The sequence below is a fragment of the Macaca mulatta genome, chromosome 18 (assembly GCF_049350105.2).
Source record: "Macaca mulatta isolate MMU2019108-1 chromosome 18, T2T-MMU8v2.0, whole genome shotgun sequence".
NCBI lineage: Eukaryota > Metazoa > Chordata > Mammalia > Primates > Cercopithecidae > Macaca > Macaca mulatta.
In genome coordinates, this window is record NC_133423.1 from 57,022,428 (window position 1) to 57,128,754 (window position 106,327).

At 41.0% G+C, this 106,327-nt stretch overlaps 1 protein-coding gene and 3 long non-coding RNA genes across 6 annotated transcripts; 2 read left to right on the forward strand and 2 right to left on the reverse strand.

Moving 5' to 3' along the window:
* The first annotated feature begins 22,810 nt into the window (after positions 1 to 22,810).
* Positions 22,811 to 55,937, forward strand: LOC114673704 (uncharacterized). 3 transcript variants are annotated; one of them, XR_013408214.1, is made up of 3 exons: positions 22,811 to 22,950; positions 25,609 to 25,700; positions 55,802 to 55,937. It is a non-coding gene; the product is annotated as an uncharacterized LOC114673704 (long non-coding RNA). The 3 variants fall into 3 exon arrangements; XR_013408215.1 differs by having other exon boundaries at positions 55,570 to 55,809; XR_013408216.1 differs by lacking the exon at positions 55,802 to 55,937 and adding an exon at positions 51,606 to 51,734.
* On the reverse strand, positions 25,885 to 86,319 carry LOC144336422 (uncharacterized). The gene is made up of 2 exons (XR_013408217.1): positions 86,203 to 86,319; positions 25,885 to 27,312 (listed from the first exon to the last, which is right to left on the reverse strand). It is a non-coding gene; the product is annotated as an uncharacterized LOC144336422 (long non-coding RNA).
* On the forward strand, positions 85,488 to 95,046 carry ZNF396 (zinc finger protein 396). The gene is given in 6 exon segments (XM_015121838.3): positions 85,488 to 85,567; positions 88,548 to 88,917; positions 88,920 to 89,035; positions 89,311 to 89,455; positions 92,906 to 93,141; positions 93,143 to 95,046. Coding segments are annotated over 5 exon segments (1,005 nt in total). The 5' UTR covers positions 85,488 to 85,567; positions 88,548 to 88,619; the 3' UTR covers positions 93,353 to 95,046.
* A 7,296-nt stretch (positions 95,047 to 102,342) lies between these two features.
* LOC106994480 (uncharacterized) lies at positions 102,343 to 105,521 on the reverse strand. Its single transcript, XR_003724482.2, has 2 exons — positions 105,426 to 105,521; positions 102,343 to 104,795 (listed from the first exon to the last, which is right to left on the reverse strand). It is a non-coding gene; the product is annotated as an uncharacterized LOC106994480 (long non-coding RNA).
* Between the last annotated feature and the right edge of the window lie 806 nt (positions 105,522 to 106,327).

Below are 106,327 nucleotides of genomic sequence, written 5' to 3' on the forward strand. Positions count from 1 at the left end.
TGGACTATGGAACTTGACCCCATTATCAAATAGGACAGATATCCTGGGGAGAGATTACAAAATATGGCCTCTCACAAATGCGTGAAACAATAGTGCCATTTAAAATAATGTTCTATCTGATGGACATATGTGGGCCTTATTTGGATCCTCATTCAAACAAACAAAAAAAACTTTAAAATTTTGAGACAATTGGGAATCTGATATATTTTGATATCTGATAATATTTTGGAATTCTCACAAATAGTTGTGATTATGCTATTGTAATGTTAAAATAAAGAATTCATATTTTTAGAGACACCTACTGAAATATTTATGGATGGAATGATATGACATCTGGGATTTGCTTCAGGATGATATGAGAGAGAGGAAGTGGATGAGAATCGTGTTGAAATAAGATTGGCCATGAGTCAATTATAGTTAAAGTTGAGTGATAAGTCCGTGGGGGTTCTTTATGTTATTCTACTTTTGGTGTACGTCTGCATTTCTTCATAATAAAAAAGCTTTCAAAAAGAATGTGATGTTTTTATTACTAAAAATAGTGATGAAATCTTACCCAAAGTGAGTGCTTTGTGTTAGCTTGCACTGGCTTACAGATGCTGAAAGTTTGAGAAATGCTGCCCAAATGGTATGAGGTCTTGAATAGAGGAAATACGCAATTCCTAAAACATCTAACAAAGAATATAGAAGAAAGGAACCAAAGACAGGTCAAGTTGTCCTGTAAAGGTTCTTAATAGAGGTCTTCACTGTGTGTTCCGTTGTCCCGGAGGGCTGTGTATTTAAGAGTATTTTCTCTGTAGAGGTTAGGAAGCCTGACAGTGAGGAGACCAAAGACTTCAGCTCTGAGGTTCTAGTGGGGGATAAATCTTAATAGAGAGGGCTGTGGATGCATAGAATGACTGACTATGGTTTGAATAATACCTGTTGTTCTAATTCCTGATAGAATCTGCAGTATTCATTTATGTGCATAGAGAAAGAAATTAGGTTATCAAAGAATGATGCACCTGCACAAATTGTTTGGCTTCAAGGAATTGTTTTTGCTGAATTTCAACAGGGTTTATGCTTTTGTGCCCATATTAAGGAATTGCATTGAAAGAGGTCGGGAGATACGGTCCTACAAAAATGCCTATTACATTTGTCTCAGAAATGTCCCACAGAACCCCACTCCCCCACTGTGGTCCTGCAGGGTGAGCTTTTTGGTTCAGGACCCAGACATGGAGCCTGATAGCCTGGGTTTGAATCTCATTTCTACAACTGAGTAACTCTGTAGTCTTGGGCACATTACTGACTTATTCTTGAATTCTTAGTTTCCTTATCTGTAAAATGAGTGTTATAATAATGTCCACCCCACGAGATTGTCAGGATCAAATAAGAAAATGTCAGAGAAGCACTTAACCCAGGACTGTGATCACCCACCTCCCCTCTGGTCTGTGCATTAGAGAGGCAGACCTTTCCTGACTTGTACCTTCAGCTTGGTTATATTTCTCATTTCCTTGGCTCCTAGGACTCTTGGCTCATGCCTGCTTGTAGTAACTGAATAACATCATATGATAGATGTTTCCATGTGCTCATCTTATTGCTGGCTCTATCAACTATTTTCCTTGCCTTCTTCATTGCTTATTTTGACCATTTTTTTCATCCTTTATTCTGTGTATTCTAATAAGCTTGCTCAACTTTTTTATGAGACAAGGGAAGGAGTAAATAGCTGAAGAAGCAACGATCTGTGATTGAGTCCAGGGGAGAAAGAGGGGTTGAGGGATTTGTGGGGTGAATAGCAGAGGACTTTAGTGAAGGAACTCCTCTAGGATAATGAGGGAGACAAAGAGCCAATAGAAATCACCCACTGGACCTCTTAAAAATCACTCATGTTTTATGCCTTCTTTGGTATTCACCATGTATACTACCGTGTTTCCTATGTAATAGCAAACCTTAAAACCCTAAAAACAAAAAAGGGGGGGGACTAGTTGTTTACTTGTTTTGATGACCAGCTTGAGCAGGAAAATGAGGGATCCTTCTTCCTGTTGTAAACACAGAACTGTATCCAGCCTGGTTTTCTTCCATAACTCAGTGGCCTCCGTCTACTTGTATTTCTGTTCCAACTGCCGTCAAAGCCTTTCCTGAGAAGAGTCAGTGTTTTCCTGGCCTACAGGATGCTGACTACTGACAGGTGCACAGTGTGCACCAAACACACCACTGCCCTCCCCTGGGGTCAGGAAGATGAGTCACATCCACCAGCGGCTTGGAGCCTTGGGTCTTTCCAGTGTGAATCCTGGAGGGCATAGCCTGGGGTTCTGCAGTGTGGAATACTGCAAGGGCTTTTATCAGGGAGCCAGCCAAGGCCTTGGTGACTGATATCTCCCCTAATAACATCTGGAAAGGAAATTGCTCACTAGAGATAAAGATGAGAATTTCTGCTCTTTGCAATGGAAAATTATTACAGACAACATCAGATCTCAAAAATGAGGTTCCTCAAAGTATGCATTTGTACAATTCCCCCCAAACTCCTTGCTTGGCTCTTTGGAAGGTTTTGTAGTAAAACAGTAACCTGGCCAGGCGCAGTGGCTCACGCCTGTAATCCCAGCACTTTGGGAAGCCGAGGCGGATGGATCACCTGAGGTCAGGAGCTCAAGACCAGCCTGGCCAATATGGAGAAACCCCGTATCTGCTAAAAATGCAAAAAATCAGCTGGGCATGGTGGCGCATGCCTGTAATCCTAGCTACTCGGGAAGCTGAGGCAGCAGAATCACTTGAACCTGGGAGGTGGAGGTTGCAGTGAGCCGAGATTGCGCCATTGCACTACGGCCTGGGGAACAAGAGCGAAACTCCGTCTCAAAAAAAAAAAGAAAAAAGAAAGAAAGAAAAACAGTAATCCAAGGATTTGTGTGCACTTGTTACCATTTTCTTTGAAATTTAATGCTGCCATTTGTTTGCTTACGGAGTGGCACAGAGCCCACAGCATTTGGCTCTGCCTCAGAGGCAAACATGGCTACAGGAGCCAAAGAGAAACGCAAAGGAGGACACTCTAGGAATGGGATCTGTAAGTGGGGACTTCCGGGTGCACATGGGGTCTTGGAGAGCACAGGCAAGGCCTCCAGGTAGCATCACCTGGGCCAGGGCCCTTCTCAGAGAAAAGAGGACTGAGCAATGTGGATGCTTTCCCAGAAAACTGATTTCATTGGCCTACAACAAGGTTTATATGTTGTTTGTAAGAAGTCTTTTGTTTGTTTTTCTTCTTTATCTTTCTTCTCTATTTTGAGTAGAAAGTTAAAAAAGCCTACTACTATGAAGTCAGATTTAGATATTGAAAAATACATACAATACGTTGGTAAGTGAACAACAATAAAATCACAAATATAGACAACCACCTTTTTGTAATTAAAAAAAAATCTGTAAGAGAGGATGTGAAAAATGATTTATGCTAAGGAGTTAATGATTGTCTTCTTCAGAAAAAGGAGTGGATTTGGGGTGGGAGGATGAAGAAGGAGAACTTGAACATCTTAGAATTTTTGGAAAGAGTACAATATAATTTACAAAGAGTGAGAGAGACTCAATTTAGGAGCTCTGGGCTGGGAGGATTGCTAACACTTTCCTGTGAGCTCGGGAAAACTCCTTGAGGTTAGACCATCAGTCCTCTGCAGCCTCTGTCCATAAGGGAAGCCCACCGCCACCCATCAGGATCCAGGGTCGCTCCGCCCTGCTCTGTGTCACAGCCCCTACCCCTCCTGAGAGCACAGCCACTGCACCTGATGGCACACCATGCACCCCACGCACGTTGTTTCCATCTAATGCCTACAACAATATTGAGGCAAGTGTAGCCGTGGGCTCACTCTACACCTAAGAAACCTGAGGTTTAAGAGAGAAACTAGAGGCAGGGAAGGCTGTGAGCTGGGCCCCTGCATCCACGCCCAGGACTCCTTCTCAGCCCCTGTGTCCTCTGGCAGGAGAAGGTTGGCTTAGAGCTACCTGCGGAGGGCGAGGAGAAGCAGAGGAACACTGCCTGGACACGCATGAGAAGCACATCACCCCGTGTCACGTTCTGTGATGGTTAATTTCATGTGTGAACTGGGCTAGGCCACAGTGTTCAGACACTTGGTCATATGTTGTCTGGATTTTTCCTTGAGGGTGTTTTTTAGATAAGATTAAGATTTAAACCAATAGACTTGGAGTAAAGCAGATTACGCTTCATAGTATGTGTGAGCTTTATCCAGCTAGCTGAAGGACTTCGAGGAAAACAAAAGTGAAGTCCGCAAAGAGATGAAAGAAGCCTCTAGGCCCTCAGACTCACATTTCCCTGGGTCTCCAGCTGTCCATCTGCCCTGCAGTTTTCAGACTTGCCAGCCCCGACAGTCTTATGAGCCAATTCTTTAAAGTAAACCTCTCTCTCTGTATATATATATATATATACACACATATATATATATGTATACACACAGCCTATTGGCTCTGTTTTCCTGAAGAAACCTGGCTAATACACTTTGTTTAAAGCAGAAGGGTGGGTGGGCACATTTAATTTAAACTACCTTCCACTGGCATTACCACACCTAGCAGTGAGCATTGCACATCTTATATGCTTCATAAATATTTGAGTGGAAACCAACAGTAAAATGCTGAATGGCTTTGCCAGATGTAGTATTTATTTAAACTATTGTTTTGTTCTCTTATGAGTCATTGAATGGGAAGGAACCGAAATTGTCTGGATGAAATTGTGAGGGGGTAGAGAGGGCTGGGAGCAATAGGTGGTGAGGTGTCCCCCATTTCTAAAGATTTTATGACCCACATTATTCCAGAAATTCTAGCTTGTGTTTTGTGTCTTTCTTTCTCTCCTTCTCTTTCTTTCTTTCCTTCTTCCTTCCTTCCTTTCTTTCTCTCTTTCTCTCTCTCTCTTTCTCTCTCTCTCTCTTTCTTTCTTTTCTGTAGACAGGGTCTTGCTCCCTCGCCCAGGCTGGAGTGCAGTGGTTCCATCATAGCTCACTGCAACCTGGAACTCCTAGACTCAAGGGATCCTCCTGCCTCAGCCTCCCGAGTAGCTGGGACTATAGATACACTTGGCTAATTTTAAAGTTATTATTATTGTTTTGTAGGGACAGGGTCTTGCTTTGTTGTCCAGGCTGGAATGCAGTGATGCAAACATAGCTCACTGCAACCTGGAACCCCTGGCCTCAAGCAATCTTCCTGCCTTGACCTCTCAAAATGCTGGGCTTACAGGCATAAGCCACCACGCCTGGACTGTCTTTTTACTCAGCGTAAGCAGGGACAGGGAAAACCAGAGGGAGAGCTCTAGGACAGGTAATGTTGGCCTCTTCCCCGACCCTAGCTGCCCTGAGCCTCCTGCTGTGCAGGTCCCTCCTTAGGGAGAGGCCTGATCCCATTTTGTCATTAGTCACAAACACCACTTACTGGCCATTTGCATAAGCAGGGCCCTGCCCTGTTCCCTCAGGACTTCCTCAGTACCCTCTGTGGCAGGCACTACTGCTTCCAATTTAACCCTGGGGGAAACTGAGGCTCAGCAATTTTGGACCCCCTGCCCAAGCACCACAGGATCATAGTGAAGCTTGTCGTGAGGTTGCTGGGAAGAGGAGAGTTGTCTAGGAGGATATGGCCTGGCTTTCCTTCCCTGGGATCCCCATCCACCCAACCCCACTGCCTTTTATTTTATTTTATTTTTTTAATTTCTTTTTTTGAGATCAAGTCTCATTCTGTTGCCCAGGCTGGAGTGCAGGGGTACGATCTCGGCTCACTACAACCTCTGCCTCCTTGGGTCAAGTGATTCTCCTGTTTCAGCCTCCCAAGTAGCTGAGATTACAGGTGTGTGCCACCACATCTGGCTAATTTTTGTATTTTTTATTAGAAACGAGGTTTCACCATGTTGGCCAGGCTAGTCTCAAACTCCTGACCTCAGGTGATCCTCCAGCCTTGGCCACCCAAAGTGTTGGGATTACAGGCGTGAGCCACTACATCTGGACCCCGCTGCTTTTTGAAGAGAAGGTCCTAACAAAGGGATCAAGACTTTGCATCCTAGCTGCACCATCCTCAGAACTCCATCCTGGGTATAGAAGAGTCCTTTTTAATTCCCATTAAAATTTCTGGCTTAGTGTCTCCTTAAATGAGTTTCATTCAACACAGCATTTCATTTCCCACAATGTGGCAAGCTCATCCCCTATCCCCTTTCACCCAGAGCACTCCCTTATCCCCCAGCACTTAGCTCAGCAGTCGCCTCCTCCAGGAGGCTCCCCTGCCGCTCCTCTGCCCTCTATGGAACCCTGGCAGTCCCCCAGCTCCACAGTTGTTGCCTTGCATGGTCACCAGGGTAAGATCTCAAGGGCAGGGACACTCCACAGTGTCTGGCAAATGATGGAATGGACAGTGGCCTGGTCCATAGGTCAAGCTGGAGGTCCATAGGCCAAGGCAGCCTGTGGCCTGGGACAGTGACTCAGGCAGGAGGAATGTGGCTCAGGCTGCCTGCAGCTGCGATAAGGAGGACAGGATGGGGCTCTGCAGAGGACATCCTGCAGCAGCCAGGGGACTTCCATGCAGGAGCACATGTGGAAACCCACAGCCTGAGAGAATCCTGGCCTGCATACTGCACAGAGTCCTTGAGGGTGAGCAAGAAGAAAAGACGGGAAATGCCATCCGTCCATCACTGATCCACAGTGGGTTTGGGGAGGAGGCATGGCCAACATCCACTGGGCTACAGAGACAGTTTTATGACCACCCCACCTGGCTCCTGCCTTCTGGGGCCCTGCAGCCCATGAATTAATCCCTTTCCAGGCTAGCCTGGGGTGCATCCACCCCTTTGGCTCCTAGCCCATGGGGTCAAGCCTCAGGCACATTTCTCCTACCAGCCTGGTTTGGGCCATATCTATGTAATGCTTTTGCCTTAATTTACTTAGGTTGCTCCCTTAAACAGGCTCACATTTTAAACATAACCTCTGCCTCCTAAGCAAATACTCATATTCATAAATTACTCCCACCTGAACCACCACCACTGCCACCACCCACAGGATTCCTGGGCTTCCTTGCAGCATAGCTAAAAGCCTTTTTGGGCATCCACTTACCAGGCACTGGGTGGGAGCAGGCGGCAGGGCACATCCTCCCTCCTTGGGAGCAATATTTACTCAGCACTCCTTCACTCAGCAGTGTAAATCACTGTGGCTTCCCAGCAGGCATATGATCTCTGCCTGGCTGGGTTTCTCTCCCTTTTCCGTGACTGAATCTGAAGCTCAAGCCCCTTTCCCCACAGCCTGTCCCACATATGCCTGGAAACTGAGGTGTGGTTCATCCTTCAGGGAGCTCCATGCTTCCCTAGTAAGGTAAAAAATCATCCTATTAATGCCCATAGTGATGTCATGTTGATACGGTGTACCCTTGATAGGATGTGATGAGAATGGCATTTCACCTCTGTGGTCTTCTTCCCAACACCCAATAGCCTAATTATGAGAAAAACGTCAGACAAATCTCAACTGAAGGACACTCTAAAAACTACCTGACCAATAGTCTTTGAAACTGACAAGGTCATCAAAAATAAAGAAGTCTGAAAAGCCGTCATGACCAAGAGAAGCTTAAGCAGACATGACAACTAAGTGAAATCTGGTATCCTAGAAGGAACCATGGAACAGAAAAAGGACACGAAGCAAAACATAAGGAAATCTGAATAAACTAGACTTCAGTTAATAATGACACATCACTATTGGTTCATTAATTCTAACAAATGTGTCACACTAGTGTTATGATGTGAATAATAGGGGAAATTTGGTGTTGGGGCTATAGAGCTCTGTGTAGTATCTTTGTAACTTTTCTGTAAATCTGAAACTGTTTTAAATTTGAAAGCTTATTTTAAAATAATAATAAAGGTTACTGCAGGAAAGAATGGAGCAGCAACTGCTTGGTCAGATGTCATGGAAGAAAATCTTACTCATGAATCCCAAATGCTGCCTTTCAAACTTTAGTTACGATAAAGTATCAGCTAGTTACTAAGTGGGAAATCCACTTTCTTTCTTTCTTTTTTTTTTTTTTAACTGCTGTTTTAACTATTACACAATCCACAAGAACTATTATTAATATGTACTTTTAAAATTCTGGTTTGACTTATTCTGATTCAAAATGTAATGTATTACTTGTTAGGACTTGAACAGATTGTCAAAGTTGCTCCTACCTTAAGAAATAGTATTATTTGCAGTACACCCCTTGAAAGAGTTTTTGGAAATGACTCAGAATGCCCACTTACTCCACCACATTCTACCCTGTGGGAATTGTGATAAACAAGCAGTAATTTCCAGTGATAGCTAGGTGCAATAAACCCAAACAAGTAGATTCCATACCTCATCGTGCATATGCAAAGTCTAGCCCATTCTTTCCTGCAGTAGTTGGTGAGGTTATCAACATGTGTCTGATTTTCATCCATCAAATGTTTCTTGGGCTGCCACTGTTTTATGGGGAGAGGGACGATTTGAGAAGGGGAGAGATGCTCTCAAAGGGAAATTTGGGAAGAAGCTTCTCTTGTTCTCAGTACAAATATCTCAAAATATAACATTGGTGTCTTGATTTGCCTATTTGTGGTACATAACACATTATAATACCATTCAAGTTATAAAATACTTTCTCTTTCTCTTTCTTTTTCTTTTTCTTTTCTTTTTTTTTTTTTTTTTTTGAGACAGAGTCTCACTCTGTCACCCAGGCTGGAGTGCAGTGGTGCCATCTTGGCTCACTGCAACCTCCCTCTTCCAGACTCAAGCAATCCTCTCACCTCAGCCTCCCTATAGCTGGACTACAGGCATGCACCACCACACCTGGATAATTTTTGTATTTTTTTATAGAGACAGAGTTTCTCCATGTTGCCCAGGCATGCCTCGAACTCCTGGGCTCAAATTATCAGCCTGTCTCAGCCTCCCAAAGTGCTGGGACTACAGGCAAGAGCCACTGCCACACTCAGCCATAAAAAAATAAATTAAAAGAAATAAATGGAAAAAAAGTCCTGGCAACGGTCTTTGAAAAACTGAAATATACTCCATGAACCCTCTCATGCAGACCTGCCCAACTCTGCAATCCTAGCATCTCACCGTTTTGTTTTCCCTGTCATGTCTGCAGCTCATCTGTCTCTTGGGCTTCTTCCTATCTTGGTCCTGGTCCCCACACCCTGTGTTCTACTCTTTGCCAGCTTTTTTTCTGGTTTTATGTTCTTCCTTGTGCAGAGCACGACCTTCAGCTGTGTGTGAGTCAACACAGAAAACCTGACCCAAAAGGGCCAGGTCCAGGAAGGGTGCAGCCCAGCTTTTACTGAGTGTCCTGTATGCCCAGTATTTTGTGAAGTCCTCCTTATGGGCTGTCTCATTTAGTGAGCAATGGATTTGGCATTTCAAGAGGAAACGAGGATTAGAAGGCTCACAAAGCAATCAGCCAGTCAAAGAAGCCATAGAGCTACTGAGTGACTTCAACATCTCCAAACTCATTTCTGAGTATGGCCCACACCTGGAGAATGATCTGATAGGGTTCATCTCTCTGGGCTGTTTCCTCATTTTCCCTTGACTAGTAACTAGTGAATCAAAGGATCCCCAAGTTAAGCAAAATCCAACTCATCTGCCACTAGTTCGAGGTTCTAATGCTGCTCATTTCCATAAAACAAAGATTTTCCAGAGCCTGCAGTGGCTCCCTGTTGGCTACTTAAACAGCACAACATATGGTAAAATCAGACTATTCGTTTCTACAAAAAAACTTTTATATATATATATATATATTTTTTTTAAAGGCCTACTAGAATTTTGATTGGAATTGCATTGAGTCTATAGATCAATTTGAAAAGAATGAGTATCTTAATATTGAGTTTTCTGAAACATAAACTTGACTCATCCTTCCATTTATTTAGATCTTCTTTAATTTCTCTCAGCAATGTTTTCTAGTTCCAGTGTAGAGGGCTTGCACATATTTTATTAAATTTATTTCTAAATATTTTATGGTTTTTGGTTGCTATTATAAATGGTCTTTAAAAAATTTATTTACAAGCAGTAGTATTCACTTTTGTGATACATATTTCTATGATAGATTCTCTTTTTTTTGAAAAATTGGGATATAAATTACATATATTAAAAAGCCTTTTAAAATGTCCAACCCAGTGGTTTTTAATATATTCACAAGGTTGTGCAACTGTCACGACTATCTGATTTTTAGAACATTTCTATAATCCCTGCAAAGAAGCCCCCAATCCATTAGTAGTCATTTCCCCCTCTCTCTAGCCCCTGCCAACCACTAATCTGTTTTCTGTCTCTGTGGACTTACCTATTCTGTTTATTTTATGTAAGGAGAATCATATAAATAGAATGATATAATATGTGACCTTTTGTGTCTGGCCTCTTTCACTTAGAATAATGTTGTCAAAGTTTATCCTCATTATGGCATATATCAGAATTTCATTCCTTTTTATGGTTGAATAATATTCCATTGTGTGGGTAAACCATATTTTGTTCATCCATTGTCCATCAATGACACTTGAGTTTCTCCCACCTTTTGGCTATTATAAATAATGCTGCTATAGACACTCATGTACAAGTTTTTGTTTGAATACTTGTTTTCAGTTCTTTTTTTTTTTTTTTTTGAGGCGGAGTCTCGCTCTGTCACCCAGGCTGGAGTGCAGTGGCGCGATCTCGGCTCACTGCAAGCTCCGCCTCCCGGGTTCCCGCCATTCTCCTGCCTCAGCCTCCCGAGTAGCTGGGACTACAGGCGCCGCCACCACGCCCGGCTAATTTTTTTGTATTTTTAGTGGAGACGGGGTTTCATTGTGTTAGCCAGGATGGTCTCGATCTCCTGACCTCGTGATCCGCCCGTCTTGGCCTCCCAAAGTGCTGGGATTACAGGCTTGAGCCACCGCGCCCGGCCTGTTTTCAGTTCTTTTGAGCACATATCTAAGAGTGAAATTGCTGAGTCATATTATAAATCTGTGTTTAACTTTTACAGGAACCACCAAACTGTTTTCCACAGAGGCTGCATCAATTGACATTCCCACTAGCAATGGATGAGGGTTCCAATTTTTCCAGACACTCACCAACACTTGTTTATTCTAGTTTTGTTTTCATTATAGCCATCCTAGTGGGTGTGAAGTAGCATCTCATTGTGGCTTGATTGCATTTCTCTAATGAGTAATGATGTTGAGCATTTTTCATGTGCTTATTGGCTGTTTGTATATCTTCGTTGGAGAAATATCTTTTCAAGTCTTTTGGGCATTTTAAAATTGGGTTGTCTTTTTGTTGTTGAATTGTAAAGTTCCTTAGATATTCTGAATACTAGACCCTTATTAAATATACGATGTGAAAATATTTTTCCCATTTTGAAAGTTATCTTTTCATTTTTTGGATAGTGTCTTTTAGTGCACCAAACTTTAAAAATTTTTTTGAAGTCCAATTTATCAATTTTTTATTTTGTTGCCTGTGCTTTTGGTGTCATATCCAATAAGTCATTGCCAAATCCAGTGTCACAAATATATTTTTGCTGCTTTCTTGTAATAGTTGGACAGTTTTAGCTCATATGTTTAGGTCTTTCATCCATTTTGAGTTAACTTTTGTATATAGTTTAAGATGAGGGTCTAACTTCATTCCTTGGCATGTAAATATTCCATTTCCCCATTAAATGATTTGGCATCGTTGTCAGAAATCAGTTGTCCATATATGTGAAGGTTTATTCCTGGGCTCTCAATTCTATTGCATTGGTCTATACATCTGTTCCCATGCCAGTACCACACTGTTTGATTAATGCAGATTTTTAATAAGTTTTGAAATCAAGAAGTATGGTTCCTCCAGCTTTGCTCTTTTCAAGATCATTTTGGTTATATGGGTTACCTTAAGATTCCATTTGAATTTTAGGATGGGTTTTTCTATTTTTTTAAAACATATCTTTGGGATTTTGATAGGAATTGCATTGAATCTATAGATTGCTTTGGGTAGTACTATCATATTAACAATATTAAGTCTTCTGATCCATAAACATGGACTGTCTTTCCATTTATTTAGATTTTCTTTAATTTTTTTCAGCAATGTTTTGCAGTATTCAGTACAAGTCTTTTGCCTCTTTGGTCAAATTTATTCCTGAGGATGCTATCCTTTCTGAAGCTAGTATAATTGTTTTCTTAATTTTATTTTTCAGATCATGCATAACCACCACCATAAACACGATTCCAACACCCCAGATTATTCCCTCAATCTGACCTTACAAAAAGTGGTGTTTTTTTAAATTTAATTTTCCAATTGCTTGTTCCTAGTGTATAGAAATACAATTGATATTTTTATATTGACCTTTTATCCTGAGACCCTGTTAATTCACTTATTAGTTCTAGACAGTTTTAATTCTTTCTTTCCAATCTTTATGCCTATTGTTTCTGTTTTGTTTTGTTTTTTAAACAGGGTTTGGCTCTGTCATCCAAGCTGGAGTGCAGTGGCTTGATCCTAGCTCACTGCACCCTCCACCTCCTGGGCTCAAGTCATCCTCCCACCTCAGCCTCCCATGTAGCTGGGACTATAGGCATGAGCCACCATACCCAGCTAATTTTTTTTCTTTTCTATTTTTTTTTTTTTTTTTTTTTTTTGAGGGTGCAGGGAGCAGAGTCTTCCTCTGTTACCCAGGCTGGTCTCAAACTCCTGAGCTCAAGCAATCCACATGCCTTGGCCTCCCAAAGTGCTAGGATTACAGGCATAAGTCACCATGTCTGACTATTACTTTTTTTTTTTTTTTTTTTGAGACAGAGTCTTGCTCTGTTGCCAGGCTGGAGTGCAGTGGCATGATCTTGGCTCACTGCAACCTCCGCCTCATGGGTTCAAGCAATTCTCCTGCCTCAGCCTCCCATCTGGGACTACAGATGCCTGCCACCACGCCAAGCTAATTTTTATATTTTTAGTAGAGACGGGGTTTCACCATGTTGTCCAGGATGGTCTCGATCTCTTGACCTCATGATCTGCCCGTCTCAGCTTCCCAACATGCTGGGATTACAGGCGTGAGCCACTGTACCTGGCCTATTATTCCTTTTTTTGCCCTATTGTCCCAGTGGATAGTGATGTCCAGTACAGCGTTGAATCAAAGTGGTAAAATTGTATATCCTTGCCTTGTTCTCCACATTAAGGCGAAACTTTGAAGATTTCATTATTACATATGATGTAAGCTGTAGGTTTTCATTTATTTATTTAGAAACAGGGTCTTGCTCTGTCACCCAGGCTGGAGTACAGGGGGATGATCACAGCCCACTGTAGCCTTGACCGCCCAGTCTCAACAGTCCTCCCACATCAGCCTCCAAAATAGCTGAGACCACAGGCATGTGCCAACATACCCTGCTAATTTTTTAGTTTTTGTAGACCTGGGGTCTTACTATCTTGACCAGGCTGGCCTCAAACTCCTGGGCTCAAGTAATCCTCCCATCTCAGCCTCCCAAAGTGCTGGGATTACAGGCATGAGCCACTGTACTTGGCCTAGCTGTAGTTTTGTTTGAAATGTCTTTTATCAGGTTGAGGAAGGTCCCTTCTATTCCTAATGTACTGAGAGTTTGTATCATGAAGAGGTATTGAATTTTGTCAAATGCTGTTCCTGTATCTGTTGAGGCGGCTGTATGGGTTTTCTCTTTTTTTCTGATAATGTGATGGATTATATGGATTTATAAATATTAAAATAATAAAACGACACTGCATTCTTTGGAAAAACTTCCCTTGGTCATGTTGTATTATTCTTTTTAAAAAATGCTGGGCTCAATTTGCTAATATTTTGTTAAAGGATTTTTGTGTCTATATTCATGAGGAATATTGGTCTGTGGTTTTCTTTTCTTGTAATGTTTTTTGTCTGGTTATGGTATTAGGATTGTGCTGGCCAAAACATTTAAAAATTGGGAAATGATTTCCTCCTCCCCTATTTTCTGAAACAGTTTATGTGCAATTGGTATAATTTCTACATTGCAAGTTTGATAGAATTTAGTAGAGCCATCTGTGACTGAGGTTTCCTTGCAAGTAACTGCACATTCAATTTTTAAAATCAACTTGGAGATTTTCAGATTTTCTATTTCTTCCTGTGTCAGTTTTGGTATGTCGTTTTTTAAAGGTATTATAAATATGTTTAATATACTTGCTTGGCATCCATCTTTAGGCCTTACATAAGTTGTTTGAAACCCAGCCATACCCCACCTCCTTTAGCCTAGTTAAAACTTTATTTCTGATATAGCCCACTTGTTCTTCATCCCACTGACCCCAAATCCAACACACCTCAGAGCTGCTAACCATGATAAAACCTAATGATCAACACCAGAGTCATGAAAGTAAGTTCCCCTCTTTGCTTGTATTTTCTTTAAATTAGGTAATCCACAATCCCTGTGAGAAAGCCTAAAAGGTAACACCTATGACCTTAATATAGGCATAGCCTCATAGGTCCTCCCTCCTACCCTTTTCACTTTCCATCTCCTTCCCCATTTCCCTCTCCCTCTTCCCCATCACTTGCTAGTTGAGCTCCCTACTGCCTCTACACTTCCCATCAGCCTCCCATCAGCACCCCTAATCTCCCTGGGAACTATAAGTAATAAATTCCTTCTATCTCATACATTTTTGGTTACAGTTCTTCATTGTGCCTCACCTGACACACACACACTTGAACCTAACTTTACCCTAGTCAAGGCTCTCCTAGAGAGTGGATATGTTGGCTTATGGACAACTTTCCAGAGACAGCGCTCAAAACCAAATTAGATCAGGTGCAGGGTGCAGTAGCTTACACCTGTAATCCCAGCACTTTGAGAGGCGAAGGCAGGCGGGTCATTTGTGGTTAGAAGTTCAAGACCATCCTGGGCAACAGAGCAAGACCCTGTCTCTACCAAAAAAAAAAAAAAAATACAGCACAAGGAATTGGCATATCTTGTCTAAGTTGTCAATATTCTTGAGGATAAAGTTGTTCAATATCCTTTATTTAATGTTTCAATGTCTGCAGCATTGCCAATAATAACCTCCTTTTGTTCCTGATGTCTGGAATTTATTTTCTATCTTGTTAACTTGCTCAGTCTGATGTCATTTTCTATCAGTCTTGATTAAGGGTTTTCTTTACCATTTCTTGGAGTGCAAATCTGTTAGAGATGACTCCTTTTGTTTAACCAAAATGCTTTTATTTTTGCCTTGATCTTTAAAAGATATTTTGGTAATTTATAGATTCTGAGTTGCAAGTATTTTTCTTTCAGCACTTTAAAGCTTTTGTTTCATTGTCCTCTGGCATTCATTGTTTCTGATGAGATGTCAGCCCTAATTTTGTTTATGTATATAATGTATCTTTTCTTTGGCTACCTTAAAGATTTTTGTATTTAACTTAGGCTTTTCAGCATTGTGACTATGAAGTGCCTGGATGTGATTTTCCTTGTATCTATTCTGCTGTGACTTGCACAGCTTCTTGGGTCTGTGGGCTTATGTTTATCTTTACGAACTATCATGAAAAGCTTGGCTGCCTCTCATTCACATAGTCTTTCTCTGTGGTGAGCCTGCTCTTCAGCAGATGAGGTACTGGCCTCCACTGGGCCTTTTGACTCAACCATGACGGGCTCATCACCACCTGAAATTCAGTTAATCAGGGCTTCTTTGCATCTGCCACTTACTCACCAAATGGAAAAGTATGATTTTTGTTTCCTCTTGTTTTATCTCGTGACCATGATGGTGAAAACCTTTTGCATTCTTCCTCCAAACTCTGAAGCAGAATTCATGGCATTTTCTTATCATCCTCATTCTGTATACATGGAGGGATTGTACTTTCTACCTTATAAAAGTTAGGTGTGGCCATGTGACTTGATTAACCAATGAAATGTGAAGGGTATGAAGTATCCTCCTTCTGGGCAGAATATTTAAGCCTTGTGTGTGATTGGGCACCATCACTTCTCTCTGTGTGATCAGCTAATAACAGCCCCCCAGAGAAATCCACGTTAGTCCCCAGAACCTGTGAATATGTTACTTTACATGGCAACAAGTATGATGCAGATGTGAGTAAGTTAAGAATCTTGAGATAGGCAGATTATCCTTGATTATCCAAGTGGGTTCAACATCATTACAAGAGGCCTTTTTAGAGAAAGAATAAGAGTAAGAGAATAAGAGAAGATACGACCTTGGAAGCAGAAGTTGGAGAAGGAGAAGCTGGAGAAAGAGAAGATGCTACATTGCTAGTTCTGAATATGGAGGGAGGAGTACTGAAACAAGGAATGCAGGTGGTCTGTAGAAGATAGAAAATACAAGAAAAAGGATTCTCTCTTAGGGCCTCCAGAAAGAAGACAGCCCTGCCAACATGTCTTTATTTTATTTTATTTTATTGAGAGAGTCTTGCTCTGTCTCCCAGGCTGGAGTGCAGTGGCATGATCTCTGCTCACTGCAACCTCTGTCTCCTAGGTTTAAGCAATTCTGCCTCAGCCTCCCTAGTAGCTGAATTACAGGCATGCACCACCATGCCTGGCTAATTTTGGTATTTTTAGTAGAGACGGGATTTTGCCATGTTGGCTAGGCTGGTCTTGAACTCCTGACCTTAAGTGATCCACCTGGTTCAGCTTCCCAAAGTGCTGCTATTACACACATGAGCCACCACACACAGCCCTAGCATCTCGATTTTAGCTCAGTGAGGCCCAATTCAGACTTTGACTTCTATAGCTATATGTAATATATTTGTGATGTTTTAGGCCACTTAAATTTGATTTTAATTTGTTATAGCAGCAATAGGAAACACATACATGCTGTCATGAGAACAGCAATGCTCCTGGTGGGAAAGGCTCTGTCACCTGTACTCCTGAAGGCAGGTGACACTCAGCAAAGCAGAGCCTCCACCTGACCATGATACATGGAGTATGAGCAATAAATAAGGCTTTGGAGGGCTAGGCGCAGTGGCTCAAGCCTGTAATCCCAGCACTTTGGAAGACTGAGGTAGGTGGATCACTTGAGGCCAAAAGTTCAAGACCAACCTGGCCAACATAGTGAAACACCATCTCTACTAAAAATACAAAAATTAGCTGGGCAAGGTGGTGCTTGCTTGTGATCCCAGCTACTCGGGGGGTTGAAGCGGGAGAATTGCTTGAACCTGGGAGGCGGAGGTTGCAATGAGCCAAGATTGCACCACGGCATGCCAGCCTAGGCAACAGTGCAAGACTCTGTCTCAATAAATATATATATATATAAAATAAGGCTTTTTTTGTTTTTAAGCAACCGAGATTTTGCAGGTGTTTGCTTTTATAGCATAGCTACATGTCAGTACAAATACCATCAAATACCATGTAAAGAATTTAAATCTATCTAACTATGCTGTGGGACTTGAAAATTACTTTTCAATGGGCCCTGAACCCGTTTTCAGGCCCTAGAAGTGATGAAGTATTGGATTATTTTTGCAGGAATCTTACAAATGGTTGAGAATTTATAAACCAAAAAGTACTCGAGACAAGTCTCAATCAGTTTAGAAATTTATTTTGCAAGGTTGAGGATGCACACCTGGGAGACAGGTCTGTGCCTTTCTTCAAAGATGATTATGAAGGTTTCAATATTTAAAGGAGAAAGGGCAGATATTGGGGAAAGAGGAAGAAATTTTTAAAAACTGTAGGTAGATAAGAGGCAAACGATTGTTCTTTTGAGTCTTTGATCAGCTGTTCACAGGTGAGAAGGGTAAAGGAATAGTCACTTACGCATTCATCTAGCTCAGAGAATCTGCATTTTTACATAAGATGAAATAAACATAGGGCAGAGAAAGCAAACAGGTATGCATTTGTCTCAGGTGAGCAGAGAAATGACTTTGAGTTCTGTCCTTTGTCCCATACTGGTGAAGATAAGCTGTCAATTCACATCGTCAGGGTGAAATTCAACAGAGCTGTTCTAGCGTAAAGATCTTGGGGCCCATGAGAAATTTCCTAGTGGGCAAATTATGAGGGAGGTAGGTTTGCATGACACAGTTTCCAGCCCGACTGTTCCCTCTGGCTTAGTGAGTTTGGGATCCTGAGGTTTGTTTTCCTTTCACAAATTAGCTCAGCAAGTTGGTTGGGGACTTTGTGTGTTGTGGCTCCTCAGTTCCATAGGGGATAAATACAGAGATTTATGATGTTCTGCTGCTTCTCTCAGGGAGTGGGTAGTTTAAATGGAGGGAGAATCTGTGGATGCATGAAGCCCAGGTAACAATAGGTGGTATGGATTTAAGTCACTTCAGAGGGCCCTGATAACAGTGAAGAAGAGTTACTATGGGGAAAAAAAAAAAAAAAAAAAAACTTGTTGAGAGAAGACAGTCTCTCTTAATCAGTAATAAGTTTTGTCAAATGTTGCCGTTCAGCAGGTCAGAGAGCTACAGTCTTCATTTTACTTTATTTCAGAACAAGTCAAATGACAAAAACAAAACACCAGGCTGAAATCAAAGGCTTCTACAAGCAGGTATGCTTCAGGGTTTGTCCTGGGGTCAATGTACATATAACCCTATATTTCCTTTGCTTATCTGTAGAACAGAGCAGTAAATGTTCTCAAAGACCACATTACGATTCTACAGTATTGTAATAAGGACTTGGCAGTTTGCAAAAGGATAAAACCTTCATTGCACTAGATCCTAAGGTAGCGAGGAATGCATTACATTTTTAGAGATTTCTCTCATAATCATAGGATACAAATCCTCAAAAATATCTAATGAATCATTGACTCTAATGCCCTGTGAGGCCCAGAGGGTCTCATAGGAAAACCCTGGGGGTGGGAGTTGTCTTCTAGGTTCTGAGATGAATAATTTCAGGGACTGCACGGCACTGGGGGTTTCCTAGGGCTGGGGATGAAGACAACAAGCCGAGTGAGGAACAGTGTGAACCAGGGCCCTCAAGGGAAGAGACAGATTAAGCAGAGACAAGGAAGGATTGCCCTAGGGAGAAGAAGAGGAGGCCTTAGCATGACTGTGGGTTGGGCCCATTGTCACAAAGTCTGTTCTGTCCCCAGGTGGCCTGGGACTTGGAGAATCAGGAGGTGAGGGGACTACTTGAAGATCACATGGAGGAAGAGTCCGATCCAGGCCCAGGTGGGCATCCATCCTCTTCCTTCTTGGCCCAGTGAAGACTATACACAGACCCCCATTTACGTGCCTTGGGGCCTTTGTGCTTGCTCTTCTTTCTGGTTGGAAACCTCTTACCTCATATGCCCTTGGCTCACAATAGCTCCTCCTTTTCTCGCCTGTCACTTCCCACATGAGACTTCCCTGACCACAGCTGTACCTGCCCCATACACCTTGCCACTGCATATTCTTTTTTTTGTTGTTGTTGGAGGGTGGGGGACACAGTTTCACTCTTTGGACAAGGCAGTGCAATCTTGGCTCACTGAAACCTCTGCCTCCCAGGGTCAAGTGATTCTCTTGCCTCAGCCTCCCCAGTAGCTGGGATTACAGGCATGCGCCACCACACCCGGCTAATTTTTGTGTTATTAGTAAAAACAGGATTGCACCATGTTGGCCAGGCTGGTCTCGAATTCCTGACTGCAAATGATCCCCCTGCCTCAGTCTCCCTAAGTGCTGGGATTACAAGCATGAGCCACCGCACCTGGCCTAAGCCATTTTTTATTTTGTTAAGAATATCGTGACTTGACCAAAGGCTTGGGTCTTCTTTGCTCCCTCCTACTAGGTGCGGAAGCAGACATCCCCTCCACGGCTGGGAGACTGTGCTGCAGAGGAACTACGTTGTCATCCCTACCCCACAGGAATCAGGGCAGGGGTCACACGTTTCTGTGTAAGCTTCTTCTTGGGTTGTCCCTCTCAGAGGGACAGGAGAGCAAGGAGCTTAGTGTTACAGCATCCACTCCCCCAACTGCCCCCCACCTCTGTCCCTCCCCACCACACACACACCCCTACAGAGAGCCTCTGGGGACATGCTGCTCAGACATCTGCCACAATATGTGTCACCCTCTCACTGGGCTCCCCTGGTGTAAAAGGACAGGCACTGCAACTCCTGTCCCATCCACACTTAGGGGCATTACCCTAGGCCAGGACGAGAGGCCTTTGGACACACTGAGACCCAAGACCCTGAATCTTGCTGTCAATTTAGGATATGTTTGCAGCTTCCCAAGGCCATGCCCAATTGCTGGAAGAACTCATGGCTTCAACACACACACACACACCCACATACACACCCACATACACACCCACATACACACACACACACCCCATGTCCTTTTTCCTGAAGCAGGTGGCTCTCCCTCTGGTCTGCAACAGCTTCTAAGTTTGCCAAGCTGCCCTGCACTTCCAGCCCACATGCTGGGTTGCTCTCCATTCAGCAGCAGCAAGAGCAGCAGGCCTCTAATTTTGGTTGCTAGACACGTGGTGGATCTTTCAGAGTCTGGGTTTAGAGACAGACACCAGGGAGGCATAGTGCCAGAGACAGAGATGGCAGCTGGGGTTGCCAACCCAGGGGCGGGCTTCCCATGGTGCCATGAAAAAGTGAGGAGACGAATCTCCTTATGCCTTTGCCTGCCTTCCCTTCTCCCTCCACTTCTTCTCAGACTCCACATATATCATCTCATGCAAGTGCCACAGCAGCCCTGCACAGCATTTGCTGTATCATCCCCATTGCACCAGGGAGGGAAGGAAACAGAGGATGCCTGGCCTTTTCAAATGCAGGCCTTCCACGATACATTGATGGTCCACCTCTCTTTCTGTCCAGCTCTCAAGACTAAGGGCCGGCACACAGTTCCTGTGTCTGCACATCAACCTTGGTGGGGGTTGTAGCTTGATTTGGAAGGAACTTGCATAGCATAACATCCCGCATTCTTAGCTGAGTCTTTGCCAGGGCAGGGGTACTCAAGGTGCCCCGACTTCTTTATGGCCCAGAGCAGTGACTGACATGGTGCATGTGCAGACCTTAACCCAATTGATGCCCAGGGAATCCCTGGCCTTTACTTAGGAAAGTCGAACACCATTTCCTGGGGAGCTGCTGTGGACTGAATCGTGTTACCCCAAAATTAATATGTTGAAGCCCTAACCCCAAATGTGACTGTATTTGGAGATTGGGCCTATAAGGAGGTGATTAAGGTTAAGTGAAGTCATAGGGTGGGGCACTGGTAGGAGTCACGTCATTGTAAGAAGAGAGTTTGTTTCTCTCTCTCTCTCCCTGTCTCTCTCTCTCTCTCTCTCCCCCCTCCTCTCTCTGTCACTCTCTCTCTTTGCTTATGTGTGCAGGCACGGAGGAAAGGCCATGCCAGGGCATAGGGAGAAGGGCAGCTGTCTGTAAGCCAGAAAGAGCCTTCTCTAGAAACCAAATCAGCCAGAACCTTCATCTTGGACTTTCCAGCCTTCAGAGATGTGAAAAAATAAATTTCTGTTGATTAAGCATCCCAGTCCATGGTATTTTGGTAAGGCAGCCCAGGCAGACTAACATAGGAATCACCATGAGCCTGGTCCAGTATGGCCTGGCCCATGAATCCAGGCCCTGGGGCCTCTGATGGACTCTGAAGACAATGGTGTTCCCCATGGTTCTTGACCCAGGGCTGCAGGCCGGGGCAGGCACCTGCCTTTCCTCCCATCCATGTCCTGCACTGCTCACTAAGCATTTACAGTTTAGTCTTTGAAGACTTCCTGGAAATGACTTCGGCTTTTCTTTCACAAATTGATCATCTTCCCCAGAGACTGTGTTGAAGCCTGCCATGAAACTTCCTCAGACCCTCACCTTCCTCCCTAAGACACTGTAAAGAGTGATTTTTTACAGTGATTGCTCCTTGTAGTTCCCATGATACTCTAGAAGGAAGCCCAGGGCTGCCAGGACAGGTCCAGATGGCACTTGGTATGGTGTGGGTCTAGGCAAGGGCAGGCTTGGGCTGGGGTTGGAGAGTAACACTGAGGTCTGCACCTTGGCATAGGCCACTCTCTGGGCCCAGGCATCCTCTCCTTCCTCCAGTTGCCCAGGAATGAGTGGCGGCTCTCTGCAGGGCATGGCGGTGTATTGCACTGAGTTTGTACCTCTGTCTCCACTACAGAGGCTGATGCTTCTAGGCCGAGACCTCATTGGTTCAGTTAGTTAGTTTAATGGATTCAGCTTAGTGTGGGAGGAGAAGGGAAAAGAAAAGGAGGGATAAGAATCGGGGAGAGAAAAAGGCAGGGAAGAAAAGTGGGGAACAGGAGTTGCAGGAGTGAAAGCACTGTGGCCTTCAAATCCCACAGCACAAGGCTAGGAGGAGACACAGACCTCTGCACTCAGTGATACTCAAGCCATCTCTCCAGTCTGGTTTCCTCTTCCGATAATGAGACATGTGAGTTCCCAACACCCAGAGCCACCGTGCTTGACATCCACCACACTGATCGAAGCGCATGGGCTTTGCTGCTGGGGCCAAATAGCAGACAGAAAGAGGGTTTAGAGAGACAAAGCCTCTTAGAACCTCAGCTCACTTTAGATTGTTTGTGAATTTTGTTTTCAGCCTAGCATGTTTTTTAAAAAGCAGCACGATAATCGGGCTGACATCATCTGGCATTAGTGGGAACACTATAAATATTTCTATTTTGAGTCAGGCCAAAATACTATTTTACAGTATCATTTAATCACTTCTTCCAGCATTCACCTAATCACTACAAATGTCAAGCAAATGTTTGAAATGAAAGGAACCGATATGTTAAGTCATAAATAAATCTAGGTAATAACAACCACCCCCGGTCAGGCTAAGTACAGAAGGTTCTGGATTTCTTCCAGGGGCTTCCACAGAGCCCAGGAATGTTTTTGCCATTCACTTACACAGCTGAGCTGACCAGTTCCTGTGACAGGGAACTTTGTTTATTTGGTTTTCACTTTTTGGCATGAAGTACAGTTCTTTTGATTCCCCTGCCTCTAGGGGTCTTGGAATGTTTCTAACTAGAATGTTTCTGCTCATTTGCGAAAGGTCTTGCTCCCCTGGGACTGGTGGGTGCCTGGAAACACTGCTGGCGAGGTGAGGTTCTGCTTGGACCACAGCTCTGCTTGGTCAGCTCACAAATCAGGAGTGTTTCTGGAGTTAGAACTTTCCTGCAGTGGTAAGTTTTCATGAAAGATAGCACTAACTTAACTTTTGAACTCAATGTGATTTTCTTGTAAATCTAGCAAAGTGCTTCAGCTGGGGAATTCTCGCACAGGTTCTGTCTTGTCATCATCACCGCATTACGCTGTTTGTGGACATGTTGGCTTTTGTGTGTGCTAGTGATTCCAGCAAGCTTTCCCCTGATAGAGGAACACTGGTCAGAGGTCTGACTTCATATCTGGTGTCTGCATCAGTGCTTCTAAAAAGCAAGCAGGGCAAAAGGTATCAGATGTTTGGAGAAGGGGCTGGGGACCAGGGAGAGTACAGTTGAAAATAAAATAGCCACAGCTTCCTTAAAAAGTAAATATGGGCCGGGCGCAGTGACTCACGCCTGTAATCCCAGCACTTTGGGAGGCTGAGGCGGGTGGATCACAAGGTCAGGAGATCAAGACCATCCTGGCTAACACAGTGAAACCCCGTCTCTACTAAAAATACAAAAAATTAGCCGGGCGTGGTGGTGGGCGCCTGTAGTCCCAGCTGCTGGGGAGGCTGAGGCAGGAGAATGGCGTGAACCCGGGAGGTGGAGCTTGCAGTGAACCGAGATGGCGCCACTGCACTCCAGCCTGGGCAACAGAGCGAGATTTCGTTTCAAAAAAAAAAAAAAGTAAATATGTAGATCTGGGTTCAGTGGTTCACACCTGTAATTCCAATGCTTTGGGAGGCTGAGGCAGGAGGATTGTTTGAAGCCAGGAGTTCGAGCAACCTGGGCAATAAAGCAAGACTCAGTCTCTATAAAAATTTTAAAATTAACCAGGTACAGTGGCATGTGCCTGTAGTTCCAGCTACTCAGGAGGTTCAGTTGGAAGGATCACTTGAGCTCAGGAGTTCGGGTCTCCAGTGAGCTATGATGGCACCACTGCACTCCAGCCTGGGTGACAGTGAGACCCTGTCTCCAAACAAAAAAAAAAAATTTTTTAAAGTAACTATGCAACTAATAGGTGATCCAGCAATTGTTGTCTTAGGCATTTATCCCACATAAATGGAAACTTGTGTTCAGATTAAAGCATACACATGAATTTTCACAGCAGCTATATCTATAGTAGCCCCAAACTAGAAACAATCCAGCTGTCTTCCAGTTGGCGAATAGTTAATCAAACTGTGGTACATCCATACCATGAAATATGACTCATCAATAAAAAAAAACTGACTATGGATACACACGACAACCTGATGAATCTCCAGGATTTATTCTGAGTGAAAAAAGTCCATCCCCAAAGTCTGCATACTGCATGGTTCCATTTCTATAGTATTTTTGAGATTGACAAAATCATAGAAATAGAGAAGAGGTGATGGGTTACCAGAGTTTATGGAGGGATTGGCGCAGGAGCAAAGTGTTTGGCTACAAATTGGAGACATGGGGATCCTTGTGGTTGTGGAAATACCTGGTATCTTAACTGTATAAATGTCAATATCCTGTTTGCGCCATTGTACATAGGTTTACAAGATTTACCACTGGGGGAAGCTGGGTAAAGGGTACCAGGCATCTTTCTGCATTCTTACAACTGCATGTGAATCTACAGTTATCTCACAATGAAAACTTTAATTTTAAAAAAATAGGGTGGCCAAGGTGGGCTCACTGAGAGGGTGACATTTCAGCTAATACTTGAAAAAGGTCAAAGAGATGGCCGTGCAGGCATCTGGGGAGACAGTATCCCTGGCAGAGGCCCCACTTCAGGTGAGCACCTGGCCTGCTCAGTGGCACTGAGGAATTGGTGTGATGAACAAGGTGATACATCAGGGACATAGCTGGGACTGGACCCAAGGGCCCCAGTAGGCATGGTAAGATCCTGGGCTTTTACTATTAGTGGTCTGGGGAGCCTCAGAGGGTTCTGAACAGCAGAGTGATGTGAGCTGACTTCAGTTTCAACAGATTTCTCTGGCTGCTGAGTAACTAGACTGTAGCGGCCAATGGGGGATAAAGCTGGCAACACTGTTAGTTCACCATAAATGGGCAAGTGAGTAAAATAGTGAGGAATAATAATGAATGTTTTGAGACAAGCAAAGAATGGGCTGGAGAGGATGCGTATGGGGAGGGGAGACAACATTGCTCCCTTAGGGAAGAAGGTGACACTTAGGCGAGGCACAAAGTAGGAGAAGGAGCCAGGTTAGAGAGCTCCCAGCAGAGGGAACAGCCTGTGCAAGGGCCCTGCACGGTTCGGGGAGGAGGCAAGAAAGAGTCCAGAGACGGAATCGCTTGCCACCATCATCACCAGTCAGCCATCGCTGCTTGGCCTCTCCCAAGGACAGCACTTTGCATCCAGGGCACTGGTCTCACACTCCTGCTGTTTTCCTCAGAGTCACAGAGCCAGGTCTGGATAGCACTTCACTAGGAGCCCAAGAACAGCCCTGATTTCACAGTGAGCATGCGTTATACTCTCCTCTGTGAGGGTGAGAAGTTGTGGGAAAAATGAAATTCAATCTATTAAATGTGCCTGCTTCCCAAAGCTTCAAACCCACACATGGCAGGACCTGGTGGCCCAGGAGAGAAGGACAGGGCAGGTGGGCTTTTGTCCCAGGAAGCAGACACAGGACTGCTATCTTGGATACGTAGAAGTCAAAGTCAGAGTGAACAGACTTTAACAAAATATGCATGTCATGTTTATCTGTTTTCTAGGGCCGCTGTAACAAAGCATCGCAAACTGGCCGGGCTGAAATGACAGAAACTTATTCTCTCACAGTTCTGAAAACTAAATGTCCAAAATCAAGGTACGATCAGGGCATGCCCTCCCTGAAGTTCTTAAGGGTGGATCCTTCCTTGCTTCTCCCAAATTCTGATAGCCCCACGTATTCCGTGGCTTATGGTAGCATAACTCCAATCTCAGTCTCCATTTTCACACGCTGGCCTCTCTCTGTGTCTCCACATCACATCATCTTCCCTCTTTTTTTTTTCTTTTCTTTTTTTCTTTTTTTGAGATGGAGTTTCACTCTTGTTGCCCAGGCTGGAGTATAATGGCACAATCTCGGCTCATTGTAACCTCTGCCTCCCGGGTTCAAGCAATTCTCCTGCCCCAGCCTCCCTGGTAGCTGGGATTACAGGCACCTGCCACCATGCCCAGCTAATTTTTTTGTTTTTTTAGTAGAGATGGGGTTTCAACATGTTGGCCAGGCTGGTCTCGAACTGCTGACCTCAGGTGATCTGCCCGCCTTGGCCTCCCAAAGTGCTGGGATCACAGGCGTGAGCTACCACATTCGGCCTCTTCCCTCTTCTTATGAGGACACCAGTCATATTAAATTAGGGCCCACACTATGACCTCATTTTTACTAATTACATCTGCAATGACCCTATATCCAAATAAGGTCACACTCTGACGTACTGGGGGTAGGACTTCAATGGATCCTTTTGGAGAACATAGTTCTGACCATAATCATGTCACACCAGGAAAGGGATAGTGATGAGAAAGGACTGGCAGCTTTTGCTTTGCAGGATCAAGTCACAGATTTTGCTCCAGAGAAGCCATTCTGAGCTCATGTCCACACCCTGTGTCTGCTGACTCTGAATCACTCCCACTAATACCTTTAAAAATACGCTTCAATCTGAGTGCTTCTGTTATTGATTTTGTGTAAAACTTATTTTTATGCTCCTAAAAGCCAGGAAATTTTTGTTATAGGTACACTGCTTTATAGTCACACAAGGCTGAATGACTGGTCTTTTACCCCTTCCTCTGCCATGGCCACAACACCTCCCAGTTGGGAAGTAAGTGGGGGTAGATAAGGCCAGGGCAGATTATGGAAGGCCCAGGAAGCCAGGGGAACTTGAACTGTCTTAGGGAGGCAGTAGGGAGTCATTCAGGTCCCGAGCAGGGGAGTAATATGGGAGACACAGAGTCTTCCAGGGTTGGGCAAGGCAGGATGAAGGAGACAAAACAGGGAAGTGAAGTGTAAATGACAGGAGCGGGAATTAAGCCATCAAGATGAAGTTGCAAGCATATTATCTGATATTTTCAGACTTGGGGAGACAAAGATGAACCTTGAAGCTCCTCTTTGGGAGACAGTGAGACTTAGGGAACAATGTGTTGTCACTGATAAAAACCAGGGCATGCAGGAAAAATAGAGAAGAAGAGCTTTAAGTAGGAGGGGAAGCTTAATGGCTTTAAACTTCATCTGAAAGCAAGTGTGTGGTGGTTCTTGAAGAAAAACCTTCTTCTTCGATGTGTTCTTCCTCCTCTTCAGAAATGGCTCTTTGCTCTGCTTCCAGGCTCCTGGATGTCTTAGTCTCCCCAGGTGACCATGTGGCCCCAGAGGCCAGAGCTAGATGTGCTCCTGATCTTGCAGCCCCTCGTCCTATGTCCTCATCCAAACCAGGGGTCATTGGAATGGGCTAAAGAAGAAGAAAACTAGTAAGGATCTGAGGGAAGTGGTCTGGCTGAGAGCTTGACATGGACAGAGTCCTGGCTCTCAGGCAGACACTTAAATTCTCCTGGTGCCACAGACATCACAGCTGAATCCATTTAAAAGAGGATGGCAAATATATAAATCATGACCTCAAAATTCCTTCAATCTCTCACAGGACACCAGGGAAATATTTGTATTATCCCTCAATAACAACCAGGGTCAGGAATAAATTTGGAATTCTTTAATTTAGGCTCCAGTTCATTCATATGCTTCTTGCTAAGTTAAATGCTTGAAATAATTTCCTGCTATGAAAATATGAGACTGTTACTATTCAGATAAATAGACTTTTCAAATCAAAGGCTTGAAATCTTAAGAATTATCTCAAAATGCTTTTTGAAAAACCTTTTCTGTTTTGGATCATAAAATGTCAAAGGCACACTGTAATGAACCACTGTTTCTCTAAATTTAGCTTTACTTATTAGTATGCAGTCATGTCTAAGTTAATAAGATGTCATGCTTAAAATAAAATCCATTTCTTTGGAAATATACTGTATATAGATGGGACTACCAGCTATGAAGGAGTGAAGTGGTTAACAAATCCTCTCCCTGCAAAACAATTATAAAACTGGACAAAATTGTCAAAAACAGTTATTTCATTTGGGAGGCCGAGGCGGGCGGATCACAAGGTCAGGAGATCGAGATCATCCTGGCTAACGCAGTGAAACCCCGTCTCTACTAAAAATACAAAAAATTAGCCGGGCATAGTGGCAGATGCCTGTAGTCCCAGCTACTCAGGAGGCTGAGGCAGGAGAATGGCATGAACCCAGGAGGCAGAGCTTGCAGTGAGCCGAGAGAGCGCCACTGCACTCCAGCCTGTGCAACAGAGCGAGACTCTGTCTCAAAAAACAAACAAACAATAACAAAAAAAAAAAACCACAATTATTTTGGGCTCTGGAAATTGGCAAGGGGCAAAAAAATTGAGAAATTTATATTCTCAAGAAACTATAGAGATTCAAGTAAACACAGTGGAAATATATGGCATTCTTGCTGAAACTGCCTCCACCAGTCAACATGGTTGTTTGACCTGGACAGCACAGGCCTTCACTTGATTTGAAGTGAAGAGTAGAAACCTACAGCCAGCAGCAAATGGGAAAAGCTTGCAGATTTCCTAACCTGAAGTTGCAATCCTGGTTGGGATGACCAGAAATTTAACAGGATGGTCATGGAAATGAGCTAGCATTGAGGGTTGATGAGCATTCCATATCCCTGTCTAGGAACCTGTATGCATGCACAGTGGAGACCCAAGAGGGCCCAGCGTTAATGTAACACCTGGGGCAGAGATGAAAACTGGCCCAAATTTGATTACATTTCCCATTTCAATCACAGATCCACCAGCAGCAAAGTACGGTATTTGAACACAATTTCTGACCAATTATTGAGTCTCATTAAGCTGTGCAGACACAAAGGTGACCCATAAGAAGCCAACCCTTCCACCTGTGCAAAAAAACAGTAAGAATTTTTTTTTTTTTTGAGATGGAGTTTCGCTCTTTCGCTCAGGCTGGAGTGAAGTGGCAGGATCTTGGCTCACTGCAATCTCCGCCCACTCTCCCAGCCCCCACTCCCTGGGTTTAAGCTATTCTACTGCCTCAGTCCCCTGAGTAGCTGGGATTATAGGCGCCCACCACCATGCCCGGCTAATTTTTGTATATATATATATATATTTTTAGTAGAGACGGTGTTTCATCATGTTGGCCAGGCTGGTCTCAAACTCCTGACCTCAAGTGATCCACCTGCCTCGGTTGCCCAAAGTGCTAGGATGACAGGTGTGAGCCACCATGTCCAGCCAACAAATAAGAATTTTTTAAAAAACTGATAGAGATATCAGCAGAGGCACACTGAAGGGTAACAGATTCTGCAGATCAAGTCCGGGCAAGTAATAAACTAATATAAGGTAGCAACAACCAAGACCCTCTGAGGATGAAAGGAAAAATGAATCCAGAGTTCTTATATTATCTAAAATATGAAATTTTCAATAAAATTTTATGAGTCATAGAAAAAAAAAATGAAGAAAGTACTATCCATGCTAAGGGTTGGGGTGGAGGGCAGGAGAGACGTCAATGGAAATGGTCTTTGAGTACTCTAGATGTTGATTTAACAGGCAGATTTCAAAGCTACTATTTTAAATATGTTTTAAAAATTGAAGGAAATCATGCTTAAATAATTTAAGGAAAATATTATGAAAGTGACTCAGCAAGTAGGAATATCAATAAAGAAATAAATTTTTAAAAAAGAACCAAATGGAAATTCTAGAGCTGAAAAATGCAATAACAAAATAAAAAAAAAGATTGTATGGAATCAGTACTAAAGATAGATAGAATGTTATCCAATCTGAAGAACAAAGAGAAAAAAAGATTGAAGAAAAGTGGGCAGTCTCAGTGACCTATGAGACAGCATCAAGCATAACAACTTCAAAATGAGAGAAGAGGAAAAGGGCAGGAAAATAAAAGTTGAACAAATAATGACTCAAATCCTCCCAAATTTGAGGAAAAACATTATAGATCTAGGAACCCCACTGTACCCCAAGTAGGAAAACCACAGAAATCTTCACTTAGTCACATCAAACTGCTGAAATCACAAAGCAAAGAGAAAATCCTGAAGGCAGCAAGAGGAAAACTAATCATCTGTAAGAGAACACTAGTACGAATCATGGTTAAATCCTCATTAGTAACAGTGGAGGCCAGAAAGCAGTAGAATGACATATTCAAAACACTGAAACATTTGTCAGCCAATAATTTTATATCCAGCAAGATTATCTTTCAAAAAGGAAAGTGAAATAAAGACATTTTCAGATAAACAAAAACTGAGATAATGTATCGCTAATGACCTGCCTTACAAAAAATACTAAATAAAATCCTTCAAGATGGGAATGAAAATTACTCCAGTTGATAACTTGAATCCACAAGAAGAAATGAAAAAGACTGAAAATGATTAACATATGGGTAATTGTAAAAGACTTAATGAATATACACTTTTCCTTCTATTATTTCTTTAAATGGTATAATTTGCAAAAAAAAAACCCTGTATTTTGGGGTTTAAAATATAAATAGATGTCGTAATGTATGATATTAATAGCACAAAAGTGAGAGTAGAGTAGGGAGGAAATTGAGCTGGATTGGAGGAAAGTTGCTGTATTTTACTGGATTAAATTAGTTTTCACTTGAGGTGTGTTGTGGTATGTTAAAATGCATATTGTAATTCCTAGAGCAAATGCTAAGATGATAACCCAAAATTATAGTTTAAAAATCAACCAAGGAGTTAAAATACCATACAAAATTATTTGCTTAACACAAAGAAGGGAGTAAAGGAGGAACAGAGGGACAGAAAAGACACAAAGCATATGAAAAACAAATAGCATAATGACACATTTAATTCTAACCATATTAATACTTACATTAAAGGTGAATGGAATAAATACTTCAATCAAAATCACAGATTCTCAGACTAAATTCAAAAAGCAAATCCAATTATATTTTGTCTATAAAACATACATTTTCAATTCAAAGACATGTGTAGGCTGAAAACCAAAGGAGATCTGCTCTAACCACTCTTATTCAGTGTAGTACTGCAGGTTCTGGTCAATAAAAGAAAACAAGAAAGAGCAATCCAATGTATTGTATACAGATTGGAAAGAACAATCCAATGTATTGTATACAGATTGGAAAAGAAGAGGTAAAACTTTGTTTTTATTCACAGACAGTATGATCCAGTATGTAGAAAACCTTTTTACATATATATAGCATATATACATATACATACTGGTACTAGGTCTGCAAATGTTTCAGGATAAAAGATCAATATATAAAATATAAATATTTCTGACATATTTCTTACATATGCACAATGAACAATCCAAAAATGAAATTTAAAAAGTTTCATTCACAATAGTATACAAAATAATAAAATACCTAGGGATAAACTTAACTAAGAACTACAAGACTCGTACATTAAAAGTACAAAGGATTACAGAGAAATCAAAAATCTATATAAATGGTGACATACTCCATTTTTATGAATTGAAAGACACACTATTATTAATATGGCAGCGCTCCCCAAATTGACCTATAGATTCAACAGAATCCCTATGAAAATCTCAGTAGGATTTCTTGTAGAAATTGGCAATCCCATCCTAAATGTATGTGAAATGCAAAGGACCTAGATTAGCCAAAACAATTTTTGAAAAGATGAACAATGCTGGAGGACTCAAACTACTTGACCTCAAAACTTACCACAAAGCCACAGTAATCAAGACAATGTGCTATTGGTATAAAGGTAGATGTATAAAACAATGGGACAGAATTAAGAGTTCATAAATACATCCTAACATTTATGGTCAATAGATTTTTCACAAAGGTGCTAAGGTAGCTCAGTTAAGAAAGAATGGTCTTCAACAAATATCGCCAGGACATTTCGATATCCATATGCAGAAAAATCAGTTTAGACCCTTACCTCACAACATGTACAAAAATTAACCCAAAATGAATCACAGGCTTAAAAGTAAGAGTAAAAACTATAAAATTTCTAGGAGAAAACATTGTAGACAATCTTTGTGGCCTTGGATTAGGTAAAGAGCTCTTAAGTATGGCATGAAAAGGACAATATGTTACCAAAATAAGCAATTAACTGGCTTCATCAAAAATTAAAAACATTTGCCCTACAAAAGAGACTGTTAAAAAAAAGATGAATCACAGACGATGAGAAAATATTTGCAGATCCATGTCTGATAAAGGGTTTGTATCTAAAATACATAACAAACTTTTATGATCCAATCATAGAAAGTCGAACAACTTAATTTTAAAATGGGTGAAAGATTTGAGTAGATATTTCACCAAAAAAAAGATATTCCAAGGACTAAAAAGCGCACAAAAATACGTGTCTACACAAAGACTTGCATGTGAATGTTCATAGCATCTTGGCACTGGGGGCTGGCTCTGCAAGTGGAAGGAATGGAGGCTTGGAATGTCCTGCTGAGCTTGAATAGATCTGCACTGCACAGACCAACTCCATCATGAATAGTCAGTAATGATGATAAGAACAACAGTATTATATATTTATTCATGGTGACCATGGCATTCTGTTCCAGTATAGGCTTTGCCATTTCTAAGGCACATTGTTGGCCACCATGTTATCTGAGCCTCACTCACCCAGTGGGTAAAATTCTTCCCAAGACTGGCCTCCCTGTACACCTAGTTACCACCTTACACACCCCTCCCACCCCCATCACCTAGTCACCTCCTCACCTCCCTCCCTTAGCCTAAGAATATCCCAAGTGGCCATGGCCAAGTTACCTAGCCTGTTGTTCCTGATAAGGTGAATATTTTCTGGTTAAGACTAAACCCTCCCACTCTTCTAACCTCTGTCTCTTTGAAACAAAAAAATAAGTCTTATCACCCTGACATGTCTTATGAAGAGTAGAAAGGAGAGAGAAATAAGAACATTTACTATGACTGAGTTCCATCGCTGGGACTTGTAAAAATCAGTGCAAAACCACAGTAGCTAAGGAGGAGGGAGAAATGTGGTTTACTGAGATTTGCTGAAAAGAAAGAATTTCTCTCATGGGGCAACTTGCTTGGAAATAGAAGGAGCTGAAATTTAGACATGTGATTCTCATTACCAGCTACATCCTTTCAGACAGGAGGCAGAAATAATTGGATCCATTTCTATTTTAATTATAACTCTTTGGCTTTAAAGAAATTGCCAGTGGAAATCTGCAGGCCACTACAAACACTGCCGTTTCAAATTCCCCAGATTTTAATGTGGCCTGGATTTCCTTCAGCAGGGCTGAGGCCACCACCACAATAGATGTTTATTGCTGTTACAGACTAAAAGTTTCCCCCCAAACAAAGATGAACTGATCTCTCTCTTTCTCCCTTTTCCTCCCCCTCCCTCCCTCATTCTATTTTTCCTTTTGAAATACGTAGAAAGACCTTTTATATTTTGCCAACCACAAAAAATAGGAAAGAGAAGGAAGCTTTTCACTACGAATGACAGTAGAGCGCTGGCACACAGCACTTCCTTTCTGTTGCCCTTAGGTGTCTGGGGTGGTCCCCAACCTCTCTAAAGTCTCAGATTGAGGAATAATCATGAGTTCTGAGAAGTGTTTGAAATTGGAGGATGGGGTCCCAGTGAAGTCAAACAGTACAACCAACACTAAAACCTCTGAGGTTGAACCTCATTAGAGCTGATCCTGCTCACTTTCTTCCCATCAGTCTCTCTGTCTCAAAGACATTCTTGGCAGATTTGGAAGGGAATTCCAGCAAGATAATACCATCCAGTGCCCAAGGCAAGTGGGATGCATGTGGCCCCCAAAAGATCACTGCTCCCACGTTCCCGAGAGAGGAACCTGATGAGTATCTGAGGTCCCCATGCCAGTCCTCTGATATTGGCCCCACTGATGAGATTTGTGGCTTGTTGGCCACAGCCTGCCCAGGATAAAGGCTGGACTAGTCTTACTTTTGAAGCTGAGCAAACAAATATAGAAGCACAGATAAATATAGAGGCACAAAACAAATTTAAATTTATTGTAATGTAAATTTAAATCCCAAAAACAAATGGCCAGAGACATGCACCATTGGCTTTGAAGATGAAGAAGGGGCCATGAGCCAAGATAAAATGGTTATGTATGCTCGAATGTTTTGCTTGCTCTAATTTGCCCTGCACCTAAATGTCTTACTCAAATTCACTAAAATGTAATTCAATACGTCTTTAAAAGTCACTTCAGTAGGGAAGTAGAACTGCGTTTGTTTATTTGGTTGCTTTCTTGCTTTATACACATGTGCAAATAAAAGTGTGAAGCATGCATGGAACACACACACACACACAAACCCTCCAAGAAATAAACATAGCAAAGCATTGCTGTTTAATTAAACTAAACACAAGGTTTGCACCACATTAATAATACAACTTCAGAATACAGAAAGTATGTAAGTGAGAATGCCAAAGTGTTAGTATTTGGAAATGTTAGTGTTTGAAAACTTTACACTCAAGAGGTTTTAGCGTGAGCAATAAGCAGCAAGGAGTAAGTATAGATAACTGTATGAGTATGCATGTGCCAGCAATGTCTGGCAATCAGCTATCCAAAAACAAGGAAGTCTGGGAGATAAACCCTTGTTTACAAAAAGACAATCTTTGCCTAGAAATGATGCCCAAGAGACAGTTGTGCGTCAACCAACCACAGGTGTTTTTGTTCTTGTTTTGTTTTTTAGTTTTTCCCTTTTCCACACATTCCCTAATAAATCTGAACAAACTAACTTTGACATTTCCTAATGTTTCAAAAGAGGAAGTAAGCTAAAGTCATAAAACACCTTGCTCAACAATAATTTTCTTGGGTTTTTAATCTTGTTTTCAATAGGCATGATTCACATCCAAGTCAACATGGCCTTTTGTAAGCTGACTCACAGAGAGGGAATGCTGGGGACTCCCCTCATCCTGATGGCTCTTCTCTATTTGAGCCCCAGCAAAGGCCACCAGCAGTGGGCACCAGCAACCTTATCAGATGGGCCAAAGACTTGTTGTCATCACTGATTTATATTTCTATAATTTTTTAAAAGTTACATAGTGATTTTTCCCATCAATGAGGGCCCATTTGGCATTACTGAATCTCTGTTTAGAGAGAAAAAGGAAGGGCCTTTTCCTTCTCCAAACAAATTCTGAATGCAGCCAAGACTGGCATGTCATGCAAAGGAGTTTTTCAGTTTGCCTTGCACCTTTTTTGTGGAGATTTCATATCTCGTTTCTTTACGATAGGGACACTGGAAAACTTTCTTTGAATTTTCTTATGCAGAACTTGAATCCCTCCTCTCATGGTTTTTCCGGTCCTGTTATTATTTTGCATCTCCTGACTCCTACCCCCAACCATATGCCTAAACCTATGGATAAGTAATTGAGGAGGGGACTGTGGTAGACACAACCTCAAAAATGTTCATATCCTAATCCCTGGTACCTGTGACTGTGCTAGGTTACATGGCAAAGCAGAATTAAAGCTGCCGTTGAAATTATGGTTGCTAGTGAGCTGACCTTAAAATATAGAGACTAATCTAGATTATTCAAGTGGGCCCAATGTAATGTTAAGGGTACTTAAAAGTGCAAGAGAGAGTCAGAAAGGAAAATGTAAATCCCAAAACAAATGCCCAGAGACATGTACCATTGCTGGCTTTGAAGATGAAGGAAGGGGCCATGAGCCAAGGAATGTGGTGGCTTCTAGCAACTGGAAAAAGCAAGGAAACACATTCTCCCCTAGAGCCTCCAGAAAGGAAGCAGGCCTGCTGTCACTTTACTTTTAGCCCACTAAGACTGATTTGGACCAGGCGCGGTGGCTCACGCCTCTAATCCCAGCACTCTGGGAGGCCGAGGCAGGTGGGTCATCTTAGGTCAGGAGTTTGAGACCAGCCTAGCCAACATAGTGAAACCCCATCTCTATTAAAAATACAAAAATTAGCTGATGTGGTAGCACATGCCTGTAGTCCCAGCTACTTGGGAGGCTGTGAGGCAGAAGAATTGCTTGAACCTGGTGGGTGGAGGTTGCAGTGAGCTGAGATGGCACCACTGCACTCCAGCCTGGATGACAGAGTGAGACTCCATCTCAAAAAAAAAGAAAAAAAAAAAAAAAAAAGGAATGATTTGGACTTCTAACCTCCAGAACTGTAAGATAATAAGTGTGTATTATTTTAAACCACTAAATTTGCTGTAATTTGTTACAGCAGCAATAGAATATGAATACAAGATTGAACACTTCACTGCTAGCCTCTCTCCTTTGATACCACCATGCCTAATGGTCCATCTCAAATCATTAACTTTCTTAGGTTTGATAATGTCATAGGAAAAATATTTTTAAAATAATATCCTTATCTGATGGAAATCCACACTCAAGTGTTTATAGGAGAAATGACATGGTGTCTGGAATTTGCTTTAAAATATACCCATGGTAAAACCAAGTTGTGGGGAGAAATGAAACCAGATTATTGTTGATAATGGTTGAAGCTAGATGATGGGCACGTGAGAGTTTGTTATGTTATTCTCTCTACTTCTTGTATGTGTTTGAATATTTCCATAAAACAAATTTGAAAAAATTGTAGATGGAACAAAATTTAAAATGTCCACCTGACATGGTTTGGCTCTGTGTCCCTACCCAAATCTCATCTTAAATTGTAACCCCCAGGGTGTCAAGGGAGGAATCTGGTAGGAGGTGACTGGATCATGGATCATGGGGATGGTTTCCCCCATGCTCTTCTCATGATAGTGAGTTCTCATGAGATCTGATGGTTTTATAAGTGGCAGTTCCCCCTGCTCTTCTCTCTCCTGCCACCTTGTGAAGAAGGTGCCTGCTTCCCCTTCTGCCATGATTATAAGTTTCCTGTGGTCTCCCCAGCATGTGGAATGTGATTCAATTAAACCTCTTTCCTTTATAAATTACCCAGTCTCGGGTATGTCTTTATAGCAGTGTGAAAACGAACTAATACACCACCTTTATAGACAGCTATTTTATTTTATGTAAGCGAAGAGGTTTTTCAATTGTTTTTACATACAGCTTAGTTCATGAGACTCTTTTATTATTAACCTCAATTGTGCCATGACCCTGGCTCTTGATTTTTACCATCTTCCTGAGATGTTGGGAGAAAGGAAGATATTAAACCTAAAGCACACAATAGGTGCAGTGCTACTGTCTTCCTCTGTTGGCTGAAAGCATGCTGGGGGTTCTGACAGTTGGAGGAGGTAGAATAGGAGCAAGGTCATGCTGGAGGCAGGTGAGCAGGACATCCTCAGGGCCTAGCACCAATCAATCTTCTTAGTGCCCTCCAACCTCCCTTCTTTAGAACTTGACTTGGTCCCGAAGTTTAAACAGAAATTCATCTTTTGAGAAAAGGTTTTAGGCATGGGGCTTCACTCTGTCACCCATGCTGGAGTGCAGTGGCACAATCATAGCTCAATGCAACCTCAAACTCCTGGGCTCAAGCAATCCTCTCACCTCAGCCTCCTGAGTAGTTAGGACTACAGGTGCGTGCCACCATGCCTGGCTAATTTTTAAAAAATTATTATTATTATTTTTATAGAGATGGGGTCTTGCTATGTTGCTCAGGCTGGTCTTAAAACTGGTTTCAAGTGATCCCCCTGCCTCAGCCTCCCAAAATGCTGGGATTACAAGTGTGAACCACCATGCCTAGCCAGAAGTTCATTAATTTTAAAATTCATATTTTAATATCTATAAAGTAGGGATGCATCTTACAATCTGTGGTGTCTGTGACTGGATGATAGGTGGCATATGTTCCTGCTTCTTGTGATCTGTATCTGGGAGCATGATAGTGCCCAGGATTGTATACATCAGGAGCACCTCAATTTATAGTCATCTCATTTGTTGACTGTTTTTTTAATATTTATAGAAGGCTCCATGGTAGTTTATATTGCTGCAATAATAAGTTACTATAAACCCGATGGCTTAAAACAACACAAATATATTATCTTATAGTTCTGGAAGTCAGAAGTCTATGGGTCTTACTGAGTTAAAATCAAGGTATCAGCAGGCTGCATTCCTTTTTGGAGGTTCTAGGAGAGAATTAATTTCCTGCTCATTTGCATTGATGGCAGAATTGAGTCCCTTGGGTGGTAGGACTGAGGTCCCTGTTTTCTTGCTGGTTGTAAACTGAGGACTGTTGCCAGCTTCTATAGGCTGTCAAATTTTGTGGCTTGAGGCCATCTTCCTCTGTCTCCTTTTTCTTTCATCTCATCTCTCTGACCTAACTAGAAAAGGATTTCTGCTTTAAAAGAATTATGGAATTAAATTGGCCCACCCAGATTATCCAGAATAACTTCAGCTTCTCAAGCTCCTTACATTAATCACAACTGCAAAGTCCCTTTTGACATGTAACGTGACATATCCACAGGTTCCAGGGATTCGGCAATAGGCATCTTTGAGGTGGCCACTATTCTGCCTCCCACACGGTCCTCTACATACATCCCCACAGATGGGGAAAGCTGAACTAAAGCCATATGTCTGCTCCATCTTCTGAACAGACTTTGTCTAGGTGGACACATGAGCACCTAGGTGTATGGTGCATGTTAGGGAATGATGAATTTCCTGAGAGACCTCGTGGAAATGGAAGTTCTGTAGGTCTCACTGTACTTGTCTGAGATTGGTGAGAGTGAGTAAAAATCCTCAAGTTTACTTCAGGGAAAGAGAGAAACTTTGGATTAACCCATATGTTTTCATCTGAGCAGCAAGCTTGTGTTGACACACTCACACTTGTAGACTGTCCAGCATGGTGTTCTTCCATCACTTCTTTCCCAAAGAACCCCATCTCCTGCAGCATCACTGTGTTTCATAGACATTGCAAGCACATGCCACTTCTGAGACCCAGATGTGCCTGGGCTCCTCCTTTACCAAGCCCAACATTCCTGTGAACGGGTTTGAGTGGAAGCCCTGGGGAGGGACACAAAGGCAGGCATCTCCGTTCCAACTAGATGGAACCCAGGTGACCTGGAATCCTTTGTGGGCAGGGATGCATGCCAATCTCCCATTGTCTTTGACTCTTAAAATTTAATACCTCATAATAAGCTCTCTAAGAGCAAACTGATGAAAAATTTTGATGATTCTGTGGTTGGATGTTTCCTTCAGCTGCAGAATCTAGTATGCAGGGTGCTCAGTGACTGGCCTCACAAATCTTGTGGTGGGAATTACAACCCTGGCTGTAGGCAGGGTGTAGTTACATGGCATTATCAAACCCTTCCCTAAAAAGAGATCTGGTATCATGGCTTCATTAGGGATATTTGAAAAAGAGAAAAAGATACCACTCCAGAGAACCTACAGACACCTCCAAACAAGACAGACATCTGACTTGTCAACAGCAACTGTTAGTGTAGGAAGATCATGGAGTAATGATTTTGAAAGTGTTTCAGAAAAAGAATTGAGCTAAAATTTTTTATTTATTTTTATTTTTTTAACTTTTAGGTTCAGGGGTACATGTGCATTTTGTTATATACATAAATTGTGTGTCACAGGGGTTTGGTATACAGGTTATTTTGTCATCCAGTTCCAAAGCTGCTTCCACATTTTCAGGTATCTTTATAGCAATACCCCACTTCTGGTACCAATTTTCTGTATCAGTCCATTCTCGCATTGCTATAAAGAACTACCTGAGACTGGGTGATTTATTTTAAAAAGAAGTTTAATTGACTAATAGCTCCGTAGGCTGTACAGGCAACATGGTTGGGGAGGCCTCAGGAAACTTACAATAATGGCTGAAGGGGAAGGCGAAGCTGGCATGTCTTAAATGGCTAGAGGAGGAATAAAGAAAAGGGGGAGGTGCTACACTCTTTTAAACAACCAGATCTCATGAGAAGTCACTCACTATCATGAAAACAGCAAGGATGAAGTCCACTCTCATGATCCAATCACCTCCCACCAGGCTCCTTCTCCAATATTGGGGATTACAATTCAACATGAGATTTGGACAGGGACACAAATTGAAACCATATCACAATGCATCTCAAGGAACTAGAAAAGCAAAAGCAAACCAAACTCAAAATTTGTGGAATGTAAGAAATAATAAAAATCAGAGCATAAATAAATAAAATTGAGACATAAAAAGATATAAAATATCAATGAAACAAAAAGTTGGCTTTTAAAAAAGATAAACAAAATCAGCAAACCATTAGCTAGACTGACCAAGAAAAAAGAAGATCTAAATAAATAAAACAGAAATGAAAAGGAGGTATTGCAACTAATATCACAGAAATACAAAGAATTATTTGAGTCTATTACATTACAAACAACTATATGGCAACAAATTAGAAAACTGAATGGAAATAGATAAGTTCCTGGACATATACAACCTATCAAGATTGAAATAATAAGAGATAGAAAACCTGAACAGATCCCTTATGAGTTGTAAGCTTAAATCTGTAATTAAAAGCCTCCCATCAAAGAAAAGCCCAGGCCCCAGTGGCTTCACTGAGGCATTCGACCAAACATTTAAAGAGCCAATAACAATATTTCTCAAGCTATTCCCAAAAAGTAAAGAAGATTCAAGCTCATTCTTTTTGGTAAAAAGAAAAATTAAAAGTAAAGAGGAGGAACTACTTCCAAACTCATTCTATGAGGTCAACATTCCGCTGATACCAAAACCAAAGATACAACAAAAAAAGAAAACTCTACACCAATGTCTCTGATGGACTAGGATGCAAAAATCTCAGGTGAAATACTAGCAAACTGAATCCAGCAGCACATTAAAAAGATTATTCACCATGATCAAGGGGGATTTATCCCAGGGATACAAAGATGGTTCAAATCAATAAATGTGACACATCATATCAGCAGAATGAAGAACAAAAACCATATAATCATCTCAGTAGCACATAAAAAGCATTAGACAAAATCCAACATCAATTTTTGTGGGTTTTCTTGTGTTTGTTTTTTCTGAGATGGGTTTACACTTCATTGTTCAGGCTGTAGTGCAGTAGTGCGATCTTGGGTCTTGGCACAATCTCCACTTCCCAGGCTCAGGTGGGCCTCCCACCTCAGTCTTCTAGGTAGCTGGGACCACAGATACATGCCACCTTGCCTGGTTAATTTTTGTATTTTTGGTAAAAACAGGGTTTTGTCATGTTGCTCAGGCTGGTCTCAAACTTCCGAACTCAAGCGATCTGCCCACCTGAGCCTCCCAAAGTGCTGAGATTGCAGGTGTGAGCTACTCTGCCCAGCCAATTCTTGTGAGTCTTTTTGTTTTTTTATTTAAAAAAAAAATCCAAACCTCACCAAACTAGGAATATGAGGGAAATTCTCCAACCCGATAAAGGCCATCTATGAAAGACTAATAGCTAACATTATACTTAATGGTGAAAGACTGAAGGCTTTCCCCTAATATTAGGAACAGGACAAGGACAACATTTAACATTGCACAGGAGATTATGGCCAGTGCAATAAGAAAGAAAAAGAAGTAACAGAAACAAAAATAAATTCATTTTTTATATACTAGGAATGAGCAACCATACATTGATATTAAAATACAATGACACTTCCAAAAAATGAAATACTTGGGATACATCTGACAAAAGATGTGAAAGAGCTCTACACTGAAAAATATAAAACAATGCTGAGATAAATAAAAGAAAATCTAAATAAAAGGAGACTGTGGCCGGGCGCGGAGGCTCATGCCTGTAATCCCAGCACTTCGGGAGGCTGAGGCGGGTGGATCACGAGGTCAGGAGATTGAGACCATCCTGGCTAACATGGTGAAACCCCATCTCTACTAAAAATACAAAAAATGAGCAGGGCATGGTGGTGGGTGCCTGTAGTCCCAGCTACTCAGGAGGCTGAGGCAGGAGAACAGTGTGAACCTGGGAGGTGGAGCTTGCAGTGAGCCAAGATCATGCCACTGCACTCCAGCCTGGGCAACAGAGCGAGACTCTGTCTCAAAAAAAAAAAAAGGGAGATTGTATTTTGTTCAGTGGTAAGAAAACACAACATATACTTGTGATGTCAATTCTCCCTAAATTAATCTATATATTCAATGCAATCTCAAAATCTCAGTATTATTCATATAGAAATTGATATTTTGATTCTAAAATTCACATAAAAATGCAAAAACCTGAAATATTCAAACGACTTTGAAAAATAAGAGAAAAATTGCAGTTAACTCTACCAGACTTCAAGACATTGTAATGCTGTGATAGTCAAAACAGTATTGTATTGGCATAGCAATAAACAATCAGATAAATGGAACAGAATACAGAGTCCAGATATAGACTCAAACATATACTGACAGGATTTTTGACAAAGGTACAGGAAAATCCAGTAGAGAAAAAATATCTTAGTTCATTCAGGCTGCTATAACAAAAATACCTTAGACTGGGTAATTCATAAATAATAGAAACGTATTGCTCACAGTTCTGGAGGCTAGGAAGTCCAAGATCAATGCATTATCAGATTCTGTGTCTGGTGAGGGAATGATCTCTTTTTCCAAGGTGGCACCTTGCTGTTGCCTCTTCACATGGCAGGTCAAGGCAGTTCCTGTCAACCTTTTTTTATCAGGGCACTAATTCCATTCATGGCATCTCTGCCCCATGACTTAATCACTTCCTAAAGGTCCCACCTCTCAATGCTATCACATTTGTGATTAAATTTCAACATCTGAATTTTGGGAGGACACATCCAGATCACTGCAGATAGACTTTTTAACAAACGATGCTGGAACAATTGCACATCCACATGAAAACAAATGAACTATTCATACTTCACACTATATACAAATATTAACTCAAAATGGATCTATATTATTCCATTCTTACACTGCTATAAAGAACTGCCCAAGACTGGGTAATTTATAAAGAAAAGGGATTTAATTGACTCACAGTTCCATATGGCTCGGGAGGCCTCAGGAAACTTAAAATCATGGTGGAAAAAGAAGCAGGCATGTCTTACATGGTGGCAGGCGAGAGAGAGAGTGTGTGTGAGAATGCAGGAAAAACTACCACTTATAGCCATTTATAAAACCATCAGCTGTCATGAGAATTCACTCACTATTACAAGAACAGCATGGGGGAAATGGCCCTCATAATCCAGTCACTTCCCTCTCTCAACACATGGAGATTCTAATTCCAGATGAGATTTGGGTGAGGACACGCAGCCAAACCATATCAGGGTCATTGACTTGGTAAGAAGAATTAAGTCCACCAAAAAGTTTCTATACCCTGATCCCCAAGACTGAACATGTTACATAGCAAAAGTGACTTTGCAGAGGTAATTAAGGTTACTAATCCACTGCTTTAGAATAGGGAGGCTACCCTAGATTTCCATGTGGGTCCAATGTAATCCACATGTGTCCTTAAAAGCAGAAGAAAAAGACAGAAATGGAAGTTAGAGGGAGTCAAAGCATGAAGAGTCGGTGTGCCATTGCTTGTTTGAAGATGGAGCTGGGCCATGTGAGAAGAAATATGGACAGCCTTAAATTGCTGAGAGAAAGGCCCTTGGCTAATAGCCAGCCAGGAACAGGGATCTCAGTCCTATGACCATAAGTAACTGAATTACTTCAATAAGGTCTTTGGTCAATTTCAATTACTTGTGTAATTACTTCAAATAAGTAATTGAAATTGGCCAAAGACCTTAGTTTGCTTCGAAGAGGACCTAAAGACCTAGAACTGCAACTTTAGCCATTATCTTGATTTTAGCCCAAAGAATACAGTCATGCCATGCTGGATTTCTAACCTACAGAAACAGTAAGATAATCAATTTGCATTGTTTTAAGCTGCTATATTTCTGGTAATTTGTTATGCTGCAGTAGAAAAGTAGTAAGTAGGCCTTAATTTAAAACCTAAAACTATAAAACCTCTATAAGAAAACATGAAATGTTCATCATAAACTTGAGTTAAGCAAAGACTTCTTATATACAACACTTACACACCACACTTCTTATATACACAATTCCTTTACATACAGACGTGTTTCATAAAAGAACAATTTGATAAAGTAGACCTCATCCATAAAACAGTTGCTCTTCAAGAGACTGTTATGAAAATGAACAGACAAGCCAGAGACTGGGAGTAAATATTTGTAAATTACATATATAATAAAGAACTGCTATCTGGAATATATGTAGACTTCTCAAAGCACAATAAAAGAAAACCAGACAAACCAATTTTAAAAGTAGGCAAAAGACTTGAACACTCATTTCACTGAAGAGGATATATGGATGGCAAATAAGCAAAATATGCCCAACATCTTTGTAATTAGGAAAAATGAAAATTAAAACCACAGTAAGATACCTCTGCACACCTGCTAGAATGGCTAAAATTAAAAAGACTAATCATACAACCTGCTGGCAAGGATTTGAAGGAACTAGAACTTTTACATTGCTTGTGTAAAATTATACCAACACTTTGAAAAACAGTTTGGCAATTTCTTAAGAAGTTAAACATAAACCTACCCTCTAACCCAACCATTTCCTTCCCATGTATTTACCCAAAAGAAAAGAAAGCATATGTACCTGCAAACAATTTTATGCAAATGTTCATAGCAGCTTTATTTGTAATAGCCAACAACTGAAGACAACTCAAATGTCTACTGACAAGTGAATGGGTAAATAAATTGTGGTATATCCATACAGTGGAATACTACTCAGCAATAAACAGGAAGGAACTGTTGATTCATGCTACAAGATGAATGAATCTCAAAATTATCATGCCAAATGAAAGAAGCCAGACAAAAAAGTACCTACTGTATGATTCAATTTACTAAAAACTTTAGAAAATGCAAACTAATCTATAGTGATGAGAGGGCATCACAGGTTACATAAGGACAGGGATGTGGAGAGAGATGGGAGAAAGGAATTACAAAAGGACACAAGGAAGTCTGAGGGAATTATGGATTTGTTCACTATCTTGATATTCATGATGGTTTCATGGGTTCACCCATATGTCAAAACTTACCAATTTGTGTACTTTAAACATATGCACTATTCATATGACAATTTTATTTCTATAAAGCTCTTAATTATGAAATAAAAGAATATTTACATAAATGTACATGGATGTAATGAGAAAACTTTACAAAGTTGTTTCTTCCAAACTAACCTGTAAATCAAATGTAATCCTTACTAGAATTGCAACAAGATTTTTTAAAGATGTGGCAAACTTATTTTAAAATTTAGTAGAATACTAAAGATTCTCAAATAGATTAGTCACTTTTTCTTTGAGACATGGTCTCACTCTATCCCCCAGGCTGGTGTGCAGTGGCATGATCATGGCTCACTGCAGCCTTGAGCTCCCAAGCTAAAGCAGCACTCCCACCTCAGCCTCCTGAGTAGCACAGGCACATGCCACCATGCCAGGTTAAATTTTTATTTTTGTCTTTTGTAGAAATGAGGTCTCACTATGTTGCCCAGACTGGTCTCAAACTCCTGGGCTCAAGCAAATCCTCCCACCATGGCCTCCCAAAGTGCTGGGATTACAGGCATGAGCCACTTTGCCCAGCCTGATAAGTCAATTTGATAATAAAAAGCAAAGAAGGACAAATTGTCTTACTAATTAATTGTGAAGACATACTTAGACACAATATTAAAACAGTGGATACTGGCACAGGAGCAGGCAAATGGACCAATAGTATAGAATATAGAGCTAAAAGATGTATGTGGGTATTTTCGGAACCTGGTATAGGATCTTTAAAAAATGCTCCCAGACTAGGCACAGTGGCTCACATCTATAATCCCAGCACTTTGGAAGGCCAGGGTGAGAGGATCTACATAAACCCAGGAGTTCGAGGCCAACTTGGGCAAAACAGTGAGTCTCTTCGCTGAGGTGGTGGTGCATGCCTGTATTCTCAGCTATGCAGAAGACTGAGGCAGGAGGATGTCTTGAGCGTGGAGGTCAAGGCTGTAATGAGCCATGATGGTGCCACTGAACTTTAGCCTGAACGACAAAGCAAACCTAACTTGAAAAAAAAAAAAAAAAGTTGATAGGGAATTTTTTTCTGAGGAAGACCTCCTTCCCCAAAAGCCACCCATAAAGCAAAAAAGGATGTATATATTTGAGTTCATCAAATTTAAAGAGTTCTATTTAATAAAGGACTCGGTAGATGAACTTATCAGGCAGTTGACAGATTGGGAGAAGATATTTATAATGCTAAAAGCTGACGAGGGATTAATACCTAGATGCCATACTGTCCAACATGGCAGCCACTAGCCACATATTCCTAGCTACGTTTAAATTAAAATTAAATAAAATTTAAAATTTAGTTACTTAGTTCCACTAGCCACATTTCAAGTGTTCACTAACCACATATAGCTAGTAGCTACCACATTGGACAGAACAAATATAGAATCTTTTATATCTCATAAAGTTCTATTGAAGAGCACTGCTCTAAAATATACATCAAAATTTTGCAAAACAAAGCAAAAGATAGGGAACTTGTTAGAAAAATTAGAAAAATGGACAAAGGATATAACAAAGGCAAACCCAAATGGCAAATAAGTATATGAAGAGAAGCTCAACCTCATTTGTTATGAGAGAATAACGCCTCACCTTGTACTCATGTGACTGACTAAAATTTGATAGTTGGATAATATCAAATGTTGGTGAGCTTATATAAAATAGAACCTGGGTTCTATAGAAGCTGGTTGTGGGGGTGCATGCTTGTAATCCCCACACTTTGGGAGGCTGAGATGGAAAGATCACTGGAGGCCAGGAGTTCTAGACAATCCTGGCTCAAGCAAATCCTCCCACCACGGCCTCCCAAAGTGCTGGGATTACAGGCATGAGGCACTGTGCCCGGCCTGGTAAGTCAATTTGATAATAAAAAGCAAAGAAGGACAAATTGTCTTACTAATTAATTGTGAAGACATACTGTAGACACAATATTAAAACAGTGAATACTGGCACAGGAGTAAGCAAATGGAAGATCATTTGAGCCTGGGAAGTCAAGGCTACAGTGAGCTGTGATTATGCCACTGCAGTCCAGCCTGGGTGACAGATGGAGACTGTATCTCAAAAGCAAACAAACAAAACAAATAAAAAACTCTGTGCTTTGATGGTGGACGTGAACACTGATGCAGCCATTTTGGACAGCAACCTGACACTATCTAGTGCAATTAAATGTGTACATATATCTGCACACTGAAACCCCTTTATGTATACCCTGTCTGGAAAGCTGTACATCGCATACAACAATTAGAAGTGGAGTACTGTCTCAAATTTATGGCATAAATTTTAAATCAGCAAAAATTAAAGTTGAGAAATCTTAAAGGAAGTGAATAATACCAAAACCAAAACCCCCAAGAAATGCAAATAAAAGAGAAAAGATTGGAAAGTTAGACTTTCAGTTCAGTAGGTCATATTACAGGATTCTAAAAGCACACTGCCATTAATGTGATTTAAAACACATAATAAAGAGCACCACAGATTTTTTTTTAAGATTTATGAATTATGCAAGGATGTACACCAGGGATGTCAGAGTAGGACTCTGGAGGAGGGAGCCAAATAGGAGTGACACTCAGAGATGAGAAAAACACAGTTAAGCAAGACGGAATTCACGTGGGCTGATGAAGACCATGTGGGTTTATAAGGAGCATCTGCCCTTACAGAGACAAAAAGGGAAAGGTTATGACTAAAATAAGTGTGGTGCTTAGAGAGAAAATAAATCGAAAGGTCAGTCATGTGAAAGCAACTTTGAAAGGGAACTTCTATATTTTCTCTTCCCTTCCTAATCTACTGTCTTTATCTGGCTCCAGAGGAACAAATGAAAGAGGAAATAAGATTCACTGCAACTGGATTCTTTAAAAATGGTAATTCAATAATATGTTCTAAAGTACAGAGCAGGCTGAACCTGGCACTTATCTAAATTTCATTTCACTCATAGTAAAGTGGCAAGAGACAGTGTGATTTATACCTACACCAGGAAAATGTGAGAAAGGTTTTACTAGTGGTGTCCTCCCAAGAAACAAGGTAGAGATGCCACAGATACACCTCCAATACTTCCTATCACCTGTAAAATGAGATCATTCATCATCTTGCTCTTACTGACCATGTCTAGCCTCAATTTCCATTCTACCCCTAGTAATAGGAGCTCAGTTTTACCCAAACAGACTAAATCTGTTTGGGTAAATTGGTGTTCCACCAATAGACCCTGAGATTTCCTGACCATTTGGCTGGAAAACATCACTTGTTAATGCCTTTTTAGTGACCTTACCCTTCTCCTGTGACCCTTTCACATCTCTCTTGTCCTAAGTGAATGTTCCCACTTATGAACTGTGGAGCACTTGTTGCTTAAACTATTCATTGGCTAATAGCTATTTTCTTTAAGCATTTATATCATTCCATTGCGTCCAGATTCCATTGTTTCTGCTTTGAAGTCAGCTTAATTTATGGCTTAATATCTTTAATCAACTTTTAAAATTCTCAATTATTAACTCTTCAAATACTGTTTCTATTCCACTTTCCCACTCTTCTCCTTCTGCGACTCCTTTATATAACTTCTTTGTCTCTTACCCCAGCTTCTGCTTTTTCTATCTTTCATCTCCCAATATTGTGCTCTGGATATTCTCTTCTGATCCATTGAAAATTCATGAATTCTCTCTTCAGCTATCTATTCTCCTCCTAACTCCATCCACTGAGTTACTAATTTTGACAGTTATATTTACAGTTCTAGAATTTTCTTTTTTATATACTTTATATTTCTCTGTCAAAATCCTTAATCTTTCATCTCTCAATGAACACAACAAGCATAATTATTGTAAATATTGAGTCTTTTAACTTTATTTTCTAGCTCTCCTGTGGTTAGCTGGTTATTTATATGATTTTGTACCCTTGTGTGTCTCATTAGTTTTCTTTCTTTCTTTTTTTTAAATTTGTTGGGTTTTGATGTTTTGTCTTGTTTTGTTTTTTTGAGATGGAGTCTCACTCTGTCACCCAGTCTGGAATGCAGTGACACGATCCTGGCTCACTGCAACCTCCACCTCCCAGGTTCAATCCTCCTGCCTCAGCCTCCTGAGTAGCTGGGATTACAGGTACCCGCCACTGTGCCCAGTTAATTTTTGTATTTTTTTAGTAGAGACTGAATTTCACCATGTTGGCCAGGCTGGTCTTGAACTCCTGACCTCAAGTGATCCACCTGCCTTGGCCTCACAAAATGCTGGGATTATAGGTGTGAGTCACTGTACCTGGCCTAGTTTTCTTTCTTTTTTTTTTTTTTTAAGTGAAGTCCACATAACATAAAAGTAATTATTTTAAAGTGCACAATTCAGTGGTATTTAGTATATTTACAATGTTGTACAACCACTAGCTCTATTTAGTTTCAAAATATTTTCATCACCCTAAAAGAAAATCCATTAAACAGTCACTACTCATTTCCTCCTCCTTATAGCCCTTGGCAAATACCAATTTGTGTTGGGGTCCGCGTGTTTCCTAAACAAAGGAATGAACATACAAGACAACACAGGACAAGACAAACATGGCGGCCACCCCAAGCAGCACACTCTGCTTTATTTTATTTTATACATGCTTGTGGAATTTTACTACGTCACAAGACACGAGTTGTTTTTATGACACAAGTTGTTTTTATGTCATGAGTTGTTTTTCTGACCTTCCGCTAACTTTCTGATTTCTCAAGATGCTTAAACATTAACCAGTTCCCAGAGTCTGCTGTTTGCGGCTGACTCTTTTGTTCTGCCTGTTTGCAGAGAAGAAACATCCTGCTTTGTTTGCAAAAGCAGGACTTATCGGGAGCATCTCATTTGCGAGCACGTAGTCCTCTACATCTCCCCCTTCTTTATTTACTTACATGCCCGGGGTGCTCCCCCTACGGTTCCTTGCTCTCTTGGAGCCACAGACCCTGCTCGCTGCGCCAGATGTTGGGGTCCGCGTGTTTCCTAAACAAAGGAATGAACACACAAGACAACACAGGACAAGACAAACATGGCAGCCGCCCCGAGCAGCATGCTCTGCTTTATTTTACACATGCTTGTGGAATTTTACTACGTCACAAGACACGAGTTGTTTTTATGACACAAGTTGTTTTTATGTCATAAGTTATTTTTCTGACCTTTCCCTAACTTTCTGATTTCTCAAGATGCTTAAACATGAACCAGTTCCCAGAGTCTGCTGTTTGCAGCTGACTCTTTTGTTCTGCCTGTTTGCAGAGAAGAAACGTCCTGCTTTGTTTGCAAGAGCAGGACTTATTGGGAACATCTCGTTTGCGAGCACGTAGTCCTCTACAAATTTGCATTCTGTCTTTGTTTCTGTCTTTATATTTAAAGTGGGTTTCTTATAGGCAACAGGTAGTTGGGTCTTGCTTTGCTTGGGTCTCCTTCCCTGTACTGTTGCCTGAAAATCTCAAACCAATAAGCTGGGGCAATCATTTGTATTCCTTTTCTCAAGGATCACTGTCTTTTGTTGCCTGATGTCCAGTGTCTTCAAACAATTACTTCATATGTTTTGTGTGTTTTCCCTTTTTTGTTGTTGTTTCAGGTGGGAGGTTAAATACATATCTGTTAGTTTACCTTGAATAGGAGCAGAAATCTGCTGACCTTTAAAAACATAATTTATGTGCTTCAGTTTAGTAGTTAAATTTTCTGTTCAAATTTAATTTTAATTAATTAATTCAATTTTCATTGTAGCTTTTTTTAAGGTATGGTGGCGTTTGATCACATTTTAACCAAGACATAGATAGACCATTCTGAAATCCTCCCTGGTAGCTTGTATTATATAAAATATGCCCATTTCTTTCAAGTTAACCTCCTTTGCTTGTAACCAACAAATGGCAGCTTCCAGACCCTCTTTTCCCCAGCAGCTGGTGAGAACAGTACGTGTTTATGAACTGCTGAAGGTGTCCCTAGTCATCAGATCAGATGCACTCTGACTGTAGCTGGACTCTCTCCTAAACTGAGATCATCACATCCACTGCCCCCCACTCCAGGTGTCCATAGAACCCTTGGGCTCTACGCAAGCCATTTAGAGCTCAGGGAGTTTTTGATATTTGTTTTTAAATCCAGCATAATTAACTTTTAGGTGTTTGTAGATTTCTAAAAACAATCTTCATTTACATAAAGATATTTCTAAGTTGAGTTATTTTCTTCTCTCTCTCTCTCTTTCTCTCTCTCTCTCTCTCTTTCCTCTCTCTCTCTGTCATCAGCCTGTAGTGCTTCTAAATAATCCAGGCACTCTTTGCAGCTCAGCCTAGACTCTCTTAGGGCAGAGGTTTGTCGAAGAACCATTAGCACTGTGGTATGCATGTGCTCAGGCGCCTTCTACCATTGTGTCAGAGGCAGAAACCTGAGCAAGTCCCTCCATGCAGGTTGACTAGATTATTATCTTGGCTTTAACACACTACAACCAAGGAACATTTAAACGAAAAGCAGGCTTCCTGTCACACTCAAGCCTCATTCATCATAGGAACACTCCCTGCAGTTATTGCCACATCTCTTTCTGCCCTTTCTCGGCCAGATTTCTTGAAAAAAAAAAAACTTGCTTCGTCCTCACACCTGGCCCAATTGCAAGCTGGCTTTTACTCCCTACCCCCAGCCTTTCACAGCGTCTCTCCCTGGCTCCTGCAATCACCTTCAGGCCACCTCCTGCTTGCACCAGCTGCATCTGATGCAGCAGACCCCACCTTTGTTTTTTGCTTATTTCTCTGCCACTCTTTCACTCTCTCCATCCTCAACAAACCTTTCAGTGTCTAACTCAAGGCCCAACACACTCCCCTAATTTACAAAGTTTTCTCCTTCTTCACTCCCAATCCTCCATCAGGAGAGGAGTCATCAAAGCCATGGGAGCCGCAGGTTCTCCTGAAAGAAGAAAAAGGAGTGGGGACAGAGCCCCCAGGACCATCAACAAAACAGGAGGGAAGAGAATGAAGTCAGCTGGAAGAGAATAGGGACGCTAAGGACGTGCCTACTGCTTCTAGGTGTGGCACAGAATACAGAAAATGTAAAATAGGCAAGATTCTTGTCTACAAATTATGATCACATCTGATATTCCATGCAAGCACAGAGCAATATGTCAAACCAGAATGCTGAATAAGATTTCACTGTCTCAACATTGCTAAGAGGAATATGACATTAACATATTGAAACTCTCCTCCACTGTGGGAAAAGAACCATGCAGATGTGTTGGTTCCAATTTGCTTACACACATGTGTGTGGTACAGACAAGCAGCAGAAGACACTGCCCTCCTATGGCAGGTTTAATCACCAGAAACTATTAACTACAATTTTGTCCAATTGCCAGTCTCAGCCTAGAAATCTTCTCCCTTCCTGCCAAGACTTTACCCTCCTTCCCATCTCAGCGTGAAGCTGCCTTTCCCAGGAAGTCTTCCACCACCTCCTGCGTGCCCCTTATGTGTGACCATTCACACTTCACACTGTGTGATTCAGGTGACTCCTAGACAAGCCTTCTGTCTTCTGTAGGTCTGGAAGCTTCTCGGAGGTAGGGCTGATCCCTCAAGGCATCCAGCAAAGCACCTCCCCAACCATGAGCACTAGATGAGTATTTATGAACTGAAGTTTGTCTGAAGTTCCTGCAGGAGGATGACGATTATTGCAGAGGGGTGCCATTGCCAAGGCTCACCCCAGCCTAAGCCACCCATTAGCCACGAAATGCCACTAGAGATTCCTGGTATGGCACCTTCCTAGCCCCTGCACCAAGCAAATAATTCTGTACTTCAAATGAAGGAAGGATGGCTGAGGGAGAATACGTCAGGCCCTCCCTGTCTCCTTCTGCAGCACTTCCTAGCCCAAGAGCCCTTGAAGGGCATTTGTGACATGGAGCATTAGGGGGGTTAGTCTGTCCAGGCTGAGTAATGGTCCAGGCCCTAGTCAGCTCAGGCTGTGCGTGTGTGTGTGTGTGTGAGAGAGAGAGAGAGAGAGCGCGAGAGAGAAAGAGAGACAGAGAGAGAGACAGAGCTTAGTAATCAGATAATTCCAGTCATTCCAACCATCCAAATCCCTTTCTGATCCATTTCTCCTCCCTCCCAGTTGAGCTCCCTGAAGACCTCACGACCCATGACCCTCTGCTTGGTGACTCTACTCCCTTCCGTCTCCCCCTCCTCATTCCATGGTGACTTGCACCTGACCAACCTACTCCTGTCCAACTTCTCCTGTCACTTCAGCACCATAGATGCACCACACACTCATGCTCCCAGTCCTCTGTCGTGTTGACAACCATCCTCTCCCTCCTCAACAGCCTAACTTCACAAGTAAATGCACCACCTTCAACAGCTTGCTTGGGAGCCTGAAGTTCGGTCATTATAATCCACCATGGTTCTTGCTCACTATAGAATCCTGGCTCCAACTCCTCCATCCACCGAGCCTGGTCTGTAGGGCCAGAGTCTCACTTTATTCCTCATTGGGCTAGCCCCACTTGCTTTCTGATGCCCTTACCTACCTTGCACCCTTTGTCTCTACTGGGGCGAAATGTCAGCCCTGGTTAACCAGAATCATCAACCCCATCAGATCTGAAGAGCAGGCGCTGAGGGACAGCAATGTCACAGCCAGGAAGACTCTTCTGAAATGTCAGATGAGCAGCAGCCCTGCCCAGCAGGCTCACCACAATCCTTGGACAAGTTCACACTCCTCCCCTAAACAGTCTACTTGCACCCTCCCCTTTCTCAAATCCTCTCTCCTACCCACCTCAACCTCTGCAGAGACCCACTACTCCTGGGGAAAGGTAGAAGTCAAGTCCCTCACTCCCAGGGGTGGTGCTTGAACCCTTTTGGGCTCAGGATCTTGCACCACAATAAAGCCCAAAGCCATTGACACCCCTCCTAGCCACCCCATGAACTCTAAACCTCAGCGTGGGTTGCCAGCCTGGCCTTTATGTGGAGGAAAGGTGCTTCATGGGAAGTGATGAGAAAGCATTACTCGTTTCCCCTACAGTGGGGTTAGTTCTTCCCTTTTCACTCCTCTGCATGGCAGGGACCCACTGCAGAGCAGCCACCTGCAGGGAGACATATCCTGATATGTTTCTCTCCTTCCCCCTCCAAGCCCTTTTGTTTCTTCAGCTCCACCCTTTGCTGTGGGTTTTGGCCGCACCCAGGGTGGAGCTAAGGAGGGTGAGGCAGCAGGATTCTCACACAACTTGGAACTTTGTGATGATCTGGAATCAACTCTTTCTGAGGCAAGTTCTTTCCTCCCTGGAAGGAACTTTGTAGGTTTTTTTCCGAGACTCCTTAGTCTCTGGGGCTCTCTTTCCAGCTGGTCACTGAAGACAACTTCCTGAGCCTTTAGGTGATGAAGGAGCCTCAGAACTTACTCTGCTGTGGGGTTCTGCTCTTCAGGCAGCCCTCTTGGGTGAGATATAAAATGACCCCAGCCAGCTTTCTCAGTGGAGCGGCCCAAACTTGGTCCTTGGGAAACACTCCCACATTCCCTTTGCCCCTCAAGGTGTCATGCAGGTCCCTCCCAGCAACCCTTTCAAAAACCCCTCTCATCACCAGCCTTTTCTCAGTCTTTTAAACCTCTTTCTAGGCCAAAGATAGGAGGCCAGCTAGGGTCACAAAACCAGTCTTTGGCAACCATCTTCGTAAGGGAGTCTTGAGCATGACTTGGGAATTAGCCCCTATCCATCCTTCAGCACCCTTTTAAAATCCTGCAGTGCCTGGTTGCATGCACAGTGAAGTTTAGTGCTTCATGGCCGCTGTGCTTCTAAAGCAGGAAGGCAACAGAAAGCCAGGAAGCACACATCCTAAAGGGGAATGCACAACCAGATAATTTAACATGTTAGCAAAGGTTCGACCCACCCCTCAGGCTCAGAAAGGCTGCCCCATTGCAGGCTGTATGGGATTTTGCACCACAATATAAATGAATATATTTGTATACACCAGGTGTATACAAATAACACCCATATGGTGCCCTCTGGCTCATATTAGTGTCTAGAAACCTGCATGTGAGAAGAGGTGATGATGATGACTGTGGTTTGGCTGGCCCGTGCACCCCACTTGCCTGGGGAGAGCTTTCCAGATGGTGAAGCCCCTGCACCCATCAATCAAAGCGCAGTCTGAGAACAGAAAACCCCTTGTTCTTTCAAGCAGAGAAGGATCTAGGGCAAAGAATTATTTACCAAGGTATTGCAATGGCTGGTGGGTGTGGCTGGAGGGCTGCCAAAGAAGGAATATAGAGGAGGGTTAACTAGAGATGAAGAAGTCATTACTGACCCGGCCCCCGAGCCTACACCAGCTACCTCGTTGCCCCAGGGGCCAGAAGCTGCTGCTGTGGCCAGCATGGACAGCACTAAACCAAAGCTGCCTCTGTTCTCCACCGCTGTCAGGGCCAAGCTCAGACCAGGACCAAAAGTGTGGGATGTGTTGGCCACACACTTCGAGCCCCACAGCACAAAGCAGGCATGGAGGGCGGGTACAGGACCCAGCAGGACAGAAAAGCTGCTGGAGCAGATTCCTGGGAACAGCATATCCCTCCTCTTCAGAGGTCTCCTCTTCCTTTCTGAAGCTTTACAGATAGATTACAGAAAATGACCAGCATGCATGGTAAGTCATTGACAAACTCAGAAAAAAGAGCTTGGAGGAGACTCTTGGAGGTCACTCAGTCCCCCCTTGGCAATTCCTCTGGAGTTTCACAGATAAGGAATTAGTAGCAAAAATAATAATAGTTACTTTTTTAGTACATGTAAAATACTTCTTAGACACTCAGGAAACTACCTCATTTATTTCCCAGGGCAGTCCTATGAGGTGATTACTCTAATTGCCTTTGTGTTACAGATGAGGAAACTGAGACTCCAAGAGGCCAACTCACTTGCCTCAGGTGCCCTGGCCAGGAGGGGACAGCCTCCGCAGGACAGTCCATGCTAGATGACCCCTGGTCTGGCATGATTTCCATTACGCCACTGCATTGCATAGCAGACAAGCTCAGTCGGAAATGCTCTCCTAGACCCAGGCTTAGGGTCTGAAAGGTGGTTACAGACCATTACAGACCACTTTTCCACTTTTCCAGTTGAGAAGAGCCATCGTTTTGAAAATACTTGTGGTATTAGACTGAAATGCCAAGGGCAGAGTATGAAGACCAGCCACAAAAGGAAAAGCTCATTCACCTTGCGCCCTCTTGTGGAGAAGAAGGCAAAGAATACTATCATACTACCTTAGAAAATGGAAATTCAGTTCATCCTCTTCCTCTAAATACAGTTGCAATACCATATAATGGTACGTCTTCATCATAGTATGATTTTGCAAATATTTTTCACAAATGAACCAGGTAGTATTGTATTGTATAATTATTTTTCCTAGTCTGGAAACATCCTTCTGTGTTCTTGCTCCTGAAAAAATCATTATATTGCTTTATTTTTTTTTTGCTTAGTTTTCTAGGTACTTATCAAAATTAATGCTTAAAATCTCTATGGAAGTTGTATGGTCCTCTTAATATGTTAAACAAGTCTGAATTTTCCAATAATTCTTCTAAAAAATTACTGGAGTTATTCTCAGTGCTACTGCTCAAATTGAGACTACTTTTTCATTTGTTGCACAGCGAATATCCTGGAATTCCACATTTGCATGTCTTTTGATAAATAAAAATCCTAATTTTTAATAAGTTGAATTTATCATTTTTTCTTTCCCTTTGAGATTAGAGTTTTAGTGTCATATTTCTAAAATCTCTCCCTATCTCAATATCTTGAAAATGTTTTCCTATATTATATTCCCTCATCTTTAATGTTTTGCTTTTTACAATTAGGTTTATAATTAACTTGAAAAAGATTTTTTGTATGGTAAGAAGTAGGGGTCAATTTTATTTTACATTTTCCATTTAGATAATTGATTCAGCATCATTTATTGAAAAAAAAAAAAAACTTTCTCCCACTGTTCTGCAAAGATCTTTGTGTCACATGTCAAGCCACCCACGTATGTATGAATCCTTTCCTGGTACCTCTAATTTCTTCCATTGGTATGTTTATTTATCTTACACTAACACCACACTGTTTTAGTTATTACAACCTTTTAACGAATCAATGAATCTTTTTTTTTTTTTTTTTTTTTTTTTTTTTTTTAAGATAACAGGGTCTCACTCTGTTGCCCAAACTGGAGTGCAATGGCACAAACATGGCTCAACCTCCTGGGCTCAAGCAATCATCCAGCCTCAACCTCCCATGTAACTGGGACCACAGGTGCACGCCACCGTGTCTGGCTAATTTTTAAAAACTTTTTGTAGAGACAGGGTCTCCTTTTGTTGCCCAGGCCTGTTTAAAACTCCTGGGCTCAAGCAATCCTCCTGCCTCAGCCTCCCAAAGTACTAGGATTGCAGGCGTGAGTCAGCACACCTGGCTCTTTTAATGAATCTTGATAACTAGTAGAGCAAGTCTTATCACCTACATTCTCCTTCAAGAGTGTCTTTGCTCTTCTTAACTCTGTATTTCAATGTAAATGTTAGTATTCATTTTTCAATTTCCATAAAAAGTGTTTCAATTTTTATTGGGATTATATTAAGTCTACAAGTTAATTTGGGAAAAATTGCCATTTTTACGATATTAGGTTACAATAGGTTACAATTAAGTTATAATCAGTCCATGAATACGGAATTCATTCCATTTATTTAGGTCTTCTTTAATGTGTTTCAGTAAAATTTTTTTTACTGGTTTCTCAATAATTTTCTCCGTAAATATTGTTTTATAGGCTCTGTTGTGTTTTTTAAATTGTGTTAAAATATACATGACATAAAATTTACCACCTTAACCATTTTTAAGTGCACAATTTAGTAGTATCAACTACATTCACATTGTGCAAACAATCTCCAGTACTCTTGCAATTCTGCAAAACTGAAACCTTATACCCATTAAACAACTGCCCATTGCCACCTCCCCCTCCGCCCAGTCCCTGGCAATCACCATTCTACTTTCTGTCTCTATGAATTTGACTACTCTAGGTACCTCATATAAGAAGATTAATTCAGTGTTTGTATTTTTTGTGATTGGCTTTTTTTCACTTGGCATCATGTCCTCAGGATCACCCATGGTGTACCATGTGTCAGAATTTCCTTCCTTTTGAAGGCTGAATAATAGTCCATTATACTAAATACCACATGTTGTTTATCCACTCACCCATTGATGGACATGTGGGTTGCTTCCTCCTTTTGGCTATTGTGAATAATGCTGCTACTAACATGGGTGTCCAGATATTTCTTCAAGATCCTGCTTTCAATTCTTTTGGGTATATACCCAGAAGTGGAATTGCTGGATCACATGGTAATTTTATTTTTAGTTTTTTGAGGAACCACTGTTTTCCATAGCAGTTGCACCATTTTACTTTTCTATCAATAATGCACAAGAGTTCCAGTTTCTCCACATCTTTGCCAACACTTGTTATTTTCCGGTTGTTTGGTTTGTTTTTTTGCTAGTAGCTATCCTAATGCATGTGAGGTGATATCTTGTGGTTTCAATTTATATTTCCCTAATTAATGGTGTTTAGCATTTTTTCAGGTGTTTGTTAGGCCATTTGTATATCTTCCTTGGAGAAATATCTACTCAAGGCCTTTGCCCATATTTTAATTGGTTGTTTTTTGTTGTTGCATTGTAGTTCTTTATATATTCTGGATATTAAACCCTGTCTGAAATGATGTGCAAATATTTTCTCACATTCTATAGGTTGCCTTCTCATTCTGTTGATTGTGTCCTTTGATGCACAGGAGTTTTAAAGTTTGATGTAGTCCAGTTTATCTATTTTGGCTTTGTTGCCTGTGCTTTTGGTTTCATATTAAATAAATCATTGCCAAATCCAATGTTATGAAGATTTCCCCTTATGTTTTCTTCTGAGAGTTTTACAGCTTTAGCTATTGCATTTAGGTCTTTAATTCATTTTGAGTTAATTTTCGTATGATGTGTAAGGGTCTGACGTTATTCTTTTGCATATGGATATCCAACCTTCCCAGCATTATTTGTTGAAAAGACTGTTTCCCCACTGGATGGTCTCAGCATCCTTGTTAAAAAGCATTTGACTATGTGTGGGCTCAGATATTTCTGAGCTCTCTATTCTATTCCTTTAGTCTGTAGGTCTGTCTTTACACCAGTACCATAATGTTTTGATTACTGTGTTTTTGGAATAAGTTTTGAATTTTAGGAAGTATGAGACCTCCAAATTTGTTCTGTTTCAAGATTGTTCTGGTTATTTGGGAGCCCTTCAGATTCCCTCAATTATATTTCATAACTTTTTGCTTAAAAGTCATGCCTATCTTTTGTCATATGCTTTAGGTGTTTAATTTCTAATGACTTTAAAGGATTTTTTTTTTTTTTTACTTTCCAACTTTTTGCTGAAATGTAAAAATGCAGTTGCTTGTTGTATATTGAACTTGTTAATGCTCTTAATTTATCTATAGGTTATCTACAAATATTACCATGTCTTATTAAAAAATCCTCCTTTCTTTTTTTTCTTTTTTCTTTTTTTTTTTTTTTTTGAGATGGAGTTTTGCTCTAGTTGCCCAGGCTGGAGTTCAGTGGTGTGATCTCAGCTCACTGCAACCTTTGCCTCCTAGATTCAAGCAATTCTCATACCTCAGCCTCTTGAGTAGCTGGGACTACAGGCACCCGCCCCACACCTGGCTAATTTTTTGTATTTTTAGTAGAGACTGGGTTTCACTATGTTGGCCAGGCTGGTCTCGAACTCCTGATCTCGGGTGATCCGCCTGCCTCCCAAAGTGCTGGGATTACAGGCATGAGCCTCCACACCCAGCCAAAAATCCTCCTTTCTAATCCTTAGCTTTTAACTTTTTTCCTTGCTTTTTTCTCTGCCAGGATCTCTAGGACAATGTTGAGTAGAGGTAGTAACAGTGGAATCCTGTCTTGTTTCTCAGATCCTTGTCTTGTTTCCTGTGTCTAGAAGAAAGCTTGATCATCTCATTATTAAAGGTAATGTCTGCTGTGGGTCTTTAGTGAATATTCTTTATTGTATTAAGGATTTTTCCTTCTATTTCTAGTTTGCTAAGAGGTTGTTTTTTTTCTTTTCAACATAGAGATTTGATTTTATTAAACAACTTTTCTGTATCTTAAATCATACAATTTTTCTTGTTTTGTTAATATAGCGGATTGCATTTAATAATTTTCCAATAGTATTAAGTAAACCTTGCATTCTGGGAATGAACCTATTTCATCATGTTGTATGTATTGCTGAGGGATTTTGCTAATATTTTATTTAGATTTTTGTAACTGTATTCATTAGTGAAATTACCTTGCCATTTTTTCTTTCTTCTTCTTTTTTTTTTTTTTTTTTTTTTTGGTAATGTTTTTATTAGCTTTTGGCATTTCAGGGTTATCCTGGCCTTATAAAATAAGAATGAGAATATTTTCTATTTTTCTAACCTCTGTAAGAATTTTTAAGATTGGCACTATTTCCTCTTTAAATGTTCGGGAAGATTTCATTAGTGAAACTAGGCTTGTAGTTTTTGCGGGTTGGGGGGATGATTTAAAATTATAGATTGAATTTCCTTAGCAGTATTGGGCTATTAATGTTTCCTATTTCTACTTCTATCAGTAAACTGGAAAATTGTGTTTTCAAGGAATTTCAAATGAATATTTCTAAATTTCAAATTGTTATTCTTTTAATCTCTGCCAATCTGTAACAATGTCTCCATTCTCATTTCTAATGTCAGTTATTTGTAGGGCTATCATACATCTTTATTTGCCTGAAATGGACCTGATGTGTATGGGACAGTCCCAGTTTATATCTATTTTCCTGGCATCTTACTCAGTTTAGCATTTTTCCCTAGAGAAACACAATTTAACTATCATCAATAGTTGAATTTAAATAAGCCATAATGGTTTTGGTCGATCTTCACTTTGGAATTCATTCAGGCTTCAGCCATGATGTGGCCCAGTTGTGTATAAGACACATATGCACTGAGCAGCTTCCATCATGACTTTTGGCCGCAAAGCTAGTGACAGATACAATGCATTCAGGGCCTCTCTCAGCTGGAGGGCTGCCTTGCTTAAGGCCCTGTTCTTCCTCCAGTGGTCCATATTCAACAACTGGTGGGGGTTAAAGATCTGGACATTGTGGCACAAACAGGACAACTCTGACAAGTCATTTTAATAGCAGAGTTCCCCGTGGGGTTGATTAAGGCTATCATTGGGTTGTATCATAGCCCAATTGGCCCTTTGCTCTCTCACTTTTCCTTCCTTTTCCTCCCGTACACATTGATCCCAAAGACATTCCTCAAACAGACTGCTCGGTCAGCTTCATCTCAGAATCTGTTTCCAAAAGAACCCAACCCAATTCAACTCAACTATAAATTAATCATAGCTGAAGAAGCTTTGAAGAAGCTTCAAAGCTTCTTCCAGCTTGAAAAAAGGATTGCAGGCAATTTTATATAGGTGTTAAATGTGATCATATTGAGAAAAATACACTTGTCAAAAAAATTCAGTGACTGCTATACATGCTCTTTTAATTTTTTTAGAAACAATTTTTGAGAGTAGTTTTTGAACAAAAGTATTTTATAGGTTCACTGGTATGATAAAATTAATTTGTTAATTAATAAATGTTTCAAAAAAGTATATAATTTAATTACATTCAGTGGCCTTTCTCAGTGTAAACATGCCCTGGTGTAGACATAAATTATAGTCACTCTTATTAATTGTGTCTTCTCTTTTTTTCTTGAAGGATCTCAGCAGTGGTTTATTGACTGGATGTCTTTGAAAGAACTATGGCTTTGTTGATTGTTTTTATTGTATGACAGTTTTTTATTTTTTTATTGTTTTTATTTTATTTCTAATATGTTCTTTCTTCTACTGTATTTTGCTATATTTTATTGTTCTTTTTCTAAGCTTTTGAAATGAATGCTTTCTTTGTTGATTTTCACCTTTTAAGCACTAAAGATTACAAATTTTCTTTTCAGTACTGCCTTAGGTACATCTTACATTTTAATGTGTAGTATTTTACTACCATTTAATTAACTTATTTTAATTGGGATTTAATTGTTATTAATTTTAGTATTTTTGGTTAATTTATATTTAAATTATTTTAAATTGACAAAAAGTGGGTATATTCGTCATGTACCACATGATGTTTTGAAACATGTATACATTGTAGAATGGCTAAATCAAGCTAATTAACATACTCATTACCTTACATACTTATCATTGTGGTGAGAACATTTAAAAGCTACTATTGGTGATTCAAGATATCACCATTTAATTTAAAATGTTTTATAATATTCATTGTAAATTCTTTTTGGACACAAGGATTATTTAGAAATATATTTTATAATCTCCAAACATAAGAATATTTTTAAGGTTATCTTTTTGTAATTAATTTCTAGCTTAATTGCATTGTGGTAAGCAAATATATTCTGTATAATTTTTTTTTTTTTTTTTTTTTTTTTTTGAGACGGAGTCTCGCTCTGTCTCCCAGGCTGGAGTGCAGTGGCGTGATCTCCACTCACTGCAAGCTCCGCCTCCTGGGTTCAAGCCATTCTCCTGCCTCAGCCTCCCGTGTGGCTGGGACTACAGGCGCCCGCCACCGCGCCTGGCTAATTTTTGTATTTTTAGTAGAGACGGGGTTTCACCGTGTTAGTCAGGATGGTCTCGATCTCCTGACCTCGTGATCCGCCCATCTCGGCCTCCCAAAGTGCTGGGATTACAGGCGTGAGCCACCGCGCCCGGCCTATTCTGTATAATTTTAATCCTGTGAAAATTCCGTATGATTTTCAACCCTGTGAGATTTGTTGAGACTTACTTTAGAGTCCAGCATATGGTCAATTTTGGTGAAGATTCCATGCGTCCTTGAAAAGAAAATGTATTCAGCAGTTGTTGGGTGTAGTCTTCCGTATATTCTGTATATATTAAATATATATTCTATATTCTGTATAGAAATCCACTTTGTTAATTGAATTGTTCACATCTTCTAAATTTTTGCTGATTTTTTTGTCTGATCAATTCTGTTTCCAAGAGAAATATAGGATATTGGTTGCAAGACTTCTGTACACGCTAAATAACAGTGACTTAAACAAGACAGAGAGTTTATTTCCCCTTGGTGTGAAAGTCTCAGTAGGTGGGTGAACCAGGAGTGTATGTGTCTCTGCATCTTACTGTTATTCAGGGATCCAGGTTATTCTGTCTGTGGCTTCAGCGAACCCATACAGCGTTGTTCACATCTACCAGATTGAAATAGGCCAATCATTTGCATGACCATGTTCTACTTTATAGAAATAAAATGTAAGCTGAGAGCAAGGAGCTTTCTTTTCAGGACAAGAGTGGGAAGTAACTTACACACATGGTCACACGTTGCTGCCTGGGGGGCTGGGAGCTGTTTTGCCCTTGAATGGTTATATTCATTTCCTACTGCTGCTGTTACAAGTTACCACAAATGTAGTGACTTAAAACAACATGAATTTATTGTTTTACAGTTCTGGAAGTTAGAAGTGTAAAATGGTCTAACTTGGCTAAAACAAAGGTGTTGTCAGGGCTGTGCCAACAGCCTTGGAGCCTTCTAGAGGCTGCATGACAGAATCTGTTTCCTTGTCTTTTCCAGCTTCTAGAGATGGCCTACATTCCATGGCTCATGGCCCCTTCTTCCACCTTCAAGTCCAGCAATGTAGCACATTCAAGTTTCTCTGACTCCAACATCCTCTTCTGCCTCCCTCTTCCATTTAAAGACCCTTGTGATTACACTGGACCCACCAGGATTATCCAAGATAATTCCTTATTTCAAAGTTAGTTGATTAGCAACCTTAATTCCATCTGCAATCTTAATTCCCCCATGCCAGGCAACAGAACATAGTCACAGGTTTCAGGGATTATAACATGGCTAACTTTGGGGAACATTGGTCTGCCTACCACACCTGCATTCTCAATGTGCTTGCATTTCATTTTTTGCTTTATTATCTTACGATTTCCAAACTGTGCAGCTTCAATCATCACTTTCTTACACAACTGCATTGAAGTCAGGAAGAAAATGGCAAAGGGGAAAGGGATTTCCTTTTATCAATAGCAAAGTCTTTCCCAAATGCTTTCCAGGTCATTTTTCCTTTATTCTCATTGCTAATAACTGGATCTCTTAGCCATTCATCCTAGCAACAAATGAAGCTGGAAATGTAAGTAGGTAATGAAAAGAGAAGGCGTTGCATTACCATGACTGGTTTCAAAAAGAGAGAACTGCTGTTGGGCAGGCAACTAATGGTGCCTGCTCAGAAAGCCACCAGCTCCTAAGCTTTAGTCACCTGCCTTCCCATTTTCTGGTTTTCTCATTCTACTAGCTGATCACACTTTAACTCACGCTAGCATGCATTTTCCCCACTAACTATTGTTTATGCTATGAACTTTGTATTTGAGGATCCTTCAGATGTCAGCTTTGGATTTTCAAAGATGAATTTTTATAACTCAAAAAAGAAAGGAAAGAAATGAGGAAATTTCTCAAAAAGCCCACTATTTAAAAAAATTAATGTTCTAGTGGAATTTTAAAATATTGGTTTTAAAGACTATTGTTCCCACTATGTGGTCCCAAAAAACTATTTGGAAAAACTTAAGTTTTTCTGTCGCTTGAAACAATATCCACTTCAGGCTCATGACTTGAGTGATAGAAAGGCTATGAGGTGAGAAGGAAATTTACTGAGAACAGCATCATCAGAAGTTCCTGTTTCAGAGTCTTATCCTATCACAAAAGTCTACACTTAATGCCTCCTTTCAGCTCCTCTGATTTAGTCCTCAACTGATTGCAGTCCATGTTCACTCAAAGCCTTCCCTGTAAACAGTTCTAGGAAAGGGGACCAAGGATCTTCGTACTGTCTGATTCGATGAGGATTTTCATGGCCCTGGGCAGGGAGGCACTGGAAGAAGCCCCCGTGGTAGACTCCTAGGATGAAACTCATGCAGGGGCGGCCTCTGCTCCTGAAGCCACTGAGGAGCGAGCCTCCAGCCTCCAAGATGCTCTGAAGCACAAAAGGAATGAATCCTAAAGAGGAGCTCAGCCCTAGCTCAATGGTTAACAGGCACTTCCTGTCTGCAGAGGATTCAGTGGGATGGTGTGTATGAGGCACTTGTCACAGTAGCATCAAGTGCCTATGAAATGTGAGCTATTTTGTTGCTAGGATTAGTAAACTGATTTCCGAAATAGGAAAAGGAGAATCTAGTACTTATGCTCCTTGACTGTCTTGTGTGGGAAAAAATTTGGAAATTTATAAAATCTGTATTCCTCTCCAGCCTTCATTATCTCAGAGGAAAAAGTGTCTCTCTTTCTACATCACTATAGAAAGGTGATCACTGTCACTATAAGGCAGTTCCTTCAGCAGGGAAAATATCTTTTGTTAACTGTAATTGGAGCCACATTTTAATACTGTTAGACGTTCAGTCTCCTTATTCTGAGTTCCTCTTAGTGCTCTACAAAACAAAGCATTATTTTAAAATAAATGTGACTATGTGCATGACAATGTTACAGCAGCCTTGCAAATTACTTAGGAAATTTCATTATGTTTCCATTTATAAAATTATCTTATTAAGTATTGCCCTCCTTTAGGAGACATCTATGACCGAAGGAAGGTTTGCAATTTGCCATTCCTGGATGATTTCTGAGGAGGGAAACTCACAGTAATAACTGTTTTGCTGTTTCACTCCACAGCCATGATGACTGTTGAATTTTAAAAAGGTACTGTACTGGGTTGCAAATGAAAAAGAAACAAGTATATATAAAGAAGGAAGAGAGTACTATCCATAGAGAGTAGGAATTCCAGCCTGGAGTGAAGTAATTGCCATGAACCACGTGTCTTTCCAAAACATGCCAGGAAATTTTGCTATTCATATTCATCTGGAACTCATAAGTCTCTTTCTGGACCCTTCAAGGACCCTGCCAACAGTGACTGAAACCAGAAATGTACCTGAAAGGGCAGCTTCTAGTAGAACTGTAACAGTTCCTGGCCTTTCTGTCTAGGGAGCTTCAGCCCACCTCCAGGAACAGAGACCACAGATTGAAGAAGCTGAAAGTCTGCTGGAGATCTGTTTTTCCAAGAGTAGTTCCAGAATCATCAGGGCACTCCAGTGAACAGCTCGTTTTATTTTATTTTATTTTATTTTATTTTATTTTATTTTATTTTATTTTATTTTATTTTATGATGGAGTCTTGCTCTGTTGCCCAGGCTGGAGTATAGTGGCACAATTTTGGCTCACTGCAACTCTGCCTCCTGGGTTCAAGCGATTCTCCTGCCTCAGCCTCCCGCGTAGCTGGGATTACAGGCACACGCCACCACACCCAGTTAATTTTTGGATTTTTAGTAGAGACGGGGTTTTGCCATGTTGGCCAGGCTGGTCTCGAACTCCTGATCTCAGGTGATCCACGCGTCTTGTCCCCTGCCCCCAAAGTGCTGGGATTACAAGCAGGAGCCACCGTGGCCAGCCCCGGCTAGTTTTTGTAATTTTGGTAGAGACGGGGTTTCACCATGTTGGCCAGGCTGGTCTCAAACTCCTGGCCTCAAGTGATCCAACCACCTCAGCCTCCCAAAGTGCTGGGATTACAGGCATGAGCCACTGTGCCCAGCACCTCATGGTGGCTTTAAAATGCAATTTATCTAATGACTAATAATGTTGACCAAATTTCATGTGTTTATTTACCATTTTTAAAAAATAGATTGTCTTACTGATTTGTAAGAGTTTTACATATTCTGAAGACAAATCCCTCATCAGATATATGTTTTGCAAATATTTTCTGTGTCTTCCTTAATGGTGTCTTTTGAAGAGCAAAACGTTTTAATTTTTGATGTAGTTTTGATCTATTTTTTTCCTTTGGTTCTTACTTGGTGTGCCCTATCTAAGAAACTGCTAACTAACCCAACACACAAAGATTCTTTTTCTAGATTTTCTCCTAGGGGTTTAAATTTTAGCTCTTATATTTTTAGGCTAGTTCTCCATTTCAAGATAATTTTATATATGATATAAGGTAAGGGTCTACGTCATTTTTTAGTATATTTTCCTATTACAGAACATTCCAACTTTCCTTTTAGAGAACTAACAGGGTAAGGGGGACAGATACTACACACAGTTAGGAGTCAGAGGAAACCTTCCTTGAAGTGGGGGTGAATTATAATGCTTTTGTGCAAAATTATAGGCCATTTTTGAATCACCTAGGTTGTTCAGGAAATCTCAGTGCTTTCATATGATTTGAGATGGTCCTGGATAGGTGGACTTCCTGCTGTTTTTTAAGTGGCAAATAAATATCTTCTCTGGAGGAAAGTACCATCATCCTAATCTCAAATTATTTCTACAAGTAACTTTAGTTATAGTCAAAAGTCACAAAACATGTAAGAAAACTAGAATCCTTGAGAAAGAAACAGCAAATGCAACAATTTCAGATGCTAAAAATATCAGATACAGACTACAAAACAATTATATATATTATGATTTTTAAGAATGACAGTTCAACAAAAGAAAATTAATAAATAGAATTACATCATATCTATAGAATAAAAAGCAAAACCCACATGACCATCTCAATAGACACACAAAAAAATTGACCAAAAATTCAATATCCTTTCATGAGAAAAACAAACGTAGAAATTGACGGGAACTTCCTTAACCTAATACAGAGCATTTATGAAAACCCATAGCTGGCCAGGCGCAGTGGCTCACACTTTTCATCCCAGCACTTTGGGAGGCCAAGACGGGTGGATGGCTTGAAATCAGGAGTTTGAGACCAGCCTGGGCAACATGGTGAAACCCCGTCTCTACAAACAACACAAAAGCTAGCCAGCCATGGTGGTGTTCACCTTTAGGCTCAGCTACTCAGGAAGCTGAGGTGGGAGGATCACCTGAGCCTGAGGAGGGCAAGGCTGCAGTGAGCCATGATTGGGCCACTGCACTCCAGCCTGGGCAACCGAGTGAGAACCTGACTCAAAGCAACAACAACAAAACCCTCATAGCTAACATCACACTAAATGGTAAAAAATGGAAAGTTTTCCCCTAAAATCAGGAATAAGACAAAGATGTTCATTTCTACCACTCCTATTCAATATTGTACTGCAGGTTCTAGCCAGGGAATTTGGGCAAGAACATGAAATTAAAAGTACCCTGATTGGAAAGGAAGAAGTAAAGCTATCTTTATTTTCAGATGATATGAATAGTACAAAGAACATTCTACCAGCCTAGGCAACAAAGCAAAACTCGTCGCTACACAAAAATTAAAAAATTAGCCAGGCATCATGGCACATGCCTATAGTACCACCTACTGAGGAGACTGAGGTGGGAGGACTGTTTGAGGCTGGGAAGTCAAGGCTGCAGTGAGCTGTGACTATGTCACTGCACTTCAGCCTGGGCAACAGAGCAAGATCCTGTTCCTAAAAATAAGAAAAGAAAAATTCTAAAGAAGCCACCACCCACCTCGGCCTCCCAAAGTGCTGGGATTACAGGTGTGAGACACCGCGAGGCAGGTGGATCACCTAAGGTCAGGAGTTTGAGACCAGCCTGGCCAACAGTGTGAAACCCTGTCTCTACTAAAAATACAAAAAAATTAGCTGGACATGCCTGAAATCCTAGCTACTCAGGAGGCTGAAGCAGGAGAATCACTTGAACCCGGGAGGTGGAGGTTGCAGTGAGCCGAGATTGCGCCATTGTACTCCAGCCTGGGAGACAAGAGTGAAACTCCGTCTCAAAAAAAAAAAAAAAGAAAGAAACCACCATAAGAACTATTAGAACTAATAAATAATAAACAATTTCAGCAACGTTGCTGAACCCTTGTAATTGATACAAGATCAATATACAAAAATCAACTGTATTTCTATACAGCAGCAATGAGTAATCCAAAAACAACATTAGGCATTCCATTTACAATAGCCTCAAAAGTAATGAAATACTTAGGAATAAATTTAACAAAATAAGTCTGAAGCTTGTATACAGAAAACTACAAAACACTGTTGACAGAAATTAAAGAGACTTTAAAAAATGGAAAGGCATTCTATATTCACGGATTGGAAAACAGTGATATTAAGGTGGCAATACTCCCCCAACTGATCTACAGATTCAGCACAATGCCTATTAAAATCACTGCTGCCTGTTTTAGAAAACCTGACAAGCTGATTCTAAAATTCATGTGGAAATGCAAGGGACCCAGAATAACCAAAACAAACAATCTTGGAAAAGAATGAAGTTGGAGAATTTACACTTCTTGATTTCAAAACTTACCACAAATCTGCAGTAATCAAAACTATGTGGTACTGGCATAAGGACAGATACATTGATCAACAGAATGACACTGAAAGTCCAGGAAAAACTCATATGTTTATGGTCAACTGATTTTTGACAAAGGTGCCAAAACAACACAATGGGACAGATTGGATTTTTCAACAAATGGTTCTGGGACAACTGGATTTCCACATGAAAAAGGATGAAGTTGCATCCTTACTACACACACCACATACGAAAATTAACTCAAAATGGATCTAAGACCTAAATGCAAGAGCTAAGGGTATATAGTTCTCAGAAAAAAATAGCAATAAATCTTTATGACCTTGGATTGGGAAGTGGTTTCTTAAATAGGACACCGAAACACAAACAACTAAAGAAAAAAAATTGAACTTCATCAAAATTAAAAACTTCTACGTTTCAAAGTAACTATCAAAAAAGTGAAAAGACAACCCACTAAGAAGAAAATATTTATAAATTATATATCTGATAACAGACTATTATCCAGAGTACACAAAGCACTCTCACAACTGAACAATGTAAAGACAAATAGCTCAATTTTTAAATGGACAAAGAATTTGAACAGACATTCCCTAAAGAAATAATATAAATGGATGATAAGCACTTTAAGATACACCCAACATCATTAATCGTTAGGGAAATGCAAGTCAAAACCACAATGAAATACCACCTTAAAACCACTAGGATGGCTATAATAATAATTTTAAAATAGAAAATAAATGTTGGCAAGCATGTGGACAAATTGGAGCCCTCATACATTGGTGGTGGAAATATGAAATTGCGCAGCCACTATGGAGCATAGCTTAGCAGTTCCTCAAAAGGTTAAACAGAAAGTTGCCATATGATTCAACAATTCCACTCCTAAGTATATATGCAAAAGTATTGGAAACATTTGTTCACACAAAACTTATATACCAATGTCCATAGTAGCATGATTTAGAATGCCCCCAAAGTGGAAACAACTCAAATGTCCATTAACTGATGAATAGACAAAATGTGATATAGCCATATGATGGAATATTATTTGACAATAAAAAGAAATGAAGTACTGATCCATGCTACATGATGAACCTTAAAAACATTATGGTAAGGGAAAGAAGCCAAACCCAACAGGACACATGTATGATTCCTTTTATGTGAAATATCTGGCACAGGCAAATCCACAGAGATATAAAATGGTTTAGTGATAGTCAAGAGCTAGGAGGAGGAGGCACTGGGAAGTGACTGATAATGGAACTTATTTGGGGTGTGATTAAAATATGCCGTAATTAGATAGTGGTGAAGTTATACAACTTTGTGACTATACTAAAAACGGTTGAATCATATACTTCAAAAGGGTGAATTTTTGTGGCATGTATATGTTTCCTATTGCTGCTGTAACAAAATATCACAACCTGGCTGGTTCAAAACAAGACAAATATATTGCATCCCAGTTCTAGAGGTCAGAAGTCTGTTACAGTCTCATTTTGCTAAAAGCAAAGTGTCAGCAGTGTTGCATTCCTTTCTGGAGCTTACTAGGGAAATGTTTCCTTGGCTCTTCCAGCTTCTAGAGGCTGCCTGCATTCCTGGCTCATGGCCCCTGCAATAGCAGATTGAGTCCTTCTCACATCAATCTGACCATTCTTCTGCTTCTCTTTCACTTATGTGGACCCTTTTGATTACATTGGACCCAACCAGACAATCCAGAATAATCTATTTCAAGGTCACCTACTTGGCAACCTTAATTTCACCTGTAACCTTAATTTGCTTTTGCCATATAGTACAACACGTTCACAGCTTCCAGGGATTGGGATGTGGGTTTCTTTGGAGTACCATTTTTCTGCTCACTACAGTATGTAAATTATATCTCAACAAAAACATTTGTATGAGAAAAAAAGTAAAGCAATCTTCAAGTTAAGAAATAGGAAATTATACTAAAAACTAGAAATGGGTGTAGGCAGGGTGTGGTGGCTCACACCTATAATCCAAGCACTTTGGGAGGCCGAGGTTACCAGATCACCTGAGGTCAGGAGTTCGAGACCAGCATGACCAACATGGTGAAACCCCATCTCTACTAAAAAATACAAAAATTAGCTGGGCGTGGTGGCGCAGGACTGTAATCCCAGATACTCAGGAGGCTGAGGCAGGAGAATCCTTGAACCCGGGAGGCGGAGGCTGCAGTGAGCAGAGAGCCACTGCATGCCAGCCTAGGCGACAGAGCGGGACTCTGTCTCAAAAAAAAAAAAACTAGAAATGGGTAAAAATGGAAATTCTATAGTAACACAAAAAGTTAGTTTTTTTTTTTTTTGTCCTAGGCAAAAAGTCTTGTCACATGTAAGGTGTCCATTTTCCAGTAATACAGTATGTTGGTGAATACATAATGTGACTTATGCAGTCTGGTATTACATAAAATGGGAATGAAAGTAATAATTGCACTTTGCAATCAGATGAGCTCACTTATAACAGATTACAAGTGGCTGAAATTTTTTTGCCATTTCTCTCTTTAGGGAGTGAAGTCTAATTCTTCTCTCCTTGAATCTGGGCTGACTTTAGTTACTTCTTTGACGAATAGAATACAGCAAAAGTGTGATATTTTGGGTTGCCTAAGGCTAGGTCATGGGAAGCCTTGAAACTTCTCCCCAGGTCTCTTGGAATGCAGACTCTAGGGGAAGCCAGCTGCCATGTAAGAAGTCTGACGACCCTCACATTGTCATACTTTGAGGAAGCCCCACCTAGCCACATGGAAAGGCAGCATGGAGAGACATCTGGATAGCCTCCAGCTATGCAGACACATCATGTCCAAAATACAATCACATGCACCACCAGACCTGTGAGTTGATAGGTCTTCGGATGATTTCAGCTTCAGGATCATCTGACTGCAGCTACTACCCATTTCCCTATTCCCCCTTCCCCAGCCCCTGGTAGCCTCCATTCCACTTTTTGGCTCTATAAATTTAACTAATCCTGGTAACTCATATAAGTGAAATCATATAGTATTTTTTGTAACTATCTTATTTCTCTTCACATAATGTCAAGATTCATCCATGTCGTAGCATGTGTCAAAATTTCCTTCCTTTCTAAGACTGAATAATATGCCATTAAATGCATACCATATTTTGTTTATCCATGTATCTACTGATGGACACTTGTGTTGCTTTCACCTTTTGGCTACTGTGAATAATGCTGTTATGAATATGGGTGTACAAATATCTTTCTGAGTCCCTGCTTTCAATTAATTTGGGTATATACCCAGAAGTGGAATTGCTGGATCATATGGTAATTCTATTTTAATTTTTGGAATAACTACAGTATAGTATTTTATCTCTGCTTTCTTAATTATTTCCAAATAATGGAAAAAAGTCATATCACAAATGTAGAATATACTTTTAAAGAATTTTATGATATGTTAATTCAAAATAAAATATTTTATGTAAATCATTTTTACATATCAAGCAAAAATTAACAAATTATCTTTTTAGTCCCAAGTGGTTTTGAGGAATTAAATATTGATGTCAAAGATGCTCTTTAGTCAAATTAGGTTGAAAAACACTGTATTAGCTGAAACACCGAATTCGGAGCAAGAAGGAGATTGATCAGTGCAGCACGTGGGTAAGGACAGTTATTTAATTAAGAAATATTTCATTGAGTAGTGACTCACTGTATGTGTGTTTTTGATGGACAGTGTAAAAAAGGAATGAGATATCATCCTAAAAGAGCTTAGGGTCTAGTGGACTGGGGCAGGTGGGGCGGGGGATGGAGAGCAGTATAATACATCCAATAATTAAAGGATAATTAAGTTCAGAATGTATAATTAGGTACTAAATCTATGATACTATCAAATCCTTCAGGGACACAGAGAAAGAAATCACTGCAAGGTAGGGTAACTGAAAGAAACTTCATGATGAAATAAACAGTGTCTCAAATTTGAGAGGATAGGAGGAGTCATTTAAGGTACATACATGGGGAACTTCAAGTTTGTGGGAAAATAAAATTAAGAGATAAAAATTGAAAAATTAAAACTTTATTTCTCAACATAAGCTCCACCAAGATCAAGACACTTTTGTAAGTGATGAGACCATCCCTAAAGAACTGAGGGTCCTGGATATTTAACCATGTCAATGCAGTCTTTTTTACATTATTAACTGAAGAAAAAAAAATGGGTGCCCTTCACAGATTTTTTTTAGATTAGAAAATAAAAAGTCAGAATGAGCCCAATCAGGACTGGAAGATGGATGAAGTCTATTGATTTCCCATTGAAACCTTTGCAAAACTGTCCTTGTTTAATAAGAGGAATGAGTAACAACATTGTCATTGTGAAGAACTCTAGTGAAGATTTCTGGGTGTTTTTCTTCTAAAGTTTTGGCTAACTGTCTCAAACCACCCTCATAATAAGAAGTGTTATCATTCTTTGATCCTTCAGAAAGTCATCAAGCAAAATTCCTTGAGCATTCCAGAAAACTGTTGTCACAACCTTTGCTCTTAACCAGTCCACTTTTGCTTTAACTGGACCACTTCCACGTCTTGGTAGCCATTGCTTTGATGGTACTTTGTCTTCAGAATCATACTAGTAAAGCCATGTTTCATCTCCTGTTACAATTCTTCAAGGAAATGCTACTGGACCTATATCTTATTTGTTTAAAATTTCCACTGAAAGCTCTGCTCTTGTCTGCAGTGGATCTGGGCGCAATGGTTTTGGCACTCATAGAGTGGAAAGTTTGCTCAACTTTATTTTTTTCGTCAGAATTGTGTAAGCTGAGCCACTTGAGACATCTATGGTGTTGGCTATTGTTTGTACTGTTAATTGTCAGTCCTTTTCAACTAGGGCATAAACAAGATTATTTTTCCCTTGCAAATTGATGTGGATGGTCTGCCACTGCAGGCTTCATCTTCAATATCATCTTGTCCTTCTTAAAGTGATTGATCCATTTGTAAACTTCTGATTTATTTGGGGACATTGTCCTCATAAACTTTTTGTAAAGCGTCAATGATTTCACCATTCTTTCATGCAAGCATCACCATAAATTTGATGTTTGTTCTTGCTTCAATTTTAGCAGAATTCCTGTTGCTCCAACAGGGGATCTTTTCAAATCGATATCTTATCCTTCTTAGTGCCTCAAACTAGGTTCTATTCAGACATGTCATATCAAGTTAGTATGAATTTATTTGCAAAAAATTTGAAATCCATGCATAGTTTTTCATAATACACATTTTCTATGAACTTTTTGAAGGTTCCCTCATGGAATAGCTTGAGCAAAAGCAAAGATTCAAATGAGAATAGGACTCTGACTACTCAACTTACACGTGCAACCTTCTTAACATCTTTGAGCACATCTGTACATCAACAAAGCAACACTTTCTTCTGTAATAAAATACAACAATCTATTTTAAAGGCAAATTTCTCACCATTTCCTCAAAATGTAAAGATGCACAGTCCTGGCAGTCATCGTATTCATCACTGGTTATATTAATTACTCCTCGAATTCATTCATAGTCCCACTAAATATTCTGTAACCGAAACAATACATTGTAAAGTTAAGTTTCAACTATGTGTATATAAAACGACAATGTAGAGAGAGAAGATGAAAATGGTTAGAATATGAAATACAAAATTGTATATAATAAGCAAACAGAAAATACACAAAGCTATTACTGTCCTTGGTTGTGTAATTTGTTGTGAAACTGAATATCTGCCTCTTCCTTCTTCCATTAACTAGTTCACCTATCCTCCATCCTCAGCCAGAAACACAGCTTGTTGGGGTTCTCTACCCAGTATAGTGACCCAAACCTTTATTCCTGGAGAATCTAAGTTGTTAACCTTGACTTTTTTGGTTTCTGTAGTTTTCCATTAACATTTACTAGTGGCCACAGAAGTATAAGAGGCACACCTGGATAACTCCCTGAGTTTCAGACACAGTCCTTGCCCCTATAGTGTAGTAGCAACACAAGTTCCTCTTGGTAACCATGATCAAGTACCTCACCTATAATAACTCCTTTTTATTTTCCAGTTGGTCCAATGGTATAAGAAGTCTAATATGTCTGGGAAGCAGTTTCACCTTCCTGAATGGTCCAATTCAATTGAAACATTGTGTCTGCTGGTGGAAGAATCCCTCCCTTGGGGACTATGACTTCCAAACCAGCATAGTTCAAAGTCTCTGAAAGAGGAAGAAAAATTCTGCAAATGGGTTATTGGGTATAAAAGTGAAAGGAGTCATGCTCGCTTTTACCCCTTGATGCCCAGATCCATGTAATCTGGCTATGAAGAAACAGCATCATAATGATCTCAGATTCCAAGCATGTATGATACCCTGTAAGACAGAATGCTGTTGTTTTGGGGCACTATCTCCCAACTGACACCATAACTGAGTCTTCAGTAAGTCATTCCAACTTTCAGTTAGGCCAGCTGCTTCTGGATGTTGGAGTATGTGGGTGGTAAGACCAATTGATTCCTTCCACAGACATGAACTCATTGCTATCCTTCATTTGCTGTGAAATGAGCTCCTTGATGAGAAACAATGCTGTGCAGAATACCAAGAAGATGACTAAGGTATTTTGTAAGTACATAGATAGTAGGGCTAGCTGAAGCATAACAGGCAGGGAAGGCGAATCCATATTCAGAATATATGTCTATTCCACTGAGGATTAATCTGTTTCTTCTGTGAATAAAATGGTCCAATGTAATCAATCTGCCACCAGGTGGCTGGCTGGTTCCCATAGACCACTTGAAGGGCTTAGTATTGACCTCTGCTGTTGACAAAGTAGGTACACATGGTGGTGTTCGCTAGGTCAGTTTTGGTGAGTGGGGGCGGTCCCTGTTTTTGAGCCCATACATAGCCTCCATCCCTGCCACTGTGGTTACTTTTTTTACAGTCCGTTGAGCAGGCACTAGGGAAAGAGACTGACTTGTATTCACCTGAGTGTCATTTTGTCCACTTGATTGCTAGGCACCTCCTCTATGGTGCATAGCCTTGGCTCACTGGATAGCAGAAAAGTCACTGTTTTGCCCTGGTAGTGAAACTTTCCTGAAATCTGCCCTTCAGAACTTACCAAAAGTCTTCCCTCTAGGGTGCAAGAGACAGCCATTCACTGGGAGGCGTCTCACTGGAGGCACTCGGCTACCAAACTGCCCAAGAGGTAGAGAAGCTGTGCACACCAGTCCCAGAAGGCAAGCCCTTCCTCCTGCAATGTCTCTCTAGCGCCTCCTGCTGACAAATTGTAACATCACGCCTACTGCTAAGGCGCTTTTTCTTATTTTTCCTCCTGTGATTTGGTTTATCAAACACTGTTTCTACAACTTAATATTAAACTAAGAAATTAAATGAACTCTCCCTCCACACAAATGAATTAAAGGCAAATTTCTCACCATTTCCTCAAAAATGCCATTTCCTCAAATCCTCTTGCTAGGTAATAATTGTCAGAACTTGCAAGAAATACGTTTTTATTTTATTCTAATCATTTTCCTGAGGAGTATCAAGATAAAATAGGAAGAACAGAGTCAGGAGATATTAGATCCAGTTTGGGTTCTGCCACTTAATAGCTGGCTAAATTGGGATAAGCATTTTCACTGTGGGGGTCTTTAGTTTTGTCATCTAGAAAAGAAAGGAGGCAGAACAACTGTTCAGTGCATTGCTTCCGGTTTGCCTATTCTCATTCCAGTTTCCTGCTTCTGGGAAATTTTATGAATGTACTAAGTCAGTGATGATTATTTATAGACGACATTCGTTTCCATTTCATCTCCTCCACAAGGCAGAGCCCTATATTTTCCTGTGGCTATAAATACATCCCATCATAGCCTTACATTCTGTTTACCATATTTTGTCGTGGCCTTGGCCAAGGGGTAGATTCCAAAGGCATCAGGCAGTTGGATAGAATGACTTGTATTCAAATTTGTGGTTTGAGTCTCTGCAGCCATCACGGATATTACTTTCCCAGGTGTCATAATCCACCTTCCATCCAGGACTTGCTGCCTTTCTTAGGCCCCTTTCCTTCATTCCCTGCCTTAAGGAAGTAGATTTAAAAGACCCATTTCATGTTACATAGCAGTCACAGAAGGGTGAATTTCAACAAATTACTAGCTGGCGAAGGCAGTGTGCTGGGTTGAATACCCCCAAAATTTATGTCTACCTAGAACCTCAGAATGTGACCTTATTGGAAATGTACATTTTTTGCAGATGTAATTAATTAAGATGAGGTCATACTTGATTGTTAGGTGGGTCCTAAAGCCAACAACTGATATCTTTTAAAAAGATGATACATGGAACCACACTCAGACACAGAGGGAAGAAGGCCATGTGACGGGGAATGTCAAAGACTGCCGGCAACCAGCAGGAATCATAGAGACAAGGAAAAGGGTATGGCCTTACCAACACCTTCATTTCAGATTTCTAACCTCCAGAACCATGTGATAGTAAATCCCTGTTGTTTCAAGCCACCAAGTTTGTGGTAGTTACAGTATGAATTTCCTAGGGAGGAAACTCATAGAGGAATCACCTCACATATTGCTAAATATTTAGTTCCAGTCTGTGGAGAACCAACTTGAAGATGAAAACATGGAGCCCCACGCCTTGGAAGAGAGGTGGGGAGCAAGACTTCATACGGGGCAGTGTGCTGAGCATCCAGTGTTATAGCAGACCCTGAAGCTCCAACATGTCTCTTTCTCAGCATGTTTTACTGTCTTCCCTGACATGTATTTTCAGTATTGCATGAGATGCATTCTCTTCATCTCTTCACATTCAAATTCGTCATGAAGCCATTATGCTTTTTTTTTTTTTTTCTTTTATGGAGATGGAGTCTTGCTCTGTCACCCAGGCTGAAGTTTAGTGGTACGATCTCCGCTCACTGCAACCTCTGCCTCCTGGGTTCAACCAATTCTCCTGCCTCAGCCTCCTGAGTAACTGGGAACACAGGCATTCACCACCATGCCCAGCTAGTTTTTATTTATTTATTTATTTTTAGTAGTGATAGGGTTTCACCATGTTGGCCAGGCTGGTCTCGAACTCCTGACCTCAGGTGATCCTCCTCAGCCTCCCAGAGTTCTAGGATTATAGGCATGAGCCACTGCACCTGGCCCCATTGTGCTTTTTATTCCAAAGTAAATCTTCCTCATGGATTATCTGTCTTCTTTGGTAACTATGCCTTTAAATCTGTCTGAATCATCTTTGTTAAATTTCAGATTTAACATTTTGACCTCATCCTTCATTTCCTTCCTATGTTACCCCGGGCTCCCATTATGAATATGAATCAAACTTCACATCTTCTTGTTTCGAGTCCACTCTCATAAGCCCATTGCTATAAGCAAACTGATTCTTTTATCAATTTGTTCCTCTCCTTTTTTTATTATGTTTTTATGGAGCATAGACATAGACAACACAAGGATAAATGAGATGCAGACCCTGCCTAACATGTACATGAGTGAAATAGAGGCATCATAGAAGATCCCAAATTTCTGTTGGAGAGAATGGGTGAATGGCAGTGCTAGTCCAGAAGATAGAAGATACAGGAGAAAAGGGGTAGGTAGAGGGAAAGGGAGGAATAATTCATGATCAGTGTAGGGTGTCGGGAAACAAGCAATTATGTTTAGTAGCAGTCAACTCTATGGAGAAGAGATTCAAAAAACAGGTCAGGCTCAAGATATAGGTTGGAACTAATTACTTTAGATATGGTAGTTGAAACCTCATAGGTGGCTATAGATAAGGTAGCCACAGAGAGCCTACGGCATGAAAAGTGCAGGAACTAAAGGCAGAACACTGGAGAACGCTAATAATATGTGAGGTTGCAGAACAAGAGGAACAGTCAGCGGTGTTCAGAAGATGGAGGAGAGAATTCCCTTTCCTTTCTTTCTCCAGCTGCCCAAGATGCCAAAGGAAAAGAAGGCCAAGGGGAAGAATGGCCCCAGCCTCTGCTGTCTTAAAGAAGCAGGAGGCTAAGAAGGTGGTAAATCCCTTGTTTGGGAAAAGGCCTAAGAATTTTGGCATTGGAGAGGACATTCAGCCCCAAAGGGACCTCACTTGCTTTGCCAAATGGCCCAGCTATATCTGATTGCAGCGGCAAAGGGCTATACCCTATGAGCAGCAGAAGATGCCTCCTGTGATTAACTAGTTTACCCAGACTTCAGACTGCCAGTGAGCTCCTTAACTGCTTGGGCTGGCCCACAAGTACAGACCAGAGACAAAACAAGAGAAGCAGAGGCTGTTGTCGCGGGCTGATAAGACAGTTGCCAGCAAAGGGGATGTCTCCACTAAGAGGCCACCTGTCCTTCCAGCAGGGTTAACACTGTCACCACCTTGGTGGAGAATGAAAAGGCTCAGTTGGTGGGGACTGCACATGATGTGGATCCTGTAGAGCTGTCCGTCTTCCCTCCTGCCCTGTGTCATAAGATAGGGGGTCCTTACTGCATTGTCAAGGGGGAGGCAAGATTGGGGTATCTAGTCCACAGGGAGACCTGCACCACTGCCACCTTCACACAGTCTAACTCAGATGACAAAGCTTTCACTAAGCTAGCAGAAGCTAGCAGGACTAATTACATGAAGTGATTTTCCCATCTCAGCCTCCTGAGTAGCTGGGACTACAGGCACGTGCCACCACCCTTGGTTAATTTTTTAATTTTTTGTAGAGATGAGGGGGGTCCCCCTATGTTCCCCAAGCTGGTCTCAACCTTCTGGGCCCAAGCGATTCTCTGGCCTTGTAGCTTGTTTTTCTTTTTAATGTCCTAAATCAAAACTTAAAAGTTAACAACCAATTCAATTTTAAAACAATGAGCTGGTCATTGTCAGACTGGTCATTGTCAAGATTTATAGCTTGTGTCTTCTGTTAGACCCTGCCCCAAGAAAAATGCACATATGAACCTAGAAATACATATTTTGAGAGGTACCCAGCAATGTCCGTTAGAGCTTTCTGTGCTGAAGAAAATGTTCTATACGTGTGCTGTCCATTATGGGAACCACTAGCCACATGAGGCTAGTGAGCATTTGAACTGTGACAAGTGTGACTGAGGAACTGAATTTCTAATTTTAATTAATTAAAATTAAAATGTAATTAGCCACAGGTGTCTAGTGGTTACCACATTGGGTACACAAAGAGCCACAGATCATGGGTTAAAATTCCTCTCAAATGCTTGTCTTCTCAAAGATTTTTTTTTTTTTGAGACAATTCTTTAGTAAATATGGAGACTCTCCCCCTTGACTGCTGTGGTAGGTTAAAAAAATGGCCCCAAACGGTATCACATCCTAATTCCTGGAACATTTACAGATGTTTACATCACATTTACCAATGTTACCTCATTTGGAAAAAGAGACTTTGCAGATGTATTTAAATTAAGGGTCTTGTGATGGATAGATTATTCTGGATTATCTGGGTGGGCCCTAAATGCAACCATGTGCATCCTTATGAAAAGGAGGTAGAGGGAGATTTAAAGATGTTGGCCTTGAAGATTGGAGTGATGCAGCCAGAAGCCAAGGAATGCTGGCAGCCAAAAAATGCTGGAGGAAGAAAGGAATGAATTCTCCTCTAGAGCCTCCAGAAGGAGGACTGCCCTGCATGCTGACACTTTAAGCCCAGTGAAATGGGTTTCTGACTTCTGTCTTTTAGAACTGTGAGGAAATATATTTCTGTTGTTTTAAGTCACCAGATTTGTGATAATTTGTTGCAGCGGCCACAGGAAACTAATACAGGTGCCCATTGGGATCACCTGGGGAGCTTTATCTACATTATTTCATTTAATCTTCAGGTTATTATGATCCCAATTTTATAATCAGGAAATGAGGATTAGAGAATTTTAGGACTTAACCCACAGTAGCTTGTGGCAGAGTTGGGGAGTGAACCCAGGTTTGTCTGTTGACTTTAGGACCACATTGGATTTCATAAACAAGGGGAAGAAAAACGTCTAAGATGACTCCTAAGACTTACTGCCTGGAACATAGAGCTAACAGCAGTTTCATTATCAAAGCAAGGAATTTGGCTTATTGAGGGTGAAGGGGAGAGAAGATGAACTCAGTTTGGGATACTTCCTGATATAGTTTGGCTTTGTGTCCCCACCCAAATCTCATTTTGTAGCTCCCATAATCCCCACGTGTTGTGGGAGGGACCCACTGGGAGATGACTGAAGCATGGGGGCGGGTCTTTCCCGTGCTGTTCTCATGGTAGGGAATGGGTCTCGTTAGATCTGATGGTTTTAAAAACAGGAGTTTCTCTGCACAAGCTCTCTTTTCTCTTACCTGCCGCCATCCACGTAAGATACGACTGGCTCCTCTTTGCCTTCTGCCATGATTGTGAGGCCTCCCCAGTCATGTGGAACCACAAGTCCAACTAAACCTCTTCCTTTTGTAAATTGCCAGTCTCAGGTATGTCTTTATCAACAGTGTGAAAACAGACTAATACACTTCCTTAACTGTTTTCCCAGCTTGATACTTTATTCACGTCTTCTACCAAGGGAGCGAGAGCTCCCCTAGTTCCCTCATACAAACTCTCATATCTGTTCACTCTGTGGAAAAAAAGTCATTTGAAATCTAAGCTGCTGGAACTCTAAATTATTTTAGGACTTGGAGGAATGTTATTACTGATCCTGAGTCACATGATAGGCACCTATAAACTAGGGAGCTATAACCTTCTGTTTCTCTGATTACAGATGAAGCCTTTTCCCTTACCTGCATTGTTTTGTAAAATGTTATATATGGCCAAAGGGAAGACCCCTTCCCTCTCCACTGTTGGCCTTTATTATAGATTCACCTTTCTCTTACCTTTCTCACACACAAACTTCTTGACTATCACATTGCCTTAAGATAGAATGTTAAATACACTCTTTTAAATTGGAAAGGAAATGAAAACCAACTATAAAGAAAACAAGCTGTATGGAAAAGAAAACAAACTGTAACTAATTAATTTGTTGAAACTATTAAGCCAGCCTTGTATAGAAAATGTTGTAATCCTGATAAATTTCTTTGTCTTCTTCCTATATTAGCAAGATTTAACTTTTAACTTTGGAGCACTGATCCCATTTCTCTGGAGTCTGTGTGTCCCAGAATGGTTATTCCCAGCTTTTTGCTTGAATAAACTCTTTAAAACTGGATTCTGACCCTTTTATTATTTCACGTTGACAAGTGTGTACCCACACTTGGACTCCTACACATACACCCCATCCACCACTTGCTTGGAAACCATAGTTCCATTGTAGGCAAATTGCTTTTTATTGCTAAATCTAAATTTCTTTTTTTTTTTTTTAATTTTAAAGTTTTTATTTTTGTTAATTTTTTATTTCAGTTTCAGGAGTACATGTGGAGGCTTGTTATACAGATAAATTACATGGGGGTTTGGTGTACATATTATTTCATCACCCAGGTAATAGGCATAGTGGGTAGTTTTGAATCCCCCCCTCCTCCCACTCATGTAGACCCTAGTGTCTATTATTCCCCTCTTTATGTCTAAGTGTACTCAATGTTTAGCTCTCACTTATAAGTGAGAACATGCAGTGTTTATAAACCTAAGTTTCTTTCTTTCTTTTTTTTTTTTTTTTTTTTTTTTTGAGACAGTGTCTCATTCTGTTGCCCACGTTGGAGTGTAATGGAGTGATCGTGGCTCACTGCAGCCTTGACTTCCTGGGCTCAAGTGATTCTCCCATCTCAGCCTCCCAAGAAACTGAGACTAAAGGTGCATGCCATTATGCCCAGCTAATTTTTGTATTTTTTTTTTTTTTTTTTGTGGACACGGGTTTTTGCCATGTTGTCCAGGCTATCTCGAACTCCTGGGCTCAGGCAATCCTCCCACCTTGACCTCCCAAAGTGCTGGGATTACAGGCATGAGTCACCATGCTTGAGCCAACCTAATTTTTTTAACTTCTAATTCCTTATCCTATAGAAACATGGCAGCTGTATATAATATATCTGCTTCTTTGCACCTCTGGTCAAAGAAAACAAGGGTTATGTGTTTAGACAGACACAGATCCATGCCCCTAAAAGCTTCTACCCAGGTGGAGAGCAAATATGTTGGGATGAAGGGAGTGGTGAAGAAGAGTACAAAGTTGAGAAATAAATGTCTCTATAATGTCATTATAGAGTGACTGCCTTAGAAATGGTTCATAAAAGTCATAGAGATCTTTATATACCTATATAAGGGAAGCATTCAGATTTGATATTTATTTTCACATGATCACACAAAATGTCCAATTATGTGCAGAGTTATTGATGATAGCATCCCATTCAGCTTCTGATCCAGTCTACCCAAAACTCCCCTCAAATGTCCACATAAGCCATTGTCAAACATACTCTGTTGTCTAACTTTCCTGAATGACACATTATGTACCCAATCATCTGTCAGTCTTCCATCTAAGCAAGCACCAGCCTCCCAAGTGTTTCCAGAATCTGCCCCCATTCTCGTCCCCTCTGTGCTAGTTCAGACCTTCACCAGCTGCAGCCTGGATCTTTGCAACAGCTTCAGGGCTGGTCACCCTGTCTTAAGTTTTGCCTCCCTTCAAATCTATCCTTCATGTTACTATCAGAGAGCCCTACCTGAATTGCAGATGTGCACATGCCACTAACTCAAGTTTCTGCTTAAAACCTTAGTTCTTAGCCCTTTACTCCGCCTGTCAAATGCTTTAAAACTAGGCTGCTGTTTGCCTCTTCAGCCTCATCCTCAGCCACTTATCCCGCTGTCCTTTAATCCAGCAAATCTAAACAACATCCCACACTGGTACCTCAGTCTCAAATGTGTCAACACCAGCCTTCTCCATCAACTCCAATCCCAGTCTCTCCCAGGACCTCCCTCTCTTTGTGCTTTTATAGTATCCTGTAGTTATCTCCATCAGAATGTTGCCACATTGTTTAGAAATGTCCATTTATACATCTTTCTCTTTAATTAGTGTATTAGCCCCTAAAGGGCAAGAATCTACATTTTACCATTGAATTCCCCGTGTTTACCATACTACTGGTATATAGTAGGTGCTCACTCTACTGGGACTTTATTGCTGCTAATTTCTTTTCACTTTACCCCCAAACATTAAAAAAAAAATTAAAACAGCAAACAAAAACCTGTTCTTGCTCTACCTACCTGACTGTGAAACTTTTCTAATCAATCTTTTATGTCTGCTCCCTTTTTGTTGTTGTTGTTGTTAACTTTGGCCTCTGATATCTGACTGTTTGGTGGACCATACCCATGAATTCATCATCCCTGACCTCTTGCCACATCCCACAGTTCCTCCTTCTCCTTGAAGCTTTTGAATGTTGTTCATAGTCTCCTTAAATTATCTCCTGTTACTTCATGCCACTGCCAAGCCTTGCCCTCGTTTCAAATTATCCACTGACGTGAGTCATTTAACCTACCCTACCCACCAGCGCCAGAAACACATTCCCACTGGCACTTTTGGGCTGTTTGCTATTTGTGTTGGCAGCTGCCTCAGCAAAAAGTCTTATCCTGTGAAAGCCCCTTGTTTGAAGCAAGAATTTCTTCAAATTTAGTTTTATTGTACGTTAATTGGGATCCAAACCTCTCCCTAGTCCCCTGGCGTCATAGACTGAGTAAACCAGCCTCTTCTTTCTTCACTTCAGATTCCAGTACTAACATACTATTGGGGGGGCGTCATACGAAAAGAGATTTTTTGTTATTGTTATTGTTGTTTATTAATTAACAAGTGCTTTTCAAGCATCTCTGTCCTCTCCCTAATTCCTCAGTTTTGAGTACAAGTACATTTTCCAGGAGTCCCTAGGGAAAGGGGCTAGAGGAGGAAGTCACAGGGTGGGGCTGTGGTGCATTTAGGCTCAAATTTATTTTATTTTTATTTTTTTGAGACGGTCTCACTTTGCAGCTCAGGCTGGAGTGCAGTGGCACAATCATGACTCACTTGACCCCAGATTCAGGTGATCCTCACCCCTCAGCCTCCCAAGTAGCGGGGACTACAGGCATGCGTCTCTACATTCGGCTAATTTTGTATTTTTTGTAGAGATGGGGTTTAGCCATGTTGCCCAGGCTGGTCTCGAACTCCCTGGCTCATGTGATCCGCCGATCTCAACCTCCCAAAGTGCTGGGATTACAAGCATGAGCCACCGCGCCCGGCCTCAAACTTATTTTTCAATTGCGGTTAAGATTATCTGAGGAAATAAATGTGTATGTATTGTGACAAATTTTACGTGGGTCAGTTCTCACTTTTTCAAGGGCCATTGTGTTCTCCTGTGAAAGCGTGGGGGTTGCGGATGTCAAACCCGCCCCTTAAACCGTCAGTACTTGGAGTGTAACCACTCCAGGAGTGGGAATGGTATTGGGGATTGTACTCAGTGGTAGACAGCAGAGCATTTGCCCCTCTCTGTAATCCTTGGCAACTCACAGGACATTTGAGTTTATCTTCTGTAAAATGGGAATAACCTTACTGAGTTATCGGAGTAAATGAATAATGTGAGCAAAAGTACTTTCCGAAGCAACAATGCTAGTTTACTGAACCAAACACTGAGCAGAGCAGCTGGATTCTCACCCGTCGAGCCTCCCAGTTCTCTCTCCCCTAAGTGCGCGGCTGCGGCGGCTCGTCTCCGTGGCAACGTCCCAGCGTTCCGGGCCCCGCCCCCACCCGCCGCCAGAACCGGAAGCTGTTGCGCAGCTTGCGGTTCCCCGGTTTCTCCCCGACGGTGTCTGGGTTGGCGCTTCTCTGCCGGGAGGTGAGACCCGAGGCCTCTTTAGGGCCCCCAGGCCGCGGTCAGAAGCGGCGGTCCCCGGGCGGTGGAAGGGGGACGCGGAGAGGCGACGGCGGACTCGGCGCCACCCCTTCCTCCGCGCGCCAGTACAGCACCCTCTACACAGTCCCAGATCCCCAAGCCCCTCCCCGCCGCTGCCCCCACATCGCTGTCTGCCCGGGAGTCCGCGCACCCCTTCCCCTCGTCCTTCCCCGGCAGACCCCGGCGCCTGCCCTCCCAGCTGAACCCACGCCCCCTGCCGGCCCCACGCGCCGCCCGTCGGCCCCACGTGCCACCTGCCGCTTCGCCCCGGCGGTTCCCAGCCTGGGAGGCCGGGAGGTCCGGAGACTGTCGGAAGTCAGCCCTCCCGTAGCCCTCCGGCCACAGCAGGGTGGAGCCAAGAGCGGCGTCCCCGGCGGAAAGACCCCTGCGTCCCAGGCTTTGACCGAAGCCTCCCCGCCGCGGACCCAGTTCTTTCTGGCCGTCGTGCGGTGTCGGAGGTTCCTTCCCCCTTCTCAGGTTTAGCCCAGATTCTGCGCCTGGCGCTGAAGTGACAGGGCGGCCCCTCTCTTCCAGAGGCTGCTTTAGCCCCGGGGTCCCTCTTATATCCCTTAGGGTACCTGACGGCTCCAAAGCGGTGACCTCAACCTTTCCCACCTCTCGGGTCTCGTTCCTCAGACTCCTCCGGCCCCTCTTCATCTGGGAGTGCGGTTGCCTGCCGCCGCTTCCTCCTCTGCGCAGAGAAAACGCGCAGTGGTCGCCCCAGGGGCCCTTGCTGCCTATGGCCTCTTAACCACACAGCACCATGGATAAGTGTGGACGGCCTGGATTCAGACCCCAGCTTTGCCTTTGGTCAGAGTATCTGGCTTTGCTGTGACTGCCTCCCCATCTACAACATGGGGGTAAAAATAATCTAGAACTTTTATGAGGATTTAACCTTTGTATATTTTTACTAAGGTGTTTAAAACAGTGCTTGGCACATTGTAAATTATATTAATATGTGTGTCTGCTATTGTTTGTTTCATAGCACATCATTGTGTAAAGTTGTATCGTTTATTTGGTAACAAGCTTTATGAACTCACAGGCTTTATACAGGACACTGGTGTTTCTTCAGTACCTAGAACAGTACTTGAAGTGAGAAAAAAAATCAAATGGCAGGATACATAACAAGGGAAGATGGAGGGGCACGTAAGATTTTTAAAGTAGTCATCATTTGCTGAAGTTGTACAAACACTGTCGTATACCTCCTGCCCAATTTAAAAAATGTGATTAGCCCGGGTGCGGTGGCTCACGCCTATACTCCCAGCACTTTGGGAGGCCCAGGCAGATGGATCACCTGAGGTCAGGAGTTTGAGACCAGCCTGGCCAACACGGTGAAAGCCCGTCTCTACTAAAATTATAAAAATTAGCCAGGCGTGATGGTACACGTCTATAATCCCAGCTACTTGGGAGGCTGAGGCAGGAGAATCACTTGAACCCGGAAGGCAGAGGCTGCAGTGAGCCAAGATCCTGCCACTGTACTCCAGTCTGGGCAGCAGAGCCAGACTCTGTCTCAAAAAAAAAACCCAAAACAACAACAACAAAAAAATGCGATTAGTTACTGATGATACTTAAGAGTAAAATGATACAAAGAGAAGTGCCATCCCCACCCCTTTGTTGCTAACGAGCTAATAATACTTGAAGAAATCGTTGCCCTCACAAGTCACTATGATTGTGATGGTATTGTGAATTGATACAGTCTTTTTTGCAATATTTTGATAATACATAGCAAGACAGAATTTGCTATTCTCCTTTGATCCTCAACAAGCAGAGGCTTGGGACATGCTTGAAAGAAATACTTTGAAAGGAGAAAAATCGTATATTCATAAAGATGTGCCTCCCAGCATTAATTATAATAGTGAAATTAGAAACAACCTAAGTATTTTAAAATACATAGTTAAGTAAATAATATGGATATGGAAAAAAATGGAAATACATTCAGATAAAGGAATGTGCGGCTGCCTTTGTTGTTGTTGTTTTTCTTTTTTCTTATTTATTTATTTATTTTTTAATAGAGATGGGATCCTACTGTGTTGCATAGGCTGGTCCCAAGCTCCTAGGCTCAGGTGATCCTCCCATCTCCCACCTCGGCTTCCCAAAGTGCTGGGATTTCAGGCACAAGCACAGTGCCCAGCTGATTGGGTTTTGTTTTGTTTTGTTTTGTTGGAATGGTTCCTTTAATGTGGAAGTAATGTTTTAACAGTAAAAGCTGAAAGTACTTCCCTCATGAGACTATTTCTTTGAGCTCTTTGCAGCAAACTGAAAACTGATTGGCTCTTTGAACTGGCTCCAGAGTCATAGCATTTCTCAGGCTTCCCTTATTTCCATTATCTGAGAACTTCTATGCAATCCTGGGTGATCTCTTATTGTAATACTCAGTAGCCTTGTGGGCATGGTTTTCAGAATGAGTTGTGAATCGCTTATGCATACGAATTAATGAGTCTTAGCTATTTGGTTCTCTTAAAGAAGTATTCTTCAAAAGCATGTTTTCTGGGCCAGGCGTGGTGGCTCATGCCTGTACTCCCAGCACTTCAGGAGGCAGGGGATCACCTGAGGTCAGGAGTTCGAGAGTAGCCTGGCCAACGTGGTGAAACCCGTCTCTACTGAAAATACAAAAATCAGCCAGGCGTGGTGGCAGGTACCTGTAGTCCCAGCTACTTAGGACGCTGAAGCACGAGAATCACTTGAATCCAGGAGGCAGAGGTTGCAGTGAGCTGAGATCACACCACTGCACTCCAGCCTGGGTAACAGAGCAAGACTCCATCTCAAAAAATAAATAAATAAATAAATAAATAAAAGCATGATTTCTGTTAAGACTAAGGTCAGTATTTCCTATACAGTCTTATGTTTCTCATCTTAGTTGTTTTGTTGTAAGAAGCATTTGTCTTTTGTCTTCTTTCCACTTGTTTCTTTAATCATATTTAAGGAGTGTCCATAAGGAGAGCTTTACTTCCTTGAGGATTAAAGCCCAACAGTACTGAGCTATTTGTCTGTCAAAATGTCTGCAAAATTGGGAAAGTCATCATCACTCCTAACACAAATTTCAGAGGAGTGTAATGGGATTCTGACAGTGAAGATGGAAGAGGAAGAACAGACCTGTGATCTGGACTCTAACCTCCACTGGAGCAGCAGCTATAGCCCAGAGACCTTCCACCAGCAGTTCAGGCAGTTTGGCTACCAGGATTCACCTTGGCCCCGGGAGACTCTGAGCCGACTCCGGGAACTTTGTCATCTCTGGCTGAGGCCGGAGGTGCACACCAAGGAGCAGATCCTGGAGCTGCTGGTGCTGGAGCAGTTCTGGCCATCCTCCCAAAAGAGCTACAGGCCTGGGTGCAGAAGCATCATCCAGAGAATGGAGAGGAAGCTGTGACTATGCTGGAGGATGTGGAGAGAGAGCTTGATGGACCAGAGCAGGTAAGAAGGATTCCTGTGGAGATGAAGCCCCAGGCTGAGTCAAGAGTGCTGGCACATCACTGGGCGTAGAGCTCTCAAACTGTATTCCCAGTCAGCACAACTTGATGTGTAGGGGTGAAAGTACTAATGGGTGTCCCAGCAAATAGAAGGTGGCTCTACTTTTTACCTCCCTTTTCCTGTGTCCATGATAGTTTTTGCATAGTTTATTCTCTGTCATTTTATCCTCAAGTCTCAATCTCATGGTGTTCTTCAGCCTCAGTTATTCCTGTTTTTAGGTCTTTTTTGGACAAAGGAAGGACGTGATTGCAGAGAAGCTAGCACCTTCAGAAATCACTGAGGAATTGCCAAGTAGCCAGCTCATGCCCATGAAGAAGTAGCTCCAGGGAGCATCATGGGAACTTCAGTCCTTAAGACTGCATGGTGAGGGGGCAGGATTCAGTTCATGATGGAAGGTGTAGGGGCCCTCTGCTCACCACACACATCTCGGCTGATTTATGCAAGAGGCCTCAAATCTCCCGCTGTCATCTTCTTACTGTGGAAACTTCTGTTATTTGTCCTACTAAATGAAGATCTTCAGTATTCTGTTCTTCTTTTTCAGATATTCTTATAAAATCTTTAGATATTAAATCCCTGACATCTCCATCAGGGTTTTCATGCCTTTTTAAAGTAGCCCTTTTATGTTCGGGCAGCCCTTGAGGCTTGTCTGTGGGACCCCAAGGTACACAGCCCAGAGACCACTGATCCTCATCATTTCCTATATGACTGCTCAGTTACTGGTGGGATCTAGTAGCAAAATTGCCCATATTGCTGCTAAGGTGACTTTGTTCTCATACATTCTTTGAATACATTTCTCTACTCCCTCACATCCTCAACTGGCCTCAACTGATCTTTGCATTGCTTTCTATAAGTTCTCCAGAATAGCTGTGTAGCAATCTGTTCTTCCACTGCAAATACTAAACAAATAAGTGCTATGGAGAAAAAATAAAAACAAAACAAAGAATAAAGGGGTTAGATGAAGGTAAGAAGTGGAAATAAGGCTGAGTTAGAGACCTTATGGGTTGTGACTGCTTGCTCCTGCTTCAGCCAGAGTAGCTGTGTTTTCATCTGTTTCATATATTGGAACTCAATGTAAAATTTCATTTGATAAAAGGGCCACGCTACTGTAAACAGAATAGCGGGGATAGGATCTTATTATATAGAGTGGTAGGAAGGCCTCTCTGATGAAGCAACGTTTGAGCAGAGACCTTCCTTCTAGATGATCGTCTTGGATAAAATAGGAGCCAGAGATTAAGAGGGAAATACTACTTGGGAGCATCGCCTTCCCTCCCTCCAGCACTGCTTCCATAGTTCAGGAGTGGCTGATACCTAAGCAAGGTTAGAGTTTTTCCAAGGGAATTTTTATAAGAAACTACACAAAGAAAATACAGTAATTTAGAAAGATTTAGAAAACATTGCTTACCCTAACTTGGCAAGTACTGACTCTCAGAAGGCTTATACTGGGACACGTAATACCTCCAGTCTAGAAATTGTCTTAGTTTACTTAGAAAAGTGAAAGTCTTTTCAGGAAAAAGTATTTTCCATCAGGAAAGAGAGGGAGACCATCCCAGACTCAGCAGGGTGTGGTGGTGACTACAGAAGTATCAACCTCAAAGCCAGGTGTGGCAAGAACCACATCCTACCTGTGAGTGTCCTCATGGAGGCCTTTCCTACATTTTTTTAAAGATTCATAGAAATTTGAAACAGAATGCAAAAGGTCCAGGATCTTGCAGTACATGGCAGAGAGAACCAGCATCATGTGATAGAATAATAGAACCATTTCTTAAGGCCACAACATGATTTCTGTGGTACTGAGTCATGTCTTATCAAAGTTTCTGGGAGATGATCTTGGTCTCAGTGCTGTAAAGTATTAATTGATGCCAGGATTTTGACAGTAATGACTAATCATTGAGGTCACTTTGAAATACAAACTAGCAAAAATGAATTTGAGACAGAATCCTTACCATTTATAAAATGATTTCCACTTAAACTAGTAACAATAAATGAGTATGCCATATGCTATGGTTTGAATATTTGTGTCCTCCAAAACTGACGTTGAAACTTAATCCCAAGTGTGGCAGTATTGAGAAGTGACGCCTTTGAGAGGCAATTGGATTATCACCCCTGCCCTCATGAATGGATTAATTCATTCATGGATTAATTCATTCATGAGTTATCATAGGAGTAGAACTGGTAACTTTATAAGAACAAGAAGAAAGGGCTGAGTTAGCATGTTAATATGCTCAGACCCATCACTGTGAAATGCCCTTCACTGCCTCAGAACTCTTCAGAGAGTCTCCACCAGCAAGAAGGCTCTCACCAGGTGCACCCCTCCACTCTGGACTTCTGAATCTCCATAACTATAAGAAATTCTTTTTATAAATAAATTACTCAAATTCAGGTATTCTAAGCAACAGAAAATGGACTGAGACACCACATTTGTGAATAAATACAAGAAATAATTTTAAATTCCTTTTGTAATAACTATTTAGACCCATTTGATTTGATTTGATTTGATTTTTATGTAGGTTTTTTTTTTTTTTTAAGTTAGGTTTATTTAGTTTGCTGCAGCAAGAAAGAGAACACGGCACAGAAACTATGGGATGTGTTATTAAGAAGGAATTGGGAAGGGCTTATGTTAAGATTTGAGCTTATGTTGGGTGATTCTAAGGAGATTGTAGAGACAGCAGGTAGATCCATTTTTAATAAATTCTAAAGAGTAAAACAACTCAGTTTTCTTATTCAGTATCACACTCCATCACTAACTGTTCTCCCCAGACCACCTTTCTCACCCCATCCTTTTGATTAGGCCTTGAGAGGGCCCAGGGGATCACTTATCATCAGCGCCTCTCTGGGTTGCTTTTAATCTTATTTATATAATTACTTCAGCTCCAGCCAAGTCATGTCCCCAGATATGTCCAAAACTGTTGTACTTTACTTTTAGAAACTCATTTTAAGCTCCTGTCTTTCAGCAGCTTCAGTTAAAATGCCACCATGAGGATAACTAAAGTGATTTCTTCAGGTAATGCATCCACATTACACTGGCATTTTCACATCTGAGTTAGCAGTTCTGCTGGAGCTTTAGGCACCCTGAGTCATAAGGCCCTCTGCATCAAGCCAGATTTGTGTGCCGCTTGAGTGACTGCAGCCCATAAGCAGCCATGTACATTTTTCATAGATGTTAAAAGTAATACAGAATAATACAACAAACAGCCATTCAACCAGTAATATAACATCCATGCAGGAGTAGAGGTTTTTCATCGATGGGTACTGTGCTACCCTTGATCTTTTGAGGTACTAGTTATCCTAGTCTATATTATTCCCTTTATTTGCCTAACTTATATTTTCTTACTTTATTTTCCACATTCCCTTTTGGCCCTTTGGCTTTCTTCAGCTCATTTCTTTGTATAGTTATTGATTCCTTTATGATTATTTAGCTTTTATTTGTTTATTGATACCCCAGTACTAAATCTTGTTTCTTACTCCCACTGGCGCATTGGATTCCTCTCCTTCAAGCTATCTCTCTGTATCTCCAATCATTTCTTCTTTTTAAGCCCTTTCTTTCCTTCCAGACTTTCCTTAGTTTCTGATGTCTTTTTATCCTTATTCCTTATTCTGTCTTTTCCGTAGAACTTTTCATCTTTATAGTGTAGTTGACTGCCTCCTCAGTATGTAAACCTTTCTCTTTGTCTTATATAATCTTCTCAATATTTTGTCTTACACTCTCCATCCTTCACATTGTGTGTTGTTGTATAAACATGCTAGCAATAATCATGTATATTTCATTTGGATCATTTTTTCTCTTTCCTGATGACATTCATTTTTCTATTTCAGATGAAGACATCAAAACTACAAATGTGAAATCCTCAGCAAGGCAGAAGACTTCTTTAGGCATAGAACTGCACTGCAATGTCTCTAACATCCTTTATATCAATGCCTCCCAGAGTTCCACATATAGAGCAACCTATGAGCAAGACGGTAGGCTTAAAAGGAGACAAGGAAACCCTTCTCGGAAAAAACAACACAAATGTGATGAATGTGGCAAAATCTTTAGTCAGAGCTCAGCCCTTTTTTTTACATCAGAGAATCCATAGTGGAGAGAAACCTTATGCATGTGACAAGTGTGCAAAGGCATTCAGCCGAAGCACGATTCTGATTCAGCATCGACGAACCCATACTGGTGAGAAGCCCTACAAGTGTCATGACTGTGACAAAGCCTTTCGTCAGGACTCGAATCTTTTTAGACATAGGAAAAGACACATTAGAAAAGAAGTCCCATAAGTATCATGAGGGAATCAAAGCATTTACTCAGAGCTATTTCAGCACAAGGGAAGACGCAAGGTGCAAACGCTCCTTAGTACAAATCAGTGGTCTTAGTAAGCACCAGACTCCTTTCAAGAGCCATGAAAGCCACAGGAGAGAAGGTTGAAGATCTCATGTCAGCATAATTTGCTTTCCTGCTTATTAATGCAGTGTCAATTCTGATGTTTGCCATTCCAAAGCTTAATTCAGATTTCCATCCCTACACAGCTCTTGAAAAGGCATTCTCAGATATGTTCTACTATTTTCATTATTAACACATATAATGAACTAGTATATATCTTTTTAGACAAGTTGTTTTTTCCCTCATTGAGAAGGAATGTTTGAGTTACTCAGTGTAAAAATAGATATTCTCCTCCATTTCATAACTTAAGCACTAGAATTCTAAAGACCAAAAATTAAAGCACTCAAAAAAAATTCCTGGCTGGGTGCGGTGGCTCGTGCCTGTAATCCTAGCACTTTGGGAGGCCAAGGCGGGGAGATTGCCTGAACTCAGGAGTTCAAGACCAGCCTGGACAACATGGTGAAACACCGTCTCTACTAAAATTCAAAAAATTAGCCAGGCGTGGCGGCATGCGCCTGTAATCCCAGCTACTTGGGAGGCTGAGGCAGGAAAATTGCTTGAACCTGGGAGGCGGAGGTTGCAGTGAGCTGAGATCATGCCACTGTACTCCAGCCTCAGAGACGGAGCGAGACTCCGTCTCTAAAATAAAATAAAATAAAATAATAAAATTCCTATTTTGTCTTCTGTTACCAGATTCAAAATATGAACATAGGATTGCAGAGGCCCAAAATAATACGTACTTCAAGACTAGGCTGAAGTGTCCCAGGTCACTTTCAGGAGGCAGAGAAATAAAGGGCCTTAATCTCTTACGAAAGCACACAAGAGCCTCCATACTACTGATATCAAGTGAATTTCCTATGTTGGAAAAAAATAATCTCCTTTGCAATGTAACTTGGAAATAAGTCAATGGAAACATGAAAATGACTGCATGTCTACAAGGAGTCAGCTAAACAAGGAATGTTTTCATAACTATTATTCTGTGGGTGCTTCTGTAATTAAGATGATGATCATCTTAATATAAAGAAAAAAGGGAGATGAACGAAATTGTCAAACGAGTGATGTACCACAAGTGTTGGCAAGTACAGTGTGTGATGGAGAAATGTACCACAGCTTAACTAGAGGAAGCCCTTAACTGCTGATGACAATGCTTCAATGTCCCTTTTTCTGACACAAATCAGCTATGAATATGTTTCAGGCATCACAAGACAACCTTTTCAGAGTCGTCTGCATTCTTAGTAAGATGAGTTTCTAGACATGCTGTCATGAAATGAGACCCTGGTTTTGATGCTCTTGTACATATGGACAAATCACTGAAGTTCAATGTAAAGGGTCCACTGCAGTCCCTTATAAACAATTGTTGAACCTAAACATTATAGTTTATAAGTTTTAAGACATTTATGGGATATCTTATTTGGCTTATATATGGGATATGAGTAGCTATAAGTTTTGCCTGTATTTAATTCAGCCAGATTCCCTGTTGAAAAATAAAATTACTGAATCATACATTATTAAAATTATTCTGACAGTATAAAAACAACATAATTATCTCTTTTCCAGAGATTTTTGATAAAACTCTGTAATGTTACTACAATAATACATGTGTTGTGTTTTCCATGGTGTTACAGTTACCCAATATGGAGGCAAACATCAGAAATCAAAGTCCTTGGAATAAGGGAAAAGACTCATAGTCAACTTCTTTGTCTGGTTGGGTTCCTCATAAAGTGTAAAACATTTCATTCTTGGAAAATCCAACCGTATCTTCTGGAGTATCTCCAGAAATTGGCTTAGAGGAGCTCCAAATATGTGGAATTACCACAGTCTACTTAGTTACTATGCTGATAAATATAAGATTAGTAGAAGAAGTGAGTGTACATTTTATTATAGAATTTTCTAATAGTGATTATGATTTGTAGTTCTAGTGAATATGAATTTTATATTGAGTTGTGTGTATTTTGAGTCACTAAAAATGTAGGATGCTTTTCATTTGGGGCCCATTCTCTTTGTAATTACGGAGAGGAACTAACCATCTGTTGAAACAACAAATGCCTCAGAGATGTGTATATTGTGAATTACTGCTTAAATACGGAAAGAGTTTCTTAGGTTCTGTGTGAATAAGATGGCAGAATCTAAATCAAGTATTTTGAAGGAAGCACCTATCTTCACTTGGTGCTGCTGTCAACTTTGTAAGGTTGCATTCTCTTTATTGTGAATAATATGAATGTCTTCACCAGAAAGTGGCGTGAATCATATCGTCTATGATGAATCTTTAAAGGGTGTTTCTGTGTACTTTGAATTTCGTAGTTATGTGGGTATCCTAATGAGTGAATGGTACTAGTTTATATAAAAGGAGAATTAGTTAAGCTAACCTTGGTTTTAAAAATTAGCATTTTATTAGCATTTATTATTAACCATTATATTGATTAATTTTCAGGGATAGTAAATACTCCAAAATGAAATTGGTATTGTTTTATGGCTTTCACTTTATCTGGGCCTTCAAGGTTACCAATAATCCTTTGTGGTTTGTTTGTTTTTGGTTTTGTTTTTGTTTACCACTCCTATTCTCTTCAGAGACCAAGTCAAATGTTCATCACTGTCCGTACAACAGTGGCTTAACACAGCAAGCCTTTCTGTGTTAGGAATGCTTCTGGTTGCAAAATCCATCTTTGGTGGTTTAAACAAATAGGAATTTTCAACCCGAAATCTGGAAGGTGGGTTGCTGGCTCTTAATCAGCAGCTGGAATGTCTAGCTTTACCTCATGCTATTTTGTCCGATTTTCGAGAGAGCTGTCACAGCTCTAGGAACTGGGATTAAGTCAGGAAGAAAGGACAAAGACAGCCATGCTAAGCAAAAAGCTTTCCAAAAACCCTATCAAAATCTTGCTTGTGTTTCATTGTTACAAGTGTGGTAGGGAAAGCATTTTCAACCTCTAGAGGGAAAGCAGGGCAGATGGGGGTTGAGGACGACATTGGGTTAGCCAACCGTGTTTGCCATACTAATCCTTTGTCACCTTACTCCTTATGAGCAGACAAGTATGTTTTGCTTCCTGCATTAAAGGAAAAAAAGATAAGAACTCTTACAAGTTCCTGTGACTAAATTTGCCAAATTATTTACACTTTACCCATCATTTCCTTTCCCTCTTCTGAGAATGAGAGAGGGGTCTTTCCCCTCTGAGCCTCACAGCATTCTCACCTCTGAAAGGCCTTGGCTTCCAGTCATTCTTCCTCTCTTCTGTTTCTTCACTCTCTGCCTTCCTTCTGCATCCATCCCTTTAACACTTAAATATGCTGTTGTGACCCTCCCTCCTACCCTATATTTTTCCAGCTCACACTGGCAAAATTCAAGATGGTGGCCAGTCCCTGAGTGAGGGGAATTATGTGACCCTTAACTTTGCCCTCTTCATATGCATTCATCTCTCAACCAGAGTAATCTTGCTAAGGCATACATTTTATCATGCCCTTTTCCTGTCTAAGACATAGGCTTTCCCTTGTTTTAGGATAAAGTCAAAACTGCTAAACAAGATTTTTAAGGCTCTTTGTGATCTGACCACAGCTTACCACTTCAGCTTCAGCTCTTGCCATTGCCTCTGTGCTTCAGCCATTATGAATTGTCAGAAGTCCTCCAGCCTTTGGACCTTTCCATGTACTCTTTTTGAACGCCTATCTAGCTTTCGCATGTTACCTAATTCCTGTGTATTCTGCATGTTTTAGTTTAGGTACCACTTCCCTAACACCCAAAGAGTAGGTTGGGGAGGACCACCACACTCTTATGTTAATTGCATATCAGTCTGTTCTTATCCTTACCATTACATTTATCTCATGAAATAAAATATTTTTAAAGTATTAAATTGCAAATATGGCTTCAAGGAACAGGAGAATAAATGACACCTTGGGGTGGAAAAAGTTACAGAGTAGCAAAAAGAAATATTTTTAAGGCTCTCCTAGTCCTGGAAAGAGTGAGTGAGAGGATGAGAGGGTCAGGCACAGGGTGTCCTTTCACCTCTGCTGCCCAACCCCTGCAGAACTGTGGAGGGGGTTAGGGGAGAATCAGGGGGAGAGGGCTGTGCCCCCTTGCCATTGAGTGCATTGGGAGGAAAATTGTTGAACAGACTGCTGGTGCTCCAACACTGAACTCTCATAAAAACGGCAATTCCATGTTAGGTAAATGGCCTCTGTCAGCTAGTATGTGGCTTGAAAGAGATATGGCAGTTTTCTGTACCTGGTGGGAACCTTGGAAAATAGCTGACTATAGAGCTGGAAAGTTGGAATAGTTGAGCAAGTAACCTTGTGGATCCTGTAGCAAAGAGCTGCAGGGCCCACCAGAGCTTAATGGGGACCTATAGCTCTTCCTAGAAACAAAGTGGAGGCAAATCACCAAGGAAGAGACACTGATCCCCAGCCCAACCAAAACAAACAGATGATTTGTTGCCGCAGGTTTGGTGAGCAAGCACCACAGAAGACCAGCTGCCCAGAATAAAAACCAGAGAAGATCAGAACAGCAAGCCCACCTAACACCCAATCCATAGCACCACCTCGTCACAGGGAATGTACGCCCCCCTCACCTTCTCAAGCAGATGGCAGAAAAGGGCAGAGTGAGAAATAGCCATGAGAGGGAGTTGAACTTAAAATGGACTGAAGAATTCAATTTAATAATTAATAACTAAATATAACAATTTAATTCAGCTCTTTCACCACCCACCCACCCACCCAGTGGGGCAAGGATTCAAGAAAAAAAGATTATCAGTTATAAAAAATAAACTACATTTTCCTTTGCTCATTTGAGAAGCAATGTGATAACTTTTTGCCCTGTTAAATGGAGATTATATCTATTTCTATATTGACTCCACTATTTCATGTTGCTTGAGAGCATGAGCTGCCTCATTCATTTACCATTGTTTCCTAAGCATCTGGCACAGTACGTGGCCCATAATAGGCACTCAAATACTTGTGGAACAAAAATACTTGAAAATTATGTATCTGATAAGGGATTACTATCTAGAATATATAAAGAACCCCTCCAACTCAACAACAGAAATTTCAAAAATGGGCAAAGGTCATGAATAGACACTTCTCCAAAGAGGATACATAAATGGCCAATAAGCACACGAAAAGATGTCCAACGTCACTAATCATTAGGGAAATGCAAATCAAAAGCACAACGAGATACCACTTCACAACGTTAGGATGGTAATTATTTTAAAAAGAAACAGGTATTGGAAAAGATGAGGAGAAATTGGAACCTTTGTGCATTGCCATTGGGAATGTAAAATGGTGTAGCTGCTATGGAAAACAGTTTGATGTTTCCTCAAAAAGTTAAACAAAATTCCCATATGATCCAGTAATTCCACTTCTATGTATATACTCAAAATATCTGAAAGCAGAGACTCAAACAGGTATCTGTATACCAATGTTCATAGCAGCATTATTTGAAATAATCAAAAGGTGGAAACTACGCAAATGACCATCTACATATGAATAAACAAAATTTGGTATAGACATACAAGAGAGTATTATTCAGCCCTAAAAACAAATGAAATTCTGATACATACTACAAGGATGAATCTTAAAAACACTATGCTAAGTGAAATAAGCCAGACAAGAAAAGACAAATATGATTCTGCTTATTTGAGGTACCTAGAATAGGCAAATTTGTAAAGACATAAAGTCAAATAATGATTACCAGGGGCTAGAGGGTAGGGGGAATGGAAGTTAATTGTGGATACATGGTTTCTGTTTAAGATGATGAAAAAGTTCTGGAAATGTAGCGTGGTGATAGTTGAATAACATTATGAATGTTCTTAATACCACTGAATTGTACACTTAAAAATGGTTAAAATGATAAATTTTTGTCATGTATGTATTATCACAATGAAAAACAAAAGCATTGGAAGAAACAAAAATGAAGCTGCTTTTTTATAATCCCTGCCATAATAAAGCTTATATTCTAGCAAAGAAAAAAAAATCTTGTGGAATGAATGTTTTTCAAAAGCAAAGAATCTGAAAGATAAAATCCAGATGTCCTTGGTGAAAGGACTGACTGTAAGCCCAAATAATGTTCCCTTTGCCACTAAACATTGAGGACAGGGGATGATGAGATTATCTAAGGAGCCCTGGAAGAATGTTCAAATGGATCATATAGGCCACAGATCCTGAATGGCTAGGAAATAACATAAAGATTGGTTGTAATTTCTTAGATTCAAAATTATTTTCTTGTATAAAGCTATATGTTTAATTACTTTGCTGATTCTCGAGATTTTGCTCAATGTATGTACATTATTGTCTGGGTGTATTAATCTTAGTTGTCTTTGAGTCTAAATGGTTTGTCTTCAACTGAAGTGTCATTTTTATTCAAAGGTGACAATGACATTGGGAGACAGCTTGCATAAGGTGTGGAACTCCAGTGTCATAGTTAATGATCAACCACATAGACATTTGGTATCTTTTCCTATATAGCTTAGGAAGCTCAATTCTATCCATCTTAGAAGTAGTTGTCAGGATTCTAGGTAGAATATCTCCAGTTGGACATGTTAATGTGCTGCATCAGAACTGGATCAGCCTATTAAACTTTGTTTTTTATTTTTTGGCTATTACCAGTCTTGTTACCTAGGTGGTTTTACGGTTTGACTTCTTAATATTTTTTCTACCCCAAATGATTAGTCCAAGCCAATCATGATCATCCAATTCCACCTGTGGGCCAGGCATGGTGGCTCACACCTGTAATCCTAGCACTTTGGGAGGCTGAGGCCAGAAGATTGCTTATGCTCAGGAGTTCAAGACCAGCTGGGTAACAAAGCAAGACCCCATCTTTTTAAAAAGAAAAAAAAAATAAAACAAAACAAAAACAATTCCACCTGCCTGCTTTTGGTTTAGGAATGAGTATTTCACCCAATCCAGGCCAATGAGACATCAGGAGAAGCCTGCCCCATGACTTCTGGGAAAAGCTTGCTTTCTTCTAAAAAAAAGAGACAGATGATATCGTCCTATTCCCACATGTTACTGTGACTGGTTACGATGCTAGGAAATGCTGCATCAGCTGGAAGATGAAGCTGATACATGTGGAGGAAAGAGCTATGAAAACTGAAGGATTTTAAGCAGATAAATGTGAAGGGAAAAAATAGAAAACTACAGGAAAGCAAGACTGAAGCCCTGATGTACCATTCCTTCAAATAGCTTTATTAGAAGAGAATAAATATTTAAAATCAATTATCTAATCATTTATAAACGAGGGGGAAAAACAACAAAAAAGCAACTTAAGCCAAGTAAGTAGGAGGGGGCGTAGAATGATAAAAACAAGAACGGAGGCTCTGACTCCAGGGAAGATAGAGTAAGCACACTCCTCCTGACCCCATCTCTCACAGTAATTGGAAAGTTTGGACAAAATCTGAGGACTCTTCAAAGTAAATGACAGCAAGCAGACTGGGGAAGGAGGACAGAATTTGAAATCTACTAAACTAGCACTGAATTTACTATCTTCTCCACTTGGCATCTCTTTGCCTAGACTCAAAGGCAGCCTGAAACCCAGAAGTGCACACCGAGAATGAAGAGAAAGTTCCAAGATAAGAGTTCTGTTTCTGGCCTAAGGAATTGTACACTTAAAATGGTTAAAATGATCAATTTTTATGTTACATATATTTTATCACAATGAAAAACAAAAGTATTGGAAGAAACAAAAATGAAGCTGCTTTAAAAAAAAAAAAATCCCTGCCCTAATAAAGTTTGGAGTAGGAAAGGGGGGTTCTAAGCGTCAGAGAGAATGGGGAAATCCCACATACAGTATTTTTTGCTTTATTTCCCTTCTCTTCTACCCCAGTCTTCAAGGAATACTATGACAGTAGCATTGGCATCAGCAGCACTGCAATGGCAGTAGTCTTTGAGAAGGCATTTAATTAAATTAATTTATTTAATTATCTATTTATTTTAGAGACAGGGCCTCACTGTGTCACCCAGGCTGTGGGAAGGCACTTTAAACTCAGAGGGAGAGGAATACTTTGTTCTGAACAGAGCTGCTTTAGTCCCAAAAGCATGGAGCAAATCCCCATTGCTTTTATCTTCTCTGTGTCCTCTGGCTGCTTGGACCAGGATTCAGAATGCAGTTGGGAGAAGTAAACAGCAGAACTAAACCAGGAAACTAAAACCTCAGCTTTCTAGCTGAAAAACTGGTAAGAGAGGCCCCAGGGAGCCAGAAAAGTGATAAAGTTATTGCAAAGAGGATGGAGATCAAGTGAGATCCCCTAAAGTTTTGTAAGAGCCCGTCTGCTCACCTCTAAACTGCACATGTGTGGAGCTGACCCTAACTGGCACATCACAAGCATTAGAACTGAGCTACAAGATAGACTACCGCTTAGGCCCCAGATTGGCCACTGGGTGGCACACACAAAGACCCAAATTGAACTGGAAATGTTTGAAACCTGAACTGACACTGAAACTGCAGCCCACACAATGCAGATCAGAACTCGCAATCTGACCCTAATTAGGGCATTTGCCTGTTAAACAAAAACATCAACATTCTCCTTATGACTTAAATAATACCCAGGATCTGACAGCATAATATTGAAAATGTGCAGGATACAATGCAAAATTACTAGGCACAGAAAGAACCAGGAATATCTCAAGTTGCAAGAGAAAAAAAAATCAAGTGATGCCAACACTTAGATGATACAGACGTTAGGATTCACAGAAAAAACTTTAAGGCAAGTTTTATAACCATGCTTTGAAAGTAAGGGTGAATGAATGGAAGGATATATATCAGGAAAGAAATGGAAGATATAAAGAGGAAACAAATAGAAATTTTTAAAGTGAAAAATACACTGGAATCAACTATTGATACGTATGGCAACATAGATGAATCTCAAAGGCATTATGATGAATGAAAGAAACCAGCCTTAAGGGATTACATACCTTATGATTCCATTTTTATTACATTCTGGACAAGTCAATACTATTGTGACAGATGACAAATCTATGGTTGCCATGAATTAGGGATGTGGCAAAGGCGTGAGTACAACTTGATGGAGTTTTACAGAATGATGGAACTATTCTGTATCATGATTTTGGTGGTCGTTTCACAAATCTAAAACTCAGAAATATCTGCCCCCCGCCAAAAGTGCCATATTTTGCTGTCAGTTAATTTTATTAAAAGAGAAGAACTCCATAGAGAATAATGAAACAAATAAACAAAGCCAAAAGTTGATTCTTTGAAAAATTAATAAAATTGATAAGCCTCATGTAAAACTTGAAGTCTTGATTAAGAAAAAAGAAACCAGAAATTAGCAATGTCAGGAATGAAAGAGGGGACATCTCTACAAACATTAAAAAGATATTAAGGAACTATTTAGTATTATTAGACATTAAAAGTTATTAAGGAAATAATTGTGAACTTTATGCCAATAAATCTGACAACTTAAATGAATTAGATAAATTTCTTCAAAGATACAAACTATTTCCCCTTATATCTCATGGACCAGAAATGAATCACATACTCATTCCTCACTGCCAGCAAGGCAAAGCAGTATCTGGCACAGGGAAGCAGAATGGTCATGGATAGCTTAGCTCAATTACAATTTATTCTTACAGCTGGGCACACTCCCAGCTCTCCATCCAAAAAATCAGGAGTGTATTAGAAGTAAGGGGAAGCACTTTGTGTAGGAAGCTAACAATGCTTGCCTGTTAGGTTCTGCAATCAAAAGACTCCTCATACTGTATACTTACTAGCTAAAATGGAATCTTTAAGCAATGTACTGAAAGCGCCCAGAGGGAGATACTTTTGAGCTGAAGGGGATTGAGAGCTCCAAAGCCTAGAAAAAAAATCAGTCTTGGATGGAATCTGATAACACCAAATCTGAAGGTCTATGCTTTCCTTCCAATGTGAACACTTTTTTTTTTTTCTTTTTGATCAGGATCTTGCTCTGTCCACAAGGCTTAAGTACAGTGATGCGATCACAGCTCACTGCATCCTCAACCCCTCAGGTTCAAGCAATCCTCCCAACTCGGTCTCCTGAGTAGCTGGGACCAAACGTGCAGGCCACCATGCCCAGCCTGAAAACTTCTTGCTGGCTTCCTCCATTTCAGGGTGCCTCCCTTCCCTCTCAGCACACCATCTCATTTAGGAACCCTTACAGGCATTCTGCTCTTCTCTAGTAGCGCTCTACACTGCCTTGTGAATACTTGTTTTTTTTCTGTTGTTGCTGTTTATTTCCTTAATAAGAGATGGTAATGTTAAAAGAAGGAATCAAGCTGGACATGGTGGCTCACACCTGTAATCCCAGCGTTTTAGGAGGCTGAGGCGGGAGGATCCCTACCAGAAGTTTGAGGCTGCAGCAAGCTGTGATTACGCCACTGCACTCCAGCCTGGGCAACAGAGTGAGACCCCATCTCTTTTAAAGGGAAAAACAAAGAAGGAATCATGACTTCATTTTATTAATCTCTATATTTCTGGTACCCAGGTAGTATCTGTCTGGTAGTTTTGTTTGTTTTACCATTAATTGATGAATCAGATGTTTGGTATCAAGACAAGGTTGAAAGATTTGGCTGGTAAAGAAATGAGCCCTTTTTGAATTTAGACATATTATTATTTACACAGACATTAAAAGCAAAAGCAAGTGCCAGCTCTCCATGAGCTGTTGTCTCAGATACCAAAATGATGACACCAAAACAGAAGGGGCTGGATGACTACAGCATACGTTGTGGACACGTTGTTGCTGAGGGGTCAATGCCATGCTGCAGCTAAGCCTTGTTATAACCTGTGGCTGTACTCTAAGTGGCTAAGGCAGAATGGCTCACTGGAACCCGGGAAGCAATGAGAAACTGCCTCATGACAGTCTCTTTGGAAGACAGAGAGCTGAGTGGGAAATGGCCTTGCAGGAGCTGCTTACAAGTCTCTCATTGCGCTCATCTTCTGGGAGGATACCAAGGTGTTCTGCCAAGATTCAGATCAGCTGTGGTTCAGGCATTGCCTATGTGGTCTATGTGGATATGTGCAAGATTGTCAGGCCCTGGTATGAAGCTGCCCCCTCCATTCAGGTTGTCCAGAGGAACATGATGTTTTATCTTGACTAGACCTTTAAGATGGCAACAAGGGCCACCATTCAGAAAAAATCCCAGAGGACCTCAGAAGGATGGTGTTTCAAAGCAGGTGTTATTAGCGTCTGCCTTCAAAAGAGTAACTTAGTGAGGAAAACCTCACTGTGGTTTCCATGTAGTATTTTAGAAGGAATTAGGAATAGAATGGAGGCCAGGTACGGTGGCTCACACCTGCAATCCTAGCAATTTAGGAGGCCAAGGCAGGAGGGTCACTTGTGCCCAGGAGTTGGAGAGCAGTCCAGGAAACATAGGAAGACCTCATCTCTGAAAAACAAACAAACAAACAAACAAATTAGCTGGGCATGGTGGAGCACACCCGTTGTTTAAGGACTTGTCAAAAGTGTAAGTCCAGCCTTCCACAAGCATTTCAAGATAAATTATTACGACATAAAATGGAGGCCTTTAATTAGGAGAGTGAAGTGGTTTGATTTGTAATTTTAAATAATCGCATCAGCACCAGTTTTATGGTATAAAATGCCCAGTTACTCAGGAGGCTGAGGTGGGAGGATCACCGAGTCCGGGAGGTCGAAGCCACAGTAAGCCAAAATTGCACCATTGCCCTACATCCTGGGTGACAGAAACAAACAGAATATAATCACAGGAAAAGGGTTTTGTAAAACTTTGCAACATTTTTAACTTCCCCAAGGTTTCGTTTGAGATTTTTGTTTTCCAACACTAATTAGATGTAAAAACTCATAAAACAAAAATGACTTCAGCTAGCCTTTATGAATCAGAAAAGAGGGAAAAGTTGGGAAGAGCAGCCAAGCTGCTTGGGGGCCGTATCCAAGTAGCAGAGTGAAAAGGCTGGATTTCTGAAGCTTCCTGCAATGAAGAGAGAAGTGTTAGCACGGGTTGTGAGAAAGGCTCTGGTCGGAGTGAAAAGCAATGGTATACCATCAGCTGCTGGCTCACTTGCTGTCTTCATGCACGAACCCAGCAGAGCCTGACGGCACTTTGCAGAGGGCATTTTCCCGAATGAGGCAAAAAGTCAAAGCCTGAGGAACTTGAAATGCTTATGTTAGGTTGGATCTACACTTTTGACCAGTCCTTAAACAACAGGGCTCCTTTGTGTGGTGTCTGATGCCAATCATGTGACCTAACTAAAGGCAGCAATGTAACCATCCCACAATTCATTTATTTATTCAACAAACATTTATTGTGTTCTCTATTTACCAGGCAGTCAGCTTCCTGGGTCTAGGCTGGGATGCTGTGGTGAACAAGACAGTCAAGGTCCCTGCCCTTAAGGGACTTAAAGGCAAAACAAAACAAAAAACAAGTAAATAAATGAGATCACTTCCATTAATAATAGTGCCATGAAGGGTCATGTGTCATGAAAGGCTGGCGGTGAGGCTGAGGATCTTGGGCCACACGGAGCTGAAGAGCTGAGGTGACTGGGGGCGCCAGGGTCTGGGGGTGCGGGCAGGCAACAGACCATGGGGGACTTACAAGACATTATAAGGAGTTTTTATGTCATAAATTATTATGGCATAAATTGGAGGGCTTTAAATAGGGGAGTGAAGTGGTCTGATTTGTAATAAATGATTGCGTCAGCAGCTGTTTTATGGTATAAAATGCCCAGCTTGAAGATGACCATGCATTCTACAAATTCACCGTGACATCGTTGCCAAAACCCTTAACCTGTCTCATCTAGTTTTCCTGACAAATAGGTCAGAATAAAGCTCCGTGACATAACTAGTGGGAGCCAAAGATTTGAATCACGTCTTGGTTTCAAATCTTGCTACCCACAAATGAGTTGTGAGCTCTTGTCAAGTTACTTACTGTATTTGTGCCTCAAC